The sequence below is a fragment of the Ranitomeya variabilis genome, chromosome 3, assembly GCF_051348905.1.
Source record: "Ranitomeya variabilis isolate aRanVar5 chromosome 3, aRanVar5.hap1, whole genome shotgun sequence".
NCBI lineage: Eukaryota > Metazoa > Chordata > Amphibia > Anura > Dendrobatidae > Ranitomeya > Ranitomeya variabilis.
Window position 1 is genome coordinate 362,918,071 of NC_135234.1, and position 144,179 is coordinate 363,062,249.

Genomic DNA, 144,179 nt, shown 5'->3' on the forward strand with positions numbered 1-144,179 from the left:
TTGAATGTGGTTCTGAGCACCTTGAGGGGTACAGTTTTTAGAATGGCGTCACTTTTGGGCATTTTCAGCCATACAGACCCATCAAACTGACTTCAAATGTGAAGTGGTCCCTAAAGAAAATGGTTTTGTAAATTTTGGTGTAAAAATGAGAAATTGCTGGTCAAATTTTAACCCTTATAACTTCCTAGCAAAAAAAAAATTTGTTTCCAAAATTGTGCTGATGTAAAGTAGACATGTGGGAAATGTAATTTATTAACTATATTGTGTCACATAACTCTCTGGTTTAACAAAATAAAAATTTGAAAATTGTGAAATTTTCAAAATTTGCGCTAAATTTCCGTTTTTTTTTTTCACAAATAAACGCAAAAAATTATCGACCTAAATTTACTACTAACATAAAGCCCACTATGTTACGAAAAAACAATCTCAGAATCGCTAGGATCCGTTGAAGCGTTCCTGAGTTATTACCTCATAAAGGTACAGTGGTCAGAATTGCAAAAAATGGCCAGGTCATTAAGGTCAAAATAGGCTGGGTCATGAAGGGGTTAAGAACACTGCCATGAATAACGAATGGTATCTAAACATCCTCCCAAAGATCACTACATTTTCCTGATGGCACACTGGGTGAACATTGTGAAAGCTGTGATCCAGTCGAACCGTGGGACTGAACACGTGCTACCGACACCGAGGATTGCGGGTCCTGGAGTTTCCCCCACTTTCTACAGTAGTTCCTGCACCTCCTAGTCCTCACCCTCCATCTCCGAAACGTCAACATCAGTTTGCAAGCGGGAAGCATTGTCTTCAGTGAGTGGCAACAGGCTCTGCTGAAGCTAATCTGCTTAGGTGACAAATCGCACACCATCAGAGTTGTTGAAAGGTCTAACACACCAGAATGATCTGTGGCTGTCTCCCCTGAATCTACAACCAGGGATGGTCATGTGTTTCAAAGGCAGTAATCTAATGGCGATTCTGAAGCTTGGAAACCTCTTATACATACTATGTCTGGCCCATGTGCTTAACTTAGTGGTTCAGCGGTTTCTCAAAACCTACCCAGATCTGCCTGAGCTACTTGTGATGTCACCACGCGTTGGAACTCAACATTACATATGTTGGCAAGGCTTTGTGAGCAGTAATTGAATACCTGCTACAACATGCCTGTCGGTATTCCGGTCACCCTCTGCACATAGGAACTGATGAGTGGGGCATGAATGTCTGACATTTGTGCGGTTTGAAGACTTGACCAAGATGGTGAGCGGTGATGACGCCACAATCAGCTTAAGGCCGGGGTCACACTTGCGAGTGTGATGCGAGAAACTCACATGAGTCTCTCGCATCAATATCTGGCACTGCCGCTGGCACTTGGGACCGGAGCGTTCAGCTGCATGTATTTTTGTGTAGCCGGCGGCATTGCCGGGTATTTATGCGAGAGACTCATGCGAGATTCTCGCATCACACTCGCAAATGTGACCCCGGCCTAACCATCCCTCTTCTGACCGGCGTCACACTCAAGGGAAATACGGTCCGTATGTTACAGGTGTAATACGCAGAAATGATCCCAAAACAGTGTTCCGTATGTCATCCGTAGGAAGGATGTGTCTGCTTATTTTACGCATATATATATATATATATATTTCATTCAGAGCTAGATAGCAGAAAAGCCGGTAATTCATTTGCCAGCTTTTGCTATCTCCTTATCAAACCCGACAGGATACAAGACATGGCTTACATACAGTAAACCATTTCATAAACTTTTTTTTTTTTTTTTTTAAATATTCCTCACTAATAATGTTAGTAGAGTCTGTGTGCAAAATTTGGGGGCTCTAGCTGTTAAAATAAAGGGTTAAATCACGGAAAAAACTGTTGTGGGCTCCCGCGCAATTTTCTCCGCCAATGTGGGAAAGCCGGTGACTGAGGGCAGATATTAATAGCTTAGAGAGGGACCATGGTTATTGGCTCCCCCCCAGCTAAAAACATTTGCCCCCAGCCACCCCAGAAAAGGTACATCTGTAAGATGCGCCTATTCTGGCACTTAGCCTCTCTCTTCCCACTCCCGAGTAGCGGTGGGATATGGGGTAATAAAGGGTTAATGTCACCTTGCTATTGTAAGATGACATTAAGCCTGCTTAATAATGGAGAGGTGTTAATGAGACACCTATCCATTATTAATCCAATAATATTAAAGGGTTAATAATACACACACATTAAAAATAAAGTATTTTATTGAAATAAAAACACACATGGGGTTGTAAAATCTTTATTATACACTTAATCCACCTGAAGACCCTCGTTCTGGAAAACAAAAATAAAAAAGCAACAATATCCCATACCTTTCCGGTGCTCAGTCACCTCCCACACTGTAAATTCCATCTGAAGGGGTTAATTAATTTTACAGCCAGGAGCCTGCTAATGCAGCTGTGCTCCTGACTGTAAAAACTGGGGAATGAATGGAATGCAGGGGAACGTAGCATCGCAGACTTGCGGTGATGCGCCCCCTGCTGGCATAAACTCATATGAACTCTAGCGTGGGAATTTTTCTATTTTCTATTGTATATACCTGTGTGTCATCTCCCCTGTATATAGTATATACCTGTGTGTCATCTCCCCTGTATATAGTATGTACCTGTATGTCATCTCCCCTATATATAGTATATACCTGTGTGTCATCTCCCCTGTATATAGTATATACCTGTATGTCATCTCCTCCTGTATATAGTATATGCCTGTGTGTCATCTCGCCTGTATATAGTATGTGTGTCATCTCCCCTGTATATAGTATATACCTGTGTCATCTCCTCCCGTATTAGACCTCATTCACACGTTATTTGCTCAGTATTTTTACCTCAGTATTTGTAAGCTAAATTGACAGCCTGATAAATCCCCAGCCGACAGGAAGCCCTCCCCCCTGGCAGTATATATTAGCTCACACATACACATAATAGACAGGTCATGTGACCGACAGCTGCCGTATTTCCTATATGGTACATTTGTTGCTCTTGTAGTTTGTCTGCTTATTAATCAGATAATTATTTTGGAAGGATAATACCAGACTTGTGTGTGTTTTAGGGCGAGTTTCATGTGTCAAGTTGTGTGTTGAGTTGCATGTGGCTACATGCATGTAGCAACTTTTGTGAGATGAGTTTTGTGTGGCGACATGCGTGTAGCAACTTTTTGTGTGTCGAGTTGCATGTGACAGGTTAGTGTAGCAAGTTGTGTGCCGCAAGTTGTGCGCAAGGCGAGTTTTATGTGTGGTGCGTTTTGAGTATGTGCAAGTTTTGTGTGAGGCAACTTTTGCATGTGTTGCAACTTTTGTTAATGTGGCAATTTTTCCGCGTGAGCAAGTTTTGCGTGTGGCGAGTTTTCCATGTGAGTTTTGCACGTGTGGCGAGTTTTGCGTGAGCCTAGTTTTGCATGTGGCGAGTTTTGAGCTGCGACTTGTGTTTCGACTTTTATGTGGCGAGGTTGGTGTGTGTATGGTGAAATGTGTGCTGAGGGTGATATGTGTTCAAGCACGTGGTAGTGTGTGGCGCATTTTGTGTGCGTTCATATCCCCGTGTGTGGTGAGTATCCCATGTCGGGGCCCCACCTTAGCAACTGTACGGTATATACTCTTTTTGGCGCCATCGCTCTCACTCTTTAAGTCCCCCTTCTTCACATCTGGCAGCTGTCAATTTGGCTCCAACACTTTTCCTTTCACTTTTTCCCCATTATGTAGATAGGGGCAAAATTGTTTGGTGAATTGGAACGTGCGGGGTTAAAAATTTTCCCCACAACATAGCCTATGATGCTCAGGGTCCAGACGTGTGACTGTGCAAAATTTTGTGGCTGTAGCTGCGACGGTGCAGATGCCAATCCCGGACATACACACACATTCAGCTTTATATATTAGATATACCTGTATATAGTATATACCTGTATGTCATCTCCCCTGTATATAGTATATACCTGTATGTCATCTCCTCCTGTATATAATATATAGCTGCATGTCATCTCCCCTGTATATACCTGTATGTCATCTCCTCCTGTATATAATATATAGCTGCATGTCATCTCCTCCTGTATATAGTATATACGTGTATGTCATCTCCTCCTGTATATAATATATAGCTGTATATCATCTCCCCTGTATATAGTATATACCTGTATGCCATCTCCTCCTGGCTGTCAATTTGCCTCCAACACTTTTCCTTTCACTTTTCCCCCATTATGTAGATAGGGGCAAAATTGTTTGGTGAATTGGAACGCGCGGGGTTAAAATTTTGTCTCACAACATAGCCTATGACGCTCTCGGGGTCCAGACGCGTGACATACACACACACATTCAGCTTTATATATTAGAGATATATATACTCCGTGTAGACATTTATTTGATCTATTCTAACCTGTCAGTGTGATTTTACTGTACACCGCACTGAATTGCCGGCTTTTCTCTAGAACACCGGTGCGTATTTCTCGCAAGTCACACTGATGGTCCGTGTGTAATCCGTATTTTTCTCACCCCCATACTTTCATTGGCGTTTTTTGCGCAATACGCTGACAAACGCAGCATGCTGAGATTTTCTACACCCATAAAATACAGCCGAGAAATATACGGCAGATAGGAGCTGCCCCATAGAAAATCATTGGTCCGTGTGCCATGCGTAGTTTTTGTGTCTCATACGTCCGTAAAACTCTCTTGTGTGACGCCGGCCTCCATCTACTGAAACACTCGCTGATCACAATTAAAGAGAAGGCTTTGCAGGCGAAGCAAGTTACGATGGAGCAAGAAACAATACAGGGTGATGAAACACAGCTCAGCCTCCTCTCATCTTCTCTACACAGATTGGGTGATAGCGAGGAGGAACAGGAGCTGGTTGCCTTTGCTACAGATAGTACTACCCACACTACCTTCATCTCTTGTATTCAGAGTGGATGGCCTGAAGATAAGGAGGACAAGATGGATAGTCGTGCTCCTGCTGAGGACAGGGAAGTCTTGGCTGTTGGAAGTCTGACACACATGGCTAAATTTATGTTCCGTGACCACCAAACCCCCCCCCCTTCCCCGTGTTGTGTGCATTTTGGCCAACAGTAATTACTGGTTGGTCACCCTTCTAGACCCACACTACAAGAAGAAATTTACATCTCGCCTTCCCATGGCAGAGAGGTCTAATAAAATGTTGCAGTACAAGAAGGCCCTAGTTGAGGAATAGAAACATTTCCATCTGCCAAAGCTGGCAGCAGATGTCACAGTTCCTTGGTGCAACCAAGGAGTAGAGACGAGGTAGACACACCAGATGCAGCAGAGTCAGGGGAACACTATAGAAGGTCTGGGGCAGTTTTCTCAGATCCTCCTATTACCCAGGTGAGTGGGGTACTCTGACAAGAAGGGAAGTTTTGGAAGATGCTGGAGGAGTACCTTGCCGACTGTACTAGCATCCTCTGTAACAGCTCTGTGCCTTACAACTATTGGGTACTCAAGATAGACAAGTGGCATGTCTCTCTATGCCTTGGAGGTCCTGGCCTGCTGCTAGTGTTTTGTTAGACTGGGTTTTTAGTGTCACCGGGGGTATTATAAGTCATAGGCGCTTCCGCCTGTCAACTGAAAATGATGACAGGCTGACTTATCAAAATGAACAAGGGCTGGATTGGCCCAGACTTAATACCACTGGATGACCACAGCAGAACATACACTAAAATCCAGTTTTTTCTGGTCTATTCCCATGCACCCCTTCCCACCCAAACATGGGTATACGCTTCAGGATTTCATCTTTTTTGTGTTGTCCTCCTTCTGTACCACCTTATCAACAGGGTGATCATGCTTCCCCTGCTATACATTTAAGGATGTTTATGAAACCCGTATTAAGAATTTTGAGAGGTATCAGTGTAGGATATCCACTCCTTAATAATGAGAAATAAATGATTTCTAAGGCCCTATACTATATCTCTTCAAAGGGGTATTGGAATGACTCCTTCAAATTTTTGGCATCCCTTGCACTTCATGCATACGCTTTACCAGTCTATGAGATCCACTCCTTAGTCATGTGAATCAATGCTTTTCTGAGGTTCCACCTTCTAGTTGAGGAAAGATTTTTGTAAACCAAAGAGCCGGTGGGTTCTATTAGCATACGATCCAGTGCCTAGTTGTGGGCTGTCAGGTGGTCGTCACCAGTGATGAGCGAATATACTTGTTGCTCAGGTTTTCCCCGAGCACGCTAGGGTGGTCTCCGAGTATTTGTGACTGCTTGGAGATTTAGTTTGTATTGACGCAACTGCATGACTTATGACTGCTAGCCAGCCTGAGTACATGTGGGGATTGCCTGGTTTCTAGAGAATCCCCACATGTAATCAAGCTGGCTAGCAGCCGTAAATCATGCAGCTGAGGCAAAGAAAACTAAATCTCCAAGCAGTCACCACCCGAGCGTGCTCGGGAAAACCCGAGCAACGAGTATATTCGCTCATCACTTGTCGTCACATACAGGTCCTTCTCAAAAAATTAGCATATAGTGTTAAATTTCATTATTTACCATAATGTAATGATTACAATTAAACTTTCATATATTATAGATTCATTATCCACCAACTGAAATTTGTCAGGTCTTTTATTGTTTTAATACTGATGATTTTGGCATACAACTCCTGAAAACCCCAAAAACCTGTCTCAATAAATTAGCATATTTCACCCGTCCAATCAAATAAAAGTGTTTTTTAATAACAAACAAAAAAACCATCAAATAATAATGTTCAGTTATGCACTCAATACTTGGTCGGGAATCCTTTGGCAGAAATGACTGCTTCAATGCGGCGTGGCATGGAGGCAATCAGCCTGTGACACTGCTGAGATGTTATGGAGGCCCAGGATGCTTCAATAGCGGCCTTAAGCTCATCCAGAGTGTTGGGTCTTGCGTCTCTCAACTTTCTCTTCACAATATCCCACAGATTCTCTATGGGGTTCAGGTCAGGAGAGTTGGCAGGCCAATTGAGCACAGTAATACCATGGTCAGTAAACCATTTACCAGTGGTTTTGGCACTGTGAGCAGGTGCCAGGTCGTGCTGAAAAATGAAATCTTCATCTCCATAAAGCATTTCAACCGATGGAAGCATGAAGTGCTCCAAAATCTCCTGATAGCTAGCTGCATTGACCCTGCCCTTGATGAAACACAGTGGACCAACACCAGCAGCTGACATGGCACCCCACACCATCACTGACTGTGGGTACTTGACACTGGACTTCAGGCATTTTGGCATTTCCTTCTCCCCAGTCTTCCTCCAGACTCTGGCACCTTGATTTCCGAATGACATGCAAAATTTGCTTTCATCAGAAAAAAGTACTTGGGACCACTTAGCAACAGTCCAGTGCTGCTTCTCTGTAGCCCAGGTCAGGCGCTTCTGCCTATGTTTATGGTTCAAAAGTGGCTTTACCTGGGGAATGCGGCACCTGTAGCCCATTTCCTGCACACGCCTGTGCACGGTGGCTCTGGATGTTTCCACACCAGACTCAGTCCACTGCTTCCTCAGGTTCCCCAAGGTCTGGAATCGGTCCTTCTCCACAATCTTCCTCAGGGTCCGGTCACCTCTTCTCGTTGTACAGCGTTTTCTGCCACATTGTTTCCTTCCAACAGACTTACCATTGAGGTGCCTTGATACAGCACTCTGGGAACAGCCTATTTGTTGAGAAATTTCTTTCTGGGTCTTACCCTCTTGCTTGAGGGTGTCAATGATGGCCTTCTTGACATCTGTCAGGTCGCTAGTCTTACCCATGATGGGGGTTTTGCGTAATGAACCAGGCAGGGAGTTTTTAAAATCCTCAGGTATCTTTTGCATGTGTTTAGAGTTAATTAGTTGATTCAGAAGATTAGGGTGATAGGTCATTTAAGGTCCCGTCTCACATAGCGAGATCGCTAGCGAGATCGCTGCTGAGTCACTAGTTTTGTGACGCAACAGCGACCTCAGTAGCGATCTCGCTATGTGTGACACGTACCAGCGATCAGGCCCCTGCTGCGAGATCGCTGGTCGTGTCAGAATGGCCTGGACCTTTTTTTGGTCGTTGAGGTCACGCTGACATCGCTGAATCGGTGTGTGTGACACCGATGTCTTCACTGGTAACCAGGGTAAACATTGGGTTACTAAGCACAGGGCCGCGCTTAGTAACCCGATGTTTACCCTGGTTACCAGCGTAAATGTAAAAAAAAACAAACAGTACATACTCACCATCTGATGTCCGTCAGGTCCCTTGGCGTCTGCTTCCTGCTCTGACTGAGCCGCCGTAAAGTGAGAGCACAGCAGTGACGTCACCGCTGCGCTCTGCTCTCACTGTACGGCGGCTTAGTCAGAGCAGGAAGCAGACTGCTAGGGACCTGACGGGTAACAGATGGTGAGTATGTAGTGTTTGTTTTTTTTGGTAACCAGGGTAAACATCGGGTTACTAAGCGCGGCCCTGCGCTTAGTAACCCGATGTTTACCCTGGTTACCCGGGTGCTGCAGGGGGACTTCGGCATCGTTGAAGACAGACAACGATGCCGAAGTCGTTCCCCTGATCGTTGGTCGCTGGAGAGAGCTGTCTGTGTGACAGCTCCCCAGCGACCACACAGCGACGCTGCAGCGATCAGCATCGTTGTCTGTATCGCTGCAGCGTCGCTGTGTGAGACGGGGCCTTTAGAGAACCTTTTCTTGATATGCTAATTTATTGAGACAGGTTTTTTGGGTTATCAGGAGTTGTATGCCAAAATCATCAGTATTAAAACAATAAAAGACCTGACAAATTTCAGTTGGTGGATAATGAATCTATAATATATGAAAGTTTAATTGTAATCATTACATTATGGTAAATAATGAAATTTAACACTATATGCTAATTTTTTGAGAAGGACCTGTATAGTTCTCACCCTGCATACAAGGTTTCACAGCCGGGACAAGAGAATTTGTCAAGTACAGAAGAACCTAGTCTCCTTCATATCAGGCTGAGTAGATGTGGAACGCTCCACTATATTCCCCAGCAGGGTTGATGAAATAACAGTCCTTCATGCTGGCACATTAAATAGTTTGTTTTTCAGGGCCAATTCAAATAGATTATATTCTCGAATACTGCTCTTATCTGTAATTTGTCTAGGGTGAGATGTTGCAGTAGAGATCACGTATTACAGGCATCTAGTCAGGGATTATTGCCTTATGAATTAAAATTCTTGCCGTTGTTTTTCTCCATACATTCATTGAGATGTGTGTTTTTTGTTTTTAAGGTGATCCATACGCAGAAATTCACCAAAACTGGCAGTGCTGCTCTGCGTTCCTCCAGAGTTTGTTGCTGCTACATACAAGAAAAAATCTTTTCAAGGCCGGATAAAATACCTTCTATATTCTGCAAGAATACCGCTCTTTTCTGCAATTCGTCTAGGGTGAGCTGTTACAGCAGGGGTAGTGTATTACAGGCATCTAGTCAGAGATTATTGCCTTATAAATTATAATCCTTGCTGATGCAACCAAAAAATATCAAGGTAACATCTATTCTATTCCCTACTAATACCGCTGTTAGCTGCGCTTAGCGGAGGGGTAGGTGCTAGGTATCATCTGCTGGAAATGAAAACCCTGCTTTCTGACACATTCCGACCCAAAATCGTTTGGAGATCTTCACATTTCATGATGCCTCGCACACAGTCAAGGCACCCAGGGCCAGAGGCAGCAAAAAGATACCAAAAATATGTTTGAACCTCCAACATATTTGACTGTAACTACTGTGTTCTTATATTTTTGGGCCTCATTCAATTTACAGTGAACAGTAGGATGAGCTTTACCAAAAAGCTCTATCTTGGTCTCATTTGTCCACAAGACGCCTGCTGGGCCTGTAATAGTGAAGGCCGCCTGATGGCCATAACAAAAAAAAATTGTGAATTTCAGAGTCCCTCCTTCATAAATTAAACAGGATGTGTCTGATTATGGCTCACACACCACATGGCCATATAAGATAGTAAAATGTTAAAATTTAATTTCCTGTTAATGTTTTTTTTCACAATTGAAAGCAATGCAAATGTGCAAATTTTTTTTCCCTCTTACTAATTTTGCCTTATATACAAGTATAGCATATGACAGACATCCAGTCAGGGATTATTGTCTTATAAATTCTTAGCCTTGCTGCTGCTTTTTTTTCCATGGACTCATTGACCTATTCATGTTTTTTATGGTGTTCTGTGCTCAGAAATTCATCAAAGCAGGCAAAATTAACTGATTTAATGTATCCATTCAGTTTCACTCTACCATCTGTAGAGGTAGTGGTGGGACACTTTACGCTACTGGAACTGGAATTACCGCTTTTGAACTCTCGAGTGCTTTGTTTCCATCCATTTCTGGGTGTTTCTTGAAGTGTGTTGGGGGGGGGGGGGGTCATTGTCCGGCTGGAATACCCATGACCTAGGATGCAAACCTAGCTTTCAGACTCTGGGTACTACATTGTAACCCAAAATCCTTTGTGCAAGGCATCATGAAATGTGAAGATTCCCAAAGTCAAGCATTCAGGGCCAGAGGCCGTAAAACAACCTACATTTATTTGAACTCCCACCCTATTTGACTAACTGTGTTCATTTAGTTTTAGGCCTCATTCCACTTACAGTAAACAGTATAATGATATTTTACCAAAAAAAAAAATCTATCTTGCTCTCAAGGTGCGGAGATTCTTAACATTTCTTTTCCCTGTAAAATCCATTTTAACTTCGGTTTTGAATGTTTTATTTTCAGTCCGTAATATTCTGACAACATTGTTCCCAGCACTGACCTGGGATTCAAAGATGCTTCCAGGGGTCTTCCCCATTCTGTTCCCAAGTTATTTCAGCAGAGTTTCCATCAATTTGAGTAATTTTTAGACCCCTCCAGACCTCTGGGCGAGATGGGGAGCCACCGCTAAAACGCTCGAGTTTCCCACTGACTTCCATTATACTCATTATGCTGGTCGAGAAGCCGAGCATTAAGATTTGCTTGACCCAAGGAACGAGCACCTGAGCATTTCAGTGCTCGCTCTTCATTACCGATTAGGCAAGAATGGTTTGGCATCAGTCAGGATTGGGCCCATGAGCTAATATCCAGAATGCCGGGCGAATTGCAAAAGTTTTGAAAAATTGTCAACACTGTAAATATTGGGTCTTTGCATAAACTTGATGTATTAATCAATAAAAGTATAAAATATTGGGAAGAGCTTACAATTGTACTTCAGTAACCATAGAAACATGAAAGCTGCAAATTTTGTGAAAATAAAAATTTGCATCAGTCTCAAAACTTTTGGCAATGACAGTATATAATCACTAAGCAAACATGCAGTGAACAGATGAATATAATAAAATGGAATATAAAACAAATGCTGCATAAAATGTGAAAAGGACTAAATCTAGCATCATGTGCTCACCTCATTGTTGCATTTTTTTATACTACTTTTTGGTATTTTTTATATTTATCTTTGCCTTATGCTAATTTGCAACTATAAAGGTCTTTTATGTGTTTTTTTTTTTTATGTCCACCATTGTGGTAGTATTTTTAAGTTCCATGTTTTTGGTGCAAATGTTTTCCAGGCCACACCCCTGCCCCCCGCCCCCCCCCCCCCCCCCCACTCCTTAAGTGATTTTACACATGTTATTTTTGTGCACATTTTAATGCAATGTGTCATTTTATGCAAAACTCATGGTCCACAAGCGACATTTTCTTGCAAAAAAAACTGAACAAATACCAGAAGACAAAACAGGCGGAAAAAAGTGACTTAAAAAAAACTCCTCATAAATAATACATTAGGCCCTTAGAAATAAGGCCATAAACTAAAATGGTTTTAAAAAAGATGAATATAGATTAAGTGTCTGCTAAAGATAAAATGTATGCATTGTAAAAACTGGCAACAACCTACCCCTTAAAAAAACTTTAATAAAATGAAAGTGAAATTCCAGTGTTCCAAGTTAGCGTATATTTAACAAAATGTATCCACAACATAGTGGAGAACAGAACAAGTGATGAAAATAGCAGAATTCAAGGTAAACTGGTTTTAACGGCCTTACATACAGGAATAGAAAATCATGGCCATACTATAAAATGATCACTAAAGTAGAGTTGGTGCGAATTTATTTGTACGTTCCATTCCATTGGCTACAATGGTTTATGCTTACTGCACTGGCTTCTCCTACAACCTGGCACCCGCAGGTTTGCTTTTGAATAGACGGCTTGCGCAAAGCTATTGTTGTGAAGTGACGCATTTAAGATGTCGCACCAGACAAGCTAATAAAGAAAAAGTAGCTAATACCAGGAGGTAAGAGCAGTGCGCCTTATCGGGTGTAGCTACCACAGACCACTGTCGATACCAATGAAATTAAACAGGCAAATCAATTTGCACCAATTGTACTTGAAGAGTTTTCCCAGGGAAATACTTTTTACTAAGTTAAATAGATGTACGACAACAGCTTGATGCCCCACTGAATCTAAAGGCAGTAATAGCACTCAGTTTTCTGTAAATCCAAATAATTTCTGGGGAGAATATAGGTGTACAGGCATCACTCCATCAATAGAAGGTAATAGGCTGCCTTCTTAGTCTGGGAATAAGTAGGGTTTCCATCAGCTGGATACAATAGAACACTTAATAACATCTGACATATCCCATTTCTTTTCCTGGAAAACCCTTTAATGATTTAACAGAATTTCTCTTACATAGCAACCAAACACAGAAGCTTTCTTCTGACACTTCAAATGCTGTTCATGTAATGAAAATAAACAACAGTCTGTACATTTTATTAAATCTGGAAAAAGTATGGTATGACAATGGAAATATTAAAAGCAGAGAAAAAGGGAAACATTTCAAACAATCCAAATGCCAACTGTGACTACAGGATTGAGATAGTACAACAAATGTTTAATGATTGCAGAGACATTCCCATTTTAGCTGCGCTTCACCTCTAACTGTATGAAATGATCAGATGTATGTAGTAAATCCCAGCCTATTAATTGGAATAATCTAACCTTCCAAATGTACTAAAGCATCAGGAAAAAAAAAAAAAAAAAACTGAAAAAAATACAAACCAAAAAGAAAATACAATTTACACTTTGCAAATGAAACGTGAACAGAACTAGGATTGAGGGGAAACCTGCGCTTTTCTCATGGAACGCAGAGCCTTCTCTCGTAAATTCTTCTCCAAATCGTCCAGATTTCCTTCTCCGTCACTTTCGGTCTCCTGGTGGGGGGGAAATGTATAGGATTTTTGTTTAGGGAGGTACACGCCCGGCATCAGTAGAATTTTTATTACGCTGCAGCAGAAGACAGAAAAGGAGGCAGAACAGTGATTGGTGACCAAAAACTAGTCAGTCAATGGGGCCCACTAAACTACCCACCACCCAATTCAATGCGTGCATGAGAATGGATGCTTCTATACAAACATCCTTGGAAAATTATTTTCTAGGTGAAATTGGGGTGGGGATATCTACATTGCCAAGACAGGGCTGAACAATAATAACCTTACTCACCTTCTTGGCTTCTGTGTCCACATCCGCCTCAATGACCTCTGGAGAGGCAGCAGCTGCAGCTTTTTCCTTCTTATGTTTTTTGTGTTTTTTGTGCTTCTTTTCTTTTTTGTGTTTCTTGTCCTTTTTCTTCTTTTTCTTTTTTCCACCACTAGCTTCCTGATCAGACATCTAAAAGTAGAATAATAAAAAAAAGACATTAAAGGTATCATATTAACATGTAATAATAAGATACACACAATAGGCTAAACACTACTAAATGGAAAGTTCCAAATAAGATACTAAACTATACCTGAGCAGGAGCTGGGCTTGGTGTCGTGCTCTTGGCTTTCTTAGCTGGTGCTGGAGCTGGAGACCAATTAGCAGATCTGGATCGAGACCTAGATGGTGAAACGGCTTGTTTTTCAGGAGCAGGCTCAGGGGATACAGAAACTGATCTTGATGCAGAGCCTTCTCTAGGACATGGACTTGGAGAATCCCTGAAAAGGTGGGGAAAGACATTAATATAGAATTAACCAGATAACAAAACAAGTATGCAAGTAAATTAAGGAGATTACTTTTTCAGTTTCTTCGGTTCTGGTGTTCTGGATACTCTTCGAATAGGTCGTGTACTTGGGGAGGGGGACTGTTGTCGCCTAGGAGGAGAAGGTGATGGTGCTCTTCTATGTGCTGGGGGACTCTCAGAGTTACATACAGCTCTTGGACGTGGAGAGGGTGATAAATGTTTAGGTTGCAGAGGAGAACGTGCTTCCCTTCCAGATCTGTTTGGAGATGATGCCTTCCTGTGCTTAGATGGTAAAGATGGAGACAGTCTTTTTCCTCCAGGAGATCCTTTATGTTTTGGTGGAGGTGAATGTGATACTCTGTGTTTTGTTGGAGGAGGAGACTGTGATATTCTACGTTTTGAAGACGGTTGAGCAAGTGGTGAAGAAGTTCTTTTCTTAGGAGGTGGGGAAGGAGAGTATCGTCTTTGAATTGGGGGTGAGTACCGTCTTTGTGAAGGCGACTGCCTTCGAGGAGAAGGGGATCTAAGTAAATTACAAAAAAAGTAAACGTTAAAATTGTGCAAAAGGAAAGCTGTCAAAATCCCACTTGGTGTTTCTGTCTAAAGATTTGTAAAATCTAGAATGTATAAAAATAGCAAGATCAACCTTACATAACCAATGAAACTCCAGTGTGCCATTGTGACCATGTTACAGTTACATAGGTTGAAAAAAAAAAAAAAAAAAAAAAGGACCTGGGTCCATCAAGTTCAACCTTTCTCCAATTGTACATTTTTTCACTAAATTAACTATAACCGCCAATTTTATGTGTATTGAGGAAATCGTTCTGACCTTTTTTTTAAATGCTGTTATTGTGTCTGCCGTTACTACCTCTTGAGGTAGGGCATTCCACAGTATGACTGCTCTAACTGTAAAGAACCCTTTCCTATTTAGCTGCCGGAATCGCCTTTCCTACACCCGTAATGAGTGCCCCCTGGTCCTTAGAAGAAATAAGTTGTGTGCCTGTTCTTGGTATTGACCACACATATTTATAAATATAAATGAAATCTCTGAAGCGTCTTTTTTTTCTAAGCAAAATAAAGCCAACTTTTTCAACCTCTCATCATGAGTGTCCTACCATCCCTTCTAAATCTAGTTGCCCGTCTTTGAACTAACTTCTGAATATCCTTTTCAAAATGTGGAGCCCAAAACTGGATCACATATTCTAGATGTGGCCTCACAGATGATTTATAAAGGGGTAACAATATGTTAGGATCGTAGGATATATATATATTTTATATATATAAGCAAATCTTGTTTGCTTTTGCAGCTGCTGCTTGACATTGAGTACTGCTGCTCAGCTTACTTGTAACCAGGAAACCCAAGTCCTTCTCCTGTTCTGTAGTCCCGAGTATACTCCCATTTACTGTATATACAGGAAATAGGATTACTCCACCCTAGGTGCATTACTCTACATTTATCTACATTAAGTCTCATTTGCCAAGTGTTCGCCCATTCAGACATCTTATCCAGATAGTTTTGTAATATTGTAGTGCCAAGGTCAGATTTTTAGTATCCTACATAGTTCGGTGTCTTCATCAAAGACTGACACTTTACTCTCTCCATCCCATCCACAAGGTCATTAATAGAGACATTTAAAAAGAATCGGTCCTAGCACAGATCCCTGCGGTCCCCACTGCTAACTATATCCCATTTACACAACGTACAATTTATGACAACCCTGCTTCCTGTCATTTAACCAATTCCTTACCCATCTGCATACAGTTTCCCCCAGTACTTGCTTCTGTAGCTTCAGTAGAAGGCAGTTATGTGGTACAGTATCAAACGCCTTTGCCAAGTCCAGATGTTCTTTGGCTGTATTTGCTAACTCAACAATAACTGCCCTCACCAGTCTTGTGTCATCTACATTGGCATCACCACTGAGCCTGATGTTTGGTTATAGCAGTCATGCGCTGTAACCTTGACATCACCGCTTCAGACATTACCAGGACAGAAAAAAACAGAACTTGAAGAGGTATGTACAGCACCATGGAATCAATGGTGCTATATAAATAAATAATAAAGAGGTAAGGGGGAAATTACATCTCCATGTTACTGTTACACACATACCAAGCCTTTAGACAAAACAAAAATCTTAAAGATGGAAAACCCCATAAAACTTGCAACTGCCACATGCTGTAACTCTAGTAGAGATGTTGTGCTTTTTTTAACAAAAGAAACTAGTTCCTGGCTTTTCAGATGACAAACACCAGTGATACCCAGCAAGTCAGAATTACAGTCATGAGTGAACAAAGGACTGAAGTAGCACTAGAAACAGGTGAAGATGGGGATCAGTATTTAATTGTACTTACAGTATTCAACACAAGTATTTAGACATGTTTAGGGAATGAAAGTTTCTTGGCAGTGCTTCTTTAAGTGATAGGATGAACAAATGTTCAGACTGTCACTCACTAGTGTCCACTGGAACCAAATCAAGGTCAGTGACTGAACAAGGCATTGCATACTAAGACAAGGTCATGTTTTGAACATCACTGAAATCAGATGTAATATTTTTGCAGTGCCTTCCAGTTTCAGAGGAGCGCTATCTGAGCAGATGTTACTTTTCCAACTAAAATTAGTAATGTAGTTTCAGAATGATAACTCACCTGCGCCTTTGTGGAGAAGGAGAACGACGTCTCCTTGGTGGGGGGGCAGGAGAAGGGCTGCGTCGCCTTCTGGGTGGGGGTGGAGATGGGCTCCTCCTCCTTCGGCTAAAAATGAAAAGTAGAAGTCAAACTTCACTTTATAATAACTACGAAAAGTATTTATTCCATTTTAAAAGATATTTCTATATAAAGTCTGGACACTCCCTATGGTTTTATAAATAACATACACTAGCCACTAACAGCATTGTCTAATATTAAAGCGAATTCTAATGTGCCTGGAAAAGTGGAGAATATAGGGATGACACTTTTTTTTTGGGAGGGTGAGGATGGACAGGGTAGAAATGGCATATTTTAGGAGGGCAGGAGTGGGAGGTGGGGAGGGGATGTTTGACACCTATCAAAATTAACCACCACAAACAGACTTCATACAGCATTAAAAAAATATTCTTCTGTTTAAAAGGGGTTGTCACGTCTTGTGATGAAAGACCGGCTACATTCCAACTAGACGTGCTCTGCCTCTCTCATTTCACTTGTATTGAGCGAAGCCAAGCACGTCTAGTCAGCATGTGACCTCATGTATGCAAACCCCATCACCAACCGATCTCGGAAGTGCAGATCCTGGGCAGTGACGATTTAAGGAAGTATTCAGGCACAGAGTGACTGAAGACTTTCATCGGAAGACCAGACACAACCCCTTTAAGCATTGCGGTTTTTCAAGGTAAAGGTATATCAGCTTTGTACAATATTTTTCTCCTATAATGCAAAACTTCTCAAAATTTGTCAAATTGCTGGGGAGACACATACTTTTAACCCCTTAGTGACCGGGCCAAATTTTTTTTTTAAATCTGACATCTGTCACTTTATGTTGTAATAACTCTAGAATGTTTCAACATATCACAATGATTTTGAGACTGTTTTTTTGTGACAAATTATACTTTATGATAATGATAAATCTAGGCTGATATTTTTTAGAAATAAACGCAAAACAAATCAGAAATTTGACAAAAATTGCTATTTTCAAACTTAGAATGATTATCACTTTTAGGGCTCATTTCCACTTGCGAGAAACACGTCTGTGTCTCGCATGTGGAAGCCAAGCTGTGGCACCGGCACTTCAGAGCGGAGCGTGAAGCCGCATAGGAACACATGGAGCTGCACGCTCCGCTCCAAAGTGCTGGCGCCAGAGCTTGGTTTCCACATGCGAGACACGGACGTGTTTCTCGCAACTGGAAATGAGCCCTAATCCAGATAGTCATACCACACAAAACCATTAATAAATGACATTTCCCTCATGACCACTTTACATCAGCACCATTTGAAAATGTTGTTTTATTTTGTTAGCATTTTAGAAGGTTTAAAAATGTAACAGTAATTTTTCATTTTTTGAAGGAAATTTATAAAGCATTTTTCTTTAGGGACCGCATCAGTTGTGAAGTGACTTTGGGGGTCCTATATATTGTGGAAACCCCCAAAGTGGCATGATAAGAATGAAAAATAGGGATTTTTGTGTACTCACCGTAAAATCCTTTTCTCCGAGCCATTCATTGGGGGACACAGACCATGGGTGTATGCTGCTGCCACCAGGAGGCTGACACTAAGTATTACAAAGAAAGTTAGCTCCTCCCCTGCAGTATACACCCCTCTGCTGGCTCCCAGCTCCTCCCCTGCAGTATACACCCCTCTGCTGGCTCCCAGCTAACCAGTTCGGTGCAAAAGCAGTATGAGATCAATAACAACATATAAGTGTATAGCATGTCACATTATATATGAGAGTATAACATATCAAATGATAAAAACAAATACAACTAATAATAGGGAGGGAGCTGTGTCCCCCAATGAATGGCTCGGAGAAAAGGATTTTACGGTGAGTACACAAAAATCCCTATTTCTCCTTCGCCTCATTGGGGGACACAGACCATGGGACGTCCCAAAGCAGTCCCTGGGTGGGGACAACATCAGATCAGGCCGTGTAACCGCTACTTACAAGTGCGCCAAGGCGGCCTGCAAAGTCCGCCTGCCCAGACTCACATCTGTGGAAGTGTGTGAATTATAGTGCTTCAAGAATGCATGCGGACTAGAGGAATTCGCAAGCTTGCGGTCGTGCTTGCCGACGCCTGGTGCCTAGAGCCCTGAGACAGGGAGATAGGCTGACATCTAGCACGGAAGGACTCCTGGATGGTGAAAAGAATCCACCAGGCTAACGTGGCCGATGAACACGGCTAAACCCTTCCTGTGACCGTCGGGAAGCCTACTTACCATCGAGAAGCCCAAGCAAAGTGTCCAACCTTCGGAAGGACGCCGTCCTCGATACGTACCCACTTGGAGCACTCACTTCTTCCGGATTATGGAGAACCCATTCCGTTGTGTGGACTGGAGCCGAAAGAGATGAGAGGACGATGCCCCTGCAACAGTGGGAATACAAAACCACCTTGGCAATGAGGGAAGGTGATGGCTTGAGGGCAACGATGCATTGATGGTAATAAGGAAAAAAGACTGAAAAGAACAGAGTGGCAAGCTCTGAAGACTCATCAGGATGACAAGAACGCAGAGAAAAAAGGTGAGTGACGTTCCCTGATAGTAAAGTCTTTCTGGATCGAAAAAGGAGTCTACTGTAAGATCCCCAGGACCATTAAGGTCCCCCAGATCTAACGGTACACGGTAGGGAAGAACTACAGGTGAAGGCTCCCTGCGAGAAGGTCCATATTTCCAGTTTTGACAAAATAAGACGGAGAAATACTAGTATCGCAAGCGAGAAAACCTGACATGGTCAGTGCGGGTCTCCCGGGATCACTGGGGGCCTTTTCTGCTTCCAAAAAGATCTCAGACGTAGTGGAAGAGGAGTTATGGAAATTGGTACCGTGGAAGAAACGGAGCATGCGCTGCGATGGACTTGGATCTTGAAGCCAAACCATGAACTGGAGTACATAGGCGTTCAGCTTGGACGCCATCCGACCTACATCTGGAGTACTCCAGTGAAGGCAGATGTGAAGGAAGACTTCCGAGTTAAGTTCCCACTCACTAGAGGAGAAAAACCCTGACGGCTGAATATGTCCTCCGCCCAGTGTTCTACTCCAGGGACATGTACTGTTGAGATCACCGAATGATAGATCTCGGCCCATCAGAGAGTGCGAGGTACCTCGGCCATGGCGCTTGACTGTGGGTACCTGCGAGATGATTGACGTATGGCACAGCCGTGGCATTATCCAAATTGAAGACGGATGGTTGACCCGCCTAAGGGCAGTGGACCTGCTGTAGGATTAGCCGTACTGTTCGGATCCCCAGAGAAATGATCGGGAGAAGAAGACGGGCATTGGTATCCCTAATAACCATTGGACCAGAAGAAGGCTCTGGATGAGGAAGGAGCTTAGAGACTACCTTTTGAAAGCCTGATTGACTTGCTGAAAACGAGCGGAGCAAAAGAAAACTACTTCCGTTTTCGTCTTATTGCTCAGAACCCTCCTAGCTAATTGAATGAACCGAGGGAATGAGTGATCAAGTGCACAAGCTCCGTGTTGAAGGGCCACGACCTTGACTCGAGAGAGAGAGAATTACCATCCTTCTTGTGCAGGATCATCGTCAAAGAGGATCTGCTGGGCTGGGAATGAGGAAAAAAAAAAAACTTGTCTAAGTTTAGCTGCTAGCCCAAGTGAGAGGGTATTGCAAGTGATATAGACGACTTAGCGTAGTCCTTGTAGAGCGGCTAGAAAGTCGACCGAGTAGGGCAGGACGACCATGTTTCTAGGGTGCAAGAAGCACATGACAACTGCTATGAGCGTTGCGACCACTGTGGTGCGGTAGCCAGGCTGAAGGGCAAGGTCGTGACTTGAAAATGCTGTTCGCGAATGGAAAGGAGAAGAGATAATTGTAGAGGGGAAAAAAAGTAGACATGTGAGGGTAAGAAAACCGAATGTCGATGGATGCCAGAAAACTCCACTTTTTTTTTTTTTTTCTGTTGAAGTAATGGCTGAGCGGAGGAACTGCATCTGAAAAAGGAGGGCCTTGTCAAAGGTTGTTAGAAGTTTGAGGTCCAGGAATGATCATAGTTTCCCTTTTCTCCTTCGTGAAACCAAGATCCCTTAGATCTAGACTGTCCAGGACAATGCTTCTACTGCTGGATGGGTCTGTAGAAAAAATACGATCCCTTGTTAGTCTCCCGCTCAGAAGATTTGATTTGAATTGAAGTAGATAAGGTCTGACCAGGAGACTATTGGTCAAGCAACATCATGTGGCGCTAAAGAAGGGTAGAGCGCTGAACCCGAAGCCACAAGACGGAACGAACCAGATTTGCTATCCGACCGTCTGTGGTTTTTTTAATTGATGATACATCGGGCAGGGATACTGGTAGGTATACCTCAAGAAATTCCACCTGGTTAGACTGCCAAGTGGCAGAATGCGGGGCTGCAACCAGCAGGCCTCTTGCCATCTTCGTGCAGAGTAGAAAATTAGGAACCTTCGATCCACCATTCTGTTAACAGGGACGTGGAGAGGAATCGTCCGCTTTCTTGCATCATCCCCTAAATTGATACAAAGGGGGGTGCTCGGACGCCAAAGATGTGTGCCTCTGTACATCCCCAGAGTTGAGGTCCCCGGGTGGACAGGGCAGGTTGTTTGGCATTAGGCCTGGATGCAGAAGAGGATACATGGAGGCGACACTGCATGTGTTCGTCTGTTGAAGATGTGGGAGGAATCGGTGCCCTTAAAAGGACCCGTCGCCCATAAAAACCAGACCAGGTATGGCAACCTACTTAGCGGCTTCTGTCCAGTGAATTGCTCGTCGATTTGTTGATGGTATAAATAGGAGACTCCCTCCTTTTCTGAAGCTCTTGCAATCCAAGGCAATATGCGATCCATATTCAGCGTTGTTCTCAACAAATCATGGGGGAGAGATTAGGAAATGAAAACTTCCGTTTTGCAGACGCCTGTACGTTTTTCTAGAACACTTGCGGCCCCTGCTAGCGGACGCTCCCATGTAGGAAAGGGACCATGTATATCTGGGTTGCGGTTAGGGATGAGCGGCGGAAGGCTCCGGAGCTCAGTTAGAGTGATCAGCTTAGGATTGATGATGTGCCCATAAGACCAGTAAATACTGGTCATGCGCCTTTAAGACCAGGGTATACTGGTCTTGTGCCTTTAGGATGAGGGCATGCTGGTCATGTGCCTTTAAGAACCAGGACATACTTGTCATATGCTTTGAAGACCAGGGCATATTGGTCACGTGCCTTTAAGACCAGGGCATACTGGTCATGTGTCTTTAAAACCAGGTCATACTGGTCATGTGCCCTTAAGACCAGGGCATACTGGTCATGTGCCTTTAAAAACCAGGTCGTACTGGTCATGTGCCTTTAAGACCAGGGCCTACTGGTCATGTGCCTTTAAGACCAGGGCATACTGGTCATGTGCCTTTAAGACCAGGACATACTGGTCATGTGCCTTTAAGACCAGGTAATACTGGACATGTGCCCTTAAGACCAAGGAGTACTGGTCATGCGTCTTTAAGACCAGGGCATACCGGCCATGTGCGTAAGACCAGGGTATGCTGGCCATGCGCCTTTAAGACCAGGGAAAAACTGGTCACGTGCCTTTAAGACCAGACAATACTAGACATGCGCCTTTAAGACCAGACAATACTGGACATGCTCCTTTAAGACCAGACAATACTGGACATGCTCCTTTAAGACCAGACAATACTGGACATGCGCCCTTAAGAACAGACAAAACAGGACATGCGCCTTTAAGACCAGCCAAAACAGGACATGCGCCTTTAAGAACAGAGAATACTGGACATGCGCCTTTAAGAACAGAAAATACTGGTCATGCGCCTTTCAGACCAGACAATACTGGACCTGCGCCTTTAAGAACAGACAATACTGGACATGCGCCTTTAAAACCAGGACAATACTACATGTGCCTTTAAGAAGGGAGAATACTTGTGCGTTTAATGCCTTGATGTAGAGTGGTTGTGCCCCCTTAATGCTAAAAATCGTTGCCTCAGTGTGAGCCGGCCAGGTGAACCAAGATGGCCACTGTGAGCTGCAGAGTAGATAAAATCTCACAGAGAGCGAGAAGCGCCAACTCGGGGGGCGGAGCGACGGACACGATGCTGAATAGGCCCAAGCCGGGGCCTAAATTTCTGTAGCAGGCGGGCGACACCAGCGGGGCGTTTCAGGAGACTTCCGGGATGCGGCCTACACATCGGCCGAAGCCAGGGGCTAAATTTTTGTAGCCGGCCAGAGCGTTACCTCAGAGAGGTGGGCCACAGGAAAGTGGCTAAGGCTTATGGATATCCCTCTGAAGATGGGTCCACTCACCATCGTTGCGCGTCCCGGCATGGAGCCGCCGCGGATGTGGGTTTCAGCGCTGTTTTGTGCAGCGTGGACGGTGTAGGGATAAACCTCAATCCATCATCCGTTTGTTAGGGAGGAGGAGAGGAACCGTCCGCCTCCTTGTACCATCCGCTCTTAATAGTGGTGGTGCAGTGGGGGCTGCTCGGACGCCACATTGTAAAGTGCCTCTGAACAGCCGAGGGTATAACCTGGTGGGCAGGGCTGAATGTCCGGCAATAGGCCTGGCTGCAGAAGAGGATACTGGAGGTGACACTCCAGTGCTCGTCTGATAAGGAGGGGGGAGATCGGTGCCCTTGAAGGGCCCGTCGCACCTAGAATCAGCTCAGGCAGTGGCTTCCCACGTCGCAGGAGAGGATACGGAGAGGTGAAACTCCCGTGCTCGCCTGTTGTTGGTTCGGGGGAGATCGGAACATGAAAGAATCCGTCGCCCCCTTCGTCCGGTAAAAGGTAAAAGTAAAAAGATTCTTTGGGTCTGAATAGCAGACCAGTCCGTGTGCCTCCTACGGACACTAAGCAAGAACTGGTTAGCTGGGAGCCAGCAGAGGGGTGTATACTGCAGGGGAGGAGCTAACTTTCTTTGTAATACTTAGTGTCAGCCTCCTGGTGGCAGCAGCATACACCCATGGCCTGTGTCCCCCAATGAGGCGAAGGAGAAAGTATGTTTTTACCACCTAAATTTTCCTAACTTTTGAACATGCCACTTATAGCTGGAAGACTTTAAGGCCTTTATTTATCTGTTAACTGCCATGACAAACATCAAGACCACACGATCAAGATCTCAGGGTGCCGATGAGGTTAAAGAGGATGCCCCCACACTCTTAACCATCTAGATGCCAGTCACTATTGACAGCAGCATTTATGGGGTTAAATGAACATAGTTGGGTAGCATTAGCTCTTTTTAGTGTGCGTGCGTGCGTGTGCACGTGCGTGCGTGTTGATATGAAAACCATGACTTAACCCCTTAACGACCGCCGATACGCCTTTTAACGGCGGCCGCTAAGGGTACTTAAACCACAGCGCCGTTAATTAACGGCGCTGTGGAAAAAGTGAATAGCGCCCCCCAAAGTCGGATTTTCTCTGGGGTCTCGGTTGCCGAGGGTAGCCGAGACCCCAGAGAACATGATTCGGGGGGTTTTTACCGACCCCCGAGTTGCGATCGCCGGTAATTAACCGTTTACCGGCGGTCGCAACAAAAAAAAAAAAAAACGCGATTTGCCGTTTAATTTCTCTGTCCTCCGATGTGATCGCACATCGGAGGACAGAGAAATGTGGTCCCCGATGGCCCCCAATAGCCCCCCAATACTTACCTACCTCCCCCGGTGCTCCTCGTGTCTCCCCATGGGCGCCGCCATCTTTTTTCCGGGAACAAATGGCGGGCGCACGCGCAGTGCGCCCGCCGCCCGGCACCCGGATGTTCTTTGGGGTCTCGGCTGCCGGGGGTAGCCGAGACCCCAAAGAACATGATCGGGGTCGATTTGCACCGACCCCTGCTTTGCGATCGCCGGTAATTAACAGTTTACCGGCGACCGCAAAAAAAAAAAAAAAAAAAAAAAAAAGCGATCAGTTATTTCTCTGTCCTCTGATGTGATCGCACATCAGAGGACAGAGAAATAGGGGGATTCGGGGACCCTATCATACTCACCCGGGGTCCCTGGGTCCTCTTCTGTCTTCTCCTGCCAGCCGGCTTTTTCATCATGGCGGGCGCATGCGCAGTGCGCCCGCCATCTGCCGGCCGGCAGGAGAAGACAAGTTGGGGCTAAAATTAGGGTTAGGGTTAGGGCTAAATTTAGGGTTAGGGTTAGGGCTAGGGTTAGGCTACTTTCACACTAGCGTTTTTTGGCTTCCGTCGCAATGCGTCGTTGGAGAAAAAACGCATCCTGCAAAAGTGCTTGCAGGATGCGTTTTTCTCCATTGGCTTGCATTAGCGACGCATTGCGACGGATTGCCACATGTCGCATCCGTCGTGCGACGGATGCGTCGTGCTTCGGCGGACCGTCGACACAAAAAAAAACTACATGTAACTTTTTTGTGCGACGTGTCCCACATATTTCAGTGCCACGTATTTAAGTGACACGTGCCACGTATCAAAGTGCCACGTGCCACATATTTCAGTGCCACGTATCAAAGTGCCACGTATCAAAGTGCCACGTGCCACGTATCAAAGTGCCACGTGCCACATATTTCAGTGCCACGTGCCACGTATCAAAGTGCCACGTGCCACGTATCAAAGTGCCACGTGCCACATCTTTCAGTGCCACGTATTTAAGAGACACGTGCCACGTATCAAAGTGCCACGTGCCACATATTTCAGTGCCACGTGCCACGTATTTAAGTGACACGTGCCACGTATCAAAGTGCCACGTGCCACATATTTCAGTGCCACGTATCAAAGTGCCACGTGCCACGTATCAAAGTGCCACGTGCCACGTATCAAAGTGCCACGTGCCACATATTTCAGTGCCACGTATCAAAGTGCCACGTGCCACGTATCAAAGTGCCACATCTTTCAGTGCCACGTATTTAAGAGACATGTGCCACGTATCAAAGTGCCACGTGCCACATATTTCAGTGCCACGTATTTAAGTGACACGTGCCACGTATCAAAGTGCCACGTATCACGTATTTCAGTGCCACGTATTTAAGTGACACGTATCACGTATAAGTGCCACGTGTCACGTATTTAATTGCCACATATTTAAGTGCCACGTATCAAGATTTTCCATGGAGAACAGACACATCCAGAGATATGTCTGCTCTCCACGGCTGCAGCAACACACTGACAGGAGCCATAGTTCCTGTCGGTGTGTCACTGCGCATGCGCGAGCGAGTTTACCGGCGGTCATTGACCCCGGCACTCTCGCTTAACGGCAGTGCTGCGTGGGAAAGTTCAACGCAGCTGTACTGCTGTTAACCGAGACGCCGGAGTCATTGAACTCCGGAACAGTACGCGATACACTGCTAGAAGCTTCGCTCCTGGCAGTGTATCGCCGGAGAGCAGCCGATCGGCGTGGGACACTCGTTTTATGGATTCTGCGGACAGGGAGTATGAATTTGGTTTATTATTTTTGGATTTTTTCCTGGAGGATCGAGGGCTTCGCCTACAAGTGTGCTGTTGGTGAGTATATACTCTGTGTTATATGTTGTATGTACTGTGTGTCATGTATGTGTATTGTGTGTAGGTGTTTTGTGTAACTTTACAATTGTGCTAAGTCGCCGGACACAGGGACAACTCTCCCATCCTAATACCGGATGGGAGTAGTAGTCCCATACGGCGACTTAGCACAATGGTGGCACTAGCGTCGCATGGGGACACACACACGCACACACACGCACACACACACACACACAGAAGGACTCCATGCTGCTTCACTGGGGGGCGGGGGCTTCCCTCTTCCTGTCCGACGTCACGTCCGGTCCTGGGTGTCAACCCCTCCGTACAAAGACGCCGACACCCAGGACAAAGGCGCTGTGTGTGGAAGGTAATATGGGGCCCTAGGGGGATACGCAGACACGCCGCTGCGTAAAGAATTGACATGTCAATTCTTTTTACGCCGGCGTGTTTGCAGACAAAAGCGCCGCGTTTTTTTGCGGTGTGTCTGAACGGCAAAGTGAATTTCTCATTCACTTTGCCGGCAGACGAAAATGACATTGCGCATTTTTGAAAAGCGCCCGCAAAATAGCGCTCAAAAATGCGCTATGTCTGAAAGTAGCCTAAGGCTTCTTTCACACTTGCGTCGGTACGGGGCGGTCGCAATGCGTCGGCCCGATGTACCGACGCACGTTGTGAAAATTGTGCACAACGTGGGCAGCGGATGCAGTTTTTCAACGCATCCGCTGCCCAGTCTATGTCCTGGGGAGGAGGGGGCAGAGTTACGGCCACGCATCCGCGGAAATGGCGGACGCGACGTACAAAAAAAAGGTTACATTGAACTTTTTTTGTGACGACGGGGGCTAAAGTTATGGTTAGGGTTGGGGCTAAAGTTAGGGTTGGGGCTAAAGTTAGGGTTAGAGTTGGGATTAGGGTTAGGGTTTGGATTAGGGTTGGGATTAGTGTTACGTTTGGGATTAGGGTTGGGATTAGGGTTAGGGGTGTGTTGGATTTAGGGTTTTGATTAGGGTTATGGTTAGGGTTGAGATTAGGGCTGTTTTGGGGTTAGGGTTGTGATTATCGTTAGGGTTGTGATTAGGATTATGGATCGGGTTGAGATTAGGGTTAGGGCTGTGTTGGGGTTAGGGTTGGAGTTAGAATTGGGGGGTTTCCACTGTTTAGGTACATCAGGGGGTCTCCAAACACGACAGCCAATTTTGCGCTAAAAAAGTCAAATGGTACTCCCTCCCTTCTGAGCTCTGCCGTGCGCCCAAACAGTGGTTTACCCCCACATATGGGGCATCAGCGTACTCGGGATAAATTGGACAACAACTTTTGGGGTCCAATTTCTCCTGTTACCCTTGTGAAAATAAAAACTTGGGGGCTAAAAATCTTTTTTGTTGGAAAAAAATATATTTTTTTATTTTCACTGCTCTGCATTATAAATTTCTGTGAAGCACTTGAGCTTTCAAAGTTCTCACCACATATCTAGATAAGTTCCTTGGGGGGTCTATTTTCCAAAATGGGGTCACTTGTTGGGGGTTTCTACTGTTTAGGTACATTAGGGGTCTGCAAAGGCAACATAACGCCCGCAGACAATTCTATCAAAGTCTGCATTCCAAAATGGCACTCCTTCCCTTCCGAGCTCTGCCATGCGCCCAAACAGTGGTTTACCCCCACATATGGGGTACCAGCATACTCAGGACAAATTGGACAACAACTTTTGGGGTCCAATTTCTCTTGTTACCCTTGTGAAAATAAAAACTTGGGGGCTAAAAAATCTTTATTGTTAAAAAATATATATTTTTTATTTTCACGACTCTGCATTATAAACTTCTGTGATGCACTTGGGCATTCAAAGTTCTCACTACACATCTAGATAAGTTCCATGGGGGGTCTAGTTTCCAAAATGGGGTCACTTTTGGGGGGTTTCTGCTGTTTAGGCACATCAGGGGCTCTCCAAACGCGACATGGCGTCCGATCTCAATTCCAGTCAATTTTGCATTGAAAAGTCAAATGGCGCTCCTTTGCTTCCGAGCTCAGCCATGCGCCCAAACAGTGGTTTACCCCCACATATGGGGTGTCGGCGTACTCAAGACAAATTGTACAACAGCTTCTGGGGTCCATTTTCTCCTGTTACCCTTGGTAAAATAAAAATTTGGAGGCAAAAAGATCATTTTTGTAGAAAAAATGCGATTTTTTTATTTTCACGGCTCTACGTTATAAACTTCTGTGAAGCACCTGGGGGTTTAAAGTGCTCACCACACATCTAGATAAGTTCCTTAAGGGGTCTAGTTTCCAAAATGGTGTCATATGTGGGGGGTCTCTACTGTTTAGGCACATCAGCGGCTCTCCAAACGTGACATGGCGTCCGATCTCAATTCCAGCCAATTCTACATTGAAAAAGTAAAACGACACTCCTTCTCTTCCAAGCTCTGCGGTGCGCCCAAACAGTGGTTTACCCCCATATATGGGGTATCGACGTACTCAGGAGAAATTGCACAACAACTTTTGTGGTCTAATTTCTCCTGTTACCCTTGTGAAAATAAAAATTTGGGGGCAAAAAGATCATTTTTGTAGAAAAAATGAGATTTTTTATTTTCACGGCTCTACGTTATAAACTTCTGTGAAGCACTTGGGGGTTCAAAGTGCTCACCACACATCTAGATAAGTTCCTTGGGGGGTCTAGTTTCCAAAATGGTATCACTTGTGGGGGGTTTCCACTGTTTAGGCACATCAGGGACTCTCCAAACGCGACATGGCATCCGATCTCAATTCCAGCCAATTCTGCATTGAAAAAGTCAAACGGTGCTCCTTCACTTCCAAGCTCTGCGGTGCGCCCAAACAGTGGTTTACCTCCACATATGGGGTATCGACGTACTCAGGAGAAATTGCACAACAACTTTTGTGGTCTAATTTCTCCTGTTACCCTTGTGAAAATAAGAATTTGTGGGCGAAAAAATCATTTTTGTGTAAACAAATGCGATTTTTTATTTTCACGGCTCTACGTTATAAACTTCTGTGAAGCACTTGGGGGTTCAAAGTGCTCACCACACATCTAGATAAGTTCCTTGGGGGGTCTAGTTTCCAAAATGGTGTCACTTGTGGGGGGTTTCCACTGTTTAGGCACATTAGGGGCTCTCCAAACGCGACATGGCGTCCGATCTCAATTCCAGCCAATTCTGCATTGAAACAGTCAAACGGTGCTCCTTCACTTCCAAGCTCTGCGGTGCGCCCAAACAGTGGTTTACCTCCACATATGGGGTATCGGCGTACTCAGGAAAAATTGCACAACAAAATTTGTGGTTAAATTTCTGTTTTTACACTTGTGAAAATTAAAAAAAATGGTTCTGAAGTAAAATGTTTGCAAAAAAAAGTAAAATGTTAATTTTTTTCTTCCACATTGTTTTAGTTCCTGTGAAGTACGTAAAGGGTTAATAAACTTCTTGAATGTGGTTTTGAGCAGCTTGAGGGGTGCAGTTTTTAGAATGGTGTCACACTTGGTTATTTTCTATCATATAGACCCCTCAAAATCACTTCAAAGGTGATGTGGTCCCTAAAAAAAACATGGTGTTGTAAAAATGAGAAATTGCTGGTCAACTTTTAACCCTTATAACTCCCTAACAAAAAAAAAAATTGTTTCCAAAATTGTGCTGATGTAAAGTAGACATGTGAGAAATGTTATTTATTAACTATTTTTTGTGACATATCTCTCTGATTTAAGGGCATAAAAATACAAAGTTTGAAAATTGCAAAATTTTAAAAATTTTCGCCATATTTCCATTTTTTTCATAAATAATCGCAAGTAATATCGAAGAAATGTTACCACTAACTTGAAGTACAACATGTCACGAAAAAACAATCTCAGAATCAGCGGGATCCGATAAAGCGTTCCAGAGTTATAACCTCATAAAGTGACACTGGTCAGAATTGTAAAAATTGGCTCGGTCATTAAGTACCAAATTGGCTCTGTCACTAAGGGGTTAACCACTTTTTAGTTTTGTTCCATTATGGAATTTGACTGTATTCTTCTGATAGCTGACATACTACATTGCGATCAGATGCCATAGCCTATTAACCATGGCATAGGAGGAGACAGCTCTGGTCCCATAGGATGATCTATCCTATATGCGTAAAGAGAACTGCAGATGATGAAGCTCCCAGGTCCACGCCAACACTGCCACATCAATATACATTATAGTGCAAGAAGTTACTCCAGTCCTCAGCTTATACGCATGTTGATTTGTAGGAAACTAACATTGATTTTAATCATTAATATCTGTCTATTTAATGTAATATTCTAATAGATTTCCTAATATATTTTAATTAAAAAGTCTCCATTATTCCCTCTTGAATCTCTCGGCTTGATTTTTATTTACCTAACGTATTACCGTATATACGCGAGTATAAGTCGACCCGAGTATAAGCCGACCCCCCTAATTTTGCCACATAAAACTGGGAAAACTTAATGACTCGAGTATAAGCCTAGGGTGGGAAATGCAGCAGCTACCAGTAAATTTCAAAAATAAAAATAGGTACCAATAAAAGTAAAATTAATTGAGACATCAGTAGGTTAAGTGTTTTTGAATATCCATATTGAATCAGGAGCCCCATATAATGCTCCATACAGTTCATGATTGGCCCCATAAGATGCTCCATACAAAATACGCCCCATATAATGCTCCATAAAATTTATGATGGGCCCCATAAGATGCTCCATATTAAAATATGCCCCATATAATGCTGCACAAATGCTGATTATGGCCCCATAAGATTCTCCATATAAAAATGTGCCACATGTAATGCTCCATATATGCCTCATATAATGCTGCACAAAGGTTAATAATGGCCCCATTATTATTATTATTTATTGTTATAGCGCCATTTATTCCATGGCGCTTTACAAGTGAGATGGGGTATACATAATAAAAACAAGTACAATAATCTTGAACAATACAAGTCATAACTGGTACAGTAGGAGAGAGGACCCTGCCCGCGAAGGCTCACAATCTACAAGGGATGGGTGAGAATACAGTAGGTGAGGGAAGATGCTCCATAGAAACATTTGCCCCATACAATGCTGCATATAAAGGTTGATGGTCCCATAAGATGCTCCAAAGATTATGCCTCATAAGATGCTCCACACATTATGCTCCATAAGATGCTCCACACATTATGCCCCATAAGATGCTCCACACATTATGTCCCATAAGATGCTCCACACATTATGCCCCATAAGATGCTCCATAGATTATGCCCCATATGCGGTTGCTGCGATTAAAATAAAAAAAAATAATCACATACTCACCTCTCTTCGCTCAGGCCCCCGGCACTTGCGATATTCACCTCTCCCCGTTTCATCGCTGCGCGCCGCTCTGTCTTCCATCCTCCGCAGTGACTGTTCAGGCAGAGGGCGGCGAGCACACTAACTACGTCATCGTGCCCTCTGACCTGAACCGTCACAGCCAGAGGACAGAAGACAGAGCGGCACGCAGCGGTGGAACGGGGAGAGGTGAATATCACGCAATGCTCACCTGCTCCCGGCGCGGTCCCTGGCGGCAGCATCTCACTGTCAGATGGTCTCCGGCGGCATCTGTGTTCAGCGGTCACGTACCGCTCATTAAAGTAATGAATATGTGTCCATATTCATTACTTTAATGAGCGGTACCACGTGACTGCTGAACACAGGAAGAGCTGCCCGGAGACCATCAGACATGCAGGGACCGCGCCAGGAGCAGGTGAGTATGTGACAGCCGCCGCTCCCCCTCCCCGCCGACCCCCTGGGACAACGACTCGAGTATAAGCAGAGGGGGGCACTTCCAGCCCAAAAAAGTGGGCTGAAAATCTCGGCTTATACGGTACTTCCCGTTTGAGAATCCTCAGTGCATTCTAGGATACTCCCATAAGATGTCATGAGGGGGTCACTGCCTGTTCCCTCCCTGAAACAAAGCTTCATCTGTGACAAATGTTTCAGGGGCTGGGCTGGCCCCAGCTCTACGGAGCATGAGTCGGTTGTAAATCCTGATGTCACTTCCATTACATCCAGTAAGAGCAAACGGCCATTGTAAACAATACAATCTAGCAAGAAGGGAGAACAAAGACCAGCCCCGTCCCCAAAAGTGACGTCACTTTCCTGGGCCGAACTGAGTTTATACAGTCAGTGCCCGATACATGCTGTCCATAAATCGGACAGCATGGATCAGCTGTCAGGTTCACTTTAAAGGGTTATTCTCATAGGAGCCAGTAATGGTTGAGCCTGATCACGATATTCCACGAGAAGTAAAGGATAACAGTTATGGAAACCGCATCAGTGTTCAGCTGTTTCCACAACTCTGCCTCTTAAAGGCAAACATCTGGTTGCAATATGCAGAACAGAGCCATGAACACCAGTGATAAAAATAACCCTTTAAACACACTACGAATTGAAAAGACTGTATACAGTAAAATCACTTCTCAACTGGAAACAAGACCAACTATGCTAGGACTTTCAGTCTAAAGATGCCGTCGAGATTTTTTTTATCCACTAACTGCAAACAAAGGTTAGAATAGGGAAGAACTGCAATGCAAATCACGGTATACTGGAAAGTTGTATAACATTATTATGTAGGGAAGAAGCTTGAACCCACGAACAGATAAATGTACTAAATTACAAATGTAACAAAGAATAATTACAAAAAACATATAAGGCTACATTTTATTCAGCCTCTGTGTCAACTGAACTAAATTCTAAATGGGTACATCTATCAATAAACTATTACAAAATCCTAAACCAACCTTTTAAGAGGAGGTGATTGCCACCTTTTCAGAGTCTGCATCCTGAGAGCAAGGAGGAAACAAACAGTTCAAGTTTCAAGCGCATATTCTAAAAAATATGCAGAAAGATTAGCAACTTTTTGTGCAGTAGCAGATGATGAAAGGTCTGCCCACTGTGACTATACTACAGACCCTAAGGCTATCAGTTAATTCAAAGAGAATCCTGAAGTGCTGTTCACATGATTGGTAATTTTCCTAGAGTATTTTCTGTTCGTTTTTTTCTGCGGCATGTCAATTCTTTGTATTTTTAGCGGTTTTTTTCACCCATTGTTTTTAATTGAGTCAGTCAAATCCGCAGCAAAAACGCAGGTATAAAAATGTTTGCATTTTTACGGGCTTCCTATGGCGCTTCCCATGCTGTCATCAGCTAAATAAAACAAAAGCTTTTGTGATGTAATTTCTTGGTCCAACACCAGCTTTTTGATTCTGATGCATCAGAATGAAAAAGGTGGTGTTGAACCAAGAAATTACATCACAAAACTTTTTTTTTAAATTATCTTTATTCAGCTCAAAAAAGCTTTCATCGCTGTACAAAAACTAACGCAAAACTACACTAAAAACACAACATTTTTGCTGCCAAGAGATGCAGAAACCTTACAGAAATTTCTGCAAGCAAATACTCAAGGTGCACACATACCCTTAGAGTTAATGGCCTTAGGGATTCTAAGAAATTAGCTTATATGGCTGACAAAAGCAGTCAGACAAATAACTCCTGTCTAAGAAACTGATGGTAGAACCGTGCAGTTAGAAGACAAGTTATTGATGCTTCAAAAAGTAAAGTTATGTTCATATAGATTGTCTAATTTGTTTCAAAGGGAACATTTGAAGAAATGTTTATGTTAAACCCCTCTTTCTTCTGAATGACATTTTTCTGAAATGAGTGAATCTTTTGGTGGAGAAAACAGAATAAACTTAATTTTGATCAGTTTTGAAAAGAAGCTCAGTACTAATATGAACAAAGCATGACTGCTAACAAAAATTAGGGGCAGATTTTCACTTTTGCCTGGAAAAATGCTGTTTGGTGAAATGTTTCAGAAACTCTGCTACTATATGTCTGCTGGTACTTACTGTGGAGAAGGTTCCTTGGGTCTTTTCCGTGAAGGGGATGGACTTCTTGATGTAGAATGCCTACGTCTCCGCCCAACTTCCCCATTTTTCACTCCTGAGCGTTTTGGCCGTTCATCTTCTGAAGAGGAGGATGATCCAGAGTCTAGAATTTAGTAGTAATGATTGTAACAGATTTCAATGTTTAATAGGAAATACCCACAATATTTAAAAAAAAAAAACACACTTTTCTGATCACAAAATGTCACTTTGCGCAATGACAGATATGACAATAGTTTTCTTGCGATTAATGCAAAATACAAAAGTGTATGGACTTAAGTAAAATATTAATTGCAATTACCTGAGGAGGATTGCTGATTTTGTCTCCTATACTGACGACGTTGCTGCACCGAATCGGATGTTCCCATTTTGCCTCCCTTATCATCATCTGCAAAAGCAACATTTTAAGAGCATGTTGGGCATACTTCTCCCCTAAAGTGATGCCATCAACAGAAAGTGACTTCTTGTTTAAATCAGACTTTTGTGCTAAATGAATTTTTTTTGTTCAATGTTAGAGTAACCAATACACGCCAGTTTCACAAGTTTCTGGATACATGTACATTAGTCATCTAATGAGCCTGTGCAAAAATGACTGTATAGGAAGTGAGTGCAGGGTCAGCTGTGACATCAACTATTGCGATTGCTGGATGGGGAGAAACAGCTGTGCATCAGGTCAGATTACGATGAGCAGACTTTTTCAGATGTGGAGAATTTTTTTAAAAAGTTCTCAGTCTTTTTCATTCAGTCTGTGAAAATCTGCCTGCACTCTGATGTAATTTTCCACGGATCCATAGACATGAATGGGCAAGTGCCATCTGATTATTGCACAAAAGCATGCTGCGTTTTTTTTTTTTCCTCTGTCCCAAGGAGAAAAAAAAAAAAAAATTAGACATGTGCACAGCCCCATAGAATAACATGGGGACGAGTGATAGCTGTCAAAACGACGGACAGCACTTTTCCAAGTTATAGACTCATCTGCACGAGTCCGCAAGGTGTTACCAGTCTCTGATTATATGGAGTGTTGCTGCAAACTCTTCCCGATACAACAGGAAATATGAGTTAAAAAAAAATATATATAAGTGATGTGTGAAAATTGGAAGATTACCAATTTCACTATTTTCATAAATCATGATATGGAAATTAAAAAACAAAACAAAAAACAAAACACAAAAACCCACTATAAAACCCACTATAGCCATTTCTTGTATATATACACAGAAAAAAAACAAAAAGTGATTTAAACAATAGGTCATTTTCTGTTAACATTATACCTTTAACAGCGTCACGACTTTTGACATGTACTGTACATACATCAAAAGTCGTGTCCCCGATTTTGATGCCGGCTTGCACGTAGAGCCCACATCTTTTCCTGCATATGATGGCTGATCTAATCAGCCATCATGTGACTATCAGCTCCACATGCCAGAGGGGGTGCGTTGTTCCACGCTCCCATCGGCATGCCTGTCACGCGATCGTGGAGCGCACACAGGGCTCTGTTAAAGGATCCCCATGCCTGTCACTAGATCCTCCTGTAAAAGCCAGCCAGTGGCTAGCGTTCATAAGAGACTGTGATTTTAGCTATACGTAGTAGTGCAGCACTGCTTGTAGATGATCACAGCTTCATGTCTCCTAAGAGGACTATTAAATACTGCAAAAGCAGTAGGAGATCAATAACAACATATAAAAGTATAACCTGTCAAATTACAGGACAAGCACAAATCTATTAACAGGGTGGGTGCTGTATCCCCCAATGACTGGCTCGGAGAAAAGGATTTTATGGTGAGTACACAAAATTATATTGTTTTAAGAATGCGTGCGGACTGGACGAAACCGCAACCTTGCAGGTGTGCTCTGCCGATGCCTGGTGCCTAATGGCCCATGAAACCTCAATCGACCGAGTGGAGTGTGCCTTGATAGGTCAGCCTATCCCAGCCTATGACGCAGAAGGACTCCTGGATGTTGGAACTAATCCACCAGGCTATCATAACCGATAAAGCACCTACACCCTTCCTGTAACCATCAGAAGGCCAGAATAAAGCGTCCGACCTTCGGGAGGATCCCGTCCTCTATACATACCTTTTCAGAGCTCTCAACTTTGGCAATGAAGGACAGGTACGGCCTGAGGACAACCTTCCCTTGACTGAAGGAAAAGCATCTGAAAGGATAGCATCTAGCTCCGGAAAAAAAAAAAAAAAAAAAAAAAAAAAAAATCGCCAGAATGACGTGACCGCGACGAAAAAAGGAGACCTTCCATGACAGTAAAGTCAGCTACATCATGAAGCGGATGAAAAAGGAGTCTCCTGTAAGACCCCTAGGACCAGTTAAGGTCCCAAAGATCTAGCGGTATGCGATAAGAAAGTACCACATGTGAAACTCCCTGCGTGAAAGTCCTTAGTTGCCGTTTTGTTGCAATAAGACCGGTAAGGCCAAAATCGAGACTTTCAGCAAGCTGAGCGCCCAGCTTGAACCCAGATTGTTTTGAGACTAAAAATGGGGAAAACGTCAGAGATCCCTGCCCCAAGCAAAATGCGTAGAGGCGGGCTTACAAGCACTAGTCGCTGATGTTGTGAGAGTCCCGCCTGGGTCAGAATCCAAGATTCAACGTCCAAGTTGAGAACCACGGGACCTCTGGGATCTGGCGACAAAACGGTCCCTGGGGAGCAGATCTGGACAATCCGACAATTGCCAGAGAAAGACGGTGACAAATTGTACTAGTTCCGCAAACACCTGACGTGGTCAATCCGGATCAACCGGGAACATTGTGACCCTTTGCGCTTCTTAAAGACTCTCGGAAATAGCGGAAGAGGAGAACCGGAACTGGCACCGGCACCACAGAAGAACCAGAGCATGCACTGCGATGGCTTTTGGATCTCGAGACCGAGCTACGAACTCGAGTACTTTGGCATTCAGTCTGAACGCCATCTGATCTACATCCGGAGTTCTCTAGCGAAGGCAGATCTGTTGGAAGACTTCCGGAAGAAGTTACCACTCGCCAGAGGCAAGACCCTGGCGGCTGAGGAAGTCTGCCACTCAGTTTTCTTGCACCGCCGAGATCACCGAGTGATTGATCTCTGCCCATCGGAGAATGTGAGCGGCCTCAGCCATGGCCGCCCGGCTGCGGATACCCCCTAGATGATTGATGTACGCCGCGGCACTATCCAATTGAATTCGGATGGGGTGACCCGTGAGAAGACAGCGGAACTGCTATAGGGCTAGCCATATCGTTCGAATCTCCAGAAAACATTGATCGGGAGTTCCCGAGTTGACTGGCGGCTTTGAGCAGTGTGGTCATGCTCCCCAGTCCAAAAGACTGGACTCGGTAGTCACTACTAACCGCTAAACTACCGGAAGAAAGGATCTCCCCTGGTTGAGGGAGAAACTCAGAGACCATCATCTGGGAGCCTGTCAGACTCACAGAGCCAAGCGGAGCGAAGGTGACTGCTTCCATTGCCGCCACCATGTTTCCCAGAACCCGCATAGCAAATGGAATGAGGGGACGAGTGACAAATTGCGCAAGCTCCCTGTTGGAAGGCCAAGGCCTTGTATCACCAACCCTCTGGAAGTGTCCAGGATCATCCTCAAAAAGCCATCTGCTGGCTGGAAATAGGGAAGACTTGCTAAAGTTTATCAGCCAGCCCAGACGGGAAAGGGTATCGCAAGTGATACAGACATACTGCAAGGATACTTGCATACTACATACTGCAAGGATGGTCCCTTGACTAGAAAATCATCCAGATAGGGCAGAACGACTACGCCCCGAGAGTGTCAGATGGACATGACGATCGCCATGACCCTTGAGAACACTCTGGGATCGGTAGCAAGGCCTAAAGGCCAAGTAGTGAACAGATAATGCTGTTCCTGAATGGCGGTGTGCAGGAAATTTCGGCGAGGGGAAAAATCAGAAAGTGGAGGTAAGCAGTCTGAATGTTGGTGGATGCCAGCAACTCAACCTTTTTCCATTGAGGTAATGACCGAACAGAAGGACTCCCTCCGAAAATGGTGGGCCTTGACAAACTTGTTAGAAGTTTGAGGTCCAAGATTGGTCTTACTTTTCCCGACCTATTATTTGGAACCTAGATCCCTGAGATCTAGCCTGTCAAGGACAACCCTTCCACTGCTGGTTTGGACGATGGGAAACTTGTGACCCTTGTTCCTGTGTGGGGAACGCCCTGATTGGGAAGAAGTAGTGGGTCCACCTGAATTGGTTCCAACTTCTCACCGAATGTCCGACCACTCTGGTAAGAGAGTGATTTCAGACTTTTTTGGATGCAGAGTCTGCTTTCCATCCTCAGCCATAATGCCCTTATAAATGTAATGGCATTTGCTGCTGACAGCGCTGCGCAACTAGGCGTGTCCAAAGAGGTGTGGATCACATAGTCTCCCGCTCAAGAGATTTGATTGACCAGCTGTACTGCCTCTGGGAGGCTACTGTTCTGAATCAAAGTAGTTGAGGTCCTTGACCAGGAGCCCATTGCTTTAGGTACCAATGCGGCGGCTAAGGAAGGGTAGAGCGCTGACCCGGAGGAATTGCCGGGTGGTAGAATTCACAGCTGTATCCAGCAGGTCAGGATAAACCATCTCTTTCTGTCGCTAATGTCTTTGGACGGTATAGGGTTAGCGTGATGAACCCTCGACCCACCATCCCCTTAACAGGGAAGTGGAGAGGGACCGTCCGCCTCCCTGCATCATTTGCTAAAACAGTGGTGATGCAGTGGGGGCTGCTCGGACGCCAAAAGGGGTGTCTTTGTACATCCCAGAGTTCAGGCCCCCGGGTGGACAGGGCTGGATGTCCGACATTAGGCCTGGCTGCAGGAGAGGATAAATGGAGGCGACACTCCTTGTGCTCGTCTGTTAATGGTGTGGGGAGATCGGTGCCCTTTAAAGGGACCAGTCGCCTCGTAAAAATCAGTCCAGGCATGGCATCCTATGTAGACAGACAATACTGTTCCTGCATCGCCTATCTGGACACTCCCTATTCAGGTGACTGGCAAATGTTCTATGAGGAAATTTAGTCCTTTTGATGAACAGTGCGTGATCCGAAGTAGATCCGGAGTCCTCGTCAACCTACAGAGTGTGGATGACTGTCTAAATAAATGAATTCACCGTTTTCCGGAAAAAAACTGGCAAATGCAGGTCTGGGAAACCCAGAGGTTTCTGTCCTGTGAAGTGTTCTGTGCCGCTGAATAATGTCTTGAAATTCAGGATGGTTGGTGAACATCTTATGCAGATGTTTAAGCCTGTTAACCCCTTCATGACCCAGCCTATTTTGGCCTTAATGACCTTGCCATTTTTTGCAATTCTGACCAGTGTCCCTTTATGAGGTAATAACTCAGGAACGCTTCAACGGATCCTTGCGGTTCTGAGATTGTTTTTTCGTGACATATTGGGCTTCATGTTAGTGGTAAATTTAGGTCGATAATTTCTGAGTTTATTTGTGAAAAAAACGGAAATTTGGCGAAAATTTTGAAAATTTCGCAATTTTCACATTTTGAATTTTTATTCTGTTAAACCAGAGAGTTATGTGACACAAAATAGTTAATAAATAACATTTCCCACATGTCTACTTTACATCAGCACAATTTTGGAAAGAAATTTTTTTTTTGCTAGGAAGTTATAAGGGTTAAAATTTGACCAGTGATTTCTCATTTTTACAACAAAATTTACAAAACCATTTTTTTAGGGACCACCTCACATTTGAAGTCAGTTTGAGGGTTCTATATGGCTGAAAATACCCAAAAGTGACACCATTCTAAAAACTGCACCCCTCAAGGTGCTCAAAACCACATTCAAGAAGTTTATTAACCCTTCAGGTGTTTCACAATAGCAGAAGCAACATGGAAGGAAAAAGTGAACATTTAACTTTTTAGTCACAAAAATGATCTTTTAGCAACAATTTTTTTATTTTCCCAAGGGTAAAAGGAGAAACTGGACCACAAAAGTTGTTGTCCAATTTGTCCTGAGTACGTTGATACCTCATATGTGGGGGTAAACCACTGTTTGTGGGCACGGCAGGGCTCGGAAGCGAAGGAGCGCCATTTGACTTTTTCAATGAAAAATTGGCTCCAATCTTTAGCGGACACCATGTCGCGTTTGGAGAGCCCCCGTGTGCCTAAACATTGGAGCTCCCCCACAAGTGACCCCATTTTGGAAACTAGACGCCCCAAGGAACTTATCTAGATGCATAGTGAGCACTTTAATCCCCCAGGTGCTTCACAAATTGATCCGTAAAAATGAAAAAGTACTTTTTTTTCACAAAAAAATTTTTTAGCCTCAATTTTTTCATTTTGACATGGGCAACAGGATAAAATGGATCCTAAAATTTGTTAGGCAATTTCTCCTGAGTACGCCGATACCTCATATGTGGGGGTAAACCACTGTTTGGGTGCACGGCAAGGCTTGGAAGGGAAGGCGCGCCATTTGACTTTTTCAATGGAAAATTAGCTCCAATCGTTAGTGGACACCATGTTGCGTTCGGAGAGCCCCTGTGTGCCTAAACATTAGAGCTCCCCTACAAGTGACCCCATTTTGGAAACTAGACCCCCCCCAAGGAACTAATCTAGATGTATAGTGAGCACTTAAAACCCCCAGGTGCTTCACAGAAGTTTATAACGCAGAGCCATGAAAATAAAAAAATATTTTTCTTTCCTCAAAAATGATTTTTAGCCCGGAGTTTTTTTATCTTCCCAAGGATAATAGGAGAAATTGGACCCCAAATGTTGTTGTCCAGTTTGTCCTGAGTACGATGATACCCCATATGTGGGGGTAAACCACTGTTTGGGCGCACGGCAGGGCTCGGAAGGGAAGGCACGCCATTTGGCTTTTTGAATGGAAAATTAGCTCCAATCATTAGCGGACACCATGTCGCGTTTGGAGAGCCCCTGTGTGCCTAAACATTGGAGCTCCCACACAAGTGACCCCATTTTGGAAACTAGACCTCCCAAGGAACTAATCTAGATGTGTGGTGAGCACTTTGAACCCTCAAGTGCTTCACAGAAGTTTATAACGCAGAGCCATGAAAATATAAAATTATTTTTCTTTCCTCAAAAATTATTTTTTAACCCACAATTTTTTATTTTCCCAAGGGTAACAGGAGAAATTGGACCCCAAAAGTCGTTGTGCAGTTTCTCCTGAGTACGCTGATACCCCATATGTGGGGGTAAACCACTGTTTTGGCACACGTCGGGGAGCGGAAGGGAAGTAGTGACGTTTTGAAATGCAGACTTTAATGGAATTCTCTGCGGGCGTCACGTTGCGTTTGCAGAGCCCCTGATGTGCCTAAACAGTAGAAACCCCCCACAAGTGACCCCATTTTGGAAACTAGACCCCCCAAGGAACTTATCTAGATGTGTGGTGAGCACGTTCAACCCCCAAGTGCTTCACATAAGTTTACAACGCAGAGCCGTGAAAATAAAAAATCATTTTTCTTTCCTCAAAAAAGATGTTTTAGCAAGCAATTGTTTATTTTCACAAGGGTAACAGGAGAAATTGGACCCCAATATTTGTTGCCCAGTTTGTTGTGAGTACGCTGGTACCCCATATGTGGGGGTAAACCACTGTTTGGGCGCACTTCAGGGCTCGGAAGGGAAGTAGTGACATTTGAAATGCAGACTTTGATGGAATGGTCTGCGGCGTCACGTTGCATTTGCAGAGCCCCTGATGTGCCTAAACAGTAGAAACACCCCACAAGTGACCCCATTTTGGAAACTAGACCCCAAAAGGATCTTATCTAGATGTGTGGTGAGCACTTTCAACCCCCAAGTGTTTCACATAAGTTTATAACGTAGAGCCGTGAAAATAAAAAATAATTGTTCTTTCCTCAAAATTATGTTTTAGCAAGTAATTTTTTATTTTTGCAAGGGTAACAGGAGAAATTGGACCCCAATAGTTGTTGCCCAGTTTGTCCTGAGTACGCTGGTATCCCATATGTGGGGGTAAACCACTGTTTGGGCGCACGTCGGGGCTTGGAAGGGAGGGCGCACCATTTGACTTTTTGAACGCAAGATTGGCTGGAATCATTGGTGGCGCCATGTTGCGTTTGGAGACCCCTGATGTGCCTAAACAGTGGAAACCCCTCAATTCTAACTTCAACACTAACCCCAACACACCCCTAACCCTAATCCCAACTGTAGCCATAACCCTAATCACAACCCTAACCCCAACACACCCCTAACCACAACCCTAACCCCAACACACCCGTAACCCTAAATCCAACCCTAATCCTAACCCTAATCCCAACCCTACCCACAACTGTAACCCCAACACAACCCTAACCCTATCCTTAACCCTAACCCTATTTCCAACCCTAGCCCTAATTCCAACCCTAAGGGTACCGTCTCACATAACGATTTACCAACGATCACGACCAGCGATACGACCTGGCCGTGATCGTTGGAAAGTCATTGTGTGGTCGCTGGGGAGCTGTCACACAGACCGCTCTCCAGCGACCAACGATGCCAAGGTCCCGGGTAACCAGGGTAAACATCGGGTTACTAAGCGCAGGGCCGCGCTTAGTAACCCGATGTTTACCGTGGTTACCAGCGTAAAAGTTAAAAAAAAAAACGTACACTCACATTTTGGTGTCCTTCAGGTCCCTTGCCGTCTGCTTCCCGCTCTGACTGAGCGCCGCCGTACAGTGAGAGCACAGCACAGCGGTGACGTCACCGCTGCGCTCTGCTCTCACTTGCCGGCCGGCAGACAGTCAGAGCGGGAAGCAGACGGCAAGGGACCTGAAGGACACCGAAATGTATGTACGTTTTTTGTTTTTTTTTTACTTTTACGCTGGTAACCACGGTAAACATCGAGTTACTAAGCGCGGCCCTGCGCTTAGTAACCCGATGTTTACCCTGGTTACAAGTGAACGCATCGCTGGATAGCTGTCACACACAACGATCCAGCGATGACAGCGGGAGATCCAGCGACGAAAGAAAGTTCCAAACGATCTGCTACGACGTACGATTCTCAGCAGGGTCCCTGATCGCTGCTGCGTGTCAGACACAGCGATATCGTATGGATATCCCTGGAACGTCACAGATCGTACCGTCGTAGCGATCAAAGTGCCACTGTGAGACGGTACCCTAACTCTAATTCCAACCCTAACCCTAAGGCTATGTGCCCACTTTGCGGATTCGTGTGAGATTTTTCCGCACCATTTTTGAAAAATCCGCAGGTAAAAGGCACTGCGTTTTACCTACGGATTTACAGCGGATTTCCAGTGTTTTTTTGTGCGGATTTCACCTGCGGATTCCTATTGAGGAACAGGTGTAAAACGCTGCGGAATCCGCACAAAATTGACATGCTGCGGAAAATACACAGCGTTTCCGCACGGTATTTTCCGCACCACGGGCACAGCAGATTTGGTTTTCCATAGGTGTACATGGTACTGTAAACCTGATGGAAAACTGCTACGAATTCGCAGCGGCCAATCCGCTGCGGATCCGCGGCCGATCCGCTGCGGATCCGCGGCCGATCCGCTGCGGATTCGCAGCCAAATCCGCACTGTGTGCACATGCCCTAACCCTACCCCTACCCCTAACCCTACCCCTAATTCTAACCCTAGTTCTAACCCTAACCCTAGCAGAAAAAAAAAAAATATATTTTATTTATTTTTATTATTGTCCCTATGGGGGTGATAAAGGGGGGTCATTTACTTTTTTTTCATTTTGATCACTGCGATAGGCTATATCGCAGTGATCAAAATACTTCTGAAATGAATCTGCCAGCCGGCAGACTCTGCAGGCGCAGTGCGCATGCGCCCGCCATATTGGAAGATGGCGGCGCCCATGGAGAAGCCGGACGGACATCGGGAGGCCCGGTAAGTATGAAGGGGGGGTGATCGGATCACGGGGGGGGGGGACCGGAGCACAGGGGGGGGACCGGAGCACAGGGGGGGGGCACCGGAGCACGGGGGCAGCGGACAGGAGGACGGAGGAGCGGACAGAACGAATTAGGGGGGCGGACCGCGCACCGGAGCACTGGGGGGGCGATCGGTGGGGTGGGGTGGGGGCAGATTAGGTTTTCCAGCCATGGCCGATGATATTGCAGCATCGGCCATGGCTGGATTGTAATATTTCACCGTTTTTTGGGGTGAAATATTACAAATCGCTCTGATTGGCTGTTGAAAGTGAAACTGCCAATCAGAGCGATCGTAGCCACGGGGGGGTGAAGCCACCCCCCCTGGGCTGAAGCACCACTCCCCCTGTTCCTGGAGATCGGGTGAAATTGGAGTTAACCCTTTCACCCGATCTGCAGGAGCGCGATCCCTCCATGACGCATACGCTGCGTCACAGGTCGGGAAGGCACCGACTTTCATGACGCAGCGTATGCGTCAAAGGTCGGGAAGGGGAATCGTCAGACTCCCACTCAGAGTCCTGGTCACTGCGAACACCTGGTGTGTGGAGCGAAAAGTGGAGCTTAAGGACGCCGAGGTGCGGGAGGGCCCGGGAGACATACTATTTATGGGTAAGTTTTTTTAGCCACCCTAGTATTTTGTGCCCGAGATCGGCCCCTGCAGGCCAACAGTTCCCGTGTAGAAGAGGAACACCTTCTAAGACAGGCAGGCGGATGCCCCGACTTGTGGAGGGGTCCCGGGAGGGCTCAAATCGCTTTAAGTGAAGGCCCTGGACTGCGGCAGTGACGAAGCTCACTCAGGGGGACTAGGTGCGCTAGGTTTGGTAACGGCAGAGGGCTCATGATCTTCGCAGAGTAGATTACTCTGTCCCCGGGGTAGCAAAGACAGAGTACCCCCATATGTTCTGGCTCTGCTGAATGCATCCAATGAAAAGGGTAATGCCCAGAATATACTAAATATACTACGGGGAAGTGACGAATGGGAAAAAACAATGACTAGGATCGCAGCGCAGCTCTTACCCCTGTCCTGTGCCGGGATATAGAATCCTTACGCTGCCAGATCCCAGTCTGCAGAGCGCGGCCAGAAGCCTAAAAATGGACGTCAGGAACAGAGAAAAGGTGCTGAGGGAGTGGGCGGAGCTTTTGACTTGCAGCCTAGCACAGGTCGAAGCCGGGGAGAAAAGTTGTGGACGCCGGGAGCAGGAAGAGAGGGGGTGGAACCGGCTGAGCGCATGCGAACAAGTGGGCGGGATGTCCGGCTTACGGCCTAGTACAGGCCGAAGCCAGGGAGTAAATTTCCTGCGTCGGCCGGCGCATGTCCACTGGGTAGCCGAGGTGCACCAGAAGCCCTCTTACCGAACCCGACCTCTGTCTCTCACTGATCGGATGTCCGGGGAGCCAGCTGTGAGGAGCTGCAGAGCTCGACCGCTCTGTTGCACGTCAGGTGCTGTTGATTTTTGGACGGTGCAGGAATCCTCCATCCACCACCCCTTTGATAGGGAGGTGGAGAGGGACCGTCCGCCTCCTTGTACCATCCGCTTTAACAGTGGTGGTGCAGTGGGGGCTGCTCGGATGCCACAAGGTGGGCCTCTGTACATCCAAAGGGTTAATCACCTAGGATGGGACAGGGCTGAATGTCAGGCAACAGGCCTGGCTGCGGAAGAAGATACGTGGAGGCGACACTCCTTGTTCTTGTCCATTGAAGGTGTGGGGAAATCGGTGCCCTTGAAGGGACCCGTCACCCCTAAGAATCAGGCGTCGCATCCCACGTTGCAGGAGAGGATACGGAGAGGCGACACTCTCCGTGCTCGCCTGTTGATGGTTCGGGGAGATCGGAGCCTTGAAAGGATCCGTCGCCCCTTCATCCGTTGTAAAAGATAAAATCAAAAATGTAAAAAATTGTAACAATATTTTAGAGTTTTGGGTCTGAATAGCAGACCCGTCCGTGTGCCTCCTACGGACACTAAGCAAGAACTGGTTCTCTGGGAGCCAGCATGTGGCGTGTATACTGCAGAGGAGGAGCCAACTTTCTTTGTAATACTCAGTGTTAGCCTCCTGGTGGCAGCAGCAAACACCCATGGTCGGTGTTCCCCCAATGAGGCGAAGGAGAAAAAAAGTTTAAAAATATGGAAAAAAAAAACAAAAAAGATTCAAATCACCACCCCCTTTTGTCCCATTAAAAAATATACATATTTAAGCATCGCTGAGTTCATAAAAGGCAGATCAAAATATAACAAATTAATCCGATTGCTAAACAGTGTAACAAAAAAAATAAATAATAAAAAAATAAACAGAATTAGAAATGGCCATCGCAACATTGCAATAAAAGGCAATCAAAAAAAAATTGTATCTACCCAAAAATGGAATCAGTAAAAACATTAGCTCAGGGCACAAAAAAAGAGGGATTTTTGGAACTCCCCGTAAAATCTTTCTTGGAGCCTTCATTAGGGGACACAGGTAACCATGGGTGTATGCTGCTGTCGCTAGGAGGCTGACACTATGCAAAAAAGGAAAATAGCTCCTCCGCAGCAGTATACACCCACCGACAGGTACAAAGTACCGCAGTTAGTGTTAGAGCAGTAGGAGAAGCAACAAAAAAAGTCAACATATGTACCAATCCAACAACGAAGGCACATAGACCAAATAATGGTATAAACAGTTAGGGAGGGTGCTGTGTCCCCCAATGAAGGCTCCAAGAAAAAGATTTTGAGTACCAAAAATCCCTCTTTCTTTGGCTATGTGCACACGTAGGAAGGGTCCTCTGCGGGTTCTCCCGCAGCGGATTTGATAAATCTGCAGGGCAAAACCGCTGCGGTTATCCCTGCAGATTTATCGCGGTTTGTCTTGCGGTTTCCGCTGCGGGTTTACTCCTGCACTTGTTTTACTATTGATGCTGCAAAGATCTAATGTTAAAAATAATAAAAAAATGGTTATACTCACCCTCCGACATCCCGATCTCCTCGCCGCTGCACGCGGCGGTCCGGTTCCAAAGATGCTATGCGAGAAGGACCTTTGTGACGTCACGGTCATGTGACCGCGACGTCATCGCAGGTCCTGCTCGCATAGCAACCCTGCGACCGGACGGCCGTGTGCAGCGCTGAGAGGCGGGAGGACTTCAGGGGCCATCAGAAGGTGAGTATATCATTTCTTATTTTAATTATTTTTTTTTTTACACAAATATGGTTCCCAGAGCCTGGAGGAGAGTCTCCTCTCCTCCACCCCGGGTACCATCCGCACATGATCCGCTTACTTCCCGCATGGTGGGCATTGCCCCATGCGAGAAGTAAGTCAATCAATGCATTCCTATGTGTGCAGAATCGCCGCGATTCCGCACAAAGAAGTGACATGCTCCGGATTGTAAACCGCTGCTATCCCGCGCGTTTTTTTCCGCAGCATGTGCACAGCGTTTTCGGTTTCCCATAGGTTTACATTGAACTGTAACCTCATGGGAAACTGCTGCGGACCCGCAGCTGCAGAAACGCTGCGGATCCACAGCAAAATCCGCAACGTGTGCACATACCCTTTATCGCTTCATTGGGGGACACGGGTAACCATGGGACGTCAAAAAGCAGTCCCTAGCGTCCCAGCCGGTAGAAAACAGCCGCTCGCAGCACCTTCCTTCCCATGACTGCATCAGACGAGGCATGGGTATGAACCCCTTAAAACTCGCAAAGGCGTACAAAGATTACCAGGTTGTGGCCTCGTAATCTGGAAAACCAAAACCTGCAACAGCCTAGGAGGATCCCACCGCAGAGCAAAGTGAGCCTTTATTCCCGAAGAGCCTTCACCTCCGGAAGAGGCTGTTTGTCCTGAACGCGGAATGCCTCCATGGCAATAGTGAACTTAGAAGATAGGAGTCCATTAAGAAAACCCTCAGAGATGACGAACAGGGCATCAGATTGACGAAAGGGAGCAGTCCTTGAAAGGTAGACTTGGATAGCTGTGACGGGATCCAGCTTGTAGAGGGACTTCTCCAGGAGATGGACCGGAGAGACACAGAAGGAAGGACAATGTCTTCATCAATGAGCAATGACAAGACCACCTTGGGTTGAAAGGAAGGAACAGGCCTGAGAACTACCTTGTCCTGATATAGAATCAGGAGTGGGGAACAGCAGGACAATGCCGCTAACTCAAACTCTCCTGATGGACGTAATTTAAGACAACTGTCCAAGACAGGAGAAAAAACGTGATGTCTTGAATGCGCTCAACAGGAGCAGGCTTTTATGCTTCTGGGGCGGTGTGTTGAAGCTGATTATGGAGATTACAGGGGCAATGGCACAAATTACACCCTCAATGGCGATTTTACACATCGGTTTGGAAATATTTCCTAAACAAATTAGAGGGTTGATATCACATATATTGATAGTGGCTCGGACACTGGTGGCTAGAAATTGGAAGGAGACCTTTCCTCCAACCCTAAAAGAGCTGACCGAAAAGCTGAATGTGAACGGTAAATATGAATTAATGTTGTCTCAGTCTCGCAGTAGGAGAAAAAATGTAGCAAAGATTTGGCAAACCTGGACTGTGAGTAAATACTATTTGTCCTAACACAGCTGTTGGAAATGTTTTTAATTTTTTTTTTTTCTTTATTATTATTATAATTTGTAATGGAAATAATGTATGTTTTTGTTGTTATGTGTTATTGTTTGAAAATAAAATAAATATTAAAGGTTAAAAAAAAAAAACAGGAGCGGGCTGCAGTGCGCCAAAGACAAGGTTAAAAACCCATGGATCTATATGAAGACGATAAGGAGGTACCAGGTGGGCGACTCCTTGAAGGTCCTTTACCTGGGAACAAGAAGCCAGACTTCCTTGGAACAGAATTGACAGAAACGATAGAGCCAAGTGAAGATCAGCTTGTATAAAACCAAGACTGGAAGGGAGAGAGAAAAGGACATAGGGACCAAACCCTTGTCCACACTCCACCGGAAGAAGGCCTATCAGTATTTGTAGTAGATATGCAAGGATGAGAGAGAGAGACAGAGAGAGAGACAGAGAGAGACAGAGAGAGACAGAGACAGAGACAGAGAGAGAGAGAGAGAGAGAGAGAGAGAGAGAGAGAGAAAATCTGGGCGGCCTGGAAGCTTCCAAGGGACGTCCATGAACATGTTCACCGGGCCCTTCTTGGCCAGTCCAGAGCTGTCAGGATTATAGGGATCCCTTCTTCCTTTATCCTTTTCACGACACTCGGACAAGAGGAGAGACGGAAAAAGATAAGGCAGTTGGAATTGTGACCACGATATTACTAGAGCATCTCAAGAGCTGGCTTGCGGATCCCAGGACCTGGCTACGAACCAAGGAATCTCGTGGTTTCTCTGATACGCCATGAGGACGACGTCCGAGGAGCCCCATTTCTCTGGACGAAGACGGCGGGGCTGAGCAATCACCCGCCTGAAACGAGACCCTGATGGCTCAGAAAATCAGTTGCCCGACTTTCTACCCCTGGCATGGTGGAAATGTGACGTTCTGCCCATTGCAGAATCCTTGTTACCTCTATCATAACTTGTTTATGTAAGCCTCGGCCATGGCGTTGTCCGACTGTATGCAGACCGGCTGGCTTGGAAAGAGAGAATGCCAGTGGCGAAGGGCAAAGAAAAAATTGCCCTGATCTTCAGATTGACTGTGAGAGAGGCCTCTTAGGCATTCCAGTGGCCCTGCGCTGTGTGACGAAGAAAACAGCGGCTCCCCAAATGAGACTGGCGTAGGTGGTGATGACCTGCTACCAGAAAGGAAGGAAGGACTTCCTTCATAGGACTGATTCCGACAGCGTCACCAAGTGAGGGACTGCCTCACCCCGAGAGGTAGAAGCACGGGATCCACCAGGGAGACGACCAGATGGCCAGCTGAAGAGGACAGGCATGGAACTGGGCAAAAGGAACAGCTTCCATGGCGACAATCCCTTTCCCCTTGAACTCTCATGCACGACCGTAGGAAGAGCGAAGCTGGATGCTTTAGAGTACGGATTCCCAGGCAGAGGGATAAAAAAACCTCTCCTTTAGAAAGTAAACACGGGCTTGGGTCGTGACGAACCTTATACCTAGAAACACCAGATGCTGAGCAAAGGAGAGGGAGAACTTCTCTCTGTTATAATCTAGCCGAGATGGACCAGAGTATCCTGTAAACTGAGGACTCAGGTTGCAGTCTTGGCGGGACGGCTCCTTGATCAGAAGATTGTCCAAGTAGGGAAATATGAAAAATCCCCTGGAGAGAATGATGTCCATGACCGCTTCCATGACCTGACTAGTCTGGGACCAGAGGCCAGGTCGAAAGGAAGGGCCGTGAACTGATAAAGACCCTCCTGGATCGCACACTATAGGAACCTCTGATACTAAACACAAACAGGAATGTGAAGAATTCTCCCGAGTCCATGGAAATGATAACCGACCGTAGGGACTCGGCCCTGAATAGACAGAACCGAACGTGACAGGTAAACCGCTCGAGGTGCAAAAACGGAGGGAGCGGTCCGTCTTCCTTCATGACTATGAAAAGAATAGAGTAGAACCCCGAAAACCGTACGTTTCTGGGGATGGGTACGATCACTCCTGTGCGTGGTACGGAAAGTATAGCTTGAAGAACTCCTGGGGCCTGCGACGTATGTCTTGGCGGGCGAAACAGAAAGAAACTTCTTCCTGGGGGAGAAGAAAAGTCGGTTTTGTAGCTGGAAGTCACCATCTCTCTCGAGATTGAAACAACCTTTTCCTATTAAAAGGACATTTACACTTGGACCGGGAAAGCGGGGTGCTTTTCCTGCCATTGGCATCCGAAATTTTTTGATACAGCTTGGATCCAAAAGGTCTAGAGCCTTGGAGTGTATAGCAACAATGTTGCTAGTAGCCATGGCGGAACAACCAGCCGCATCAAAAGGGAGAGGTCACGAGATATTTTGCCGGCATGGGCAATCTGATATGCCAGATCTGGCATCCCATCCGGAGAAGCTGCCGCTAGAATACCCTGAGTAATCACTCTTGCCCCGGCAGACATGGATTTTGACACCCAGGTGTAGGCAAATATGGGACAGAGAGGCGCCAGCTGCTTCAAAGGCTGACTTAGCAAAGGATTCAATCTGTCTATCTGTAGAGTCCCTAAGCGATGCACTGATCGGTAGAGACAAGGCTGTCTTGGAAGTCAGGCGAGAAGCCAGCGGATCCACATTAGGGATTCCGCCCATTTATCAAGGTCTGGGGTAAAGGAGTAGAGGATGTGTAGCCTCTTCCTACCTGGGAAGCGCTTTTCAGGGTGTTCCCAGTGTTTAGAAATAATCATGACAACTTCCCTGAGATTAGGGAAAACTCCGGGAAGGACATTTTACCCCTTAGAAAGCAACGGAGTGCTCCTGAGCAGGTGCCTCGTCCTTCATTAGGTTCAGAATTTTGGTAATTTGCCAAGATGAGGCTATTGAGCATATCTTGCATCTTTCAGGTCTGGTCCGTATCGGACTCAGACTGGGAATCCATATCCAACCCCAAAAACCGCCTCCGAGGAGGGGGCATGGGATGAGGAATGCATCCAGGAGAAAGTAGAGGGACCCGCAGCTTCCTTTGCTTTGTACCCGATTTGTCCCTGTGAATCACCGTGAGAGGTGTTTGGAGCACTGGTGGCAGAAAACAAACGTGGAGGTCGCTCCAGGACCTACTGTAGACCGGGGACTGCGGACTTTAGTCAGATCTGAGACCGAGTGTGATATGGCAACAGCCCACTACGGAGGGAGGGGAGTGCTCTCATCCCGGGCATTATAGGGTTTCTCTGAATGCCACTTTTCTTTTACAGATGGCACAGGCGTCAAGATTATAGGGACAGGAATGGGCCTCACTGAGAATGGACATAAGTGATAGACTAGGGCTACAGCTGGGGAGAGCTAAGCCCTTGTGAAGTGAGCTCTGGGCTGGTCCTACCTGATAACAGAGACGGCGCTGTCACTGATCAGGCTGCAGTGTACCCCAGGATCCAGTGCAGGTTAGTGATGGATGCCTGTTGTGCCCTTTAGACGATGGTGACTGCACTATTCTTCATACGCTTTCGGATCTTCACACACTTTGCAGGCAGAGATGCACTATGTCCCCCCGGAGGGGGGCATCTCGGGAGAGAGGGATAGAGAAAACACACTCTCTTATTAGGCCAGGAGACGGGGCCTCAGCGTACGGCGTGCCCTAATTAGCCGAGAGTCCAGCAAGGAGGCGTGGCTATGCGGATGGCGATCGCTTATTGGCCGGGCCATGGCTACAGAGTCCGGGAGAAGGCCCAAAGTCGGGGGCTAAATTAATAGAGGACATGCAATTATGTGATGCCTCGGCACCTGCAATGGCAGGACCGGAAAATGGCGTTAATTAAGGTCGTAGTCCGGTATGAAAATAGGCCATGTCTGACGGTATCAGAGAGTAGGGGCTCTCCTATTTGCTGTGCCGCCGGAGTAGTGCACCAGGCAGTGAGAGGAGGTCCCTTGATAGGGAAAAAAGCGTGCGATAATTACGTGCGCTTAATGTGGGGGGGCGTTAACAAAGCACTAGCATGAAGAAAAAGATGGCCGCTGTTGTTCAGAGACGCCACATTCTGTGCGCAGTTCTGTCATGGGTAAACAGTGAGGCAGGCGGGTAGCTGCCGGGGACAGAGTAAGGGACATAACTGTAAAAGGTGAGTCCCAAATCCCTCTTTACTGACGAGGATCACATCAGGAGCCCTCAGGGTGGGTGAGGGTCACTGGAAAACTGGGATCCTCCTTCCCACACCGTCTCCGGACGGTGCAGAAGACGGCATCAACTCCTTACAAGAAGGGGGGAGGGTCCCCGCTGGTGACCACCGTCTTCCTCTCAGCCCTCTCCGAGGAGAGGGGTGAGGAGGGGAAAAGGCAAGGACTGGCCACCAGTAATCACCCTGAAACACCAGTAATGGTAACAGGGGATAATGTTCTGCCTGTGGGTCCGAGAGTGGGTGACAGCACACTGCTCTCGCGGTCGCATGAGTGTGGAAAAACAGGGTGAGACATTACACCCTGTTACCCTGAAGCTGAAGAACCTGAAAGACAAAGGAAAAAGATTAATAAAACACAACAGGTGACCTGAAAAGGAAAAGACGGATCTGGGATCAGATCCAGGTCTGCCTCCTACAGACACCAAGCTTAATCTGAGGTATTTTGTGCCTGTCGGTGGGTGTATACTGCGGAGGAGCTATTTTCTTTTTTTGCATAGTGTCAGCCTCCTAGCGACAGCAGCATACACCCATGGTTGCCTGTGTCCCCCAATGAAGCGATAAAGAAATAAGTCTTCACAACGCCAGACCCCGAAAAATGAAAAATTTTACAGGTCTTGGAAAAAGGCGGCAAAAGCAAAAAAATACATATTTGCTATCTGCGTACTTGTACTGACCTGGAAAATGATATTGCCAGGTCAGTTTTACCATATAGTGAATATGGTAAATGAAAAATCAGTGTAATTGCACTTTTTTATTTTTGCAATTTCAATGCACTCGGAATTTTTTTCCCACTTTCTAGTGAGTCACATGATAAAATTTGATAAATAAATTTAAAAAATTATGGCTCTTGGAAGAAGGGGATCATTAAAAGAAACACCTGGGGTTGAAAGGGTTAAAGTGGACCTGAAACATCTACCTTGGCATGGCCACTGAACTCAGTGAAGGGAATAGATACAGCGGTGATGTGCACTGTCAAGGTGGATGCAGTTAAGTGACACCTCTTGGCAATAATATTGAGCTCACATGTAATGCTATAGGTGATTTGAGTCACACTAAACAAATGTATCATGACCTACCAGACTCCGATATTTCCCTTTTGCGTGGTTTTGGGGGAGGTGAAGGAGATTTCCGCTTCTCTACCATTTTGTGTTTTGAGGCTGTAATAAAAAACAACAAAAGCTTAATGTAAATTAGGATAGCAAAAAAACTTCATCCACAGAACACAAAAGATTACAGAAGTTCTATTAACAATGGCAATAGTTTGTGATTACCTGAAGTACGAGCAGGTGAAATAGAACCTCTAGGCTTCCTTGTACGCGATAACTGCTGTGGTGAGGGAGACCGCCTTTTCTGTGGTGGGCTTGGAGGTGGAGACTGTCTGAAACGTCTCCTTGGAGGACTAGCAGATGGAGAGGAGCGGCGTGGCTTGCGTGGGGGGCTGGAGGAAATTCTTTTGGGCTGCTTCTTAGGAGGTGGCGGCGGTGATCGGGATGAGGAAGATGAACTACTACTTCCAGATAAAGATGCTGAAGAACGCCTCCTACTGAACGTTTGAGGAAAAAAAAAAAAAAAAAAGAGGGATTTTTGGTACTCACCGTAAAATCTCTTTCTTGGAGCCTTCATCGGGGGACAGAGGTAACCATGGGGTGTATGCTGCTGTCGCTAGGAGGCTGACACTATGCAAAAAAAGGAAAATAGCTCCTCCTCTACAGTATACACCCACCGACAGGCAGGAAGTACCTCAGTTAGTGTTAAAGCAGTAGGAGAAGCAACCAAAACTCAACATATGTACCAATCCAACAACGGAGGCACAGATCAAATAATGGTACAACATACCAAATAATGGTACCACATATGTGCCAATGCAACAACGGAGGTACATTAATGGTAAATAGTTAGGGAGGGTGCTGTGTCCCCCAATGAAGGCTCCAAGAAAGAGATTTTAAGGTGAGTACCAAAAATCCCTCTATCGCTTCATTGGGGGACACAGGTAACCATGGGACGTCCCAAAGCAGTCCCTAGGGTGGGAAACAGGAAGATTCAAGGAATAAATGGGCTCAGGTCAGTCGGTACAAAACCGCCACCTGCAGCACCTTCCTTCCGAGACCTGCATCAGACGAGGCATGGTATGAACCCTGTACAGACTAACAAAAGAAGACAAAGATGACCAGGTTGCGGCCTTCCAGTCTGGAAAGCCAAATCCTGGTAACGAACAGCCTAGGAGGCCCCCACCGCAGGGCGGAGTGAGCCTTCACCCCCGGAAGGAGCCTGCACTGTCGGAAGAGGCTGTTTGTCCTGAACGCGGAATGCCTAACAGCAATAGAGAAACTAGAAGCTAGGAGCCCTTTAATGCAACCTTCAGAGATGATGAGCAGGGAGTCAGATTGACGAAAGGGAGCAGTCCTTGAAAGGTAGACTCTGAGAGCTGTGTCGGAATCCAGCATGTAGAGGGGCTTCTCCAGGGGATGGACTGGAGAGACACAGAAGGAAGGTCAATGACTTTGTTAATGAGCAAGGAAAAGACCACCTCGGGAAGAAAGGAAGGGCCAGGCCCGAGAACCACCTTGTCCTGACAGGACAATGCCGCTAACTTGAAAACTCTCCTGATGGACATAATTGAACAACGAGAAATGTCATGTGTTGAATGGGCTAAAACAGGGGCGCGCTGCGGTGCGCCTAAGACAAGATTAAAATCCCATGGATTTATCGGAGGATAATAAGGAGGAGCCAGGTGGGCGACTCCTTGAAGAAAACCAAGAATGAAAGGAAAACGGACATAGGGACCAGACCCTTGTCCATACTCCACCAAAAGAAGGCCTTTCAGTATTTGTAGTAGATACGCAAGGATGCTGGTTTCCCGGTCCCAATCATGGTCTGAATGACCAGATGGGGAAAAACCAGCCTCCCCCAGAACTATGGCCTCAACGGCCATGCTGTTAAAGGGAACCTGTCACCATGTTTTTGGAAGATGGGATAAAAATAGCGTTAAATAGGGGCAGAGGTGGGCGTTACATTAGTGTGTTTGTTATGCGTTTATTACCCACCTAAGTTGCCGAAATACCTTTGCAAAGTCTCCGTTTTCGCCTGTCAATCAGGCTGGTCTGGTCAGATGGGCGTTGTCTTCCCCCAGATTTTGCGTAGTTTTCCGTTGGTGGCGTAGTGGTGTGCGCATGCCCAAGGTCCCGAATCCTCTGCCAGGGGATTTCAAAGAGCGCGGTGTCCGTTATTGCATTGGTGATCGGTGGGCGCGGCCATCTTCCTTTGGCCGCGCGTGCGCAGAAGCGGCGCTCTGCTTGCCGCGGCGCTCTGCTGGCCGCGGCTTCAGGAAAATGGCCGCCGCGATATCCATCTGCGCACGCGCGGCATCCCGCGGCCATTTTCCTGATGCCGCGGCCAGCAGAGCGCCGCTTCTGCGCACGCGCGGCCAAAGGAAGATGGCCGCGCCCACCGATCACCAATGCAATAACGGACACCGCGCTCTTTGAAATCCCCTGGCAGAGGATTCGGGACCTTGGGCATGCGCACACCACTACGCCACCAACGGAAAACTACGCAAAATCTGGGGGAAGACAACGCCCATCTGACCAGACCAGCCTGATTGACAGGCGAAAACGGAGACTTTGCAAAGGTATTTCGGCAACTTAGGTGGGTAATAAACGCATAACAAACACACTAATGTAACGCCCACCTCTGCCCCTATTTAACGCTATTTTTATCCCATCTTCCAAAAACGTGGTGACAGGTTCCCTTTAAAGACAGAGACTATGAACTCTGATGGAAGAGGGAACCTTGAGAGAGAGGATCTGGACGGCCTTGAAGCTTCCCAGGGGCGTCTATGAACATATTCACCGGGCCTTTCTTGGCCAATCCGAAGCTAACAGGAATATAGGGATCCCTTCTTCCTTTATCCTTTTCACAACTCTCGGGCCAAGGGGAGAGACGGGAAAGGAGAGAGCAGATGGAATTGTGACCACGATATTGCTAGAGCATCGCAGCAGGTGGCTAGCAGGTCCCGGGATCTGGCTACGAACCAAGGAACCTTGTGGTTTATCCAAGAAGCCACAAGGACAACGTCCGGAGAGCCCCATTTCAGCATATATGGATGATGACAACGGGGCTGAGCCATTAGCTGCCCGAAGAGACACCCAGATGGCTCAGAAAATTGATTGCCCGGTTTCCTACCCTCGGAATGTGCACGGCTGATATGGCGGAAACATTACGCTCTGCCTCTCGCAGAATCCTTGTTAACTCTGACTTCACTTGTTTGATGCGAGTACGGCCTTAACGGTTTATGTAAACCATGGCCTTGTCTCTTGGGCGTTCCAGTGGCCCTGCGCTGTGTGACGAAGAAAAAACGGCTCCACAAAAGATGAGAATGGCGTTGTTGGTGAAAACCTGCTACTAGAGAGGAAAGAGGAACTTCCTTTATAGGACTGATGCCGACGGCGTCACCAGATGAGGGACTGCCTCACTCAGAGGAAGAAGCACAGGATTGTCCGTGGAGATGACCAGAGAGCGCGCTGAAGGGGCGGGCATGGAACTGGGCAAAAGGAACGGTTTCCGAGGCGACAATCCATTTCCCCTAGAACTCCTATGCAGGACCATAGGAGAAGAGAAGCTGATCACTTTAGAGTACAGAAAACCCCTGGCATAGGGATGAACAACCTTCTCCATTGAAAGGAAGAGACGGGCTTGGGTCATGTCGAACCCATACCTAGAAACACCAAGTACTGAGCAAATGTGAGGGAGGACTTTACTCTGTTTATAATCTAGCTGAGATGGACCCGGATATGTAGAATAAACTGAAGACTCTGGTTGCAGTCTCAGCGGGATGGCTCATTGATCAGAAGCTCGTTTAAGTAGGGAAATATGAAAAATCCCTTGGATAGAAGAATGACCCTGACCACTGCCATGACGTAAATAGTCTGGGAGCAGAGGCTAGGATGAAGGGGAGGGCCGTGAACTGATAAGGACCCTCCTGGATCGCACATCATAGGAGCCTCTGAAGCTAAACACACAAGAATGTGAGAAATTCTCCCGAGTCCATGAAAGTGATTACCGAACTTAGTTACATAGTCCTGAAAAGACAGGACTGAACGTGACCGGCAAACCACTTGAGGACTAAAAACGGAGGAGCATTCCGCCTTTCTTCGTGACTAAGAAAGAATAGAATAGAACCCCGAGAACAGTACGTTCCTGGGGACGGGTACGATCACTTCTGTGAATGGCAGGTAAAGACTGCCTGAAGAACTGCTGGGGCCTGCGACATATGTCTTGACGGGCAAAAAAACCAAAAGGAAACTTCTTTCTGGGGAGAAGAACGGTCGATATTGAAGCCGGAAGTCGCTCTCTCTCTCTCGAGGTTGAAGCAACCCATTCCTATTAAAAGGACATTAGGTTTGGCCCGGAAAAGCAAGGTGTTTTTCCCCGCCAGTGGCATCCGAAACTATTGATCCAGCTTGGATCCAAAAGATCTAGAGACTTGGGAGGCAAAACCAGTGAGTCCAGAGAATGCGACGAATGGCAACGATGCAGCCGGTAGTCGTGACGGAACAACCAGCCACATCAAAAGGGGAGCGGACACGAGATATTTGCTGGCATGGGCCATCTGATCTGGCCTCCCATCCGGAGGAATGGCCGCTAGAATACCTTGACGAAGTATTCTTGCCCCAACAGACATGGAATTTGACACCCAGGTGTAGGCAAATGTGGGACAGAGAGAGAGAGACGCCAGCCGCCTCCAAGGGTGACTTAAAGGATTCAATCTGTTTATCTGTAGAATTCTTAAGGGATGCACTGATCAGTAGAGACAAGGCTGTCTAGGAAGACAGGCGAGAAGGCGGCGGATCCACCTTATGGATTCTGCCCATTTATCAAGAAGGCCTGGTCTAAAGGGGTAGAGGATGTGTAGCTTCCTCCTACCTGGGAGGCGCTTTTCAGAGTGTTCCCAGTGTTTAGACATAGTCATGACAAGTTCCCTGTGATCAGGGAAAATTCCGGGAAAAACCATTTTTACCCATTTGAGAGTAACGGAGTGCTCGTGAGCAGGAGCCTCATCCTCCCGTAGGTTCAGAAATTTGGTATTTTGCCAAGATGAGGCTATTGAGCGTATCCTGCATCTTTCAGGTCTGGTCCGTATCGGACTCAGACTGGGAATCCATATCTGACCCAAAAACCACCTCCAGGGAGGGGCATGGGATGAGGAATGCATCCAGGAGAAAGTAGAGGAACCAGCCGGTTCTTTTGGTTTGTACGCCATCTGTCCCTATGAAGGTCGCAGTCTGGTGCGTGCGAATCACTGTGAGAGGTGTTCGGAGCACTGGTGGCAGAAGACAAATGTGTAGGACGCTCCAGGACCTGGACCAGGGACTGGGAGAGTTTGGTCAGATCTGAGACCGACTGTGGCCTGGCAACAGCCCACTCTGGAAGGAGGGGAGTGCTCTCATCCCGGGTGTTAGAGGGTTTCTTTGAATGCCACTGCTCTTGTATGGATGGCACAAGCATCGCGGATTATAGAGACAGGAATGGGCCTCCCAGAGATTGGGCATACGTAATAGGCTAGGGCTACAGCTGGGAGAGCTAAGCCCTTGTGAAGAGAGAAAATAACCAGTCTGAGCTGGTCCTACCTGATAACAGAGACAGCTGTCAATGTTCAGGCGGTCACCAGAACCAGTAGGTTAATGAAGGACGCCTGTTGTGCCCTTCGGAAGACGATGGTGGCTGCACGATTCTTCATACGGTTTAGAATCTTCACTCAACCTGCAGGCAGAGATACACTATGTCCCCCCCTGTGGAGGGAGGGGGGGGGGGGTGCGCGTGTATCAGGAGAGAGGGAGAGAGAAAAAACACTCTCTCATTAGGCCAGGAGACGGGGCCTCAGGGTATGACGTGCCCTAATGAGCAGAGATTCCCGTAAGAGGGCGTGGCTAAGCGGAAGGCGACCGCGGCTACACAGGGTCCGAGGAAAAGGCAACGGGTACATATAATTATGCGAAGCCTCCGCACCGACATTGACAGGACCGGAAATTGGCATTAAAGAAGTTCCTAGTCCGGTATGAAAATTGGCCACGTCTGACAGTGTCAGGAAGTGGGGGCCCCAAAGTTGGGGACTAAATTAGCAAAGGACATGGAATTATGTGTAGTCTTGGCACCCGTGGTGACAGGGCCGGTAAACGAAGGTCCTAGTCTGCGTCTGGTGAGAGTAGGGGCCCTTCCGTTGACTGTGCCACCAGAGGAGTGCACCGGGTAGGAAGAGGAGGCCCCTTGATAGGGAGAAAAGCGCACGATAAATGCGTGCACTTAATGCGGAGGGCGTTAACGAAGCACTAGCCCAAGATGGAGGAGGAATGGAGGCCTCGTTGGGAAGGGGGGAGTGGTTAAGCGCACAGCCAATGACCGGGAAGAGAGAGAAAAACCCGATAGGTCCAGCGGCAGAAGGGGGTGTGTGAGCTGTATTAAAATATTGCTGGGCGCCAAGAAAGCGTGGGCGATTAGGAGGCGTGGCCGACCGGCCCGAACTGAGGGAAAGTGAAAGTAAAAAGGGGAGCCGCGGCGCTGAATGGAGGCAAGCGGATAGCGATTCGCTAGAGCCTGCGCGCGAGGACAACGCCTGGAATAGACGGCAGGGCAGCTCAGAAAGGTCCAGGGGAAGGAAGGGAGCCAGCGTGGAAATGGCGCGTAATACAAACACAATCCCCTTCCCCCGGTATATCTTCATTACCTTGATCTTCAGCGCTGTATGGTGAGGATCGTCCAGGGGCCCAAGGGAAGGCAGGGACGCTGGAGAGTAGAACCCTCTTCTAGGAGACGGCATCATCCCTCTTAGGGAAAAGGGGGGAGGTCACCGCTGGTGACTACCGTCTCCCTCTCAGCCCTCTCCGAGGAGAGGGGTGAGGAGGAAATTCGGCAAGGACCGGCCACCAAACTCACCCTGAGGCACCAATGACGGCGCAGGGGAGAAGTGTCCTGCCAGCAGGCCTGAGTGTTGCAATGTGGGTGACACCACACTGCTCGCTCAGCCGCTAATAATGGGAAGGCAAAGTGAATTAACTCCCTGATTCCCTAAAAGTTGAATCTGAAAAACAAAAAGGAGATTTTTGTGTACTCACCGTAAAATCTTTTTCTCCGAGCCACTCATTGGGGGACACAGGACTATGGGTGTTATGCTGCTGCCACTAGGAGGACACTAAGTAGACAGAAAGATTAACTCCTCCTCTGCAGTATACACCCCTTCACTGGATACATTTCAACCAGTTCGGTAGTAAAGCAGTAGGAGCATGAACAAAGAAACTATGTCAAAACCAAAGAAGTAACAACAAGCCAAAACAGGCTAACAGGGTGGGTGCTGTGTCCCCCAATGAGTGGCTCGGAGAAAAAGATTTTACGGTGAGTACACAAAAATCTCCTTTTCTCCTACGCCTCATTGGGGGACACAGGACCATGGGACGTACAAAAGCAGTCCCTGGGTGGGGAGCAATATGCTAAGACCCCATGTACCACTGGCCTACGGCTTAAGGAACTGCCGCTTGCAGAATTTGCCTGCCAAGGGCGGCGTCTGCAGAAGAGAGAATGAATGTGGTAATGCTTGGTAAAAGTGTGCAAACTGGACCATGTCGCAGCCTTGCAGACCTGCTGTGCTGACGCCTGGTGCCGAATGGCCCACGAGGCGCCCACCGACCGAGTAGAATGGGCCCTGATCCCAGCTGGGATAGGAACACCCTTGACACGATAGAATTCTTGAATGGCTGACCGAATCCATTTAGCCAGAGTAGCTTTGGAAGCGGGAGAACCCTTCCTGGGCCCCTCTGGAAGTACGAACAGGACATCCGACGTGCGGAAGGGAGCCGTCCGCGAGACGTACCGACGAAGAGCCCTCACCACATCAAGAGTGTGCAGAGCCTTTTCGATGCGATGGACTGGTGCCGGACAGAAGAAGGCAGAACAATCTCCTCATTGAGGTGGAAAGAAGAGACGACCTTGGGCAAAAAAACGGGAGAGGTCCTCAATACCGCCTTGTCCGGATGAAAAATTAGAAAGGGAGGGTGGCAGGAGAGTGCAGCCAACTCCGAAACCCTTCTGATGGACGTAATGGCTACTAGGAAAACTACCTTCCAAGAAAGGAAGGTCAAGGAAACGTCCTGTAGCGGTTCGAAGGGAGTCTCCTGAAGAGCTCCGAGAACTAAATTAAGATCCCACGGATCCAAGGGCATTTTGTAGGGAGGCGCCACACGGGAAACTCCCTGGAAGAAAGTTTTCACCGGCAACCCATTGGCAATCTTCCGCTGGAAAAGGACTGACAATGCCGAAACCTGACCCTTTAGGGAGCTAAGGGCAAGTCCCGACTCTAGTCCAGACTGAAGGAACTCCAGTATGGGATAGAAAATAACAGAGGAGATCAACCCTGTGCATCGCACCATGAGAAAAAAATTCGCCAGGTACGGTGGTAACTGCGCATGGAAACAGGTTTCCTAGCCCTGATCATGGTGGAGGACACCTTGGGAGTGAAACCCGCTTGGCCTAGAATCCAGGACTCAACGGCCAGGCCGTCAAAGACAGGGCCCCGGAGTTCCGGTGGTAAATCGGGACCTGTGAAAGAAGATCCACGCGATCTGGAAGACGCCAGGGGACGTCGGCTACCAGCTGAACCAGTTCGGCGTACCATGCCCGACGCGGCCAGTCTGGCGCGACGAGAATCACTGGTACCCCCTCTGCCCTGATCTTTTTGATGACCCTCGGTAGCAGGGGAAGAGGAGGAAAAATATACGGGAGGCGGAATTGGCGCCAAGGCAAGACCAGGGCGTCTACTCCGAGGGCCCGTGGGTCGAGGGACCGAGCAAAGAACCGTGGAACCTTGTTGTTCATCCTGGATGCCATGAGATCCACATCCGGGGTCCCCCAGCGACGGCAAATCTGCTGGAAGACCTCCGGGTGAAGGGACCACTCTCCGGAGGCGAGGCCCTGGCGGCTGAGGAAATCCGCCGCCCAATTCTCCACACCTGGGATGTGGATCGCCGAGATGGGTGAATGGTTTGACTCCGCCCAATGAAGGATGTGGGACACCTCGCCTCGAGCATAGCCGTCCTGCTGCGGGTTCCGCCCTGACGGTTGATGTATGCCACGGCCGTGGCGTTGTCGGACTGGATTCTGACTGGGTGACCTGCCAGAAAGCGGTGAAACTGGAACAATGCTAGTCTGATAGCTCGAATCTCGAGGAGATTGATGGAAAGGCGAGACTCTCGAGTGGACCACCGCCCCTGGGCTGTGTGATGGTTGAAAAAAAGCTCCCCAGCCTATGAGGCTGGCATCAGTGGTCACCACCAGCCACCGTACTGGGAGAAAGGACCTTCCCTGGGTTAGGGAGGACTTCAGCGTCCACCACCTGAGGGTCTTCCTGACCCGTGGTGACAGGATAAAGCGGCGGTCGAGGGAGGACGGGTTGCCGTCCCAAGCCGACAGTAGCGCATGATGCAGGGGACGGAGGTGGAATTGCGCAAATGGAACCGCTTCCATGGCTGCTACCATCTGCCCGAGAATTCGCATGCTGGCACGAATGGAGTGGGAGACTGGACAGGAAAGACTCTGAGCTCCCCGCTGCAAGGCCAAAGCCTTGTCTTGAGGGAGGATGACCAGACCGCGGGAAGTGTCCAGTATCATCCCCAGAAAAGAGATTTGTTGAGCCGGAATTGGAGAAGATTTTTCGAAGTTTATCTTCCATCCCAGACGAGAAAGAGTATCCATCGTGAGAACGACGGACTCTTCGCACGCTGGGTAGGAAGGACCCTTTATCAGTAGGTCGTCCAGGTACGGAATTACTACCACTCCCCTGGAATGAAGAATGGCCATGGCAGCTGCCATGACCTTCGTGAAGACTCTGGGAGCGGTGGCGAGACCGAAGGGCAAGGCCACAAATTGGAAGTGTTCCCCGTGAAAAGCGAAGCGGAGGAACTGCTGACGCGGAGGGAAGATTGGTATGTGCAGGTAGGCATCCTTGATGTCTATGGATGCCAGGAATTCTCCTTTTTCCATGGACGCGACCACAGAATGGAGGGATTCCATCCTGAAGTGTCGGATTTTTACGAATTTGTTTAGTAGCTTCAGGTCTAGGATCGGACGTAGTGATCCGTCCTTCTTTGGAACCATGAATAGGTTCGAATAGAAACCCTTGAATCTTTGTTCTAGGGGGACCGGAATGATGACTCCGTCCCTTTGTAGTGCCCGTATTGCCTGAAGAAACGCTGTGGCCTTTGACTTTTGAGGGCAAGACTGGAAGAGGCGCGTAGGGGGGGGGGGGGGGGGGGGAGGAAAATTCTATTTTGTATCCGGTGGACACCAGTTCTCTGACCCACTCGTTGGAAACGACTGAGAGCCAGGCTTGACGGAACAAGAGCAGGCGTCCGCCTACTTTGTTGGTGCCCACCGGATGTTGCAAGGAGTCATTGAGTGGAGGATCCATGGGATGTGGATCCCTTAGACCCGGGTGGTTTAGGCCTGGGTCTCCAGTTACGATTAGGTCTGTAAGAGACCTGGGTGCCTCGGCCACCGCGCGACCCTCGTCCTGATGCGGGGGTAGAGGATGTGGAAGACCAGTTGGCATTGGGACGAAAAGGCCGAAATGGAGGTTGCTGCTGGTACCGAAAGGGCCGGGTAGGTTTTTGCTGGGGGAGAAATTTACTTTTTCCTCCGGTAGCATCCGAGATCATTTGGTCCAATTTTTCTCCAAATAACCGACCAGCCTGGTAAGGCAGGGCTGTTAGAGAACGCTTGGAAGCCGAATCTGCTCGCCAATCCCTGAGCCACAGGGCTCTCCTGATGGAGATTGCATTGGCGGCTGCCTGTGCAGCGCAATTGGCTGCGTCCATAGAGGCGTTGACTATGAAATCTCCGGCCTGGGCTATCTGGTTAACCAGGATGCTGGCTTCTGGAGGTAAGTCACTGACTTGGATGGTAGAGGAAAGTGTCTCGGTCCAAGAAACTATAGCCTTAGCCACCCAAGAGGCGGCGAAGGATGGAAAGAGAGAGGCTCCTGTGGCCTCGAAAGCGGAACGGGCCAGATAATCAATCTGGCGATCGGAAGGGTTCTTAACGGAGGAACCGTCCGAAAGAGACAGGATGGTTTTGGACGCGAGGTGTGACACAGCAGGGTCCACTGAGGGAGACTGCAGCCAGTCCTTGATTAGTTCCCGAGAAAAAGGATACTTGGCCTCAATGGACTTTTGTCCCATGAAACGTTTATCTGGACGATCCCTATGTTTTTGTACAATCTCCTTGAAGTGAGGGTGACAAAAATCTTTTGAACACGTTTAGTCTTTTTGAAAGACACTGCGTGTTCGGGTGCCGATACGGAGTCCTCAGTCACCTTCAGGGTCTGGTTGACCGCCTCGATGAGAGAGTCGAGAGACTCTTGGGAGGAGGGGGAGCCCTGAACGTAGGAAATGTCGGACTCATTTTCAGAGTCATCCGGGTTTGGAGAAGGGGACCGGGAAGCAGAGCTTGCAGGCACTGAAGGGCCCGCTAGCTCATGGTCAGGGGATGAAACGTGAACACATTTTCTAGAGCCCCGGGTAGAAAGTGACCGGGTACGCCCCCTGCTGGTAGACTGATCCATACCGTCGTCTGAATCCTCCGCGGTCCGACCTGGAGAGGGGCCCCGGAGGGAGTCAATTGCCCTGGCTAGGGAAGCCACAGATCGTGACAGAGAGGCTGCCCACTCTGGGGGGCTAGGTTCTACAGGGTCGACGGCTGCGGCATCGGCGACAGCACCGGCGGCTGCAAGAGGTGGCTGCACAGAGGGCGAGACACAATCTGCACACAAAGGGCTAGTGTGAGCTCGGGGCAGGGCCGCATTGCAAGTGGCACATACAGTGAAAAACACTGTGTGCTTCTTGTTACCCTTTTTTGTCTCCCTGGATTGAGACATAGTGCCTTTGTAGACAGAGCCGGGCAGTATACACAGGGAAGGGGTTAAGCTTTCTTGAAGCAGCTTACCCACGGTCCTGTCTGTGTCCCCGGGGAGAGAAATGGCGTGGCGGTTCTGTAGACGCGTGGGCTCCGTACAGAGAGAGAGGAAATAACATGGCCCCCGAGATTTGCAGGGCGCTTCTCGTCCCAGACGAGAAGTGCCGATGTAGGGGGCGGAGCTACGGCCGTGGGAGTGATTTTGCCCACTGCGGCCTACTCCGGCTGAAGAAGCCGGGGACTAAATTTCTGGGGCCTGCCGGCGACGTGCGGCGGCGGCCGCGACGGAGCATCTCTGAATCCTCCGCCGAGCACCGCCGACCCCCCGGTCGGCGGCGCCTCTCCCTGGGGACCCGGACCGCATCGCTGCCGCACACGGGGTAGCAGGGGGGTATGTACTTACCGCCGCAGTGCCCCGATTCTCACAGGTCTGCTTGGGCGCTTCTGTGAGGGAGTGTCCTCAATCCATGCACCCTGGATGGGGATGGAGAGGCCCCTGATGCATCTTCTGTTGGTGCACCCTGTTGGGGCTGCGGCACATATTCCCCTCCGGACTGCATTCTTCCAGAGCATTACTCTATTGCAGGGGGTGGGGGGAAATCGGGACCAAGGAGGAACCGTTGCCCCGGCACAAGCTTTCCGTGTCCCATATTGAGACCTAGTGCCTTCGTCGCAGGAGAGGGACGGGGAGGTATACTCGCCGTGCTCGCCTGTTGCTGGTTCGGGGGAGAGCGGACCCTATGAAAAAAGGACCCGTCGCCCCCTTCACTCCGTTAGATAAAAAATAAAAAATTTACGTAAAATTAAAAATTAAAAATAAAGTTGGGGTCTGAAAAACAGACCCAAGTGCCTCCTACAGACACTAAGCAAGAACTGGTTGAAATGTATCCAGTGAAGGGGTGTATACTGCAGAGGAGGAGTTAATCTTTCTGTCTACTTAGTGTCCTCCTAGTGGCAGCAGCATAACACCCATGGTCCTGTGTCCCCAATGAGGCGTAGGAGAAATAAATATTTAGTAAAACACAACAAACATGCGAAAGCAAAAAATGATTAGCTGCGGATCTGGGAGATCCAGGTCCGCCTCCTACAGACTCTAAGCACAAACTGAGGTACTTCCTGCCTGTCGGTGGGTGTATACTGTAGAGGAGGAGCTATTTTCCTTTTTTTGCATAGTGTCAGCCTCCTAGCGACAGCAGTATACACCCCATGGTTACCTGTGTCCCCCAATGAAGCGATAAAGAAAAGTATTTTAAACCAAAATAAAAAGCTAGCAAAGAATATACATCATTAGCTCATATATCATCTTATACAGAACTCAAGTCTCATACTAACATTATCCCCTTAGTGATCAGGCCTACATAGGCCTTAATGGTCAAGGTAATGTTTTTTTTTTTCACTTCAGCAGCCTTTTTTTTTTTTTCTTCATTGACATGGCTGTAGGACATTTTCTTTTACGAGAGACAAATTGTCAAAATGTAAACATTTTTTTTTTTGGGGGGGGGGGGGTTGCAATGCAAATATAGAAAAAAGAAAAAACTAATTCTGGTTTATTTTTTTCTGCTCATGCTTCAGACAAATTCTTGAATGACTTCTTCAGGTTGTTAATGTTGAGTGAATACCTAATGTCTGCAGTTCAAGGTGTCACTGACAGATCTGAGCTGGGTGTGCTAGGACCCAGCAACCCTGCTCTGTGGGCAGAAGCAGTTCTTCTGTCCACTTCATAGCTGTCACCGAGTGCTATGTAACAGGCAAAAGAAAAGATGGAAGCGGTGATAACAGATTCCATCTTTTCATCAGGTTCCAATAGCTGGTGAACATTACAGGAGCTTTAACCCTGCACCGTAAATTATAGGAGTAAAAATAACAGAATCAAATAGTTACCGTCTAACTGGACTTCGGCTTCTCTTGTGTCTAGGTGGGGGAGGCATTCGGCGAGGAGGGCTTCGCCTTCGAGGAGATGGCCTACGACGGGGACTAGGTCGCCTTCTTGGGCTGTAGGACCTATTATATAATTAATGTATCAAGATCCACATAAATATCCTATTGAAAAACCAAAATGTAAAGAACTGAAATAAGGAAAATAAAAAAATGAATTCTACCTGGATCTTGAACGATGACGTCTTCGTGGTCTAGAATGGGAAGGGGAACGAGATTTGGACTTGGATTTTGAACGTGAACGAGATCTGTGACGATGTCTCTCTTTCTCTTTAATTTTCCGGGAATTTGGTTCTGGTGATGCATCCTTGGTGTCTGGTGCAGAATCAGGTTTGGAGACCTTAACTATGTCACTGGAAGAGAAGAAAGTTTTCAATATACCGTATATACTCGAGTATAAGCCGAGATTTTCAGCCCATTTTTCTGGGCTGAAAGTCCCCCTCTCGGCTTATACTCGAGTCATACCCAGGGGTCGGCAGGGGAGGGGGAGCGGGGGCTGTCTAATTATACTCACCTACTCCTGGCGCAGTCCCTGCAGGTCCCCGATTCTCCGGGTGCCAGCAGCTTCTTCTTGTACTGAGCGGTCACATGGTACCGCTCATTACAGTAATGAATATGCGGCTCCACCTCCCATAGAAGTGGAGCCGCATATTCATTACTGTAATGAGCGGTAACGGTGACCGCTCAGTACAGGAAGAAGCTGCGGCGCAGGGGAACCGGGGACTGCACCGCGCCAGAAGCAGGTGAGTATAATGGGGAGGGGGGAGCGCAGCGCTGCGCGATATTCACCTCTCCTCGTTCCAGGCGCCGCTCCGTCTTCAGCATCTTCTGCAGTGACGCTCAGGTCAGAGGGTGCGGTGACGTGCTTAGTGCGCGCCCTCTGCCTGAACGTCAGTGCAGAAGACGCTGAAGATGGAGCGGCGCCGGAACGAAGTCAAGTGAATATTGAAAGTGCCGGGGGGCTGAGCGACGGAGAGGTGAGTATGTGATTTTTTTTTTTTAGGGCAGCAACAGCAAATGGGGCAAGTGTCTGTATGGAGCATCTTATGGAGCCATAATCAAGGTTTGTGCAGCACTATATGGGGCAAATGTCTGTGTGGAGCATCTTATAGGGCCATAATTAACGTTTGTGGAGCATTATATGGGGCAAGTGTCTGTATGGAGCATCTTATGGGGCCATTATTAACCTTTATGCAGGATTATATGGGGCATATTTTAATATGGAGCATCTTATGGGGCCATCATAAACTGTATGGAGCATTATGTGGGGCTCCTGATTCAATATGGATATTCAAAAACACTTAAACTACTGATGTCTCAATTAATTTTACTTTTATCGGTATCTATTTTTACTTTTGACAATTACCAGTAGCTGCTTCATTTCCCACCCTAGGCTTATACTCGAGTCATTAAGTTTTCCCAGTTTTTTTGTGGCAAAATTAGGGGGGTCGGCTTATACTCGAGTATATACGGTAGATCTTTAGGCTACTTTCACACTTGCGTCGGTATGGGCCCGTCGCAATGCGTCGGGCCGATGTACCGACGGAACCTGTGAAATAACTGCAAGACGTGGGCAGCGGATGCAGTTTTACAACGCACCCGCTGCCCATTCTGAAGTCTGGGGAGAGGGGGCGGAGTTTAGGCCGCGCATGTGCGGTCGAAAATGGCGGACGCGACGCACAAAAAAAAGTTACACGGAACGTTTTTTTTTGTGCCCACGGTCCGCCAAAACAAGACGCATCCGTCGCACGATGGATGCGACGTGTTGCAAATCGTCGCAATGCGTCGCTAATGCAAGTCGAAAAAACGCATCCTGCGGGCAACTTTGCAGGATGCGTCTTTTCTCCAAAGCAACGCATTGCAACGTACTTCACACGACGCAAGTGTGAAAGTAGCCTTAGGAGGGAAAAGAAATAGGGAGAAAAAAAGAGCTAAATCGGGGGTCTCTATGGTCGTGTGCCATATTACTTGCATCACAATTGCATCAGCGTGAAGAGGCCCCATGATAATCCTGTCAAATACACCAACTTGTAAAGACCATAAAAAGTCATAGTTACTCACCGATAACGGTGTTTCTCAGAGCCCATGACAGCACACCAGAGAGAGGGGATCCGCCCTTCAGGGACAGGAAACCTACAGGATAAAAGGGCAGTACCTCTCCCCTGCATCAGTTTTGTTTACAGAGCATCGGAGGTCCTCCAGGTTAGTCACAACAACAAAAAAATATACAATTTTATCATATTGCTTAACAGGTAAACACCGTGTCTATATGAAAAGGCACTTCACACAAAATAATGTGCACACCGCACACGTGATGAGGGGGGGAAATAAGTAGGTGCTGTCATGGGCTCTGAGAAACACCGTTATCGGTGAGTAACTATGACTTTCTCAGTCGCCCATGACAGCACACCAGAGAGAATTGCAGAGATATATTGGTTAGGGAGGGACCACAGCCTGTAGAACCCTTCTTCCGAAGGTTAGGTCAGACGAGGAGGCTAGGTCTAGGCGATAGTGTCTGAAAAAGGTTGAAGGTGATGACCAGGTGGCCGCCTTACAAATTTGATCTAATGGTACCTCCGACCTTTCGGCCCAGGAGGTCGCCATAGCCCTTGTAGAGTGGGCCTTCAGTCCCTGTGGAATGGCGTTCCCGGTGGATGAGTAGGCCAAGGCTATTGCGTCTGTCACCCATCGAGCAATAGTGCCCTTAGAAGCTTTGAGTCCTTTCCTAGGCCCCTGGAAACAGATAAAAAGAGACCCTTCCTTCCTACACTGTTGGGTGGATTTAATATATTGGATTAGACACCTTCTCACATCTAGTGTGTGGAATTTTTCTTCTTTCCTATTTTTAGGATCTGGACAGAAGGAAGGAAGGATTATTTCCTGGGACCTGTGAAATATGGATGCTACTTTGGGTAGATAGGCAGGGTCTGTTTTTAGTACAACCTTATCATCCAGAATTTGTGTAAAGGGAGGGTTTGCGGACAGGGCTTGGAGATCACTTATTCTACGGGCCGATGTCAGGGCTATTAGGAGGGCAGTTTTAAGTGATAGAATCCTAAGAGGTATTGACTCTATAGGCTCAAACGGGGGTTCTGTCAGGGCTGACAAGACCAGGTTCAAGTCCCAAGTTGGTAATTTTTTTTACTGTTACAGGTTTAGACCTTGCGGCTGCTCTGATAAACCGCATCACCCAAGGGTTTGCTGCTATGTTTTCACAGTATAGTGCTCCTAGAGCTGATATTTGTACTTTTAAGGTACTTATTGAAAGGCCCAGGTCTAACCCCTTTTGTAGAAATTCTAATATTTCAGTCACTGGAACCCCGTCTTGTAACCTGACCCCGGAGGAGGATAAAAAATTTTGCCAAGTTTTACCATATATTTTTGTGGTCACTGGTTTTCTACTTCTCATTAGTGTAGAAACTAGTTTGTTAGAAAAACCTCTATTCCTCAATAGTGACCTCTCAAATTCCACGCTGTTAAGTGGAGATTCTCTGACTGGGGGTGGAACACCGGTCCCTGAGACAGAAGGTCCGGAAGATCCGGAAGGACCCAGGGATCGGTGATCGATAGCATCCTCAGCCAGGAGAACCAGGCCCTTTTGGGCCAGAAGGGGGCTATTAGGATAAGTCTGGATTTGTCCTGCCTGATTTTTCGCAGAACTGCTGGAATGAGGATGATGGGAGGAAATGCGTATGCAAGAGATTGTGTCCAGGGAATCGTAAATGCATCTACTGCCTGAGGATTCCCTCTGGGATCTAAGGAGCAAAAGGTTTTCACCTCCTTGTTGTGCATGTTTGCAAAGAGGTCTATTACAGGGATGCCCCATAAGTCTGTGATTTTTTTGAAGATTCCCTGATTCAAGGACCATTCCCCTTGTTTTAGTTGGGTACGACTTAGAAAATCCGCTTCCTGGTTCTCCACTCCTTTTATATGTAGGGCTGATATGGATAGAAAACTGTTCTGTACTAGGCTGAGAATTTCGGAGGTAGTTTCCATTAATGTTTGAGACCTGGTACCCCCCTGGTGGTTCAAGTAAGCTACAACTACTTTGTTGTCCGAAAAAATTCGGACGTGATGCCCTTGTAATTCTCTTAGGAAAAAACGTAGTGCATGATTCACCGCTCTCAGCTCTTTTTGGTTTGAGGAAGTCTCGAGTTCCTGACTCGACCATACCCCCTGAGCGACTTTGTTGTTCAGGTGAGCCCCCCACCCTGTGGGACTTGCGTCTGTTGTTACTATCTGAGGGTTCTCTATCACCCATGGAATCCCTTTTGATAGATTGGTGGGATTTAACCACCAGGTTAGGGAATGAATAACAGGCGAACTTAGAGTCATGCGACCCTCTAATCGACCTCTTAGCAAACTCTGTTTTTTTAAAATGTCCCACTGGAGGGGTCTCGTGTGGAGCTGCGCCCACTGAAGTGCTGGAAGGCAAGCAGAGAGGGACCCCAGTAACAACATCGCCTTCCTGAGAGACATGGATGGTTTTGAACAAGCTTCCGACACTAGATGTAATATCTTTTGTCTTTTCTGCACTGGGAGGCGACATTCTTGGGAACTTGAGTCCAAAGTGAGACCCAAAAATTCCTGAACCCTGGTTGGTTCCAGTTTTGATTTTTGAAGGTTCACCAACCAGCCTAGTTTTTTCAAAATGTCTATCACTCTTTGGCAATGCTGACTGCAGAGTTGGGCCGAGCTGCTTACAATCAAAAAGTCGTCCAAATATGGAACGATTAAAATGTCCTCTTCTCTTAGATGTGCCATCATCTCTGCTACCAATTTGGTGAAGATGCGAGGTGCGATTGATATGCCAAAGGGAAGGGCTCTGTATTGGTATTCCCTTATCTGCCCTTTCATGACCACTGCCAGTCTGAGGAATTTTTGAGAATCTTTGTGGATGGGGACGTGATAATACGCGTCGCTGAGATCTAGAACTATCATAAAACAGTTCGGAAACAGGTTTTTTATTGTCGACTTTATTGATTCCATTTTGAATCGTTTGTTCTTTACGTAAGTGTTTAATCTCCGTAGGTTTATTATGGTCCGGAAAGACCCGTCTGGTTTGGGAACCAGAAATAATGGGGAGTAGAAACCCTTCTTTCTCTCCAGAGGGGGAACTTCCAGGATGACATTTTTGTCCAATAGTTTTAGGATTTCAAGTTCTAGGGCTTCTTGTTGTTGGGGAGAAGACCTCAGTGGAGTTACTACATAATGTCGGGGGGGGGGGGGGGAGGGAAAAAAATTCTATTTGAAGTCCCGCGTTTATCAGATTTAGTATCCAGGGGCTGGTAGTGATTTTTTCCCAGGCCGGGAGGAATTGAGAGAACCTCCCTCCCACCCTGGGGGAGATGTCACTTAGGGGGGGGGGGGTTTCTTATCTCGTGGGGAACTACCGAAGAGGAAACCTCTCTCTCTTCTTTTCCCATCATCCCAGCGGTTTTGTTCTCTTGGCGGTCTTCTCCTAAAGAATTTCCTACTCCGAAAGGGCCGTTTATTGAACGTTTGAGGTAGGATGGGGAACCCCTTCTTTTTATCACCTGCTTTTTGCAGGATGTCGTCTAGAGTCTCTCCAAAGAGAAACTTGCCCTCACACGGAATAGAACATAGTTTGTGTTTAGTTTGTAAATCTCCTGGCCAGCTTTTGAGCCACAGGGTTCTGCGTGCGGCATTCGAGAGGGCTGCAGATTTAGACGTTAATTTAATCGAATCGGCAGACGAATCGGCTAAGAATGCCGCGGCACCTCTAATCATGGGAATAGAGTCTAACACCTTATTTCTGGGTACCCCATCCCTCAGTTGTTTCTCTAAGATGTCAATCCAGATCATAAGGGAGCGTGACGTGCAAGCCGCTGCTATGGCCGGTCTCAGGCATCCCCCTGCCGACTCCCAGGCACCTTTGAGAAAGGTGTCGGCTCTCTTGTCAAGAGGATCTTTTAGGGTTCCCATATCTTCAAATGGTAACGCGTATCTTTTTGAGGCTTTAGCTACCGCCACGTCGAGTTTGGGAGCCTTATCCCATGAAGAGGAAGCTTCCTCTTCAAAAGGATATTTTCTTTTAATAGAGGGAACTGATGCATTTTTCCTCTCTGGTTTTTCCCACTCTCTTTTGATTAAGGTTTGTATATTTTCATTTAGGGGAAAAACTTTCCGCTTTTTTTGGCATAGTCCTCCGAACATGACATCCTGAACGGTTTTGTCAGGACGAGGGTCCAATACACCCATTGTTGACCTCACCGCTTTAACAAGGCCGTCAACCTCATCTAAGGGAAAACAATGACGACCTCCCCTTTCGTCATCTGAAGAAGAGAAGGAGGAGTCCTGTGTATCTGAGTTTACGACATCAGAGCTGGAGGAATCGGAGTTCCTATAGGGATTAGGTTTTTCCTTACTGACTTTCTTTCCTCCTTTAAGGGTTTTAAACACAGATTCCACCTCTGTTTTGATTACGGACCGTAACTCAGAGGCAAAGTTTGGAGTCTCCTCGCAGAGGACTTGACCGATACACGAATCACATAACTTTTTATCCCAAGATTGCGGTAATTCTATATCGCATAATGGGCAGGTTCTGTGCTTTGTTTTTGCCGTTCTCTTCCTTGCCTAGGATAAAGGAGAAGAGGGACCCTAGTTACAAACAAATGAGCTTTCACGAAGATCACTCACCAATCAGACGCAGCCACAGGTACCGGTTCTGGAGGAGGGGTAGGATCTTGAAGTGAGAGATCCGTAGATGGTAGCTGATTCACCACACTGGAACCCTTGCTACGTTGCGTGGAATGGCTACCAGACCGAGAACTCCGGGTGCCCGTAGAGGTTCGCTTCTTTTGTGCGTCCGGTTTCGGTCGTTGATGGTGGCGCTGCTGCTGCTGTGGTGGCGGCGGCTGGAGCTGCTGATCGCTGTCTTCCATGGCTCTATTACCTTGGGACGGCATGCAGCAAGGAGTCTCCTATGCGCACCATCTTTTAAGCAGAGCGCTTCTTAATAGCCCCTCCTCTGTGGCTGCGTGAAGGAGGAAGCGTCCCCCTTTTTTTTTTTTTTCCCGACATGCTACTGCGCATGCGCGCGCCGTCAGGGACCCGGAAATGAAGCAATCCAGTTCCGGGACAGCGCCATCTTGGTACACCTTAGTTACAGCGCTGCCCCCGAACCGGAAGCCATCATATTACCTCCGGTGCGGCGCCATTTTGGAAACGCCGGCGTCCTGTGCGGCAGAGTGTCGGGAGCCCCAGCCTCCTATCCGGAGTGGCGGCTACACTTCCCCCCGCTCACGCTGACGGCCCGTCGGTCGCAGCCGTGGCGGCTTCGGACACCGCACCAGCCGTGGCAGGGGCCTCCCCGCTGCCAGGACTCGGACTGGCCGGCTCCGGATTCCAGGCTTCTTCACGGTTCCAGCTTCTCAGGTACCGTCCAGAAGGTTCCCCGTCAGGGACAGGAAACCAAACTGATGCAGGAGAGAGGTACCGCCCTTTTATCCTGTAGGTTTCCTGTCCCTGAAGGGCGGATCCCCTCTCTCTGGTGTGCTGTCATGGGCGACTGAGAAATTAGCACTAATTTATAAGACCCATATCTCTGGAACTGAATGGCCAATATAAAAATAAACAACAAATGCCATACATAGGGGAGTGGGAATAGTAAAAAAAAACTGACCACTTTTGACCTGGTGGTAAATGTGGCCTTAAGCAAGTTTCCCTGTGTCACTTGGGATGTTGGCTAAAGTTTTCATTCTTATTAATAAAAGACTTATATGGGAGTGGATCTTCTGAACTCAAGTTATTGATGCCTAATTTTTCCTTCAGTGTTGGCTGGTGATCAGGAATGCTACACAAGGTCAAGTCCAGTTAGGCTCAGTTACTGCAGTCTACCTCAAATACTTCAAAATCTACCTCCCATCACGAGGGACTCCCGCTGCTACTCTTTACACTGCAGAACCACTCATTTCAAATAACTATTGCCGTGACAAGCACATCAACACCAGGAATCATCACAGAGTGCCAATATGTTATTTCAGAATGGATAGTAAAATTGAAAACTAAATATTAAATTGAATCCCTGGTGAACTACTTTATTTTTTGACAGATATCTAGCCGTGTTAGAATGAGTTCTCTCATAGTTACCTAGAGGATGTAGCCTCTTGTACAGATGGCTCCTTCACTTTAAGTGATGATGTTTCAGGTTCTTGAACTTCCGGCTCTATTTTATCAAAAACTGGAGAAGGACTGGGACTTTTTGTCTTGTGCCGTGGTGAATGAGAGTGACTTCTCTTCCTCTCTCTTCTGCTAGGAGACCTCCTGCGAGGTGAGGATGACCTCCTCCTTGGTGAAGATGACCTAGATTTTCGTCTAAATAAAGGAGATTTAGATCAGGCTCACATTAAAAAAAACATAGAAGCAAGCAACAAAAGAATTACAAATCACCTTCTTGGACTTCTAGATCGATCTCTTTTATCTCGGTCATCATCTTGCTTCTTCAAAGATGCTAATTTCTCTTGCTCAATCTAGAAGTCACAAAAGTAAAAAGATCAGTGATTTTATATGTGAGAATAAACTGATCAACAAATTATGTTAAAATGTATTGTATGGGTCGATATAGATGTGAAGATAGCAAATCAGTGTGCAGAGTATGGCTGCATAATTTTTTTTTCTTTACTATTCTCGTATGATTACTTTTCATGATCCTTAAAGAAATTTTTTATTTGATCTTTTTAAAACTATAATGTATGGGTGCATACAAACACTTGAGATACAAGTGAATCAGTTGTGAAATTGAAAGCAAAAAGATTTATTCCCAAGGCTGGGTTCAGATGAGCTTAAGAAAAATAGACCGATTTTAACAAGAAAAGGGACAAGGGGTGGGGGGTAAACCGTAGACTTGAATGGGCAATTCTCATCCAATATATGAAAAGAACAGTATGTGAGCGGTGGCTTCCGTTCCCAGGGATGCATTGCGTGAAGGACCGGAGATGACGTCCATCCTTGGGAACGGAAGCCGCCGCTTGCACCGCTGAGAGCCGGGGGCAGTCGGACGGTAAGTATATCCATATTTTTTTTATTTTTTTTACATGAATATGGTTCCCAGGGCCTGAAGGAGAGTCTCCTCTTCTCCAGACCCTGGGAACCATCTGGACCGCACATGCCGTATAAGACGACACCCGGCGTATAAAATGACCTCCGTCTTATACGGCGAGTATATCCAAAACTCCATATTTTATATGGAAAAGTTGGGGGTTGTCTTATACGCCCAGTCGTCATATACACCAGAAAATATGGTAAGTGTGGAAATAAATACCTCAAAATTACACATACCTGTCTCTGCTTTATTTCTTCTTTCTTTAATTCAAGAAATGCAGTAGGAATACCAGCAATGTTTTCTTGTGCACTCAAAAGTAAGGGCCATAACTCTCCCATGAACTCCCGGGCATTTTTGCCATTTAGGAAGCCAGTCAAGTTAATCTGCATCATTTTAGAGTCTGGATTCTGTAGAAAAAAATTAAAAATAAAACAGGAAGATTTACAGTTGATTACTGAAAGCATTATTATTTTTACGCACCATGTGATTTTTATATGCAACTAGTTTGTACAGTAGTAAAAAAACATCTAGCTTTGCCCATGTCTTTGCAGCTTATATTCTGACAAAGATTAGTCTACCTTATCAAATGGCCTGTTAATCCTTTGTGGTTGTTGCAGAAAGATGCAAACACTACTTAGCATCTATCGTACATACTCACTAGAAAGTGGTACTCTCTGCCTATAACTTATTATATCTTTGCAGGCTAGAAGGATTTAATGCATTCCCCTGCAATGTGTAAAGTCCATACACTACACTGATGGACGATACGTTGAGATCAGGTATAGTCCACAAAGGCTTAAAAAGTTTCTCAACAATACTGGACAATTTGACACATTATTTGCTTAGTCAAGCAATGAGTCCATGTGACAAGCACAGCGAGACAGCATAAAGTACAGATTCCAGCAGTCTTCAGCCTCTTCTCAGAACCTTGGGGAGGTTTTAGGGATCTCCAAGTTCCCCTGGAGAGAAAGGTGTTCACGTGGCTTGCTTCCGACTGCCTACAGCAACTCAACCACCTTGAGTTTAATGTTATATCATTTATCTAAATTGCAAAAAATGAACAAGCAATAATGAGTATACAGCTCGTTAAACTCATGTTTGATAAACAAATATACAAAAAAAAAAAAAAAAAAAGACTGTATTGAACTGTTCAAGTGTCCAATCAAATCAGGACTATACTAGTTGCATTATGAAACTGCCGTTTAGTAGTAGTAGTAGCGTAGGACAAGTACACCATAATAAAAAAATTAAAACAAAAATACAAGCTGGTAGAATCTCAAGTTTGGAAGCGACCTATGGAGCAACTAACTTTTCAGGGGTTAGTTATTGTCACCCCAAAAATGCCAATTAAACTGCATGAACATATATACAGCAGAAATAGCCTCTATAAAAAGCATACCAGGCATATACAATTTAACTTAATATTTGCTGAAAATATACGGTACTTTTATTTAATATGCACTTGAGGGCACTTCGGTACACCTTTGGTGTGGCCTATGCGCTGGTGCACAGTTACACCCTCCTCCTCCTATTTCCATATTAAAGACAGTCCTTTATCTTGATTGACAGTGTTCAGCTGATGTGAGTGAACACTGTCTAAAATCAGTTTCAGTGCCCATTAAAGGGAACCTGTCACTCCCAAAATCGAAGATGAGCTAAGCCCACCAGTATCAGGGGCTTATCTACAGCATTCTGGAATGCTGTAGATAAGCCCTCGATGTATCCTGAAAGATGAGAAAAAGCGGTTATATTATACTCACCCAGGGGCGGTCCGGTCCGATGGGCGTCGCGGTCTGGTCTGGGGCCTCTCATCTTCTTACAATGACGTCCTCTTCTTGTATTCACGCTTCGGAGCAGGCGTACTTTGCCCTGCTGAGGGCAGAGCAAAGTACTGCAGTGCGCAGGGAAAGGTCAGAGAGGCTCTGCGCACTGCAGTACTTTGCTCTGCCCTCAACAGGGCAGACAAAGTACGCCTGCTCCGAAGCGTGAATACAAGAAGAGGACGTCGTTGTAAGAAGATGGGAGGCCCCAGACCAGCATTCCAGAATGCAGTAGATGAGCCCCTGATGCTGGTGGGCTTAGCTCATCTTCGATTTTGGGGGTGACAGGTTCCCTTGTGAGCGACAGTCGATTCAGGCATAACGGTGCACCAAGACAAAGGCAATGTCAAGGATGCACCGAAGAGCCCTCAGTGGCATATTAAATAAAAGTAGATTTTTTTTTTTTTTTTAGCAAATATTAAGTTAAACTGTATGTGCCTGGTATATTTACACAGCTCCTATATAAATGTTTATGCAGTTTAACTAGCACTTTGGCGGTGACAGACTTGCCTTAACAGTGGACTGTTTAAGATAATGGAGCGCTACTCCTCAATACACTGATGTCCACAGATCGGACTGCATGTACATCACAGATTCACATTGAAGAGGTATTGCCATCCTATGTTAAAGGGGTTGTCCAGTCCAAACTGATAAGTCCGCAGTTACTCTATTCACCGATTTCTGAGTCGGGACCAGAGAGTATGTATGAGTTATACATACTCCCGGGACAGAAGTCGTCTAGTGGGTGTGGTTTCACTCCATACACTTGCATTGAACAAGGCTGCGCCCCGTCTAGTGACGTGGCCGTCCAGTGGGCATTGGGCCTGCTAGAGGTTGCAGCCTCACTCCATACAAATGTATGGAAGCGAGGCTGCGCCCACTGGCCAGGAATATGTATAACTCATACATACCCTCTGGTCCAGACTCAGAAACAGGCGAATCCCCGCAGCACACAGTATGCAATGGGGGGATTCATAAGTTTGCAGTCACACAGAGTGACCGCAGACTTACTGATTTGGACCGGACAGTCCCTTTAAGTCATCATATGTCCTATACGAAATATGAGAGTTTAATATAAGCAAAACATAATAAATAATGGTAGGGTTCAAAGCACAGTCGTAAGGGCAAGCACCACCAGTTTAACATCTATTTATTAGGTCTGTTCTGTCAGAATTTTTGGGATTAATAAGGATCATTGTTACACGTTATAATGCGGAGTTGAGTAGACACGTGTAGTCTTTGTAGTGTTTGATGTGGAGAATGAAGGGGCTGAAATGTTTGGGATGTCACAACTATATGGATGTACAAATGCATTTAAAAAATTTTTAGCGGGTGCCAAATTTCTTGTTGTGAATTATTTCTATTAAAGTCCATGACAGATTTTAAATTAATATAAAACTGAACCTTAAAAGGGTACCTTCCGATTAAAAAACAGCTTTTAGTAAATCAATGATACAATGCCTCTTACTCATTAGGCTACCCTCCCCTCAAAGTGTTCATTTATTCTGAATTGCCAGGTAAAATCCATCTCCCAAGATGAGACTGCTTTTCAGCCTAATTGACAGATTAGGATACATGCTCCCCATAGACTGGAAGTAGGTGCTATGATGTCTCCCATGCAGCATACAGGGGAGATACTACCCACAATCTCTGCAGCTGGCCATTAGAAGCAGTAGTATATAGGACATTACACAGCAGTATGGATCGATGTAGCAGTGAATTCAGTGTGGCAGTGCGCCAATACTATTAGAAAGCCAACCATTAGCAGCATCTGTGTATCTCTCGCTCTGCTGCCGATTCGTCTTCCTGTCCTATCTATGGACCTCTATGGGCAGCATGTACCTGGATTCCTAATTAACCTTACCACCTTCCTGTAGGAGTCAGTCTTCAGAGCCATACCCTTATTCCATTGACATAGCCATATAAGGGCTTATGTTTTGTGGGATGAGTAGTAGATTTGAATGACATAATTCATTTAACCATATACTGTACTATTAAGTGGGATGAAATGGTGAAAAAGTTGTAGACCAATAGCTCCATTATTCAATTCACATAGATGTATGAGGTCTTTTGTCTGCAGCGACCTGTATTTTATATTGCTAGGTTTTGGTTTTTTTCCTCTTTACAGCAATTAGCTTATGAGTTAAGTTTATATTATGATACTATTTTTTAGGCCACGTTCAGTATTTGTAAGCCAAAATCAGGAGTGGGTGAATACATAAGTGGTGCATGTGTTTCTATTATACTTTTCCTATGATTGGATGCGAAAACCAGGAGTGGAACCAATACTGATGTAAAATGCTGAGCAAATACCGAATGAGTGAATGTGGCCTTACTTTTACAATAGCAAAATGGTGACAACATTTTTTTATTCAATGACTTCAATTTTTCTAAATAATTTTTACGAGCAGCACGGTGGCTCCCTGGTTAGCACTGTCACTTTGCAGCACTGGGATCCTGGGTACAAATCCCACCAAGAACATCATCTGCAAGGAGTTTGTATATTCTCCCTGTGTTTGCGTGGGTTTCCTCCGGGTACAGGAATTTAGATGGTTTGCCCTAATGGGGACAGTGATTATAATGTATGTGAAGTGCAGTGGAATAGGATAGTGCTATATAAGTATGATAAATGGTAAACTAACATTTTTCAGTCTTCCTAGGGAAGTTGGGATTGTTTGATCATTTGAACAATACACTACAATTCCTTTGTATTGAAATAAGAATCTATACCAGGGGTCCCCAACCCGTAGCTCGCGAGCCACATGTGGCTCGCCTGCTCCTGATATGTGGCTCGCCGACGGTCACAGAAAGAGTCCCCAGGGAGCCGCCCCGCTGCCTGTAATACCCGCCCAGGGCCGGTGTAAACACCCGGGCAAGTGCCGGGCTCCTGAGCAGGCAGGGGGGCCCACTCGCCGCCGGGGACACTGGCGGGCTTAGGTGGACCCCCCCCCCCCCCCGCCTGCTCCGGGCCCCGCCACTTGCGATACTTACCCCTCCTGGTTTCAGCGCTGCAGCGTCTTCCATCCTCTGACTGTGACGTTCAAGTCAGAGGGCTCGATGACGTCACCAGTGTGTGCCCTCTGCCTGAGCAGTCACAGCACAGAGAGCAGGAAGACACTGAGGAGTCCAGAGTAGAGCAGCGACAAGCAACGAGAGGTGAGTATTTCATTTTTTTTTATATATTTGGAGCAATATATGGGGACCTTCAGAAGGGGCCCATATATGGAGCATTATATAGGGCTAATTCTATATGGAGCATCTTATGGGGCCTATAATATAGGGAGCATCTCATGGGGCCTATAATATAGGGAGCATCTCATGGGGCCAATTCTATATGGAGCATCTCATGGGGCCAATTCTATATGGAGCATCTCATGGGGCCAATTCTATATGGAGCTTCTTATGGGGCCAATTCTATATGGAGCTTCTTATGGGGCCAATTCTATATGGAGCATCTTATGGGGCCAATTCTATATGGAGCATCTTATGGGGCCAATTCTATATGGAGCTTCTTATTGGGGACAATTCTATATGGAGCATCTTATGGGGCCAATTCTATATGGAGCTTCTTAATGGGGCCAATTACATATGGAGCAGTATATGGGGCTAATAATATATGAAGCATCTTATGGCACTGTTAAAGGGTATTGACTTTTAAGATTGCTACTTCCAATAGGTGGCACTAGAGTTCAAGTCCTCTTTGACTAAGCAATTTGCATAACAATAATGTAAAATACAGTACATAAGGATAGAGTGAAAGTGAAAATCTGCATGTTATTATTTGTGCCTTCTCTAGGTTTTTCTATGACTATCTGCACTGTGGCTCTCGACCAACTTTCATAGCGGAATGTGGCTCTCAAGGTAAGAAAGATTGGGGACCCCGATCTATACAGTTATATCATACCTTATATCTTTAACACCCTTCACCTGGGATTAAGCCCTTAATGACCGCCAATACGTCTTTTTACTGACCTGAAATATAAGAGAATAATATCCCCATACAGGAGACAATCCAGCAGCTGTCGGCTGTACACTATAGCTGACAACTTGCTGCATCACTAACAATCAGTGTTGGCACCATCCATATCTGTTTAACCCCTTAGATGCTGCTGACAATTGTGACTACATCATATAAATGGTAAACAGAGTGTGGCGGCTTCTTCTTTATCTTCATTGGCACCCTGAGATCATGATCGTGTGGACCTGAAGTTTGCCATGGCAGTTCATGGCCAAATGGCGGTCTTAGAGTCGGCCGGCTATAGTAACTTGTTCAGAAGTTAGTGATATTTAGGTGGTAAAAACACTTTCATTCCTGTCATGTCTCTTTGCATCAATTACTGAAAATCACCTGAAGGGTTAATAAACTACCTGACAACAGTTTTCAATAGGTCGAGGGGCGCTGTTTTTAAAATGGTATCACTTTTTTTTTTTTTTTGGGGGGGGGTGGGTTTCCAATATTTCGGACCCCCAAAGTCACTTCAAACCTGGATAAGTTCCTAAAAAAAATAATTTTTGTTTCCTTGGAAAAATTACAGCTACGTTTTTAAAATGCTAACAAAATAAAATAACATTTTACAAATGGTGCTGAGTTAAAGCAGGCATGAGCGAAATGTTATTTATTAATGTTTTGCTATGGTATGACTATCTGGCTTAATGGGATATTCATTTAAAGTTTGAAAGTTTAGTTATTCTTTGATAAATGTCACTGACATTATACTTGTATCATTTAATTGTTTGATGCATTTAATAATCGGAGGTACACTTTAAAGTCTACAGTCATTCTTTTTGATCTACATTCGTAAAATTAGCACATCACTAAACATTTTTCTCTCACCACACCATTTTTCAAAAGGGACTTTGGATTTTTGCTTTGAATGTTACAAGGCTACGATATGCCAGTGAACAAGGAATGTATTTTCATCAATACATATTCTTACCACCTGTCTATAAATCATACATACGTTTACTGTTCCTTTTATGTTTTTTTTTTTGCTCATCCACTGTAACACAACTCACCTCCAGAACACACACTGCATCATCAAGAGCTGGGTCAGAGCGACATTGGACACTCACTCTGCTGTGCCCTAAATAGTTGATGGTGCTATACTTCACACGCAAGGAATAACTTCCAATTTGGTTCAGGCCTTTTAAATCATAAATCACATCATCATTAGAAAACTGCCATCTAACCCATTTTACACAGCAAAACAAATTCTTCCTGACTCACAGTCTGAATGCCATGTACCACCAGCTAAGTATAATCCACCACAATGGTTTTATACAATTTGAATTTTCACACAATGTACATGCGATGCTACATAAAAGATCTTTGCATGTCACACACATTTTAACATCACGGTCTGAAACCTTCAAGGAGATACCTTCACTTCCAGTTGGTTGAAAATAAAGTCTATAACCACATCATCCTCGAAGCCTAAGATTTCTGTTACGCGCTTTGTTATCCAAGGCTTTATGACTTCCAGATTTACTTTGCTCATTTCCACCTGTAAATAGAAGGTAACCATGAATACATTTTGCTTTTGCAATTACTCAATTACTACTCAGCAGAATGCAGATTGGAAATAGAAACCAAACAGTTTTTCTAATTTGTGGTTTAAAACCTTTCCCAGAAAATGTACGATTGCTGAGGCACCATGGCTAGAACCCTAAGGCTAAGTGCACACGTTGCAGAATTTCTGCGGAAATTTCCGCGGCAATTCTGCAACTCCTGCCGCGGGTATATCGCATGCGGAATTGGCATGCATATTCCCACTAAAAACTAGCGTTTTGCAAGCATAATTAGCTTGCAGAATGCTAGCGTTTTCCAAGCGATCTGTAGCATCGCATCGCTTGGAAAACTGATTGACTTCTATCTTCCAATTGACAACTACTCATCATTCATATAATACAATTGTCTTACCTACATATAATCTGAGTGACCTCAAAGCTCTATGTTTGTCCTAAGAGCTTTTACTCGAAGTTTATCTAATGTCGTTCTATTAACTGTTCTCTTTTTTTTTGTATTTTATACATGTTTGTACATCTGTTCTTTAATGAAAATCAATAAAAAGAACATTGAAAAGAAAGGAAAACTGATTGACAGGTTGGTCACACTTGTCAAACATAGTGCTTGACAAGTGTGACCAACTTTTTACTATTGATGCAACCTATGCAGCATCAATAGTAAAAAGATAGAATGTTAAAAATAATTTAAAAAAAAAATTAAAAAATGGTTATTCTCACCTTCCGCAGACAGCCGATCTCCTCAGTGGCTTCCTTTCCTATAGGTGCTTTGTGTGCAGGACCTTCGATGACGTCGGTCACATGACCGCGACGTCATCGCAGGTCCTTCACACACAGCATCCCTGGGAACGGAAGTGGCCGCGTGCACCGCTGAGAGGCGGGAAGACTCCGGGGGCCATAGAAGGTTAGCATATCACGATTTTTTATTTTAATTCTTTTTTTTTTTTTTAACAATTATATGGTGCCCAGTCCGTGGAGGAGAGTCTCCTCTCCTCCACCCTGGGTACCAACCGCACGTGATCTGCTTACTTCCCGCTAGTGTTGAGCATTCCGATACCGCAAGTATCGGCTTCTGATTGGTCGCGTGCCGCCCATGTGACCGCGACGCAACCAATCACAACAAGCCGTGAGGTAATTTTCAGGTCCTGAATGCCTAATTCTAGGCATTCAGGACCTGAAAATTACGTCACGGCTTCTGATTGGTCGCGTGCCGCCCATGTGACCGCGACGCGACCAATCACAACAAGCCGTGACGTAATTTGCACGCGACCAATCAGAAGCCGTGACGTCACGGCAGGCAGTAAACGCGCGCATTTTAAGCAAAGAAGGCTGCCGGTTCCCTCGATAAGGTGCAGGCTGCGCCGGAGAGGTGAGTATATCAATATTTTTTATTTTAATTCTTTATTTTACACATTAATATGGATCCCAGGGCCTGAAGGAGAGTTTCCTCTCCTTCAGACCCTGGGAACCATCAGGGATACCGTCCGATACTTGAGTCCCATTGACTTGTATTGGTATCGGTATCGGATTAGATCCGATACTTTGCCGGTATCGGCCGATACTTTCCGATACCGATACTTTCAAGTATCGGACGGTATCGCTCAACACTACTTCACGCATGGTGGGCATAGCCCCATGCGGGAAGTAAGCAGATCAATGCATACCTAGGTGTGCGGAATCCCCGCGATTCCGCAAATTTAATGAACATGCGGCGTTTTCTCTGGAATGCGATTCCGCTCAGGAAAACAACGCAACATGTGCACAAAAAATGCGGATTGCATTCTATTAAATAGGATGCTTAATGTGAGGGGTTTTTCGCGGTTTTATAGCGTTTTTATAGCAAAAAAAGTGAAAAATCTGCTACCTGTGCACACAGGCTGAGATGGGAGTCCAAAATCTCCTGTCCCTTCTCAACACACAATGGCTATGAGGAAACGGAAAAGAGTGGCAGTGGAGCGCGTGTGCTAACAATGCATCCAAAGCCTACGAGGCTGAGAAATGGAACTACAGTTGTCCGTGTAAGGGGAGGTTCACATTGCGTTAATGCAGCCCGTTCAACACAAGCATTAAACAGGCTGCGTTAACGCAAGTGACGACTTGCCATCGCGCTAGCGCAGATAGAGCTAGCAGATGCTCTAGCGGTGACGGACCCAGAAACGCTGCAGCCCACGTCCCAGGGTCCGTCACATCACATCACATCACATGCGCCCGAAATAAAGCTCAATGGCAGCGTTAGGCAAGATAGACAGAATTTTTTTTCTCAGGTGTCATCCTAATTGCTTCCTTTTAATTGCTTTCTTTTTTTTCTTTTTTTTTTTACTGAAGGGGTGTGTTTATGCAAGAAATTTGTGAGACACAGATACAAAACACATGCATAGGCTTCTTTCACACTTCAGTTTTTTGGCGTCAGTCACTTCCGACATAATGACGGATCGACGGATCCGTCACAATAGTTGAAAAAACGGATGTAACGGATCCGTTTTTTTGACGGATCCGTTACTCGGGGGTTGTATATACTTTTTGGAGCATACGCAATTGAGAAAAATTGAAAAAACGGATTGGGGCAACGGATCCGCCGAAATGACGGTCGCGACGGATCCGTCGCCCATAGGTGGCCATTCTATGAAATGACGGACGCGACGGATCAGTCGCGATCCGCCATTTCAACGCAGACAAAAAACGTTGCAATGACCGTCAATGTCTAGATGACGTCCGCCAAATTTTGACGGATCCGTCGCATGACGGATGGAACGGACGGCCATCCGTCACAATCCGTCGCTAATGCAAGTCTATGGGGAAAAAAACGGATCCGTCGAAAAAAAAAAAACGGATCCGTTTTTTGAGGAAAATGGCGGATTTAGACTGACGCCAAACAACTGAAGTGTGAAAGAGGCCATATTGGAAGGATTCCATTTAGCCTTTGTGTATCAAGGATTAATAGCTGGTTCTGATCCGCAAAATCAGACCACAATCAAAAGTGATCTTTGTCACACTGATCTCACTAAAATATTTTCTTTTATTGGATGTGGGAAAAAAATTTAAAAAATTCAAGACAGCACTCAGATATTTCACATGAATGTGTGAAAGCAGCCTCAGTCTAAGATTTTCTTCAGAAAAAAACAAAAAACAAATGATTTTGACATCAATTTCCATGCATTAATAATTTAAACAAATTATACAAGGCAAAAATACAGATTTCTATGGTAATAATACATACACATAAAATGGATTCTATATAGATGGTGTGCGCATTGCATCCATTTTTTTTGTACAGCTATTGAAATATATAGGTGGGTCTCATCCAAAAAGAGGATGAGACAATTGCATGCTGTAATTTTTTGTGAAATAAACGTTCATGTGACAAATTGATTAACCCCTTTCTGACCTCGGATGGGATAGTACGTCCGAGGTCAGATCCCCCGCTTTGATGCAGGGCTCCGGCGGTGAGCCCACATCAAAGCCGGGACATGTCAGCTGTTTTGAACAGCTGACATGTGCCCGCAATAGCGGCGGGTGAAATCGCGATTCACCCGCCGCTATTAACTAGTTAAATGCCGCTGTCAAACGCAGACAGCGGCACTTAACCGGCGCTTCCGGCCAGGCGGCCGTCACATGATCGGGGGTCAGCGATGCTTCTGCAGAGTAACCATAGAGGTCCTTGAGACCTCTATGGTTACTGATCGGCGGTAGCTGTAAGCGCCACCCTGTGGTCGGCGCTCATAGCACACCTGCATTTCTGCTGCATAGCAATGATCTGATGATCGCTGCTATGTAGCAGAGCCGATCGCGTTGTGCCAGCTTCATGGGAGGCTATTGAAGCATGGCAAAAGTAAAAAATAAAAAAGTGGAAAAAAATAAAAAAAAATATGAAAGTTTAAATCACCCGCCTTTCGCCCCAATCAAAATAAATCAATAACAAAAAAAAAAAAAATCAAACCTACACATATTTGGTATCGCCGCGTTCAGAATCGCCCGATCTATCAATAAATAAAAAGCATTAACCTGATCGCTAAACAGCGTAGCGAGAAAAAAAAATTAGAAACGCCAGAATTACATTTTTTGTGGTCGCCGCGACATTGCATTAAAATGCAATAACGGGCGATCAAAAGAACGTTATCTGCACCAAAATGATATCATTAAAAACGCCAGCTCGGCACGCAAAAAATAAGCCATCAACCGACCCCAGATCATGAAAAATGGAGATGCTACATATATCGGAAAATGGCGCAATTTTTTTTTTTTTTTTTTTTTTTTTTAGCAAAGTTTTGAATTTTTTTTTCACCACTCAGATAAAAAATAACCTAGTCATGTTAGGTGTCTATGAACTCGTACTGACCTGGAGAATCATAATGGCAGGTCAGTTTTAGCATTTAGTGAACCTAGCAAAAAAGCCAAACAAAAAACCAGTGTGGGGCTGCACTTTTTTTGCAATTTCACCGCACTTGGAATTTTTTCCCCGTTTTCTAGTACACGACATGGTAAAACCAATGATGTCGTTCAAAAGTACAACTCGTCCCGCAAAAAATAAGCCCTCACATGGCCATATTAACGGAAATATAATTCTGGCAGCTGTGCTCTGCTTGTGAGCAGCGCATGACCTCCCTGCCATGAGGTGCTTACAAGCAAAAACCAGCTGCTGGCAACGGAACAAGATGCTACGAGGGAGCAGAAAGGTAAGTATAATGGTTTATTTCATGTTTTTTGTTTTTTTTATAGGTGCCATTCATACCAGGATAAGGATGGGGTCATGCAGACAAGGATAGGGATGAGGAGCCATGCAGACAAGAATAGGCATGAGGAGCCATGCAGACAAGAATAGGGATGAGGAGCCATGCAGACAAGGATAGGGATGGGATCATGCAGACAAGGATAGGGATGAGGAGCCATGCAGACAAGGAAAGGGATGAGGAGCCATGCAGACAAGGAAAGGGATGAGGAGCCAAGAGACAAGGATAGGGATGAGGGGGACAATGCATAACAGGCTTATACTCGAGTCAATAAGTTTTCCCTTTTTTTTTTTTTTTTTTTAAGGTAAAAATCTGGTGCCTCGACTTATACTCGAGTATATAAAGATACCTTCTTTTCCAGGCATTCTGCGAACTTGAGCTGCTTCAAAAGCTTCTTCTGCTTGTTGCTGAAACGATTATCCTGCTCCGCACTTGTGCCCTGTGAGTCAAGAATAAAAAACAAATGAAAACTGGTACACATTTTACTGCAGCAAATAATAGATGCTTTGTCATAATTATAATGTAATTAGCACAATGTAATGCTTTATATCAGACTGAAATTTGTTTGGTCATGTGCCTAAGCAGGATATCCATTTTACACAATTCCTTTTAAGTACAGTAAGCAATCGGCTGCAATCTGTGTGGAATCCTTGCAATACCAATCAAATGAAAATGTAACTACATCACATTTCCAACTAAAGTTTGTGGGGTGTCTATGTAAAGGACAAACCTGCTTGTTCTACTGACATGGGAGAGGGAGAGATATATTATGCAATAACATATGAATAGGGGCTATCTTAATCTACGCCTATCATCACCTTAAGATGACCTTGCATGCAGATTTGATGGTCTATAGAACTAGTACTTATGCAGGTTTATCTGAGGCACAACTATTGCTCCAAATTTAGGCCTCTTTTAGACATGTGTGTCCAGTGAATGTTTTCACACGTACCGGAGACACTTACACACGTAGACCTATTCAAGTGAATGGGCCTGTGAACATGTCAGTGTTTCCACGGCCTTGTGCCCGTAGGTGTACGATTTCCTTTCTGGAAGACTGCACATTTTTCATCCCTATGCCTACTCAAATGAGGTTTTAGATCACATCTAGAAGGGCGTTCAATAGAGATTTCCCCTGACCCACTTCTATTTATCACAGGACACTGAAACTGCACATGTGTATGATATAAGTCTCTATAGGTTACGTGACAATTTGCAACTCAGAACTGATAACGTTCTTGACTTTACAGGTGCTGAAGTGGTGTGAGGTTTGATAATGGAATACAGAGCAGTCATCGAGTTTCTTTACTTTAAAGGCCACACACCAAAGGAGACGTTCGATGAGATTAAAGAGGTTTATGGCGATGATTCCACATTATTATTATTATTATTATAGCGCCTTTTATCCCATGTCGCTTGACATGTGAGGAGGGGTATACATAATAACAAGTACATTAATTTTAAACAATACAAGTCACAAATGGTGCAGGAGGAGAAAGGACCCTGCCCACGAGGGCTCACAATTCCACATCATATGATGTAGTCAAGAACTGACCGTCATTTTAAATGTGGTTGGACTTCGGTGCAAACAGCTTAAATTCCAGGGCGACCCCACTCTGCTATGGATGAACACACTATCCAGCAAGTCGAGGTCGCCATTTTGGAATATCGCTGCATAACAATTCGCCACCTAGCCCAAAATGTCAAGATTAGTGTGGGGTCCGTGGAAAAAAAATCATCCAAGACCATCTTCACATGCATAAGGTATCCGCTCGCTAGGTTCCCCGGTTGCTCACACCATTCCAGAAGCAGGAACGAGTTGAATGCTCTCAGGCTCTATTGACGATGTGCCATGGAAACCAGGAGGACTTTTTCAACAGACTGATCACACAGAATGATAGCTGAGTCCATCACTATGATCCTGAAACTAAAGTCCAGTATATGCAATGGAAGCATCATGACTCGCCGTCTCCAAAGAAGGCACGTGCCCAACCCTCGGCAGGAAAGGTCATGCTCATAGTACTTTGGGACCAGCACAGAGTAGTATTGATGGATTTACTAGCAAAAGGGTACCATGATCAATGGGGCATACTATGCTTCACTGCTGCAGAAATTGCGGGAGGCCATCAAAACCAAGAGACGTGGCATGCTCACCAAAGGTGTCCGCCTTCTGCAAGACAAGGCACCAGTTCACAACTCACATGTTGCCCAAATGGAAGAATGCTCCTGTGGCTTTGAAATGCTACTGCATCCCCCTTATTCACCCAGCCTCACACCATCGGACTTCCACCTCTTTCCAATGAAGTTATTTTTGAAGGGCAAGCATTTTCCAGATGATGAGACTCTTATTTCCAAAGTCACAATGTGGCTTTTGAAGCACCATTTCAACTTCTACAAACGAGGTGTTTAAAGAGATGGCAGAAGTGTGTGTCCCTAGGTGGCACGTATGTAGAGAAGGATTAATAACTGTGCCAAGTTTCAACAATGAATGGTCCTAGTAGTATGGTTAGTTTACGTTTTGTTGACATTGGATACATAAATAGTGAAAAAAAAAAAAAGCTCAGTAAACAGTTCCCACTGAAGATAAGCCAACATCTATGGGTACTGTCACACAGTGCCATTTTCATCGCTACGACGGTACGATTCGTGACGTTCTAGCGATATCGTTACGATATCGCAGTGTCTGACACGCAGCAGCGATCAGGGACCCTGCTGAGAATCGTACGTCGTAGCAGATCGTTTGGAACTTTCTTTCGTCGCTTGATCACCCGCTGACATCGCTGGATCGTTGTGTGTGACACCGATCCAGCGATGTGTTCGCTTGTAACCAGGGTAAACATCGGGTAACTAAGCGCAGGGCCGCGCTTAGTAACCCGATGTTTACCCTGGTTACCAGCGTAAACCTAAAAAAACCAAACAGTACATACTCACATTCCGGTGTCTGAGCTTCTCTGCACTGTGAGCGCCTGCCGGCCGGAAAGCGAGCACAGCGGTGACGTCACCGCTCTGCTTTCCGGCTATGGTGCTTACACAGTGGCGAGAAGCAGAACGCCGGGGGACAGACACCGGAATGTGAGTATGTACTGTTTTTTTTTTTTTTACGTTTACGCTGGTAACCAGGGTAAACATCGGGTTACTAAGCGCGGCCCTGCGCTTAGTAACAAGATGTTTACCCTGGTTACCCGGGGACTTCGGCATCGCTCCAGCGCCGTGATTGCACAGTGTGACCGCAGTCTACGACGCTGGAGCAATAATCATACGACGCTGCGACGTCACGAATCGTGCCGTCGTAGCGATCAAAATTGCACTGTGTGACGGTACCCTTAGGTGGAGACTTATTCCCATTGAAAGCAAATACACAGACACTGATGCTAAATTTTATAGGGGAGTGGAGAGGAATAGCTCTTTTGGCTTAAGATTTCCAACATTTACAGGGCATTAATGCATTAATATTTACATCCAATATTAATAATAATATTTTTATTTATTTATATAGTGCCAGCATATTCCGTGGCGCTTTACAGTTTAATAGTTTCAAACACAACAGTCATAAGTAACAACGTTAACAATATAATAATTAAAGCAAAATAATACGACCCTGCTCGTGAGAGCTTACAATCTACAATGAGGTGGGGGAGATACAAAGTACAGGTGTGTATTTACAATGATGGTCCAGCAGTCTTCAGGGGCTGGGGGATAGATGAAAGTAGTGAATGGGCTACACACACACACAAACATAAAATGACTTTGATTAGTGAACGTGATAGGCCGCTCTGAACAAATGTGTTTTGAGGGAGCACCTAAAACTATGCAAATTGTGGATGGTCCTAATATCTTGGGGTAGAGCATTCCAGAGGATTGGCGCAGCATGGGAGAAGTTTTGGAGTTGGGAGTGGGAGGTACAGATTAGTGCAGAGGTTAGTCAAAAGTCATTTGCAGAGCGCAGCGGTAGGTTAGGCCGATAGATCGAAATGAGGGAGGAGATGTAAGGGGGTTCCGCACTGTGGAGAGCTTTGTGGGTGAGAACAAGTACTTTGAATTGGATTCTATAATGAATTGTCAGCCAGTGTAATGACTGGCGAAGAGCGGACACGTCTGAATACTAATTAGCTAGATGGACAACCCTGGCTGCTGCATAGATACAGTACAGACCAAAAGTTTGGACACACCTTCTCATTTAAAGATTTTTCTGTATTTTCATGACTATGAAAATTGTACATTCACACTAAAGGCATCAAAACTATGAATTAACACATGTGGAATTATATACTTAACAAAAAAGTATGAAACAACTGAAACGTCGTCTTATATTCTAGGTTCTTCAAAGTAGCCACCTTTTGCTTTGATGACTGCTTTGCACACTCTTGGCATTCTCTTGATGAGCTTCAAGAGGTAGTCACCAGGAATGGTCTTCAAACAATCTTGAAGGAGTTCCCAGAGATGCTTAGCACTTGTTGGCCCTTTTGCCTTCACTCTGCGGTCCAGCTCACCCCAAACCATCTCGATTGGGTTCAGGTCTGGTGACTGTGGAGGCCAAGTCATCTGGCATAGCATCCCATCACTCTCCGTCTTCGTCAAATAGCCCTTACACAGCCTGGAGGTGTGTTTGGGGTCATTGTCCTGTTGAAAAATAAATGATGGTCCAACTAAACACAAACTGGATGGAATAGCAGGCCGCTGCAAGATGCTGTGGTAGCCATGCTGGTTCAGTATGCCTTCAATTTTGAATAAATCCCAAACAGTGTCACCAGCAAAGCACCCCCACACCATCACACCTCCTTCTCCATTCTTCACGGTGGGAACCAGGCATGTAGAGTCCATCCGTTCACCTTTTCGGCGTCACACAAAGACACGGTGGTTGGAACCAAAGATCTCAAATTTGGACTCATCAGACCAAAGCACAGATTTCCACTGGTCTAATGTCCATTCCTTGTGTTCTTTAGCCCAAAGAAGTCTCTTCTGCTTGTTGCCGGTCCTTAGCAGTGGTTTCCTAGCAGCTATTTTACCAGGAAGGCCTGATGCACAAAGTCTCCTCTTAACAGTTGTTGTAGAGATGTGTCTGCTGCTAGAACTCTGTGTGGTATTGACCTGGTCTCTAATCTGAGCTGCTGTTAACTTGCGATTTCGGAGGCTGGTGACTCGGATAAACTTATCCTCAGAAGCAGAAGTGACTCTTGGTCTTCCTTTACTGGGGCGGTCTTCATGTGAGCCAGTTTCTTTGTAGCGCTTGATGGTTTTTGCCACTGCACTTGGGGACACTTTCAAAGTTTGCCCAATTTTTCAGACTGACTGACCTTCATTTCTTAAAGTAATGATGGCCACTCGTTTTTTTTTTTTTTTACTTAGAATTTGTATTATGGCAAGAAAAAAGCAACTAACAGTCTATTCAGTAGGACTATCAGCTGTGTATCCACCAGACTTCTGCACAACACAACTGATGGTCCCAACCCCATTTATAAGGCAAGAAATCCCACTTATTAAACCTGACAGGGAACACCTGTGAAGTGAAAACCATTCCCGGTGACTATCTCTTGAAGCTCATCAAGAGAATGCCAAGAGTGTGCAAAGCAGTCATCAAAGCAAAAGGTGGCTACTTTGAAGAACCTAGAATATAAGACATAATTTCAGTTGTTTCACACTTTTTTGTTAAGTATATAATTCCACATGTGTTAATTCATAGTTTTGATGCCTTCAGTGTTACAGTACAATTTTCATAGTCATGAAAATACAGAAAAATCTTTAAACGAGAAGGTGTGTCCAAACTTTTGGTCTGTACTGTACATACATATTGCTCAAAAAAATAAAGGGAACACAAATCCCACATCCTAGATATCACTGAATGAAATATTCCAGTTGTAAATCTTTATTCATTACATAGTGGAATGTTTTGAGAACAATAAAACCTAAAAATAAGCACCGTAAATCAAAACTAATATCCCACGGAGGTCTAGAGTTGGAATGATGCTCAAAATCAAAGTGGAAAATGAAGTTACAGGCTGATCCAACTTCAATGGAAATGCCTCAAGACAAGGAAATGATGCTCAGTAGTGTGTGTGTGGCCTCCACGTGCCTGTATGATCTCCCTACAACACCTGGGCATGCTCCTGATGAGGCAGCGGATGGTCTCCTGAGGGATCTCCTCCCACACCTGGACTAAAGCATTCACCAACTCTTGGACAGCCTGTGGTGCAACGTGACGTTGGTGGATGGTGAGAGACATGAACATCAACATGTTGGTGGGCATAGCCCCATGCGGGAAGTAAGCGGATCAATGCATTCCTATGTGTGCGGAATCCCCGCGATTCCTCCCAAAGAATGAACATGCTGCGTTTTTTTCTGGAATGCGATTCCGCTGCGGCAAAAAACGCTGCATGTGCACAAAAAATGCAGAATACATTAAAAATGATGGGATAGTTATGTAAGTTTTTTTACCGTTTTGTCGGCGGAAAACAGCAAAGAAAACGCTAAAAATCCTGAATGTGTGCACATAGCATTAATCTATAAGTTAACAGCGTTCCACAGCTGTGCAGCCACCAAATGCCAGGAGGAAATGTACCTTAGAGTACAGTGCAGAGCCGGCTGTCAGGCAATGGGCCAAAGTGTGCTTACAGTCACAGCTCACTGTATACTGAGCATTGACTAAAGCTGGAGGGTGCCGGGAGGAATAAAGATTGTTTTCTCCCGGTATTCGCGATTTCAGTAAGATAACTATCAGCTTTGGAATGCTATTAACCTGATGTCTGCAGGTTAATAGCGTTTGGTGACATGAGGATTCCCTTTAAAAGCAGGATAAAGAGACATGAAGTTCCATGAAAACAAAGTTCCTTCTTCGAGGTATTCATTAGTTTTTGCCTCTGATTCCTGAAGGTTTTTGCTACTGAACATTAAAAAAAATAAAGTTTCCTCCTGAGAGCAAGATTTCTATGATTTTCCACAAAAAAAAAAAAAAAGGGTTTATTTTACTTAGGTTAAGTGGAACAAGCAAGAGGGGTTTTTTTGGTCAATAAAAGTAAAGTAAAAAAACCATACAGCAAAATAAATGTCTCTTGAGTAGAGCTATAGCGCTTACCGAACAAGCTGCATCGGGAACCCGGATACCTGGAAGCTCCCGATAATCAGCTGTTCGGCGCCTCATATGCATGTGTCAAGGCTGTGTGACAGTCACCACACATGTATGGAGAGTCTGTGTGTAGTAACTGTCACACAGCCGCGACACATGCAGCTGCTGCGCTGAACATCTCAAGTCCTGAGCTTGGCGAGAATCTACTAGGAGAGATCCATGCTGGGTCCATGGGAACATTGCAGCATGTTGAAAAAGCTGCCCATGTATACTTAAAGGGGTATTCCCATCGCCAAGATCCCATTCCAATGTGTAGTAAGTGTAATAATAATATTAGCAAATACCTCATATTACAAATGTTGTACAGTTTTTCTGATTCTCTATGTCTTTCCTCATGTGCAGGTATTGCAGGACCTTAGGCATTCATGGTTACAACCACTGATAAAGTGACAGCTAGTTGCTAGTGGTCGTAACCATGGATACCAAAGGTCCTGCAATGCCTGCACATGAGGAAAGAGACACAGCAAATCAGAAAAACTATACTACATTTCTAATTGAAGGTATTTGCTAATATTATTACACCTACTACATATTGGGATAGGATCTTGGAGATGGGAATATCCCTTTTAAGTATATGCGGGCAGCTTTTTCAACATACTGCAATGTTCCCATTGACAAAAAGTGCGCACTGCCAGTCTCCGTTTAGCTAATATGGTCCTGCAGCCATTTGCTGTACGGTATAGAAAAGCACATCCCATACAGAGGAGCACTGTAAGGATCTTATGGTGAATGAGGCATCCTCCTGACTGCACACTCCTGCCGAGCACAGTGCGGCCCGAGCCTTGTGTACAGTCACAACAACCAGAGAAAGCCTAGAACACAGATCATGCGACCACTCATCACACAGGCCCCGCAGGTCTGCCCCGGCTGGCAGCAGTGTGGTCTGCAGGACGTGCCCACACGGGGCCGAGCAGACACTACAGCGGTGCCAGCTCGGCAGTGCCCACGGCCCATACTCATAGGGAAGCCGCCGCCGCCTGCAGCTTCCCGCCTTTCTCACAGCAGCCCAGCCGTAGTGGCCAGAACACGAGGCTCAGCGCAGCTTCTCCTCGCACATAACAGGCCCAAGCCTACGCTCACAGTCCTCTGCCTCGGCTCCCCAGGACGCCACCACTGCCAGTAAACTGGCGAGTATCATCCCCACCACAAGAAGCACCACATATAACCCTCCGCACAATCCTTCCCGCCTTTAAGCTCCTTTACTTACGCGGAAGAAGCCCGCGTCCATCTTGCCTCGTTCTCGCCTCTTCACGCAGCTCAAGCTCAGCTCCCCGTTTCCCACAAGACAATGCGCGGGAAGGGGGCGGGGCTCTGGTCACATGGTGAGAGGGAGCCAGGCGCCAAGTGACGTCATCAGTTGTGAGTCTAAGGTTTGGCCTCTTATGTGAAGTGACGTACGCCGCCCGCTCAGTGCTGCCCCCTTACTGCGGCTGTCTGTAGGGCATGTGTACTACTACTACGTCTACTACTATACTGAGCGGAGGAGGAAGCTGCTGCCATCCAGGGCTGGCTTAGGCTACGTTCACATTAGCGGCGCCCGCCGCAGCGGCGCCGCATGCATCATGCGCCCCTATATTTAACATGGGGGCGCATGGACATGCGGTGCACTTGCTTTTTGCGCCGCATGCGTCCCTGCGGCGCCCGCGTCGGGTCGCGGAGGACGCAGCAAGTTGCATTTTTGCTGCGTCCAAAATCAATGAAAAAAAGGACGCATGCGGCGCAAAACGCAGCGTTGTGCATGCGTTTTGCTGCGTTTTTGTTTGCGTTGTGCGCTGCGGCGCCGACGCTGCGGCGCACAACGCAAATGTGAACGTAGCCTTACCTCAGAGACAGAAGCTCTGGAGTCTGTACTGTGGCATTGTCCTTCCATTTCCACAGCTGGCTTACCTCAGAGACAGAAGCTCTGGAGTCTGTACTGTGGCAATGTCCTTCCATTTCCACAGCTGGCTTACCTCAGAGACAGAAGCTCTGGAGTCTGTACTGTGGCATTGTCCTTCCATTTCCACAGCTGGCTTACCTCAGTGACAGAAGCTCTGGAGTCTGTACTGTGGCATTGTCCTTCCATTTCCACAGCTGGCTTACCTCAGAGACAGAAGCTCTGGAGTCTGTACTGTGGCAATGTCCTTCCATTTCCACAGCTGGCTTACCTCAGAGACAGAAGCTCTGGAGTCTGTACTGTGGCAATGTCCTTCCATTTCCACAGCTGGCTTACCTCAGAGACAGAAGCTCTGGAGTCTGTACTGTGGCATTGTCCTTCCATTTCCACAGCTGGCTTACCTCAGTGACAGAAGCTCTGGAGTCTGTACTGTGGCATTGTCCTTCCATTTCCACAGCTGGCTTACCTCAGAGACAGAAGCTCTGGAGTCTGTACTGTGGCAATGTCCTTCCATTTCCACAGCTGGCTTACCTCAGAGACAGAAGCTCTGGAGTCTGTACTGTGGCATTGTCCTTCCATTTCCACAGCTGGCTTACCTCAGAGACAGAAGCTCTGGAGTCTGTACTGTGGCAATGTCCTTCCATTTCCACAGCTGGCTTACCTCAGAGACAGAAGCTCTGGAGTCTGTACTGTGGCATTGTCCTTCCATTTCCACAGCTGGCTTACCTCAGTGACAGAAGCTCTGGAGTCTGTACTGTGGCATTGTCCTTCCATTTCCACAGCTGGCTTACCTCAGAGACAGAAGCTCTGGAGTCTGTACTGTGGCATTGTCCTTCCATTTCCACAGCTGGCTTACCTCAGAGACAGAAGCTCTGGAGTCTGTACTGTGGCAATGTCCTTCCATTTCCACAGCTGGCTTACCTCAGAGACAGAAGCTCTGGAGTCTGTACTGTGGCAATGTCCTTCCATTTCCACAGCTGGCTTACCTCAGAGACAAGCTTCTGGAGTCTGTACTGTGGCATTGTCCTTCCATTTCCACAGCTGGCTTACCTCAGAGACAGAAGCTCTGGAGTCTGTACTGTGGCAATGTCCTTCCATTTCCACAGCTGGCTTACCTCAGAGACAAGCTTCTGGAGTCTGTACTGTGGCAAGGTCCTTCCATTTCCACAGCCGGATTCTGGAGTCTGTACTGTGGCAAGGTCCTTCCATGTCCACAGCTGACTTACCACAGAGACAGAAGCTTCTGGAGTCAGTACTGTGGCAAGGTCCTTCCATTTCAGTCACTTTGAGACCGTAGAAGTGTCAGGCCTAAATACCCACAAAACATCCACCGCAGGAAAAGAACGGGATGCTGTACCTGAGCTGCGGTAACCGCCCATCAATGGTGGCCATGTACCAATCCATGGTGATTTAACTCCTTAATATTTGTTTTGTGCTTTAGTTCTTCCATTACTTTTACTTTCCTACTGACGTATCCATTCTAGGGATTTTCTGTGTGACAAGTTGTAATTTTGAAGGTGCCAAAATAATTTTTTTTTTTTGAGGGGTGGGGGTTGCTTTTATCGCGTTGATTACACGGTAAAAGTGACCAGGTAATATGATTCTCCCGGTCGGTACAATTATGCTGATACCAAACATGTATATTCTTATTTTCAGGGGTGAAACACACTAAAAACACATGGGCATTTTTTTACCTGTGGGTTTTCTGAATCTATGGTATCTTTTCTGAATCACATGGTATGTTCATCCACCCAGCTCTCCTGCTTTGTCTGTCTATGAAGTGCATCACCCAACTTTCCACACAGACTTGCCTCTGCACTTAGCATTCACATGGTATGTCTTTTACCTAACCCCAGCTCTACCCTAGTGTTATTTATGACCTTGTTTACTTTGGCTTGATTATATGCTTCTGGTCCACTCTTAATTTTCTGACCAAGATGAACAGAGACCACTCCTCTCTGCTTCACACCTGAATGCACTTTGTAGCAGATCTATTGCATAGCACAAGTCTGTAGTGTGTTTCCTATAAGTGTGAAGGTTATTGTAGAATTAAAAACAGAATTGAACCTAACCACTTGGACTATCTAGGAGTGAAACTAACTGCCAATTTAGACTCCCTTTATGCAGCCAATTACCCCCACATGCTCCGTAAACTTCGTTTACTACTCCAGTCATGGGAGAAGTTGCACCTCTCCTGGCTCGGCTGCATGCGTGCATTAAAGATGACTATCCTCCCCAAATTACTTTATTTATTTTGAGTTTTGCCAGTCCCTGTCCCTTCACACTACCTCAAAATAGCCCAACGACTAGTTGATACTTTTGTTTGGAGGGGTGGCCTTCCTAGGGTTAATAGAGCTACCCTTTATCGCCATCGCTTGAAAGGAGGTTTAGGGGTTCCCAACCTTTCTAAATATTATCAAGCAGCCAAATTAGGTCAATTGACCCTATTTCATGCCTACTCTGAACCTCCTCTGTGGCTTTCTCTAGAGGCCCCTGAATTTCACTCGGGTACCCTCGATACAATATTATGGATTCTCCCAGCTCAGCATAGACACAAATCCCATTTTAGCTCACTCTCTTAAGATTTGGGATTTCTTGAAATATTCCTCGCAGCTAATCTCACCATTCTTGCCTCTCGCCCCCCTTTGGGGCAATATCCAGTTCCTTCCAGGCATGGAGTCCCTTAGGAACTTTCGTTTATGGGTCGCTGCAGGGATAACCAGAATCCATCACCTCTTTAACGTGGATGGGATTATTCCTTTTTCGGTCCTGAGTGAAAAATACCATCTCCCCCTGGAGAGGTATTTCGTTACTTGCAACTTAAAAAATTTGTCAATTCATTACTAAAAAACTCTACCCCTCCTTATTCCTTCACTCCCTTTGAACAAAGATGCCGCCTAAATCCACACGCTCCAGGCATTATATCTCTCCTTTACTCTCATATCAATTCCTCCTCTCATAGGCGCTGTTTGAAGTACACTTCTCGCTGGGAGTCTGACATTGGTTCCACTTTGACCAATTCAGAATGGTCTCAAATCTGGTCCTCCTCTACTGGAGGAATATTAACCCCTTCCCGACATGTGACGGAATAGTATGTCACATGTCGGGACCCCCGCTTTGATGTGCGCTCCGGCGGTGAGCGCACATCAAAGTCGCGACATGTCAGCTGTTTTTTACAGCTGACATGTGCGCGCAATAGCGGCGGGTGAAATCGCGATCACCCGCCGCTATTAACTAGTTAAATGCCGCTGTCAAACGCAGACAGCGGCATTTAACTACCGCATCCGGCCGTGCGGCCGGATATGAGCGCATCGCCGACCCCCGTCACATGATCGGGGGTCGGCGATGCTCCTCCATTGTAACCATAGAGGTCCTTGAGACCTCTATGGTTACTGATTGCCGGTGGCTGTGAGCGCCCCCCTGTGGTCGGCGCTCACAGCACACCTGCAAATCTGCTGTGTAGCAGCGATCTTATGATCACTGCTGCATAGCAGAGCCGATCGGGCTGTGCCTGCTTCTAGCCTCCCATGGAGGCTATAGAAGCATGGCAAAAGTAAAAAAAAAAAGTTTTTAAAAATGTGAAAAAAATAAAAAAAATATAAAAGTTTAAATCACCCCCCTTTCGCCCCAATCAAAATAAATCAATAAAAAAAAAACCCAACCTACACATATTTGGTATCGCCGCGTTCAGAATCGCCCGATCTATCAATAAAAAAAAAGCATTAACCTGATCGCTAAATGGCGTAATGAGAAAAAAATTCGAAACGCCAGATTTACGTTTTTTTGGTCGCCACGACATTGCATTAAAATGCAATAACGTGCGATCAAAAGAACGTATCTACACCAAAATGCTATCATTAAAAACGCCAGCTCGGCACGCAAAAAATAAGCCCTCACCTGACCCCAGATCACGAAAAATGGAGACGCTACGAGTATCGGAAAATGGCGCAATTTTGTTTTGTTTTGTTTTTTGCAAAGTTTGGAATTTTTTTTCACCACTTAGGTGAAAAATAACCTAGTCATGTTAGGTGTCTATGAACTCGTAGTGACCTGGAGAATCATAATGGCTGGTCAGTTTTAGCATTTAGTGAACCTAGCAAAATAGGCAAGCAAAAAACAAGTGTGGGATTGCACTTTTTTTGCAATTTCACTGCACTTGGAATTTTTTTCCCGTTTTCTAATACACGACATGCTAAAACCAATGATGTCGTTCAAAAGTACAACTCGTCCCGCAAAAAATAAGCCCTCACATGGCCAAATTGACGGAAAAATAAAAAAGTTATGGCTCTGGGAAGGAGGGTAGCGAAAAACGAAAACGGAAAAACGGAAAAAGCTCCGGGGGTGAAGGGGTTAAATACCCTCATGCTAGAAACGAATTATAAGGTGTTGACCATGTGGTACCTGACCCCAGCCACAGTGGCTAAAGCAGTCGACAACTATTCTCCAAATTGCTTTAGAGGATGTAATTCCACAGGTGATATGTTCCATATCTGGTGGCTATGCCCGATTGTACGCAGATTTTGGATTAGAATATACCACCTGATCTTCTCTATAACAAATATCAATCTTACAAAAAACCCTTGGGAGGCTCTACTTCACAAGCGTATCCCCAACACCCCTAAACACGCTTAAGCCCTCATCACATTTATATTCCTATCAGCCAAACAAACCATAGCTTCGGCTTGGAAAAAAACAAATCTAGAATTATCTGCAGTTAAAACATGCCTTTCTTGGTACATGATAAACGAAAAATTATCTGCCATACTTACAGACAAAGTTGGCAAGTTTGAGAAAATTTGGCTTCCCTGGGCGGAGTATGCCAACCACACCCCCTTTGCCACATCAGTATTTCATCTGACCAACCCTGACCCTCCTGACTGATTGAATCATTTAACCAGAATGGGACACACTATAACCCTCTTCTCAAGGGTTACCCCCCCCCTTCCCCTGCATCTTACCCTGTTGTTTGTTCGTTTGTTTGTTTGTTAACTACTTATATGTCCTCTTATACATATTGTAAAAATATGTTTGAATTGAGGTTTTTTCTTCACCTTATATGCAAAATTCAATAAAGATCTATTGTTTAAAAAAAAAAAAACAGTTGAACCTGAAGGGAACTGAAGGTAACTGGACACAGTCACTGTAAACAATGTTTCTGTTTGTTTTCACTCTCAGCCCTATAATCCTTCACTTTCTGCAAACTCCCCTAATCCCTACACCAAGTAAGGAACTGTTCAACTCTTCTTCAATCCTCCCCATCCATCTCACCTCCTCCTCAGAACTGTTCCTCAACATACAATCCTCTGTCTTCAAACACAGACAGCCACCTCATGCCCTCTCCTGCTCCCACCTGCTAACACTTTCTCTGCTCCTTCTCACTGCTGGTGATATCTCTCCAAATCCTGGCCCTCCTCACCACATCCCCACAGTCATTTCTACTTCCCATCCACGCTCTATCACAAATATCCATAACCTCTAACCTTATACCCATTTGCCCAGCCCCCACTTCCCCAGTCCCACTAACAGGAGCTCTGTGGAACGCTCGCTCTGTCTGCAACAAGCTTTCCTACATCCATGATCTTTTTGTTATTACCAAACTTTCCTTCCTCGCCATCACCGAAACCTGGCTCACCCCTTCTGACACAGCCTCTCCTGCTGCACTTTCGTATGGTGGCTTCCACGTTTCTCACACACCCCGCCCCAGCAGCAAGCATAGTAAATATAGAAAAACTGACTGAACAGCCATCTAGTCTGAACTGGTGCATAACCAAAAAGTCTTACATAGCAAATAGATAATGGCTGCACTCAAGTTTATTGTGCTAAAGCAAGGAAATGTGCAATACATGAAATGTGAACAGCATAATGGCTTGTGAAATGTATGAAAATACACATGAGATTTTTAGCACAAAATTTGGCCAAATGATGTGAGCCCATTCACCAAACGTCAAGGTAATCTCAGATCGAATGGGTAACTAACCTGTCTGCCTAGTGTGAACACTTACCTATGGCTAATAAAATGGTAAAGCCTGTATTTATAGAGGAGGTTAGAACCAACAGTGTTTGGATGTAATTAAAATCACAGCATGGTGAAGGGCGGGGCGTTCAAGTCAGAGAAAGCAATACATAGTAAATATAGAAAAACTGACTGAACAGCCATCTAGTCTGAACTGGTGCATAACCAAAAAGTCTTACATAGCAAATAGATAATGGCTGCACTCAAGTTTATTGTGCTAAAGCAAGGAAATGTGCAATACATGAAATGTGAACAGCATAATGGCTTGTGAAATTTATGAAAAAACACATGAGATTTTTTGCACAAAATTTGGCCAAATGTTGTGAGCCCATTCACCAAACGTCAAGGTAATCTCAGATCGAATGGGTAACTAACCTGTCTGCCTAGTGTGAACACTTACCTATGGCTAATAAAATGGTAAAGCCTGTATTTATAGAGGAGGTTAGAACCAACTGTGTTTGGATGTAATTAAAATCACAGCATGGTGAAGGGCGGGGCGTTCAAGTCAGAGAAAGCAATACATAGTAAATATAGAAAAACTGACTGAACAGCCATCTAGTCTGATCTGGTGCATAACCAAAAAGTCTTACAAAGCATGTATTGCTTTCTCTGACTTGAACGCCCCGCCCTTCACCATGCTGTGATTTTAATTACATCCAAACACAGTTGGTTCTAACCTCCTCTATAAATACAGGCTTTACCATTTTATTAGCCATAGGTAAGTGTTCACACTAGGCAGACAGGTTAGTTACCCATTCGATCTGAGATTACCTTGACGTTTGGTGAATGGGCTCACAACATTTGGCCAAATTTTGTGCTAAAAATCTCATGTGTTTTTTCATAAATTTCACAAGCCATTATGCTGTTCACATTTCATGTATTGCACATTTCCTTGCTTTAGCACAATAAACTTGAGTGCAGCCATTATCTATTTGCTATGTAAGACTTTTTGGTTATGCACCAGTTCAGACTAGATGGCTGTTCAGTCAGTTTTTCTATATTTACTATGTATTGCTTTCTCTGACTTGAACGCCCCGCCCTTCACCATGCTGTGATTTTAATTACATCCAAACACAGTTGGTTCTAACCTCCTCTATAAATACAGGCTTTACCATTTTATTAGCCATAGGTAAGTGTTCACACTAGGCAGACAGGTTAGTTACCCATTCGATCTGAGATCACCTTGACGTTTGGTGAATGGGCTCACAACATTTGGCCAAATTTTGTGCTAAAAATCTCATGTGTTTTTTCATAAATTTCACAAGCCATTATGCTGTTCACATTTCATGTATTGCACATTTCCTTGCTTTAGCACAATAAACTTGAGTGCAGCCATTATCTATTTGCTATGTAAGACTTTTTGGTTATGCACCAGATCAGACTAGATGGCTGTTCAGTCAGTTTTTCTATATTTACTATGTATTGCTTTTTCTGACTTGAACGCCCCGCCCTTCACCATGCTGTGATTTTAATTACATCCAAACACAGTTGGTTCTAACCTCCTCTATAAATACAGGCTTTACCATTTTATTAGCCATAGGTAAGTGTTCACACTAGGCAGACAGGTTAGTTACCCATTCGATCTGAGATTACCTTGACGTTTGGTGAATGGGCTCACAACATTTGGCCAAATTTTGTGCTAAAAATCTCATGTGTTTTTTCATAAATTTCACAAGCCATTATGCTGTTCACATTTCATGTATTGCACATTTCCTTGCTTTAGCACAATAAACTTAAGTGCAGCCATTATCTATTTGCTATGTAAGACTTTTTGGTTATGCACCAGATCAGACTAGATGGCTGTTCAGTCAGTTTTTCTATATTTACTATGTATTGCTTTCTCTGACTTGAACGCCCCGCCCTTCACCATGCTGTGATTTTAATTACATCCAAACACAGTTGGTTCTAACCTCCTCTATAAATACAGGCTTTACCATTTTATTAGCCATAGGTAAGTGTTCACACTAGGCAGACAGGTTAGTTACCCATTCGATCTGAGATTACCTTGACGTTTGGTGAATGGGCTCACAACATTTGGCCAAATTTTGTGCTAAAAATCTCATGTGTTTTTTCATAAATTTCACAAGCCATTATGCTGTTCACATTTCATGTATTGCACATTTCCTTGCTTTAGCACAATAAACTTGAGTGCAGCCATTATCTATTCCCAGCAGCAAGCATGGCGGAGGAGTTGGTTTTCTCCTGTCAGATAACTGCTCCTTCACCCCAATCCCACTGTCACCTTCTGTTACCCTCCCTTCCTTTGAGTTGCACTCTGTGCGCATCTACTCCCCCACCAACCTCCAACTGGCTGTCACTGGCTGAGCGGAGATGGAAAAGATCCCACTCCAATGAGCACTTCATCGCACTCAAACAGTCCCTCACTACTTTCAAGGCCACACTCGCCACAACAAATCTACTTCTCATCTCTCATATCCTCCCTGTCTTACAACCCTAAACAGTTATTCAACACCTTCAATTTTCTCCTCCGTCCCCCAGCACCTCCTCCCTCCCCACTCATCTCAGCTGAAGACTTTGCCTCGTTTTTCGAGCATAAGATTGATAACATCAGAGACAGTTTTGGTCAACAACCCCCAGAGCCCTTCCTCCCAACTTCCCAGCCCTCCACCTCCAAAACCAACTTCTCCACCATTACAGAAGATCAACACTCTACTCTCAAGATCACATCTCACCACCTGTGCACTTGACCTGATCCCATACCATTTCATCCCAAACCTCACCGCAGTCTTCATCCCATCCCTAACCCATCTCTTCAACCTATCACTAACAACTGGTGTTTTCCCCTCAAGCTTTAAACATGCCTCAATCACACCTATCCTCCAAAAGCCCTCTCTTGACCCATCCTCTGTATCTAGCTATCTCCTTATATCACTTATCCCCTATGCTTCCAAACTACTACAACACGTCTATCTTGAACTGTCCTCCCATCTCTCTTCTTGCTCCCTCTTCGACTGCTTACAATCTGGCTTCCGGTAACACCACTCCACTGAAACTGCCCTAACTAAAGTCACTAATGACCTATTAACCGCCAAAAGCAAGTGACACTACTCTGTCCTCCTCCTCCTCCTGGACCTGTCCTCTGCCTTTGACACAGTGGACCATTCCCTATTACTACAGACCCTCTCATCCTTTGGCATCACAGACACTTGGCCTTATCCTGGATCTCGTCATACCTAACAGACCGGACATTCAGCGTCTCCCACTCACATATCACCTCCTCACCTCGCCTCCTATCTGTCGGAGTCCCGCAAGGTTCAGTCCTAGGGCCCCTGCTCTACTCCATTTACACCTTTGGCCTGGGACAGCTCATAGAATCTCATGGCTTTCAGTATCACCTCTATGCTGATGACACACAGATCTACATCTCTGGACCAGATATCACCTCCCTACTAACCAGAATCCCTCAATGACTGTCCACTGTCCACTATTTCATCCTTCTTCTCCACTAGATTTCTGAAACTTAACATGGACAAAACAGAATTCATCATCTTTCCCACATATCACGCAACCCCCCAACGAACCTATCCATTACAGTAAACGGCTGCCCACTCTCCCCAGTCTCACAAGCTTTCTGCCTCGGGGTAATCCTTGACACTGATCTCTCATTCAAACCACATATCCAAGCCCTTTCCACTTCTTGCCGACTTCAACTCAAAAATATTTAACGGATACGTACATTCCTCAACCAAGAATCTGCAAAAACCCTAGTCCATGCCCTCATCATCTCTCGCCTTGACTACTGCAACCTCCTACTCTGTGGCCTACCCTCGAACACTCTTGCACCCCTCCAATCTATTCTAAACTCTGCTGCCCGACTATTCCACCTGTCCCCCCGCTATTCCCCGACCTCTTCCCTCTGTCAATCCCTTCACTGGCTTCCCATTGCCCAGAGATTCCAGTACAAAAGCCTAACCATGACATACAAAGCCATCCACAACCTGTCTCCTCCATACATCTGTGACCTCGTCTCCCTGTACTTACCTGCACGCAACCTCTGATCCTCACAAGATCTCCTCTACTCCCCTCTTATCTACTCTTCCCACAATCGTATACAAGATTTCATCACCCATACTCTGGAACCTTCTACTGTGACATATCAGACTCTCTCCTACTATCGAAACCTTCAAAAAGAACCTGAAGACCCACCTCTTCCGACAAGCCTACAACCTGCAGTAACCACCGATTGACCAAACTGCTGCACGACCAGCTTTACCCTCGTCTACTGTATTCTCACCCATCCCTTGTAGATTGTGAGCCCTCGCGGGCAGGGTCCTCTCTCCTACTGTACCAGTTGTGACCAGTATTGTTTAATATTATTGTACTTGTTTATATAATGTATACCCCTCCTCACATGTAAAGCGCTATGGAATAAATGGCGCTATAATAATATCTATGGAGAAAATCAATTAAATATTATAATCTAGAGAGAGGTCTCAAGGACAATAGCTAACATGTGCAAGCCCCTATAAAAACAAATTTACTTTATTACATATGCTTAAAATGGACCCTTGTCCAGTAAATAAACAAGAAAAAACACACTGAACAGATACCGATATTGTACCAGAATATTACTAACTCACCCTAGGGTTGAGCGAAACGGATCGGACAAATTTAAAAATCGCCGACTTTCGGCAAAGAAACCCGACCCGATCCTAGTGTGGGATTAGCCATGAGGTCGCCGATCTGCGCGCAAAAGTCGCGCTTCATATGACGCTTTCAGCGCCATTTTTCAGCTAATGAAGGAGGACGCAGAGTGTGGGCAGCGTGATGACATAGGTCTCGGTCCCCACCATCTTAGAGAAGGGCATGACAGTGATTGGCTTGCTTTCTGCGGCGTCACAGGGGCTATGAAGGGGCGTGCACGCTGACCGCCATCTTACTTCTGCCGATCTTAGCATAGGGAGAGGTTGCTGCAGCTTCATCAGACGAAGGGATATAGCTAGGGAGGGAAGATTAACCCCCAAACTGCTTGTGCTGTAGCAATTTCCACTGTCCAACACCACCTTTTTTTTGCAGGGACAGTGGAGGGTATATTTTTGTGCATCAGCTCTGTAGCTTATTAGGCTGCCTTATAAGGCTCCCTGATAGCTGCATTGCTGTTTGCACGCTGCTGTGCGAACCAACTGCTTTTTTAAAAGCAAAAATCCTGTTGCTCCTTTCTGAACAGTTATCTTTTTTATTTGTCCACATTTTTGTGTGCAGCAGTCCTTTTTATTGCTGCCATACTTGTCCTGAGATCATTGTAGGGAGATTGAAATTGTACTACAGTCCTTGTATTTTTTCATATATCTTCCAGCCACTTTCTGCCACTTACATTGTGTTGTTTTATACACTGGGACTGAGTTTTGGTTCTGTCTCCAAAAAAAAAGTGAAATTCAAATTCTCACAAAGTGGATATACTTCAGTCCTGTTTGTCGTATGTCAGCCAGCCACTTTCTGCCTCTTAGATTGCGTTGTTATATACACTGGGCCTGAGTTTTGGTTCAGTCTCCCCCCAAAAAAGTGGGATTCAAATAGCTTGCCTGAAAAATGTCTTGCTTTTGGCCTCCTCTTACTGACTTCTCCAATTCCTCCATTTGCAGCTGCTGAATGTCCACCATAGGCCATTTTTATACCTCCCTAAATGGGCTGACTCCCCCCACAGGGCCGTGGTCACCACCTGGCGCAAGCACCCGTGCGAGTGCCGTTTGCCTGGACAGGTGGGTGGGCCCACTCTTGGGCGACGGCATTGGCACAGGGTCCCTCATAGTACAATGAAGTGTCTCTGACTGTGGTGGTGCACAACCAACGTCAGACACACCGTCGTAATATGAGGGGCCCTGTGCTAGTACCGCCGCCCACGAGAGAGTGTTCCCCCCCAGCTCGAACAGTGCTCTACCACTTGCAATACTTACCTCTCCCTGCTCCACCACTGTGTAGTCTGTGCTGTTAAATCCTTCAATGGCACTGCCAATACAAATTTGTTGAAATGATAGATGATAGTTAAAATATACAGGGGCCCTGGTCTCCATTTAGACCAGTTAATACTTTGCTCCTACTACCACTGTCTGCTACTCAGCAGAGGAGCCCACCCCTGTACCTAGCTATGCCACCTGTTTATTTATGAACAATTTTTTGGCAGACATTTAGCCCATGTTATTATTTGGGCCTACTAACTTAGTCTGCTACTCATTGCAATTTTCCGACACTGAGCAAAGCAATGTCGCCTGTTTATTTATGAACAATTTTTTGGCAGACATTTAGCCCACTTTATTATTTGGGCCTAATAACTTAGTCTGCTACTCATTACAATTTTCCGACACTGATCAAAGCAATGTCTCCTGTTTATTTATGAACAAATTTTTGGCAGACATTTAGCCCACTTTATTATTTGGGCCTACTAACTGTGTCTGCCACTCATTGCAGTTTTCCTCCACTGAACAAAGCAATGCCGCCTGTTTAGTCCTGTTACTAATTTTGAGCTGCATTTAGCCTACTTTATTATTTGGGCCTATATCTGTGTTTCCTCCTCATCCTGCCCATTGCCCAGCCACTGCTAGATGAGTCTGCTGGTACATTGACCCAGACCACTACATTCCCCTTGCACTTTACACAGCCAGAATCGCTGAAAGTCAGGTTCCCCTTCCCGCATACTATACCACTTTACGCAGGGACAAAGAGGAAGGTGCAGATGATAGTGCAGGTTCCTTCATCAGGTGGGGGGGCATACTTGTTGGCGACGTCACTGGCACAGGGCCCCTCATAGTACGCAAAAGTGTCTCTGCCAGTGGGAGGCGCCACCCGCCGTCAAACACACCGCCATACTTTGAGGGGCCCTGTGCCAGTGCCAAAGAGTGGGCCCCCCTGCTTGCTCAGGATCACAGCACTTGCAAAGTTGAAATACTTACCTCTCCCTGCTCCACCGCCGTGACATATTCCGCGTTTCCTGGGCCCACGAAAATCTTGAGCCAGCCCTACCCCCCACAACTTTAGCCAAATGACCCCCAGTTTTCAATGCCTAACTATTATTATAAAGTAAATTAAGATTGACAAGCTTAAGTAATAAGAATTGATGTTTTTTGCATTAAAATGGGCACTGTAGGTGTTTTCCTGTCCTCCACTCACTGCTGACTTTGATTCCCCATTGACTTGCATTGGGTTTCGTGTTTCAGTCGGCCCCCGACTTTTCGCAATAATCGGCCGATTTCACCCGACCCGACTTTTGACAAAGTCGGGTTTCGAGAAACCCGACTCGATACGAAAAAAGTAAAAGTCGCTCAACTCTAACTCACCCTAATAGGACACCTAATTCTCATATTCTACCTATCAGCGGAGGTTGGCACTGTGATAGTGTTCGACAATGGCGCCCACCGCTTCTCAGTGGCTGTCCCTGGAATCCCTGATGTCCTCTAGTATAGGTATATAGGATATACAGTACAAATTGTAAACACAATCACACCGATGGATTCCTTCTGGGAAAATGGCCGCCGAGAGGCGGCGCATGAGCAGATGGAGATCTCGGCACTGAAATCTCGGACGCGGCGGCAGCACCCGGCAGCACCCTGGACTGAGCATAGAGGCAGCAGCACTCAGCAGCACCAGGGACAGAACACGGTGACAGCAACTTCCGGCAACACCATGGACAGAGCACAGCAGCAGCAGCACTCGGCAGCACCAGGGACAGAGCGAGGTGACAGCAACACCGGGGACAGAGCACAGCGGCAGCATCGGACACCCGCAGCGGCATGCCGCACACCAGAACACCCCCTCATCCCAGCCTGCGTCCTGCAGCAATGTTCCACTTCTGCCCCCAGCAGCAACCCTGGGACCTCACTTCACCGCAGCCACCACCCCCCGGTAAGCGATAAGACACATGGATTATAAGAAGCACCATTTTATTAAAAAAAAAATTCCCTATTTTTCTCCTCAAAATTTGGGGTGTGTCTTATAATCCGGAGTGTCTTATAAAGCGAAAAATACGGTACATTAAAATTTCATTATTGTAATATATTTTCATTATTTTTTAGGAAGAAAAAATATTTTCTCTGTTACTCCTAGAACACGGGTTTATGGATATGCACTGGCAGAGATATAGCTCCATATACCAGAACAATGTGCCTGTAATGAAGAATAATACAATGCACATTCCAATACTTGACAGTAGCTTTTGCTGCTGCCTCCAATGCTAAAGGTGGGAAATTCGAATCCCGGGGAAGACCAGACTGCACGAAAAGAGAAGTATAAGATATTTAAATGAATGTAAGTATGTACAGAGCAGAACAGAGAGATGCGCCCCCCCCCCAAATAGAAAAATGAACTTCTAATCAGTAATGCATGCGCACATCGCATACACAGAGTGAGTGAAAGTTAGGATGTATCCCTGAGCTCACCCAAAGTGGGACTGTCCCGTTAGATCCCAAATTTTTGTGAGTTATGTATATCCATCAAACGCCCTACAGTACATTGCTCCAAAGCTCCTTTATATACAGTCCCCTCCTGCATTATATCGCTCCTCAGCCCCATTGCTTCTAAACTTCACTATACACAGCTTCTATCTGCAGTACATGTGTCACCCCAGGGTCCTGGTTGTCACAGTGGCATTGCTTTCCTCACGGGGAGAGTGATGTCATGCTTGGAAGCGATGGAACGTTCCTTTTGGCAGGTAACCTTACGTGCAACGCATTCTGACTCCAGGCCAGAAGGGGAAGCTCTGCACCCGACTTCAGGGGAGCTGCACTCTCTGTTCGGGAGGCGGAGTTAGTTGCCAGGCAGTTGCTAGGTGGAGCGCCCCCAGATGCAGGGCCGCTGGGTACTCGGTACCGGGCCTCTCTGTCTCGGTCCCGGGGTTGTCACGGTGGCTAGACCCGGTCCGTAACCCTGCTAAGGGGCGTCCAATGAAAGGTGTGATGATGGTGCAAGTCGCGATAAATAACGAGGACACAGGGTTGCAGTCTCTTTACCTCTTTACTGAAGGCTTCAGGATCCACAATCCAGAGCACTGCTAACAGGGCTGGCTGAGACCGGCCGGTCCGAAGGCACATCCAGAGTTCCCTTTGCAGGTGGAAATCAGTGCCTACCTTCTAGCGCCTGTGTGTTGTAGTACCTCCCTGCTGAGCACCACGGGATAGTCCTCACAACTGTTGTGTCTGTTTCTGATGTTCTTTCTCACAACTCGTATCTGTTCTGATGTTCTTCTCCGTCCCCCAGATGATATGGTTAGGACGCACCCGTATGACGGGTAGGCCTGGAGTTATTCTGGGACCCTAGAGACGCCCCTCTCCCACTATTGCCTCCTATATCTGCTTAGGTGATTTAGGTGAGACAGCCAACCTATAATTAACTGTCCTGCCGCTGTTTGAAGTAATGCTTGGAGCCCAATACTTCCTCGGCGTTCTGGCCACCGGCTACGCACCTCAGTAGGATGTTGCCACGATCTTAAGGCACGACTCCTACTGGCTCTATTCTCCTTTGTGCTGTGATCTCGCTTCTCACTTCTCCACAATAAACCTCACTTCGTATCCTTTCTTAGGATGCCACCGCAACGGGTGCAGGCGCGGCTCCGTAACGTTCTGTCCTTTTCGCTAGGCCACTGTCAGGATCCCACCCCTGACAGAGACCCCCCTGAATCTTCCCCGCAACACCCTCTGCCACAGGATGTTGCCTGGATCACACCCAGTCAGCTTCTCTCCAACTTCCTATCCAACCCCCAGTTTTGCCAGATTGTGAGGAGTGGCCTAATACATAGAACCCTTTGCTCCCCCTGGAGGCCAGAGTGTGAAGTGTAATGTGTGACTGTGATACCTGGTCAGGTGAACTCCTTTAGTGCCATCAGATGTACCATCACTCCCCTTAGTGGCGGAGCGTCAGTACTGCAACGACCAGGACTCTAGGGCGCTGCACTCCCCCCGGTTAAATCCAGTACTCCCGGACTGGGAAGAAGAACAACAATACATGTTAGCAAAAGACATACAAAATTTTGAAATGCAATGAACAAGTAAATTTAACAGTGCTTCCCTTTATGGGAGGTGAGGACACTTGAACGTTACAAACAGAAACATATTTACATTTTTACTCAAGGTTATAAATAATACTTATGACTAACTCGACTATAAATAACCATCATTACCCAGCCGGGCATTCTATCTATTAAGTGCTAATTTTTGAACAATAATTTAACTTTTCCTTTAAGGGCGTATAAGCTGAACCCACTAAAGGCCTAATATAAAACTCTAAGCTATACACTCACCGGCCACTTTATTAGGTACACCATGCTAGTAACGGGTTGGACCCCCTTTTGCCTTCAGAACTGCCTCAATTCTTCGTGGCATAGATTCAACAAGGTGCTGGAAGCATTCCTCAGAGATTTTGGTCCATATTGACATGATGGCATCACACAGTAGCCGCAGATTTGTCGGCTGCACATCCCAAAGATGCTCCATACAAGGCAGGATGGATCCATGCTTTCATGTTGTTTACGCCAAATTCTGACCCTACCATCCGAATGTCGCAGCAGAAATCGAGACTCATCAGACCAAGCAACGTTTTTCCAATCTTCTACTGTCCAATTTCGATGAGCTTGTACAAATTGTAGCCTCAGTTTCCTGTTCTTAGCTGAAAGGAGTGGTACCCGGTGTGGTCTTCTGCTGCTGTAGCCCATCTGCCTCAAAGTTCGATGCACTGTGCGTTCAGAGATGCTCTTAGGCCTACCTTGGTTGTAACGGGTGGCGATTTGAGTCACTGTTGCCTTTCTATCAGCTCGAACCAGTCTGCCCATTCTCCTCTGACCTCTGGCATCAACAAGGCATTTCCGCCCACAGAACTGCCGCTCACTGGATTTTTTTTCTTTTTCGGACCATTCTCTGTAAACCCTAGAGATGGTTGTGCGTGAAAATCCCAGTAGATCAGCAGTTTCTGAAATACTCAGACCAGCCCTTCTGGCACCAACAACCATGCCACGTTCAAAGGCACTCAAATCACCTTTCTTCCCCATACTGATGCTCGGTTTGAACTGCAGGAGATTGTCTTGACCATGTCTACATGCCTAAATGCACTGAGTTGCCGCCATGTGATTGGCTGATTAGAAATTAAGTGTTAACAAGAAGTTGGACAGGTGTACCTAATAAAGTGGCCGGTGAGTGTAAATTAACTTTGTCTTTATTTTCTAAATACAACACTTTTACTTTGAACATGCAGGACCGCCTGGCTACTCGTCCGGGCCTACTGCCTCTTTCTTCTATTAGCTCAATTTTTATTCACAATACAAGATCAATCAAACATCTCTCTATGGTTTCCAGGAGGACTCACTAACCCCTACGGGTTCACTTTATTGAAATTCGGCTTTCAACTCTTTCCTGTCCTCAATCTCTAGTAACATCATTAAACAATTCCTATTGCTATCTAACTACATGCTATTCCTATGTAAACATTATTACAATCCAACTTTTTCTTAAGACAACATCATACTTAACTGCAACTCGTGAACATTCCCTTTAAGAGGGACTCAAGTCTCTTTGAGGTAGTGCAGACTCTCTATCTGCAAGTCCGTTTAAAGGCAAGAACTTCTGCGCTGTATTCAAGAACAGTCTCTTCAAAAAGCTCTCCTTTTTGTAAAACCAGTAGGGGGCACCTTTAAGAAGGTGCAAACTATTTACAACACAGTTTGTGAATCATTCACCGTCCATGATTTGGCAGTCTTTGTAAACAACGATGAACAAAAGCAAACACAAAAAGCAAAAACAATAGGGATCCCGGGTAAACAAAGGGATTCCTTTAAGAATAACCCTGGTCGGGTACTAGCAGCAAAACATCAGGAAGACAAACAAGTAACTATTTACAGTGTCATGGCTCCGAGGTTTACTTAAACCACTCTGGGGGTAGCACCAGCGGGGGTAGTCCCTTTGGATATTGGCTACCGCCGGGTACTACATAGGGAGGTCTCTCTTCCCAATTGGGGGTCTGCGTCCCCACTGTCTTGGATCCTGAGGTGGCCTGGGCATTAGCCACCACTGCAGTCAACTCTCTGGCCACAACAGCATTGGCGGTGGCGACGGTGCAGATTGTAGTTTTGGCGATGGTGCACGTTGGGGTAGTAACAGTCGTCTTGGGGACAAAAAGAAAGCATTTAGAGAATTAAAGGAAGTAGGTAGTGAGGAGGCATTAAATAAATACAGAAAATTAAATACATTCTGTAAAAAGCAAATCAAGGCAGCAAAGATTGAGACAGAGAGACTCATTGCCAGAGAGAGTAAAAATAATCCCAAAATATTCTTTAACTATATAAATAGTAAGAAACTAAAAAATGACAGTGTTGGCCCCCTTAAAAATAGTCTGGGTGAAATGGTGGATGAGGATGAGGAAAAAGCCAATATGCTAAATGACTTTTTTTCATCAGTATTTACAAAAGAAAATCCCATGGCAGACAAAATGACTAGTGATAGAAATTCCCCATTAAGTGTCACCTGCTTAACCCAGCAGGAAGTACAGCGGCGTCTAAAAATAACTAAAATTGACAAATCTCCGGGCCCGGATGGGATACACCCCCGAGTACTGCAGGAACTAAGTACAGTCATTGATAGACCATTATTTTTAATCTTTAAAGACTCCATAATAACAGGGTCTGTACCACAGGACTGGCGTATAGCAAATGTGGTGCCAATATTCAAAAAAGGGGCAAAAACTGAACTCGGTAATTATAGGCCAGTAAGTTTAACCTCTACTGTGGGTAAAATCCTGGAGGGCATTCTAAGGGATGCTATGCTGGAGTATCTGAAGAGGAATAACCTCATGACCCAGTATCAGCACGGGTTTACTAGGGACCGTTCATGTCAGACTAATTTGATCAGCTTCTATGAAGAGGTAAGTTCCGGACTGGACCAAGGGAACCCAGTGGACGTAGTATATATGGACTTTTCCAAAGCTTTTGATACGGTGCCACACAAAAGGTTGTTACATAAAATGAGAGTAATGGGGATAGGGGAAAATATGTGTAAGTGGGTTGAGAGCTGGCTCAGGGATAGGAAACAAAGGGTGGTTATTAATGGAGCACACTCAGACTGGGTCACGGTTAGCAGTGGGGTACCACAGGGGTCAGTATTGGGCCCTCTTCTTTTTAACATATTTATTAATGACCTTGTAGGGGGCATTCAGAGTAGAATTTCAATATTTGCAGATGACACTAAACTCTGCAGGGTAATCAATACAGGGGAGGACAATTTTATATTACAGGATGATTTATGTAAACTAGAAGCTTGGGCTGATAAATGGCAAATGAGCTTTAATGGGGATAAATGTAAGGTCATGCACTTGGGTAGAAGTAATAAGATGTATAACTATGTGCTTAATTCTAAAACTCTGGGCAAAACCGTCAATGAAAAAGACCTGGGTGTATGGGTGGATGACAAACTCATATTCAGTGGCCAGTGTCAGGCAGCTGCTACAAAGGCACATAAAATAATGGGATGCATTAAAAGAGGCATAGATGCTCATGAGGAGAACATAATTTTACCTCTAGAACATAATTTTACCTCTATACAAGTCACTAGTTCGACCACACTTAGAATACTGTGCACAGTTCTGGTCTCCGGTGTATAAGAAAGACATAGCTGAACTGCAGCGGGTGCAGAGAAGAGCGACCAAGGTTATTAGAGGACTGAGGGGTCTGCAATACCAAGATAGGTTATTACACTTGGGGCTATTTAGTTTGGAAAAACGAAGACTAAGGGGTGATCTTATGTTAATGTATAAATATATGAGGGGACAATACAAAGACCTTTCTGATGATCTTTTTAATCATAGACCTGAGACAGGGACAAGGGGGCATCCTCTACGTCTGGAGGAAAGAAGGTTTAAGCATAATAACAGACGCGGATTCTTTACTGTAAGAGCAGTGAGACTATGGAACTCTCTGCCGTATGATGTTGTAATGAGTGATTCATTAATTAAATTTAAGAGGGGACTGGATACCTTTCTGGAAAAGTATAATGTTACAGGGTATATACACTAGATTCCTTGATAAGGCGTTGATCCAGGGAACTAGTCTGATTGCCGTATGTGGAGTCGGGAAGGAATTTTTTTCCCCATGGTGGAGTTACTCTTTGCCACATGGGGTTTTTTTGCCTTCCCCTGGATCAACATGTTAGGGCATGTTAGGTTAGGCTATGGGTTGAACTAGATGGACTTACAGTCTTCCTTCAACCTTAATAACTATGTAACTATGTAACTATGAAACCGTGGCCTGACCACAAGGGGGCGCCTTCACTGCGGGGGACGACTTCACCGGCACCTTAGTTGGGGGTGTCACAGAACTTCGCCTTTTGTGGACGTTCAAGGCGAACCACCCCTTTTCTCCGAAGTGGCGGGTGTAGGTGACCTCATCCCCCGGGTAGAGATCCCGGTCCGGGTGGCCTTCCCTGAGGTGGGACTCTACATCTCGCCGGTTTACAAAGACCTCGGCATACAAGTCTGGTTCTTTAATAAAGCCCCAACCCCCACGGAGTCTAAAAGCCACTACGGTACCTCGCCTGCGCGGGGCCTGGTGGGCGGTGTGGTCCTTGCGGGCCCGGTTCTTCACCTCTAGGTCCCGCTGGTGATGGGCCTGGTATTCCTCCTAGCTAAGGGCTTCCACCATCTCCCCTTCCTGCGTTTGTACTCCAGGGAACCCCATGAAGTCTGACCCTGGGTTCACCCAGCGGCATACGTCCGCTCTGTATAGACCTCTCCCGCCACGGTGATCGGCGAGATCGGGTCCTTGAGGAGGTGCTCCAGGCCCGTGGCCTGATCCCAGGATGGAAGGTGCTGGAGTCTATGGGTCCCAGGGGGAGGTGGTGCTGCGACGGGGCCTATCAGCAGGCTCTCCATCAGCGGGACAGGGTCGGCAGGCTTACCGGCCGGTGCGGCATCCTCCCTCGCGGCTGGCTCCGCTGGCAGTGACATCGGTGGGGACATCGGCAGCAACTCAGGCAGCGGCACAGGAACCGATGTCGGGGCATCCTCCGCTGGCGTCTCCCGGGGTGTGGCATTGGTTTCCACCCGCAATTGGAGAAGCTGCTCGATCAATTCCTCCATCTCGGACTGCAGGAAGTCAGTTCCAATCGTGGAGATCTGGCTGCTGTGCTCTTCCGGGTAGCTGGGGGAGTCCTCTGCTTCAACCCCGCATTCTGGGTCTGAGCAACTGGCTATGGCGTCCTCCACGTGGTTTACTTCCTGGCCTTTTTCCCGCTCTCTTCTCCGTGACGGTTTCGCTTTCTTTGTCTCCGCCCTCCATTGAGAATCAGGAGGCGGATCTCGGCTGCTGACGGACACGTCCTCAAAGTACAGAAATATTTAGACTGGGCGGCTATTGTCTTTCGCGCTCTTCAGCTTGTTTACGCCCACTTCCACGCCCTTCTTCTTCTCCTGCGCTCCTCTTAGCGCTGTAATGGCGGCGGTTTTGGCGGGAATCGGCAATACACAGTCTTTGCAATAAATCACAGTTCAAGCACAATTCAGACACAGTTCCAAGGCACACATGACCTGATTCTTCAAGCTTAAGTAGATCCTGTTCATGATGCCAAGTTGGAGCGCCCCCAGACGCAGGGCCGCGGGGTACTCGGTACCGGGCCTCTCTGTCTCGGTCCTGGGGTTGTCACGGTGGCTAGACCCAGTCCGTGACCCTGCTAAGGGGCGTCCAATGAAAGGTGTGATGATGGGGCATGGTGCAAGTCACGATGAATAACGAGGACACAGGGTTGCAGTCTCTTTACCTCTTTACTGAAGGCTTCAGGATCCACAATCCAGAGTACTGCTAACAGGGCTGGCTGAGACCGGCCGGTCCGATGGCACATCCAGAGTTCCCTTTGCAGGTGGAAATCAGTGCCTACCTTCTAGCGCCTGTGTGTTGTAGTATCTCCCTGCTGAGCACCACGGGATAGTCCTCACAACTGTTGTGTCTGTTTCTGATGTTCTTTCTCACAACTCGTATCTGTTCTGATGTTCTTCTCCGTCCCCCAGATGATATGGCTAGGACGCACCCATATGACGGGTAGGCCTGTGGCGGAGCGTCAGTACTGCAACGACCAGGACTCTGGGGCGCTGCACTAGGCAGTTAGGAAGATTTAGACAGTTGGTGCCGGACAGCAGACTGAAGCAGTCTGAGAGAAGAATGGGTGAGGGGTCATACATCCTGAGGTGCTGTAGCACTTACAGTAGATAGCAAGATACAGAAGGAAGAACGGCTTGCAGCAAATGTGCCAGAAAGCAAAGCACAGGAGAGTGACAACAGGGGAGAATAACGGCGACTGGGCTACCTCCCTGACAGAGCGCAGATAACGGTAACTGGAAGACCGAGGTTGTGTCATACTCTAGGAGGCACAGCAGAAACCAGAAGGACAGCTGGACTACATGTAACCTGTCCGCCCTAACACCCAGGAGACACAGTGACACATAGAGCCCGGGTCATGATAGAGACCCTGTAAAAAGGTTCGAGTCACCTGTCATATGGGTTTGAGTCCCACTTCAACAAAAGACAGAGAGAACTGAGAGGACCTAGCTACAAAGCCATTTGCAGTAAGGGACTATAACAACACAGCGCTAGAAGGAAGGCTTTCAACTCCACCTGATAAAGCCGAACTCTGAACTTTTTTTTAATTTTTTAATTTTGATTTACTTTTATAGCGGGTTCTTTAGCGAATTTTTATGATTGGCAGCCGTCACACACATTAGGGATAGGGTTAGGGTTAGGGCTAGGGTTTGGGTTAGGGCTAGAGTTAGAATTAGGGCTAGGGCAAGGGTTAGGGCTAGAGCTAGGGTTAGGGCTAAGATTAGGGCTAGGTTTAGGGCTAGGGTTAGGGTTGGGGCTAGGTGTTGTGGATTCTGTTTGTGGGCTCCCTCTGGTGGTTACTGCTGGTACTGGGTGACTTTGGTGGGTTGCGGCCTTTAGTTTCCACCTGTCCATCAGAGGCTGGGTGTTTCCTATTTTACCTGGCCTTTCTGTCATTCCCTTGCCGGCTATCAATGTATTCAGATGTGCTCTGTTTGGTTCCTGCCTACCTGCTCCCAGATCTTTCAGGATAAGCTAAGTGCTGATTTTCAGTTGTTTGGTTTTTTTTGTCCAGCTTGCTTATTATGTCTCTATGCTAGCTGGTAGCTCTAGTGGACTGAGGTTCTCCCCATGTGCCATGAGTTGGCACATGGGTTCTTGTAATCTCAGGATGGTTTTTTGATTAGGGTTTTTTGCTGACCGCTCAGACCCCTTTTGTAACGTTCTGCTTTCTAGTTTTCAGCGGGCCTCAATTTGCTGAACCTATATATATCATCTCTATGTGTGTGCCTTCCTCTCATTTCACCGTCAATATATGTGGGGGGCAACTATACCTTTTGGGGTTCATTCCTCTGGAGGCAAGTGAGGTCTTATTTTCTCTGCAGTACTAGTTAGCTCTTAGGCTGGTGCGTGGCGTCTAGAACCAACGTAGGCACGCTCCCTGGCTATCTCTAGTTGCGTTTGTCAGGCGTAGGGCAGCGGTCAGCCCAGGTTCCATCACCCTAGAGCTCGTCCGATATTTTGTATTACTTTGCTTGTCCCTTGCTATCCCTAGCCATTGGGATTCATGACAGTATAGCCGGCCCACAAAGTGTTAATTGTTTGGGCTGAAGCAGGAGAAAAAGAAGTGTTTAAGGGAAATTTTTATTTTTTTTTTCCTTCAGAGTTTTGCTGCCTAGCCCTTAATTGCTGTCTAGCTGCTTCTTACCTCCTCTTAACCCTTGAATGGCTCTGATATTAGCTGTTTAACATGGATGTCCAGAGTTTGGCTTCCAGCCTGAGTAATCTCGCGGCAAAAGTTCAAAACATACAGGATTTTGTTGTTCACACTCCCATGTCTGAACCTAGAATTCCTATTCCAGAGTTCTTTTCTGGAGATAGATCTACCTTCCTGAATTTCAGGAACAATTGTAAATTGTTTCTTTCTTTAAAATCTCACTCCTCTGGAGACCCTGCTCAACAGGTCAAGATTGTAATATCTTTCCTGCGGGGCGACCCTCAGAATTGGGCATTTGCATTGGCACCAGGGGATCCTGCATTGCTCAATGTGGATGCGTTTTTTCTGGCATTGGGATTGCTCTATGAGGAACCCAACCTGGAGATTCAGGCTGAAAAGGCTTTATTAGCCCTCTCTCAGGGGCATGATGAAGCGGAAATATATTGTCAAAAATTTCGGAAATGGTCGGTGCTTACTCAGTGGAATGAGTGCGCCCTGGCTGCTAACTTCAGAAATGGTCTTTCCGAGGCCATTAAGGATATTATGGTGGGGTTCCCTACGCCTACAGGTCTGAATGAGTCGATGGCTATGGCCATTCAGATTGATCGGCGTTTACGGGAGCGCAAACCCGTGCACCAGTTGGCGGTGTCTTCTGAACAGGCACCTGAGACTATGCAATGTGACAGAATTCAGTCCAGAAGTGAACGGCAAAATTATAGGCGGAAAAATGGATTGTGTTTTTATTGTGGTGATTCAGCTCATGTTATATCAGCATGCTCTAAACGCACTAAAAGGGTTGATAAATCTTTTGCCATTGGTACTCTGCAGCCTAAGTTCATTTTGTCTGTGACTCTGATTTTTTCACTGTCTTCCATTTCCGTCGATGCCTATGTGGATTCAGGCGCTGCCCTGAGTCTTATGGATTGGTCATTTGCTAAACGCCGCGGTTTTAGTCTGGAGCCTCTGGAAGTTCCTATCCCTCTGAAGGGAATTGACTCTACACCATTGGCTATGAATAAGCCGCAGTATTGGACACAAGTGACCATGCGCATGACTCCCGTTCATCAGGAGGTGATTCGCTTCCTTGTACTGTATAATTTACATGATGTACTAGTGCTTGGTCTGCCATGGTTACAAACTCATAATCCTGTCCTGGACTGGAAAACAATGTCTGTGTTAAGCTGGGGATGTCAGGGGGTTCATGATAATGCACCTCCGATTTCAATCGCTTCATCTACTCCTTCTGAGATCCCTGCGTTTTTGTCTGACTATAGGGATGTTTTTGAGGAGCCTAAGCTCAATTCGCTCCCTCCTCATAGAGATTGTGACTGTGCTATAGAATTGATTCCTGGCAGTAAGTTCCCTAAGGGTCGTTTATTTAATCTGTCACTGCCAGAGCATACTGCTATGCGGAATTATATTAAGGAGTCCTTGGAAAAGGGACATATTCGTCCATCTTCGTCCCCTCTGGGAGCAGGTTTTTTTTTCGTGGCAAAAAAAGATGGTTCCCTGAGGCCTTGTATAGATTATCGCCTTCTGAATAAGATTACAGTCAAATATCAGTATCCACTGCCATTATTGACTGATTTGTTTGCTCGCATTAAGGGAGCTAGGTGGTTCACTAAGATAGATCTTCGCGGTGCGTATAATCTGGTGCGGATAAAACAGGGTGACGAGTGGAAAACCGCATTTAATACGCCTGAGGGCCATTTTGAGTATTTGGTAATGCCTTTTGGACTCTCCAATGCTCCGTCAGTCTTTCAGTCCTTTATGCACAATATTTTCCGTGAATATCTGGATAAGTTTATGATTGTGTATTTGGATGATATTTTGGTGTTTTCTGATGACTGGGAGTCTCATGTTTTACAGGTCAGGAAGGTGTTTCAGGTTCTGCGGGCCAATTCTCTGTTTGTGAAGGGCTCAAAGTGTCTCTTCGGAGTCCAGAAGATTTCTTTTTTGGGGTACATTTTTTCTCCTTCTACTATTGAGATGGATCCCGTCAAGGTTCAGGCGATTTGTGACTGGACACAACCTACATCTGTTAAGAGCCTTCAGAAGTTCTTGGGGTTTGCTAATTTTTATCGTCGGTTCATTGCTAATTTTTCCAGTATTGTTAAACCTTTGACTGATTTGACTAAAAAGGGTGCTGATGTTGCTGATTGGTCTCCTGCGGCCGTGGAGGCCTTTCAGGAACTTAAGCGCCGGTTTTCTTCTGCTCCTGTGTTGTGTCAACCAGATGTTTCACTTCCTTTTCAGGTTGAGGTTGATGCTTCCGAGATTGGAGCGGGGGCGGTTTTGTCACAGAGAAGTTCTAATGGCTCGGTGATGAAGCCATGTGCATTCTTCTCTAGAAAATTCTCGCCCGCCGAGCGCAATTATGATGTGGGTAATCGGGAGCTTTTGGCCATGAAGTGGGCATTTGAGGAGTGGCGTCATTGGCTTGAGGGTGCTAAACATCGTGTGGTGGTCTTGACTGATCACAAGAATCTCATTTACCTTGAGTCTGCCAGGCGTTTGAATCCTAGACAGGCTCGTTGGTCGTTGTTTTTTTCTCGTTTCAATTTCGTGGTTTCATACCTGCCAGGTTCAAAGAATGTGAAGGCAGATGCTCTTTCCAGGAGTTTTGTGCCTGACTCTCCTGGAGACTCTGGGCCTACTGGTATCCTTAGGGATGGGGTAATATTGTCCGCCGTATCCCCAGACTTGCGACGTGCATTGCAGGAGTTTCAGGTGGATAAACCGGATCGTTGTCCACCAGAAAGACTGTTTGTTCCGGATGATTGGACCAGTAGAGTCATCTCCGAGGTCCATTCTTCTGTGTTGGCTGGTCATCCTGGAATATTTGGTACTAGAGACTTGGTGGCCAGATCTTTTTGGTGGCCTTCCTTGTCTAGGGATGTGCGTACCTTTGTGCAGTCTTGTGAAGTGTGTGCTCGAGCTAAGCCTTGCTGTTCTCGGGCCAGTGGGTTGTTGTTATCCTTGCCCATCCCGAAGAGGCCTTGGACGCACATTTCCATGGATTTTATTTCTGATCTCCCGGTTTCACAGAAAATGTCCGTTATCTGGGTGGTGTGTGACCGCTTTTCTAAGATGGTTCATTTGGTGCCATTGCCGAAGTTGCCTTCCTCGTCTGAGTTGGTTCCTTTGTTTTTTCAGAACGTGGTTCGTTTGCATGGGATTCCGGAGAATATCGTTTCTGACAGGGGATCCCAGTTTGTGTCTAGATTTTGGCGGACGTTTTGTGCCAAGATGGGCATTGATTTGTCTTTCTCGTCTGCATTCCATCCTCAGACGAATGGCCAGACGGAGCGAACTAATCAGACCTTGGAAACTTATTTGAGGTGTTTTGTTTCTGCTGATCAAGATGACTGGGTTGCTTTTTTGCCGCTGGCCGAATTTGCTCTTAATAATCGGGCTAGTTCTGCCACGTTGGTCTCTCCTTTTTTTTGTAATTCGGGGTTTCATCCTCGTTTTTCCTCTGGTCAGGTGGAGTCTTCGGATTGTCCTGGAGTGGACGTGGTGGTGGACAGGCTACATCAGATTTGGAATCAGGTGGTGGACAATTTGAAGTTATCTCAGGAGAAGACTCAGCAGTTTGCTAATCGCCGTCGCCGCGTGGGTCCCCGACTTCTTGTTGGGGATTTGGTGTGGTTGTCTTCTCGTTTTGTCCCTATGAGGGTCTCTTCTCCTAAGTTCAAGCCTCGGTTCATCGGTCCTTATAGGATCTCGGAGATTCTTAACCCTGTATCTTTTCGTTTGGATCTCCCAGCATCGTTTGCTATTCATAATGTGTTCCATCGGTCGTTGTTGCGGAGGTATGAGGTGCCCGTTGTTCCTTGGTTGAGCCTCCTGCTCCGGTGCTGGTGGAGGGAGAATTGGAGTATGTTGTTGAGAAGATCTTGGATTCTCGTGTTTCCAGACGCAAACTCCAGTATTTGGTTAAGTGGAAGGGTTATGGTCAGGAGGATAATTCCTGGGTGGTCGCCTCCGATGTTCATGCGACTGATTTGGTCCGCGCCTTCCATAGAGCTCACCCTGATCGCCCTGGGGGTTCTCGTGAGGGTTCGGTGACCCCTCCTCAAGGGGGGGGTGCTGTTGTGGATTCTGTTTGTGGGCTCCCTCTGGTGGTTACTGCTGGTACTGGGTGACTTTGGTGGGTTGCGGCCTTTAGTTTCCACCTGTCCATCAGAGGCTGGGTGTTTCCTATTTTACCTGGCCTTTCTGTCATTCCCTTGCCGGCTATCAATGTATTCAGATGTGCTCTGTTTGGTTCCTGCCTACCTGCTCCCAGATCTTTCAGGATAAGCTAAGTGCTGATTTTCAGTTGTTTGGTTTTTTTTGTCCAGCTTGCTTATTATGTCTCTATGCTAGCTGGTAGCTCTAGTGGACTGAGGTTCTCCCCATGTGCCATGAGTTGGCACATGGGTTCTTGTAATCTCAGGATGGTTTTTTGATTAGGGTTTTTTGCTGACCGCTCAGACCCCTTTTGTATCGTTCTGCTTTCTAGTTTTCAGCGGGCCTCAATTTGCTGAACCTATATATATCATCTCTATGTGTGTGCCTTCCTCTCATTTCACCGTCAATATATGTGGGGGGCAACTATACCTGTTGGGGTTCATTCCTCTGGAGGCAAGTGAGGTCTTATTTTCTCTGCAGTACTAGTTAGCTCTTAGGCTGGTGCGTGGCGTCTAGAACCAACGTAGGCACGCTCCCTGGCTATCTCTAGTTGCGTTTGTCAGGCGTAGGGCAGCGGTCAGCCCAGGTTCCATCACCCTAGAGCTCGTCCGATATTTTGTATTACTTTGCTTGTCCCTTGCTATCCCTAGCCATTGGGATTCATGACAGCTAGGGTTAAGGCTACAGTTAGGGTTGGGGCTAAAGTTAGGGTTAGGGTTGGGGCTAAAGTTAGGGTTAGGGTTTGGATTACATTTACGGTTGGGAATAAGGTTGGGATTAGGGTTAGGAGTGTGTCAGGGTTAGGGGTGTGGTTAGGGTTACTGTTGGGATTAGGGTTAGGGATGTGTTTGGATTAGGATTTCAGTTATAATTGGTGGTTTCCACTGTTTAGGCACATCAGGGGCTCTCCAAACGCGACATGACGTCCGATCTCAATTCCAGACAATTCTGCGTTGAAAAAGTAAAACAGTGCTCCTTCCCTTCCGAGCTCTCCCGTGCGCCCAAACAGGGGTTTACCCCAACATATGGGGTATCAGTGTACTCAGGACACATTGGACAACAACTTTTGGGGTCCAATTTCTCCTGTTACCCTTGGGAAAATACAAAACTGGGGGCTAAAAATTAATTTTTGTGAAAAAAAAAAGAATTTTTATTTTCACGGCTCTGCGTTATAAACTGTAGTGATACACTTGGGGGTTCAAAGCTCTCACAACACATCTAGATGAGTTCCTTAGGGGGTCTACTTTTCAAAATGGTGTCATTTGTGGGGGGTTTCAATGTTTAGGCACATCAGTGGCTCTCCAAACGCAACATGGCGTCCCATCTCAATTCCTGTCAATTTTGCATTGAAAAGTTAAACGGCGCTCCTTCCCTTCCGAGCTCTCCCATGCGCCCAAACAGTGGTTTACCCCCACATATTGGGTATCAGCGTACTCAGGACAAATTGTACAACAACTTTTGGGGTCCAATTTCTCCTGTTACCCTTGGTAAAATAAAACAAATTGGAGCTGAAGTAAATTTTTTTGTGAAAAAAAGCTAAATGTTCATTTTTATTTAACCCCTTCACCCCCAAGGGTGGTTTGCACGTTAATGACCGGGCCAATTTTTACAATTGTGACCACTGTCCTTTATGACGTTATAACTCTGGAACGCTTCAACGGATTCCGGTGATTCTGACAATGTTTTCTTATGACATATTGTACTTCATGATAGTGATAAAATTTCTTTGATATTACCTGCGTTTATTTGTGAAAAAAATGGAAATTTGGCGAAAATTTTGAGAAGTTCGCAATTTTCCAACTTTGAATTTTTATGCAATAAAATCACAGAGATATGTCACACAAAATACTTAATAAGTAACATTTCCCACATGTCTCCTTTACATCAGCACAATTTTGGAACCAAATTTTTTTTTGTTAGGGAGTTATAAGGGTTAAAAGTTGACCAGCAATTTCTCATTTTTACAACACCATTTTTTTTTATTGACCACATCTCATTTGAAGTCATTTTAAGGGGTCTATATGATAGAAAATACCCAAGTGTGACACCATTCTAAAAACTGCACCCCTCAAGGTGCTCAAAACCACATTCAAGAAGTTTATTAACCCTTCAGGTGTTTCACATGAATTTTTGGAATGTTTAAATAAAAATGAACAATTAACTTTTTTTCACAAAAAATTTACTTCAGCTCCAATTTGTTTTATTTTACCAAGGGTAACAGGAGAAAATGGACTGCAAAAGTTGTTGTACAATTTGTCCTGAGTACACCGATACCCCATATATGGGAGTAAACCACTGTTTGGGCGCATAGCAGAGCTTGGAAGCGAAGGAGCGCCATTTGACTTTTCAATGCAAAATTGACTGGAATTGAGATGGGACGCCATGTTGCGTTTGGAGAGCCCCTGATGTGCCTAAACATTGAAACCCCCCACAAGTGACACCATTTTGGAAAGTATACCCCCTAAGGAACTTATCTAGATGTGTGGTGAGCACTTTGACCCATTAAGTGATTCACAGAAGTTTATAATGCAGAGCCGTAAAAATGAAAAATCATATTTTTCCACAAAAATGATCTTTTCGCCCCCAATTTTTTATTTTCCCAAGGGTAAGAGAAGAAATTGGACCCCAAAAGTTGTTGTACAATTTGTCTTGAGTACGCTGATACCCCATATGTGGGGGTAAACTACTGTTTGGGCGCATGGTAGAGATCGGAAGGGAAGGAGCGCCGTTTGACTTTTTAATGCAAGATTGACAGGAATTGAGATGGGACGCCATGTTGCGTTTGGAGAGCCCCTGATGTGCCTAAACATTGAAACCCCCCACAAATGACACCATTTTGGAAAGTAGACCCCCTAAGGAACTCATCTAGATGTGTTGTGAGAGTGTTTCACTACAGTTCATAACGCAGAGCCGTGAAAATAAAAATTATTTTTTTTTCCACAAAAATTATTTTTTAGCCCCCAGTTTTGTATTTTTCCAAGGGTAACAGTTAAAATTAGACCCCAAAAGTTGTTGTCCAATTTGTCCTGAGTACGCTGATACCCCATATGTGGGGGGGAACAACCGTTTGAGCGCATGGCAGAGCTTGGAAGGGAAGGAGCGTCATTTGGAATGCAGACTTAGATGGATTGGTCTGCAGGCGTCACATTAATAAAAATAATAATAATCTTTATTTATATAACGCCAACATATTCCGCAGCGCTTTACAGTTTAACAGTTTCAAACACAACAGTCAAAGGTAACAACGTTAACAATACAGTAATAAAGCAAAAATAAGACAAAATAAGACGACCCTGCTCGTGAGAGCTTACAATCTACAATGAGGTGGGGAGATACAAAGCACAGGTGTGTATTTACAATGGTGTATTTACAGTGATGGTCCAGCCATCTTCCGGGGGTGGGGGTAGATGGAAGTAGTGAATGGGTTACACATGCACAGAAACATAAAATGAGTTTGATTAGGGAACGTGATAGGCCGCTCTGAACAAATGTGTTTTGAGCGAGCGCCTAAAGCTATGCAAGTTGTGGATGGTCCTAATGTCTTGGGGTAGAGCATTCCAGAGGATTGGCGCAGCACGGGAGAAGTCTTGGAGTCGGGAGTGGGAGGTACGGATTAGTGCAGAGGTTAGTCGAAAGTCATTTGCAGAGCGCAGAGGTCGGTTAGGCCGATAGACAGAAATGAGGGAGGAGATGTAAGGGGGTGCCGCACTATGGAGAGCTTTGTGGGTGAGAACAAGTACTTTGCATTGTATCCTGTAATGAATGGGCAGCCAGTGTAACGACTGGCGAAGAGCGGACACGTCCGAGTAACGATTAGCCAGATGGACGACCCTGGCTGCTGCATTAAGGATAGACTGGAGAGGGGAAAGTCGAGTGAGGGGGAGGCCAATTAATAGAGCGTTACAGTAGTCCAGACGGGAGTGGATTAGGGCGACAGTGAGAGTTTTTGTTGTCTCCATGGTGAGAAAAGGGCAGATTCTAGAGATGTTCTTTAGGTGTAAGCGGCACGAGCGGGCAAGACATTGTATGTGGGAGGTGAAGGAGAGTTCGGAGTCAAACATAACACCCAGACAGCGTGCCTGCTGCTGGGGTGTTATGATGGTGCCACCCACGGAGAGGGAAATGTCAGATTTAGAGAGGTTAGTAGAAGGCGGGAGCAGAAGAAGTTCAGTTTTGGAGAGGTTGAGTTTCAGATAGAGAGCGGACATGATGTTGGAGACTGCAGACAGACAGTCAGTGGCGTTCTGTAGTACAGCGGGGGTAAGGTCAGGAGATGACGTGTATAGTTGTGTGTCATCAGCATAAAGATGGTACTGAAAACCAAATCTGCTGATGGTCTGTCCAATTGGGGCCGTGTAGAGGGAGAAGAGAAGGGGGCCAAGGACTGAGCGTTTGCGTTTGCGTCACATTGCGTTTGCAGAGCCCCTAATGTACCTAAACAGTAGAACCCCCCCACAAGTGACCCCATATTGGAAACTAGACCCCCCAAGGAACTTATCTAGATGTGTTGTGAGAACTTTGAACCCCCAAGTGTTTCACTACAGTTTATAACGCAGAGCCGTGAAAATAAAAAATATTTTTTTCTCCACAAAAGTTATTTTTTAGCCCCCAAGTTTTGTATTTTCCCAAGGGCAACAGGAGAAATTGGACCCGAAATGTTGTTGTCCAATGTGTCCTGAGTACGCTGATACCCCATATGTTGGGGTAAACCCCTGTTTGGGCACACGGGAGAGCTCGGAAGGGAAGGAGCACTGTTTTACTTTTTCAACGCAGAATTGGCTGGAATTGAGATCGGACGCCATGTCGCGTTTGGAGAGCCCCTGATGTGCCTAAACAGTGAAAACCCCCCAATTATAACTGAAATCCTAATCCTAACACATCCCTAACCCTAATCCCAAAGGTAACCCTAACCACACCCCTAACTCTGACACACCCCTAACTCTAATCCCAACCCTAATCCCAACCGTAAATGTAATCCAAACCCTAACCCTAACTTTAGCCCCAACCCTAACTGTAGCCTTAACCCTAGCCCTAACCCTAGCCCTAACCCTAACCCTAATGGGAAAATGGAAATAAATAAAAAATTTTATTTTTTTTATTTTTCGCTAACTAAGGGGGTGTTAAGTCCTTTTCAGTCCCTGGCTTACTAGAAGTAGGCATCCGAGTGAATGACACGCAACACAAAAGATTGTGTGATCATAACAGGGAAAGCTCAGGAGCCCGTCTGACTCACCGGGTGCTCACCCATCCTTTATACAGAAAAGAGTTATACATTTTAAGACATGCGCACAAGCGCTCATATTCTCTTACAAAGCTTATCTATACTGTGAAATTTACGACCTCTAGTATGTAGGTAAAAAGTTACATCAGTCGAGAAGGAATGCGTCCATAAAAAAGAAATGTCAACTTTGCTCTAGTTTCTTCTGATAAGAAGTCAGATGTTTCAGGACAAAGACACAATGGATTCTTTCAGTCTAATCTCTACAATTCCCCCCTTTGACATATTCTTTTTTTATTAATTACCAAAGGGCCAAAGACAAAGCCTTTATTTTTGGTATTACACATGTACACACTTGTATTCAATAAGAGAATCAAATCTAGTATCAATTCTTCCGTTTAACTCTCACAACCTTTTCTTTGTTTTGCAATAAGTATACTAAAATATAAAAAAAACAAAGATTAGTACAGTAATATTAATTAGAATCACTAGAGGATAACATAAGAATAAAGAAAAAAAAAACTTTATACTCTTGCATCTATTACACAAAGTTTATCTGTGCATACTGAGATACCCTTGAGCACAATCTGGAATAGTACGTATATGACTACAATAATTATAACTATATGTATTATGCTCTGCATAATCCCAGCAACCCACCCACCAATCCCTCTGAACCAGTTGGCTGGGTTGAGAAAAGAGAAAGTATCAGACCACCAGCTATCCTTATTCTGGTCATTATCTTTGTCATACTGATCTCTGAGTCGTTGTACGTCCTTTAATTTAAATGTCATGTACTAATTTTCTATGATGTTGCACGAATCTATTATTCAAAGGGGTTAAAGAATTCAGTCTATCCCATGCCTCCGTTGAGGTTAATACTATTAACATCAATATTCTGAGTTTTATACTGCTCTTTTGCAATGGCTTGCATGTATCCATGATGCCTTTCCTTCAAGCTTGACTGATGTAGGTGTTGTCAACAGGACTTGGAAGGGTCCGTCAAATCTTGGTTCAAGAGCCTTTCTGGTGTGTCTTTTTACATAGACTTGATCACCTGGTTCCAACTTGTGACTTCCTTCAGTGTTGTCAGGATCTGGAAGGGAAGCAAAAAACTTGTGCATGCACCTTAGTTAATTGTTTCTGAAGATTTTGCACATAAGAAGTCAATGACTCAATATTTAACACAAGTTGTTGTGGAAAATAACATCCTAAATTGGCAGTCCTGCCAAACAAAATTTCATATGGAGACAGTTTAGTCTTACCCCTTGGGGTATTGCGTATTGAATAAAGGGCCAGTGGAAGGCATTCTGTCCAAGGCTTTCCTGTTTCAGCCATGGCTTTCTGTATTTTTAATTTTAAAGTTCCATTCATGCGTTCCACCTTACCAGAACTTTGAGGATGGTATGGAGTGTGTAACTGACTTTCAACACCCAACATTTTCAGTACATTTTGAAATATTTCTCCAGTGAAATGAGTACCCCTATCTGACTCGATCACTTCAGGGAGACCGTAACGGGGTATCAGTTCGGCAACTAGCTTTACAGCAGTGTTTTTAGCTGAAGCCTTCCGAACTGGATAGGCCTCTGGCCACCCCGAGAACATGTCCACACACACCAACACATACTCATACCCATTACTTTTTGGCAGCTGGATAAAGTCTATTTGTAATCGCTGAAACGGATAGAGAGGTCGGACGTGGTGCTTCATAGGGGTCTTTGTTGTCTGTCCGGGATTATGTGCCAGGCATATAACGCATGCAGCACAATAGTCTCTTGCGTAGTTGCCAAAACCTGGAGCCAACCAGACTTGCTTTGCCAGTAGTGTCATTGCATTTGCAGACACATGAGTAGGGTGGTGCAGTCCACCAACTACAATCGGATACCAGGCTCTAGGTAGACATATTAGTCCATCTTTCTTCCAAATTCCTGCTTGTTCTTCTGCCCCTTCCTTTTTCCACCTGTCCCTCTCCTCTTCTCCTGCATCTTCCTGTGCTTGTCTCAGTCTATCTTCAGTATTTTCTGTGGGGTTTACAGTATGAACCTGCTGTAAGGGTTTGACCGCTGCTGCCTTGGCTGCTTTATCAGCCCTATCATTTCCCCTAGATTCCCTAGTGTCGAGTCTCACATGTGCAGCTACCTTAATTACTGCTACTTCTTTTGTTTCTTGTGCAGCCTCTAAGATCTGTTTGATCAAAGAAGCATGTTTTACAGGTTGTCCTGACGCTGTCATGTAACCTCTAGCTCTCCAGATTACTCCAAAATCAAACACAATACCATGTGCATACCTAGAATCAGTGTATATATTAGCTGTCTGATTCTCAGCTATTTTTAGCGCTTCAATCAATGCTGTCAGTTCTGCTTCTTGTGCAGACTGTTTCGGTGGAAGAGGTTGTGCTTTGAGAGTTTCAGATTCTGACACAACTGCATACCCTGTATGAAAGTTACCTGTGTCATCTGCAAACCTACTACCATCTATAAACAGCTCTAAATCTGGATTTTGAAGTGGTGTTTCGGATACATTGGGTAAGCCTACCGTTTCTTGTAAAATGAGCTCTGTACAATCATGTGTGTCTGTAGGGAAAAAATTTGCGTGTGGATCAGTGTCCTTATTCCCCCCTTCAGACTCGAGAGGTAGCAGTGTTGCTAAATTAAGAGTCTGAAGCCTAGCAAATGTGATAGTCTGGTAGCCCTAACGCTGGAGCTGAAACAAGGGCATCTTTTAATTGTTGGAATGAAATCTGACCTTCTTTTGTCAACAAATAAGGTTCATTTTTTACACAGTCATACAGTGGTTGCATTAGTTGACTGGCATGTATAATCCATTGTCTACAATGAGACACTATTCCTAAAAATGCTCGTAGCTGTTTATGATTTCTAGGCTCATTCATCTGTCTTATTGCTTCAGTTCTTTGAGGTGTAAGATGCTTTTTACCTTGAGAAATGCAATGACCTAGAAAGACCACTTTGGTCTGACAAACTTGTAGCTTTTGTCTATTCACTTTACACCCTTCTTTTCCTAGAAAACATAGTAAACTCACAGTAGACCTTTCTGCGGTTTTTAGATCTGGGCAGCAAAGTAGTATGTCATCCACATACTGCAAAATTACTACCTGTGTTTCAGGTCCAAACCTCTGAAGAACTGTTTGTAGGGCATTTGAATAAAGAGTAGGGGAGTGTATCATTCCCTGTGGAAGGCGTGTCCACGCCAACTGTTTGCCCTTAAATGTAAATGCAAACAAATGCCAACTATCTTGGTGTAAAGGAACCGAGAAAAATGCATTTGAAAGATCTATTACAGTAAACACTTGAGAACTGGCTGGTATCTGTGATAGTAACGTATGAGGATTGGGTACAACTGGGGTGATTGGATCTAGAACTTTGTTTATTTCTCTTAGATCATGTACCATACGATATTTGGGCATAGAACTCTTATCAAGAGTTCTCTTCTTGACTGGATACAGAGGAGTGTTAGCAGGTGATTGTATCTCTACCAAAACTCCTTTCTCTCTATATCCCTCTATCTGTTTTGTAATCGCTAGTTCCTGCTGGGCACTCACAGGGTATTGTCTGAGCTGTGGGAGAACAGCTCCTGGTTGCACAGATAAATTTACAGGAGAAATATGCAATAATCCCACATCAGTGTCACCCTGTGCCCACAGTGTTTCTGGGATCATTGAGAGATCTAGATCTGTGGTGTACTCTTTTTCTTCAGCATAATCCTCAAAAGCCTGAATTCTGACATATTGTTCTAATGATTCTGCATCATCAGGGATAGTCAGCATAACTGTGCCATCTTCCCTAAAATTGATGTTAGCTTCTAATTTCTTTAGTACATTAGTTCCTAACAGACATGTTGGGGCACCTCTGGCATACAAAAATCTGGATGCAAAACATTTAGGTCCTAATGAGACCTCTAGGGGCACAGTATATGGCAGTGTTCGAATTACCCCATCATAACCCTCAGCAAAAGTTGTTTGTTCTGAAATATCTTCCGGATTCGGAAGAAAATCTTGATTCAAAATTGAGGAAGTTGCACCTGTATCTATCAAAAATGGAATCTCTCTCCCCCCCCACATTCACCTGTATCATAGGTCTCCTAGCTGGTAGGGAAGTTTGTAACACATCGAGTCAATCTGAATCTGATATGGGACCATCTATGATGGTAGATTTCTGCTGGTTGTCCGTTTGGGGAGGGTTATTTCTGGGAACAAATTTGCCTGACTTTATATCTGCCAACTTCTTCCTGCACTCTCTTTGGAAATGACCTGGCTTTTTACAGTAGTGACAAGGAAAATTGTGTCTCATTCTTCCTCCTGTATTAGCTTGTGCTATTCTAACAGGCTTATGATTCTCTCTCATATCCATGGCTATTCCTAAACATCGTTGTTTCACAATATTTGGTTGTTCAATTGTTCTCCAATCTGGAGTAGAGGATTTAAATTTTTCTCTGATTTTCGGATCTAGCCCCTCTATTAATTGTTTTGTAAAAAGTCTCCTTACTGAAGCATCAGTCATATCCAATCCTTCATCCCTAAAGCTATTTTCTAGTTCTTGACTATATTCTTCAATACTTTGCCCAAATTTCTGCATAATCACACCTGTTGACCCCCTTTCCCTCTGTTTTCCTCCTTCTGTTCTTCCAGATGGTACAAATGATTGGGCTTTTGGATCTAGGTAAGGTGGTGGGATTATATTACAACTTTTTCCCTTTCCCATGATCCATTTGGAAGTGTCTGGATCATACTTCCAATTCTCCTCTTTAGCTGTTTTTGAGACCTCTATCATACAGTGTATGATTTCTTCCCACCCATTGTCTTTGATAATTCCTCCTCTTTCTTTACTCAGTCTTTCCCATTCTGTACTGAACATAAGTGCTTCTGAAATTCCCAATTTTTCCTCTCACTCTTCTAATCTGTCTTCTGACTATCTTTCCACATCTTTCCTGTATGATATCTGCTGCTTCCACTTGTCCTAAGACAGTTTTGGTCTGTTTATTTCTCATTTTAGCTATTTCTACCCCAGGTGACGTTTGGACAATCACTGTGGTGATGTCTCGTTGCCTTCTCTCCTAGGGAGCTAAAATATCCTTTCAATATTTGCTATTTCTACCCCAGGTGACGTTTGGACAACCACTTCCTCTGTTGGTGGCGTCTCGTTGCCTTCTCTCCTAGGGAGCTAAAATATTGAAGGGCTTGTCTGCTCTGTTTCTTCTAATATGCAGGACGTACTTAAGTGCTATTATGCACACAGACCCAGCAACACCATACAGATCACAAAACTTTCTGTGTCAGTTAGCATACTTGTCCCAGGCTCATGAAAACCGCGTCCTGGGCTCATTCTATCACACCTTATCCAGGGAATGTAGAAACAAGTTCTATAGGAGAGTCAAGCATGGGCGGAGGTCTCCCAGAAGGACGCTACCTCATAACCCAGTTAGGCTGACTTCACCAATAACCTTGTTCTAACAATCGTGGCTTATTGTTCTACGTACTTCTATTCTTCTTTCACAACATGTCACAACCTTCACACTGTTCACACACTGTTCACACACTGCTCACACACTGCCAGGGACTAGACTCATAAATCTATACAATATGGTAACCCGAGTTTTATAGGTATCTACTCACTACTAGACTAACCCAGCGTGACACGGCTCATAGAGATCTTTCGGATAATACAGGGCAGATAAAAGAGAACTAATAATGTCTCTTACCTGGCCAGGTATTTCAGTTCATTTGCCGTCCATTATCCCAGATCTCCGTTGTCCGTATCCGCAGGTAAATCTCGAGCAAACACTCTCTCCTCAGGTCCCTGTTCAGGCGCCAAGAAATGTTAAGTCCTTTTCAGTCCCTGGCTTACTAGAAGTAGGCATCCGAGTGAATGACACGCAACACAAAAGATTGTGTGATCATAACAGGGAAAGCTCAGGAGCCCGTCTGACTCACCGGGTGCTCACCCATCCTTTATACAGAAAAGAGTTATACATTTTAAGACATGCGCACAAGCGCTCATATTCTCTTACAAAGCTTATCTATACTGTGAAATTTACGACCTCTAGTATGTAGGTAAAAAGTTACATCAGTCGAGAAGGAATGCGTCCATAAAAAAGAAATGTCAACTTTGCTCTAGTTTCTTCTGATAAGAAGTCAGATGTTTCAGGACAAAGACACAATGGATTCTTTCAGTCTAATCTCTACAGGGGGTGATGATGGGGGTTTGATTTACTTTTATAGTGGGTTTTTCAGCGGATTTTTATGATTGGCAGCCGTCACACACTGAAAGACGCTTTTTATTGCAAAAAATATTTTTTGCGTTACCACATTTTGAGAGCTATAATTTTTCCATATTTTGGTCCACAGAGTCATGTGAGTTCTTGATTTTTGCGGGACGAGCTGACGTTTTTATTTGTAACATTTTCGGGCACGTGACATTTTTTTATCGCTTTTTATTCCGATTTTTGTGAGGCAGAATGACCAAAAACCAGCTATTCATGTATTTCTTTTGGGGGAGGCGTTTATACCGTTCCGCGTTTGGTAAAATGGATAAAGCAGTTTTATTCTTCGGGTCAGTACGATTACAGCGATACCTCATTTATATCATTTTTTAATGTTTTGATGCTTTTATACGATAAAAACTATTTTATAGAAAAAAAAATTATTTTTGCATCGCTTTATTCTGAGGACTATAACTTCTTTATTTTTTCTTTGATGATGCTGTATGGTGGCTCGTTTTTTGCGGGACAAGATGACGTTTTCAGCGGTACCATGGTTATTTATATCCGTCTTTTTGATCGCGTGTTATTCCACTTTTTATTTGGCGGTATGATAATAAAGCGTTGTTTTTTGCCTCATTTTTTTTTTGTTTTGTTTTTTACGGTGTTCACTGAAGGGGTTAACTAGTGGGACAGTTTTATAGGTCGGGTCGCTACGGACGCGGCGATACTAAATATGTGTACTTTTATTGTTTTTTTTATTTAGATAATGAAATGTATTTATAGGAACAATATATTTATTTTTTTTTTGCATTTTTGGGGGGAATTTTTTTTTTTTTTTTTTTTTTTTACACTATAACATTGCCCCTGGGGGGGGGCATGATGTTATAGTGTAAGATCGCCGATCTGACACTTTGCTGTGCACTGTGTCGGATCGGCGATCTGACGTGCACAGGTCCTGGAGGCTTCCCGGCGCCTGCTGTGAGCTGACGCAGTGAAGCCACCTCCCTGCAGGACCCGGATGCCGCGGCCATCTTGGATCCGGGCCTGCTGCAGGAAGGAGGAGATAAGAGACCCTCAGAGCAACGTGATTACATCGCTTTGCTCCGGGGGTCTTAGGGAAGCCCGCAGGGAGCCCCCTCCCTGCGCGATGCTTCCCTATACCGCCGGAACACTGCGATCATGTTTGATCACAGTGTGCCGGGGGTTAATGTGCTAGGGGCGGTCCGTGACCGCTCCTGGCACATAGTGCCGGATGTCAGCTGCGATAGTCAGCTCCCCCCGTGAACGCGGCCGATCACGCTGGACGTGCTATCCCGTCGGTGGTCATACAGGCCCACCCCACCTTGATGGTATAGTACGTCCGATGTCAGAAAGGGGTTAAACATTCAAAAAATTCCTGTGAAACACCTGAAGGGTTAATAAACTTCTTGAATGTGGTTTTGAGCACCTTTAGGGGTGCAGTTTTTAGAATGGTGTCACACTTGGTTATTTTCTATCATAAAGACCCCTCAAAATGACGTCAAATGAGATGTGGTCCCTAAAAAAAAATGGTGTTGTAAAAATGAGAAATTGCTGGTCAACTTTTAACCCTTATAACTCCCTAACAAATTTTGTTTCCAAAATTGTGCTGCTGTAAAGTAGACATGTGGGAAATGTTACTTATTAAGTATTTTGTGTGACATATCTCTGTGATTTAATTGCATAAAAATTCAAAGTTGGAAAATTGCAAAATTTTTGAAATTTTCACCATATTTCCGTTTTTTTCACAAATACCAAATATCAAAGAAATTTTACCACTATGATGAAGTACAATATGTCACGAGAAAACAATGTCAGAATCGCCAAGATCCGTTGAAGCGTTCCAGAGTTATAATGTCATAATGGGACAGTGGTCAGAATTGTAAAAATTGGCCCGGTCATTAACGTGCAAACCACCCTCGGGGCTTAAGGGGTTAATGTAAATATGTTCCTGTAACATTCAAGAATTAATTACCTCCCATAAAGGAAAGCTCAAGTTTACATATGTTTAACCGGTTTATCCACATTTGCAAAAATTTTGCATGTCTTTTAAAAACCTGAATTGTTGTTTTCTTTTCCCAGTCCGGGAGTACTGGATTTAATGGGGGGGGAGTGATGTCACGCTTGGAAGCGATGGAAGATTCCTTTTGGCAGATAACCTTACATGCAATACATTCTGACTCCAGGCCAGAAGGGGGAGCTCTGCACCCGACTTCAGGGGTGCTGCTCCCTCTGGTCGGGAGGCGGGGTTAGTTGCTAAGCAGTTGCTAGGCAGTTAGGAAGATTTAGACAGTTGGTGCCGGACAGCAGACTGGAGCAGTCTGAGGCAGAAGAACGGGTGAGGGGCCATACAGCCTGATGTGCTGTAGCCCTTAGATAGCGAGATACAGAAGGAAGAACAGCTTGTAGCAAACGTGCCGGAGAGGGAAGCACAGGAGAGTGACAACGGGGAGAATAGCGACGACTGGGCTACCTCCCTGACAGAGCGCAGATACCGGTAACTGGAAGACCGAGGTTGTGTCATACTCTAGGAGGCACAGCAGAAATTGGTAGGACAGCTAGGCTACATGTAACCTGTCCGCCCTAACACCCAGGAGACACAGTGACACATAGAGCCCGGGTCATGATAGAGGCCCTGCAAAAAGGCTCGAGTCACCTGTCATACGGGTTTGAGTCCCACTTCAAGAAAGGACAGAGAGAACTGATAGGACCTTGCTACAAAGCCATAGGCAGTAAGGGACTGTAACAACACAGCGCTAGAAGGAAGGCTTTTAACTCCACCTGATAAAGCCAGACTCTGAACTCGCTTCCAAGCCGGCCATACGCTGCCTGTACCTGTGATCTGGTGCCCTGGACTGTGGCTGCCTGCTACCATCAGTAAACCAGGTAAAAAGACTGCACAACTGCGTCCTTCATTCTTTACTGCACCACTCACCATCTTCCATCTATTCACTGGGAGCCCTGGGGACCTACTTCACCTGTGGGAAGTTATACCATCTGGCTGCCATAACATCACCCCAGAGGACCCCTTTAAGCAGCGTTGGTCATCCCTGACCGAATACCACAGGTGAAGTCACAAACATTTATTATTTTACAAATCCCTTTAAAGACCTTTCCTTTAACATGGGCTCCCAGGGCCACGGACCGGGTCGCCGCCGCCGGGACATGTCTCTTTGAGTACCGAACCCGGTACCGAGTACCCCATGACCCTGGTGGGTGTTCCATACATGACTCATCATCCCCTCTATACTCATCCTCCATATACTCTTTCCTCAGCTGCTTACTATACAGCCTCTATATGCAGTACATTACTACTCAGCCCCTCTATACACAGCTGCCATATGCAGTACATCGCTCCTTAACCCTTGTATACACAGCCTGCATTTGCAGTACATTGCTCCTTAGGTCCTCTGTATAGACACATATATAGGACCTTACAAGAAATGTAGCTGCAGGAAGTATTTCTTGGCTTCCTGCACAGCTCTTTCTCCATAACTCAGATGGCATGATGACATCATTGTGTCACCTGTGTCATTTACCAGGTACCTGACAAGAAGAGGCCAATGCTGTTAAGGGAAGTGGCGCTGTAGAAGATCGTCCGGAGAGCTAAAACGTTTTAGAAAGAACACACACAGGAACGGAACTTGTTAATAAATATGAAAAGGACACAGAAAAGGAACTTGTAATGAATTGGTGATGAAAGTCACAGTGGCTAATTAATTTGCTTTCATTACCCGCAAGCACGCACTGGATACTGGGCTGTGCGTGGGGTGAAACACCGACCACAGCCCAGTCGATCAGGAGGGGTGAGCGCAACTGGGTCTCACCCGGGGGAATGCAGCAGATCCGGAACTTGATGTGACGTCAGTGGATGTCAGCGGCGGCTGCAGCTGGGGTCACGTGACGCTGAGTGAGCAGTCAGCGATAGCGCTGTTCACAGGCAGTAATGACAACAAGACGTATTTACAAAAATACTTTTCTACAAGCTGTAAATTGATGGGGGCATTATAGAATGTAGTGGACAATGTTATAGTTTATAATGAAAGAAGGATAATTTTGTTATATAAGAAGAGTTTCTTTCCATTTAGTACTTCGGAGTGATTTATAAATACATAATAACAATGTATCATTTATTGCTTTCAGACTACATAGGACAAGAGGAGAATAGTGAAATAAGATAAAGTATTACAGGGTACAATGGCATGTAAAAGTTTGGACACCCCTGGTCAAAATTACTGTTATTCTGAACAGCTAAGCAAATTGAAGATGAAATGATCTCTAAAAGGCCTAAAGTTAAAGATGACACATTTCCTTTGCATTTTAGGCAAAAAAAAATGTCATTTTTTAAATGTTAAAAATTCCATAAATTAAAATGGACCAATGCAAACATTTTTGCACCCTTGTAGATTTGTGTGCTCAGATAACTTTGACCAAGATATCAGACTGTAACTAGCCTGTTAGGGTTATGGCTTCTTCACTATCATCGTTAGGAAGGGCCAAGTGATGCAAATTTCTCCACTTTATAAAATCAAACCTTCTCTAACCTTATGTCAAAAAACAGCAGCCATGAGTTCTTCTGAGCATCTGGCTAGCACTCTAAAAATGAAAATGGTGGTGGCCCACAAAGCAGGAGAAGGCTACAAGAAGATAGCAAAGTGTTTTCAAGTTGCCCTTTACCCATTTCAAAATGTAATTAACAAATGGCAGTTAACAGGAACAGTGGAGGTCAAGATAAGGTCTGGAAGACCAGTGAAAATTTTAGTGCGAGCTGCTCGTAGGATTGCTAGAGAGGCAAATCAGAACCTTTTCTTGACTGCAAAACACTTTCAGAAAGATTTAGCAGACACTGGAGTTGTGGTACATTGTTCTACTGTTCAGAGACACCTGCACAAATATGGCCTTCGTGGAAGAATCATAGGAAGAAAACCACTCCGGCGTCCTCAGCTTAAAATTCAGTATCAGAAGAATGTAAAAGAACATCTAAACAAGCCTGATGCATTTTGGAAACAAGTCCTGTGGACCGATGAGGTTACAATAGATCTTTTTGATGATCAAAAGTATGTGTGGAGAAAAAAGGGCACAGAATTTCAGGAAAAGAACATCTCTACAGCCATTATGCATGGAGGTGTACAAATACTTTGGGGTTTTGTTGGAGTCAATGGCATGGGGGAACATTTCACAGGTAGAGGGAAGAATGGATTCAATGAAATTTCAACAAATTCCTGATGCAAACATAAATTCATCTGTAAAAAAGCTGAAGTTGAAAAATGGATGGCTTCTACAAATGGATAATCATCCTAAACACACCTCAAAAACCACAATGGCCCTCACAGTCCCCTTATCTGAACATCATTGAAAATCTGTGGCTAGACCTTAAAATACCAGTGCAAGCAAGACGACCCTGGAATCTCACATAACTGGAAGAATTTTCCAAGGAAGAATGGATGAAAATCCTTTGAAGAAGAATTGAAAACTATTGGCTGGCTACGAAAATCGTTTACAAGCTGTGATACTTGCAAAATGGGTTGCTGCTAGATACTAACCATGTAGGGAGCCCAAACTTTTGCATCAGCACATTATCTTTTTTTGTAGTATTGAAAGTGTAAAAATGGCAATATATATACTCATAAGGTCCTATGGCTTCCAGTACCATCTATATGCTGATGACACTCAGATCTACCTTTCTGGCCCAGATGTCACCTCTCTGCTCTCCAGAATCCCGGAGTGTCTATCAGCCATATCCTCCTTCTCCTCTCGCTTCCTCAAGCTCAATGTGGACAAATCTGAACTAGTTATCTTTCCTCCATCTCGCATATCTTCCCTACCTGATCTATCTATCAAAATAAATGAAATCACACTTTCCCCTGTCCCCTAAATCAGCTGCCTCGGAGTAACCCTGAACTCTGCCCTGTCCTTCAGACCGCACATCCAAGCTCTCGCCACCTCCTGTCGCCTCAAGCTCAAAAATATTTTCAGAATCCATCCTTTCCTCAACCCTCACGCTACAAAAATGCTTGTGCATGCCCTAATCATCTCCCGCCTCGACTACTGCAACATCCTCCTCTGTGGCCTACCTTCTAACACTCTCGCACTCCTCCAGTACATCCTTAACTCTGCTGCCCGACTAATTAATCTCTCTCCTCGCTACACTCCTGCTTCCCCTCTTTGCAAATCCTTTCACTGGCTCCCAATTTCCCAGCGTATCCAGTTTAAACTACTAACAGTGACATACAAAGCCATCCATAACCTTTCTCCTCCTTATATTTCCAAACTAATCTCTCAATATCTTCCCTCATGTAATCGCCGGTCCTCCCAAGACCTCCTTCTCTCCTCCACTCTTATTTTCTCCTCACCCAATCGCCTCCAACACTTCTCCCGAATATCCCCTATCCTCTGGAATTCTGTGCCCCTACACGTCCGGTTATCCACCACATTTGGATCCTTCAAAAGAAACCTGAAAACCCACCTCTTCAAAGAAGCTTACAGCCTGTAACGACCACACGTCCACCTCAACACCATCGGAGCTACTGCAACCCTCGACCTACTGTCTCCTTCCCCATAATCCTGCAGAATGTAAGCCCACAAGGGCAGTGTCCTCTCCCCTCTGTATCAGTCTGTCATTGTTAGTTTTGTTTACTGTAAGTGATATTTGCATTTTGATGTAACCCCTTCTCATGTACAGCACCATGGAATTAATGGTGCTATATAAATAAATAATAATAATAAATAATAATATATATATTTCTGCCTAAAATACAAAGTAAATGTGTCATCTTTAACTTTAGCTCTTTAGAGATCATTTCATCTTCAACTGGCTTAGACAGCAGTCATTTTGACCTGGGCAGGGGGGGTGCAAGGTTTTACATGCCACTGTAAATCTCTCTTTTACATCTTATGATAAGACAATTTTTAATCATTTCACAATTCATAAAAATCATCAGTGTTATTTCAGTAGCTATCTGGATTTCTGATTATAATAAATTTCTAGGTGAAAACACTGCTGTTTATAAAAACAAAAGAATACAGTAGCACTCTGTAAGCCCTAAGAGAGGCATGTTTTTCTTTAATGCAACACTCAACCTGATATTTATCAAACATGCCTCTAGCTGGCTAAAAACCCAAAGGACAGGTAGGATCCAACTCTAATTAACCCCTTAATGACCACCAATACGTCTTTTAACCCCTTAACCCCCAAGGGTGGTTTGCATGTTAATGACCGGGCCAGTTTTTACAATTCTGACCACGGTCCCTTTATGAGGTTCTAACTCTGGAACGCTTGCATGGATCACGGTGATACTGACAATGTTTTCTCA

At 45.6% G+C, this 144,179-nt stretch overlaps 1 protein-coding gene across 10 annotated transcripts; it reads right to left on the bottom strand.

Moving 5' to 3' along the window:
* Positions 1–11,845: 11,845 nt before the first annotated feature.
* Positions 11,846–97,060, bottom strand: SRRM1 (serine and arginine repetitive matrix 1). Of its 10 annotated transcripts, none has more exons than XM_077295911.1 (19): positions 96,825–96,922; positions 88,847–88,936; positions 83,629–83,751; positions 83,264–83,391; positions 76,664–76,834; positions 75,776–75,855; positions 75,476–75,700; positions 67,528–67,716; positions 67,310–67,429; positions 53,746–54,017; positions 53,551–53,631; positions 34,245–34,331; positions 33,908–34,049; positions 32,801–32,842; positions 16,595–16,699; positions 14,004–14,474; positions 13,739–13,925; positions 13,450–13,617; positions 11,846–13,160 (listed from the first exon to the last, which is right to left on the bottom strand). In XM_077295911.1, the coding sequence occupies exons 5-19, from the start codon at positions 76,817–76,819 to the stop codon at positions 13,056–13,058; spliced, it is 2,430 nt and encodes an 809-aa protein (XP_077152026.1). In that variant the 5' UTR covers positions 76,820–76,834; positions 83,264–83,391; positions 83,629–83,751; positions 88,847–88,936; positions 96,825–96,922; the 3' UTR covers positions 11,846–13,055. The 10 variants fall into 10 exon arrangements, with proteins under 10 accessions (XP_077152026.1, XP_077152027.1, XP_077152020.1 ...); XM_077295912.1 differs by having other exon boundaries at positions 76,664–77,469; positions 96,825–96,882; XM_077295905.1 differs by lacking the exon at positions 83,264–83,391 and having other exon boundaries at positions 53,746–54,014; positions 96,825–96,971.
* Between the last annotated feature and the right edge of the window lie 47,119 nt (positions 97,061–144,179).

Coding starts and splice junctions, on each gene's coding strand:
- SRRM1 (XM_077295904.1), bottom strand. CDS start 96,845: ATGGACGCGGGCTTCTTCCGC. Junction 83,752..88,846: donor CAGAATGCCTGGAAAAGAAG/GTATCTTTATAT, acceptor TTCTATTTACAG/GTGGAAATGAGCAAAGTAAA. Junction 16,700..32,800: donor CAATCACCTCCTCTTAAAAG/GTTGGTTTAGGA, acceptor TTTCATTTTTAG/CCGAAGGAGGAGGAGCCCAT.